The sequence below is a fragment of the Rana temporaria genome, chromosome 2, assembly GCF_905171775.1.
Source record: "Rana temporaria chromosome 2, aRanTem1.1, whole genome shotgun sequence".
Taxonomy (NCBI): Eukaryota; Metazoa; Chordata; class Amphibia; order Anura; family Ranidae; genus Rana; species Rana temporaria.
The window spans coordinates 216,607,277-216,751,455 of NC_053490.1; the positions used below are offsets into that span (position 1 = coordinate 216,607,277).

The 144,179-nt window shown below is 42.4% G+C and overlaps 2 protein-coding genes across 2 annotated transcripts in view; both read right to left on the minus strand.

The window, feature by feature from the left end:
* Positions 1 to 12,686, minus strand: part of LOC120928261 (interleukin 18 receptor accessory protein) — a 116,095-nt gene extending 103,409 nt beyond the window's left edge. The window contains exon 1 of the mRNA XM_040339364.1: positions 12,491 to 12,686. Coding sequence (XP_040195298.1) covers positions 12,491 to 12,686 — 196 coding nt within the window. The remainder of the gene's footprint in view (positions 1 to 12,490) is intronic.
* A 25,007-nt stretch (positions 12,687 to 37,693) lies between these two features.
* On the minus strand, positions 37,694 to 96,159 carry IL18R1 (interleukin 18 receptor 1). The gene is made up of 10 exons (XM_040336411.1): positions 95,981 to 96,159; positions 92,379 to 92,604; positions 88,151 to 88,319; positions 84,594 to 84,762; positions 74,606 to 74,674; positions 70,787 to 70,940; positions 59,033 to 59,172; positions 45,846 to 46,007; positions 43,671 to 43,826; positions 37,694 to 41,012 (listed from the first exon to the last, which is right to left on the minus strand). The coding sequence occupies exons 1-10, from the start codon at positions 96,036 to 96,038 to the stop codon at positions 40,669 to 40,671; spliced, it is 1,647 nt and encodes a 548-aa protein (XP_040192345.1). The 5' UTR covers positions 96,039 to 96,159; the 3' UTR covers positions 37,694 to 40,668.
* Between the last annotated feature and the right edge of the window lie 48,020 nt (positions 96,160 to 144,179).

Consider the following 144,179-nt stretch of genomic DNA (forward strand, 5'->3'; position numbering starts at 1 on the left):
ACCCTTAGATCTAATGCCTCGTACACACGATCATTTTTCGGCATGAAAAAAACGTTGTTTTAAAAAAATGTAATTTAAAATGATCGTGTGTGGGCTTCACATCATTTTTCGGCTTCTGAAAAACAACATATTTTTTTCGAGCATGCTGCATTGTGTTAATGACGTTTTAAACAATGTCGTTTTTAAGGTTGTAAAAAATTATCGTGTGTGGGCTAAAATGACGTTAAAAACCCGCGCATGCTCAGAAGCAAGTTATGAGATGGGATCGCTCGTTCTAGTAAAACTACCGTTCATAATGGAGTAAGCACATTCATCACGCTGTAACAGACAGAAAAGCGCAAATGGTCTTTTACTAACACGGAATCAGCTAAAGCTGCCCCGAGGGTGGCGTCATCCGCATGGAACTTCCCCTTTAGAGTGCCGTCGTACGTGTTGTACGTCACCGCGCTTTGCTAGAGCATTTAAAAAAAAACTATGGTGTGTGGGCACCGTCGTTTTAATGATGAAGTTGGAAAAACGTTGTTTTTTCTACATGCCGAAAACCGTCATTTTTTTTCATGCCGAAAAATGATCGTGTGTACGCGGCATAAGCATAAACAAATCAAAACCTCAATACAGCCTGTCACTCTTTTAAAACGTAACTCCATTTACTTTGTATTTGTTCTTTCGAGAATATATTTTAGAGTGTGGTTTTGCATCTTTTATGTTTGGATTTCAGAAACTGGAAACATTTTTTAAACAGCATGTGTAGTGCCTGCAAACCAGTCGCAAAGTTTGGAGTGTTCTTCGGATAGGGTAGAATGGTCACACTCAGAATAGCACAGAATTGGTGTCTATTGTACAGGACATTCCTACTCACCATTCTTTCATTGTCCTGACCAATTGTGTAATGTATAGGGGTATCACATCAAATCATTTTAAAACCAAAGGAAGTCGAAGAGACTGCATGTCAATGTACCCTCTCAGCTTTTTGACTTTGTGGTTAACAAAGGAAAGGGATGAGACAGAATGACCTACTTTGCAGATTTTCTTGAAAGGTGAATACTTGTTTAAACATGTTTTTTATCACTGGCTCGGGTGTACAGAATATGTTCTGTGAACTATTTATGTTTTATATTATGTTTTAAGCAAGCTTTCTGCAATTACTTGTATATGGACCATTTTTGGTAATGAAATAGGACAATTTTAGAGCATTTCAGCGGGTTGCATTATGTGGTCAATTTGAGCTTGTGAATAACAATGAAGAGATTAGTATATATGGGCTGCTTTTCTACTCACACATTGTATAGAGCAGGGGCATAGGCGTGCACACAGGGCGTGCCAGGTGTGCCCAGGCACACCCTAATCACCCTGTGCACAGATTCTCTCTACTGCCCTGGCTCCCATCTTTCCCCCCGCAGTGCTGCCAGCTTCCCTCCTCTCCTATTGGCTGTTGCAGCTGGAATGTTTTAGGAGTGTGGAAGGGGCCAGTAAATATGTAATTTACCGGCCCCTTTCCTTTCTGAATGAACATCGTTAGTGATTGGTAGTGTGTGTTTGGGCTTTGGGGTGCACACCCTAATGCAATAGGCTGCGCATACCTATGAGCAGGGGTCTCCAACTTACTAAACAATTCCTGATCAAGCCCCCTGTCTGTCTGTCTGTCTGTCTGCCTGCCTTGCTCTGCTAGTTTGGACTTCCCTGTGTATGACCTTGGACCGGGTATTGGACTACTCCCTGCCTTTTACATGGACTGTCATAGAACCACTCTGTCTGTCTGTCAAACGCAAGTACCTGTTTACAGAGCTGTCTTAATGAGAGGGCACTCCTGGGCACTGCCCAGGGGCCCCAGCTGCATAGGGGCCCCTGCACTTTCCCCAAAGCAACTGGTCCTTGAGCCGTCCTACCTACTTGATGTGTTTACCTGCACTGTCATCATCGTAGGGGCCCCAGAGCATTACTTTGCCCAGGGGCCAATGATGCTATTAAGATGGCCCTGCCTGTTTGCTTTGCTCAGTTCACGCTTGCCCTGGTGTGGTGGCCAGGCGCTATAGCATTGTGTATAAGACCTGCGGGCAACCGAGTACCAGTAGACCTGCTTGCCTTATGGAAAAGAAGGTTGCTATAGGTGAAGAACACAGTAGCCAGCCATAGTGCCAGACCACTTGCGTTGGGGTAGACGTGACACCATCATTGGTGTCAGTGAGAGGAATTGTGCCCCATCGCTGGTGTCAATGGGAGGAATAGTGCCACATTGTTGGTATCCGTGGGAGAAAGTGTGCCCTATCATTGGTATCAATGGAAGGAATTGTGCCCCATCATCAGTGTCAGTGAGGGGAATAGTGCCCCACCACTTGTGTCAGTGGAAGGAGTAGTGCCCATCATTGGTGTCAGTGGAAGGTATAGTGCCCTTTCGATGATGTCAGTGGGAGGAATGGTGCCCCATTGCTGGTACCAGTGACAGGAGTTATGCCCCATTGTGGGTGTCAGAAATTGAGCCCCAATGTTGGTATCAATGGAAGGAATTGTGCCCCATCATTGGTGTCAGTGGGAGGAATTATGCCTCATCATTGATGTCAGTGGGAGAAATAGTGCCCCATCATTGGTGTCAGTGGAAGGAATAGTGCTCTATTGTTAGTGTCAGTGGGAGGAATTGTGCCCTTTCAATGGTGTTAATAGGAGCAATAGTGCCCCATTATTGGTATCAGTGGGAGCAATAGTACCCCATCATTGGTGTCAGTGAAAGGAATAGTGCCCTTTTGATGGTGTCAGTGGGAAAAATAGTGCCCTTTCGATGGTTTCAGTGGGAGTAATAGTGCCCAGTTGCTGGTGTCAGCGACAGACGTTATGCACTATTGTTGGTGTCAGTGGGGGGGGGGAATTATGCCCCATCATTGGTGTCAGTGAGGAAATTGTGCCCCAATGTTGGTATCAATTGAAAGAATTGTGCCCCATCATTGTTGTCATTGGGAAGAATTATTCCCCACTGTTGGTGTCAGCGGGAGGAATAGTGCCCCATTATTGGTGTCAGTGGAAAGAATAGTGCCCTATTGTTGGTGTCAGTGGGAGGAACAGTGCCCCTTTTGATGGTGTCAGTGGGAGAAATAGTACCCCATTGTTGGTATCAGAGTGAGAAATAGTGCCCAATTGTTGGTGCCAGTGGAAGGTATAGTGCCCTTTTGACTGTGTCAGTGAGAGAAATAATGCCCTTTTGATTGGTGTCAGCGACAGAAGGTATGCCATATTGTTGGTGTCCTTGGGAGAAATTGTGTCCCATCATTGGTGTCATTGAAAAGATTTGTGCCCCTTCGTTGGTGTCAGCTACAGTATTTATGCCCCATTGTTGGTGTCAGTGGATGCAAGCAAAGGGCCGCATCTGCCCCCTAAACCACAGTTTGGAGACCACTGGCATAGAGTTTAAATATGGAAAGCTCATGTATTGTAGTTTATATTTTTTCATGTGATTTCCCAAACTGCTAAAATAATAACTAACAAATGATTCATGAATAGGACAACTCTAATGGGATATACAAATGTGTGCTTTTGTTACACTCAGATTATTTATGTTGTTTACTGTGCAATTGTGTAATGTTTATTAAAGAGATAGTAAAGCCTGCTTGGTCAATTTTACCTACAGGTATGCCTATAATAAGGCTTATCTGTAGGTAAAATAAATATCTTATAAACAAACACCGTTTAGGAGATATTCACCCTGCATGCAGCCAGTGACATCACTGGCGCATGCGCTCTGAAGTTCCATCGAGCAAAAGTGAGAGACAAGGTGCAGCTAGTAGAAGCATTTTTAAGATTGTAGTTATTAGATCCTGATGCATAGGGAGGACTCTTTGAACTATGCTGAACCGGTTCTTGCGCCAAAGTCACTCCTTATAGCTGACAAACAAAAATGATAACCAAGGTGATTGATTTTTTCTTCCAGCCATATTTTACCTAAAACATAAAAATGTTGGTACCGTATATACTCGAGTATAAGCCGACCCGAGTATAAGCCGAGGTACCTATTTTGAACCCCAAAAAATGGGAAAACCTATTGACTCGAGTATGAGCCTAGAGTGAGAATGCAGCAGCTACTGTAAGCGGAAAAGAGGGTCAACAATGTCCATTTGCACGCCTCACTGTGCCCATTTGCACGCCTCACTGTGCCTATTGCAACCTCACTGTGCTCATTGCAACCTCACTGTTCCCATTGCAACCTCACTGAGCTCATTGCAACTTCACTTTGCCCAACCTCACTGTGCCCATTGCAACCTCACTGTGCCCACTGCAACCTCACTGTGCCCAACCTCACTGTGCCCACTGCAACCTCACTGTGCCCATCCTCACTGTGCCCATTTGCAACCTCCCTGTGCCCATTGCAAACTCACTGTGCCCATTGCCACCTCACTGTGCCCAACCTCACTGTGCCCATTGCAGCCTCCCTATGCCCGAGTCAGTGTACCTGAAATTCTTGACAGACTGCAGGCGTCCATTCATTGTTTAACCACTTGACCACTGGGCACTTAAACCCGAAAGATTGAGAACTGGTTCTCAAATTTTCTGACGGAAAAAATTCCTATCGGAAAATCCAATCGTCTGTAGCAATTCTGATGCGCAAAATTCCGACACATGCTCAGAAACAATTTGACGCATGCTCGGAAGCATTGAACTTAATTTTCTCGTCTGGTTGTAGTATTGTACATCACCACGTTCTTGACGGTCGAAAGTTCAGAGAGCTTTTGTGTGACCGTGTGTATGCAAGCCAAGCTTGAGCGGAATTCCATCGGAAAAACCATCCAAGGTTTTTCCGACGTAATTTCCGCTCATGTGTATGGGGCATATCTGTAAGACAAGGTAACATTTTGTAAGATGACATGTATTCTAACAAATGATTGGATGTTTATAGGTTATCACAGGGTTTTGTAATTTCACTTATTTGCACTTCACCTCACTTCACATTTTAGTTAATTATGTCAAAAGCCTTTGCAATGGAAGCTTCCTCAACATGGTTATAGATAAAGCTAAACATAGGCAATGTGAAACCACAACAGCTTGTCACTCTCTTAAAGTGTAACTCCATTCATTTTACTTTTGGCTCTTCAAGAATATATTTGTACTGGAAACAGATTTTAATTGGTACAGTGCTTCGAAAAAGAATTCACACCTCTTGAAATTTTCCACATTTTGTCATGTTACAACCAAAAATGTAAATGTATATTATTGGGATTCTATGTGATAGATCAACACAAAGTGGCACATAATTGGGAAGTGGAAGGAAAACAAATAAATATGTGAAAAGTGTTGCGTGCATTTGTATTCAGCCCCCCCCCCCCCCCCAAGTCAATACTTTGTAGAACCACCTTTCCCTGCAATTACAGCTTCAAGTCTTTTTGGGGATGTCTCTACCAGCTTTGCACATCTAGGGAGTGACAATTTTGCCCATTCTTCTTTGCAAAATAGCTCCTGTCAGATACAGTAGGATGTAGAACTTCTGTGAACAGCAATTGTCAAGTTTTTGCCACAGATTGTCAATTAGATTTTGGTCTGGACTTTGACTGGGCCATTCTAACATATTAATATGCTTTGATCTAAACCATTTCCATGTAGCTCTGGCTGTATGCTTGGGGTTGCTGACCTGCTGGAAGGTGAACCTCTGCCCCAGTCTCAAGTCTTTTGCAGACTCTAATGCCGCGTACACAGCATGTAAAAAAACAACGTTTTTAAAAAATGTCATTTACAATGATCGTGTGTGGGCTTCACAGCATTTTTTCGGGTTCTGAAAAACGTAAAAAAAAAATTTGAACATGCTCTATTTTTTAATGACGTTTTAAACAATGTCGTTTTTCGGGTTGTAAAAAATGATCGTTTGTGGGCTTTAACGACGTGAAAAAACCAGCGCATACTCAGAACAAGTTATGAGACGGGAGCGCTCGTTCTGGTAAAACTACCGTTCGTAATGGAGTAAGCACATTCATCACGCTGTAACAGACAGAAAAGCGCGAACCGTCTTTTACAAACACAAAATCAGCTAAAGCCGCCCCAAGGGTGGCGTAATCCGCATGGAACTTCCCCTTTATAGTGCCGTTGTACGTGTTGTACGTCACCGCGCTTTGCTAGAGCATTTTTTTTTAATGATCGTGTGTGGGCAATGTAGTTTTAATGATGAAGTTGGAAAAAACGTTGTTTTTTCTAGAGGCTGAAAAATTTCGTTTTTTACAAGCCGAAAAATGACTGTGTGTACGCGGCAAAACAGGTTTTCTCATAAGACTGCCCTGTATTTGGCTCCATCCATCTTTCCATCAACTCTGGCCAGCTTCCCTGTCCCTACTAAAGAAAAGCATCCCCACAACATGATGCTGCAACTATCATGTTTCACGGTGGGGATGGCGTGTTCAGATGTGCATTGTTAGTTTTCACACATAGCGTTCTGCTTTTAGGCCAAAAAGTTCAATTTTGGTCTCATATGACCAGAGCACCTTCTTCCACATGTTTGCTGTGTCACCCACATGGCTTCTCGCAAACTGGACTTCTTATGGCTTTCTTTCAACAATGGCTTTCTTCTTGCCATTCTTCTATAAAGGCCAGATTTGTGGATTACATGACTAATAGTTGTCCTGTGCACAGATTCTCCCACCTGAGCTGTGGATGTCTGCAGCTTCTATAGAGTTATCATGGACCTCTTGGCTGCTTCTCTGATTAATGCTGTCCTTGCCCCGCCTGCTGGTTTAGGTGGACGGCCATGTCTTGGTAGGTTTGCAATGCCATACTGTGCCATATTCTTTCCATTTTCGTACGATAAGTTGAACAGTGCTCCATGAGATGTTCAAAGCCTTCATGATGCTGTTTTTCACTGAGGTTATCTAACAAACCTCTGAGGGCTTCACAGAACAGTTGTATTTATACTGAGATTAAATTACTCACAGGTGGACTTTATTTACTAAGTAGGTGACTTCTGAAAGCAATTGGTTCCACTAGATTTTAGTTAGGGGTATCAGAGTAAAGGGGGCTGAATACAAATGCACACCACACTTTTCAGATATTTATTTGTAAAAAAAATGAAAAACATTTATTTTTCTTCTACTTCACAATTATGTGCCACTTTGTGTTGATCTATCACATAAAACCAAACAAAATATGTTTATGTTTTTGGTTGTAACATGACAAAATGTGGGAAATTTCAAGGCGTATGAATACTTTTTCGATGCACTGTATGTGCAGCTCCCGCAAATCAGCTTCAAAGCATGACGTGTATTTTTGATAGCGTAGAATGGTCACTCGTATAGTGCAGGACATTCCTACTCCATGCCTTCTTTCACAGCCCTGCTAGTGACCAATTATGTATAAGTGCAGCACATGAAATCAATATAAGATCGAAGGAAGTCATGGGGACGGTAGTGCCTTCTCAGTTGTATGGTTTTGTGGTTAACAAAGGAAAGGGCTGAGACAGAATGACCTACTTTGAAGATTTTCATGAACAAGTGAATACTTATTTGAAAGTGTTTTTATCTGAAAACGTGGGATACTGCTTGCTATTTGAGTAACCTTATGTTCCCTTTTCTACTCTTTTGACGATCCTGAATAACAAATTATTTCTGCCAGGAATAGACCAACCTTGGGCATTTATGTGGAGGACTTCTCATGGATTTGCACAAGTACACCACTTTCTAACCAACTACCATATATACTTGAGTATAAGCCGAGTTTTTCAACCCTTTTTTTAGGGCTGAAAATACACACCTCAGCTTATACTCAAGTCAGTGTACCTAAAGGGCTCCGAGCATCCATTGTTTAAATGTCGCGGCTTCCCCTTGGTCCCTTCCATGGTAGGCGTTTCCCAGCAGACACTGTAATCAGTGTTCCGCCTATCACGGATATTCTCTTGTCCGAGGATGAAAAGATGTCTGTGATTGGCGGAACACAGTGTCTGCTGGGAAACTGAATCCGAGGATGAGAAGATGTCCGTGATAGGCTGCTGGGAAATGTCTATCACGGAACGGGACCAGGAGGAGATCGCGACTTTTAAACAATGAATGGATGCCTGCAGTCTGTCAAGAATTTCAGGTACACTGACTCGAGCATAGGGAGGCTGCAATGGGCACAGTGAGGTTGGGCACAGTGAGGTGGCAATGGGCACAGTGAGGTGGCAATGGGCACAGTGAGGTTGGGCACAGTGAGGTTGCAATGGGCACAGTGAGGTTGCAAATGGGCACAGTGAGGATGGGCACAGTGAGGTTGCAATGGGCACAGTGAGGTTGGGCACAGTGCGTTTGCAATGGGCACAGGGAGGTTGCAATGGGCACAGTGAGGTTGGGAAAAGTGAGGTTGCAATGAGCTCAGTGAGGTTGCAATGGGAACAGTGAGGTTGCAATGAGCACAGTGAGGTTGCATTGGGCACAGTGAGGCGTGCAAATGGGCACAGTGGGGCGTGCAAATGGACATTGTTGACCCTCTTTTCCGCTTACAGTAGCTGCTGCATTCTCACCCTAGGCTTATACTCGAGTCAATACGTTTTCCCATTTTTTGGGGTTAAAATTAACAAAGGAAAGGGCTCAGACAGAATGACCTACTTTGAAGATTTTCATGAACAAGTGAATACTTATTTGAAAGTGTTTTTATCTGGAAACGTGGGATACTGTTTGCTATTTGAGTAACCTTATGTCCCCTTTTCTACTCTTTTGACGATCCTGAATAAAAAATTATTTCTGCCAGGAATGGACCAACCTTGGGCATTTATGTGGAGGACTTCTCATGGATTTGCACAAGTACACCACGTTCTAACCACTTGTGCTTTTCTATCATGGGTTTCTATATCGGAAACATATGTAACACTATGGGCGAATTAGCGGCGAAGTGTGTTTCACGGTGGAACGCATACGTTGCTCGTGCGATGATGTCATCGCCGGCGCCGTGATGCGTTTCAGCCTGGAATGCGGAAGTGCGTCTTATATGGCGCTCTATATTGAATCCGACAGCAATGTGTTACACCTGATCTCCTGCCTATAAAGGCCTGCATAGGAGATACAGGTGTTGATCTATTATTGTCAGGTAGATCATCTTAAGAATATTAATGCGTCCCAGAAGATTAAGCAGTAAATCCGCCCACCGAGAGAAATGGTCCTTAAGACGTGTTACTACCGATTGGAGATTGAGACGTTGGAAAGACTGCAGGTCCCATGTCACCCTAATCCCCAAGTATGTGAAGTCCTTCACAAGAGCAGGGAGGTCTGGGTCGCGGTCGCCCTGGCCTGTACATCTTTAGGGAATAGAACTGACTTAGTCCAATTTATGCAGATGCCCGAGAAATGCCCAAACTCGTTAAAGGCCTCAAGGGCTGCAATTAATGAGGTATCAGCATCATCCGCATACAGTGATATTTTTTCCTCCAGATAACCAGGATCGCCAGTGCAATAAGCTGGGTGACAGTGGAATGTTTTGATTTTTTCAAAATATGGTCTGTACTCTATGATGAATTATAAATATTATGTTCTAAATGTATTTTATTCCATATTTAGTGACCCATATTGTGCTATTAATTACATCCCCAGAGGAAGCCCACGGTGGTCAAACATGTTGGGATAACATGTTGGGATAACCACAACTGTCACCTTCTCCATAAGATACTTCCATAGATATGGCATAGTTCCATACAAGTTGTATTGATGTCTAGGTTGTTCAAACGCTTGCTGACTGCCGCAGGAACATTTACGTTGGCAGAACGGCACGGCTGCGCAAAGAGATGTGCCTGTATGTCCCCTGCCACAAGCTCCGTGCCCGCTGGACCTCGATGTCCACTGGCGCCCCATGATCGTGTCACAGAGCTGCAGAACAGGGTGATTCCTGTGTAAACAAGGCATTTCCCTGTTCTGAATTGTGACCTGACACTGATCTACTGCTTCCTGTCATTGGGATCAGTGTCATGTCACTTGTAGCCCAGCCTCCCCCACAGTTAGAATCACTCCCTAGGACACACTTAACCCCTTCCCTGCCAGTGTAATTTACACAATAATAAGTTCATTTTTATAGCACTGATTGTTGTATAAATGACAATGGTCCCAAAATAGCATCAAAAGTGTCCGATGCGTCCGCCATAATGTAGGTGATCTACCTAGGCAGGGTGGTCTCTTCTATCTCAGCCACCATTCTTGCCGAAGGTAGTTTCTTCTTTCCGTCTAAACCAGGACATTGTTTTGTCTTCACAGGCCCCAGTCACCAGGAGATAGAACCCTGCACACATTAGATGTGGTTCGGGCTGTCAAGATGTATTTGAAATTGACTGCTGCAGTCAGGCAGTTGGATTCGCCTTTTGTCCTTCCTGAAGGACCAAGGAAAAGTCAAGCAGCTGCTAAGTCAATCATTTCCTGTTAGATTTGTCAGCTTATTCCTCAAGCTTATGGTACGCTTGGTCAGCTTATTCCTCAAGCAATAAAGAAAGGCTCCACCATTTCCTGTGAACTCTACCAGGAGTATAGATGCTTCCTGGCAGGGATGGACTGGCCATAGGGACCACAGGGAGTTTCCCGGTGGGCCGATGGCTCAGTGGGCCGGTTTTTAAAACAGTGCTGCTGCTTGGAGGACTTTTTCTAACGCCCTGGCAGCACCCCAGTGTGAAAGCACTCAGGCTTTCACATTGGGACTACAGCGGAAGCGTTTTTCAGTCGCTTTACAGGCACTATTTTTAGCCCAAAAGTGCCTAAAAAACGCCTCAGTGTAAAAAGGGGCCCTACACTCACCCCTTCTGTTTTACACTCACTCTCTTTATCTTACACTCACCCCCCTCTCTCACCCACCCCCTCTCACCCCCTTTCTCTCAACCCTCCCTCTCTCTCTCATTCCCCTCTCTCTCATCCTCTCATGATATACGATAATGGATGTAGGGACCTTTTGGTAGGCGTGATTTTTCGGGGGGGGGGGGGGGGGGGTTTAGCATTTTATTGAATTAAAGTGGGCCGGTCTGGATGAAGTCCAGGGCCAAATTTTTGTCCCAGTCCAGCCCTGCCTCCTGGCCTATCTCTCATCAGGCTTTAGTTGCTCAGATCTGAAAGACTGTGATCTGGTCTTTAGTTCACACTTTAACTAGGCTTAACCAGGTAGATGTAAGAGCCTCTGGTAAAACTGCATTTGGTCGCAGTGTTTTGCAGGCTGCTGTGTAGTTTTATTCTGGTCCATGAGTAGTGCTTTATGACATCCCAATATGTAAGGACTAATTTGGATGCTCTATGTCCTGTGATGTATGATTAAGAAAACTGGATTTTTGTACTTACCTGTAAAATCTATTTCTTTGACTACATCATGGAACACAGAAATCCCTCTCTTTTTTTGGATGTCAGCTTGCTACAAATCTACAAGTGCTTCCTGTGTGGGAAGGGTTATATAAGAGTGGACTCCTTGCAATTTTTGCCAGTGTCCAATCATGTGTAGGTTTCTCATTACCCGATACATAAGGATCAGTATGGCTGTGCTATGTCCCATGATGTTCTCCAAGAAAATGATTTTACAGGCAAGTGCAAAAATCCAGAAAAATTATTGTACAATAAGTCATTGTTTATGATATGCAGTGCTTTTGCAAAGTAATTGCTTTGCATTTAGGGTTTAGATCTACTTTAAAGCTGTTGGTTTACTATATGTGGGTTGCATGCAATAATAGAAGTTTATTATTTAATACATTGGCCCGATTCACATACATTGGCGCATATTTATGCTGCCGTAGCGTATCTCTTTTACGCTACGCCGGCGCAGCGCACAGATGCAAGCACTGGATTCACAAAGCACTTGCTCCCACTCGCTGTTAAAGATACACTGGGTTTCCTCGTCGTAAGCCAGCGTAGGTGGAAGTGGGCGTGGGCCATGCTAATGAGGCGTGACCCCATGTAAATGATGGACTGAGCGTCATAAAGATATGAATAACATACGGCGCATGCGCCGTCCCGTGGACGCATCCCAGTGCGCATGCTCAGAATCACGTCGAAACAACTGCCTAAGATACGTAGAATCACTGCCTACGACGTGAACGTAACCTACGCCTAGTCCTATTCACATACTACGTAAACGAAGTAAAATACGATGGCTGTGTTCCCTGGTCCATACCTTTGCATGACTTGCGCCTCCTATATGGGGGAACAACTTATGCCGGAAGTACGACTTACGCAAACTGCGTATATTATGTGCCGGGCGCAAGTACGTTCGTGAATCAGCGTATCTCCCTCATTTGCATATGCACATAGAAAATCAATGGGAGCGCCACTTGCGGCCAGCGTAAATATGCACCCACAATACGCCGGCGTAGGAAAGTTACGTCGGTCGGATGGAGCCTAATTTCAGGCGTATATAGTTTTGTGGGCACGGCACACAGATACGACGGCGCACATTTACACTTACGCGGCGTATCTCGAGATACGTTGGCGTAAGTGCTTTGTGAATCCGGGCCATTGTCATTAGGTTAAAAGAAAAGTTCAGGGTTTTAAAAAAAACAAGCATTTATACTCACCTACAGTAGGTGGATGCAGCATTGATCCAATACTGCATCTGTCCCCCGCCAGCTCTGTAGTGAAAACTGAGCGATCAAACACAGATGATTGCTCAGTTCTCTCCCTCTGCTCTGGGCTCTGAGATCTGGGCTGTAGAGGGGATGGAAGGGGCTGGCTCATTCTCTCAGAGGATTGCTGAGAGGCTGAGCCAGGTGCCGATCCAAGCTTCTGGGTGCACATTAACCACATGGTCGGATCTTTTTAGAGCCTGGACTGGCTCTTTTCAGAGCTTGAACTGAACTGCACTCCTGTGATCCATATTATAAGTATGGCCAAAAAAGCTTTGGCCATACTTCTCCTTTAAAGGGTGATTTTAATTCATGTTGCTATACTATGCAAGTTAAAGTTGGGGAAAAACTATGAAGAATGAGAGTGCTACTATACATTTTCATGTGGTACTATTCACTTTTATGGGCCCCATTGAAATATGCTTTTTTTAAATAGTGCAGGGACATAATTTACTACACATTAAAGCAGAGCATTTTTTTGAACAGTGTACATAGACCACAGTGTTGTTAGAACTGTCCTTAAGTTGAGAAATGTGTGCTACACCACAGGAAATGCACAGATGTAAATTAGTCAAAGTGTTACTCTTAATCAACTTTTCTCAAATGATGCATATTTTCACAGTTTTTCATATAGGAAAAAAAAAAATTGTTATTGCTGTTTTATTCTTTTCTTACGTTTTACACAGGCCTGGTATAATTTAGTGAACCTCTTTTCAATAATTTGTGCTGTTTCCTGAAAACCTCTATCCAGTAAATTTCTTATTTTAGATTCAGTTGGTTGTGAGATTTTGTTATATGATTTAGGCCTAAATTGTGAATTTCAACAACTGTGCAAAATATCTCTGGCAGCGAAAAGGTGAAAGGGTCAATTATACTAGAACTTTGTAATTTTGTTTGTTATCCAAAAATGTTTTTTTTCATAAGCACCTCTGGGCCTTGGGCTTTTCAACCTTGTAAGCTATGAATGTCTTCTTGGGCCTGTAAACAAGAGATTGAAGAATGAGCTTCTAATGCTGGTAACCAGAATTTCACTTTATCTGTTACACAATTACAATTTTCATGTAGAAAAGTAAGTAACATGTTTGAATTGTGTTTTGGTGTTTATGTATGTAACATGTGTTGTCCTCTCTTTGGGGGATTTAGAAATGGCAGGACATTGCACTAAACCTGTAGGTAAAGAAGAGAACCAGGGGGGCGTGGCTTGCACGTGATCGGGATGGTCGCTTGAGCGCAGAGCTCCGTCGGAGAACCGGGGATTAAGCGGCAAAACGATCGCTATAGATTCCTATTACAGGACGGAATATCTCACTTCTTATCCGCGGAACATACCTGATGTTGCCGCACAAAAAGAAAGACAAAATACAGAATAGGAAGCTCACTGACTTCTTGGAGATGCCGGCTGCAGCAGGGACATCCATCCTAGATAGTGCCGGTACCGCGGCTATACGGCCGACGTCATCTTACTCGGATTTACCCGATGATGACAGTGTACCATGGAAGTCGGAACAACCTCCGATTACCGCTGAAGGCTCCCCCTCACGTAGCCCTTCATCACAGAGCCCAGCTAAATCAAAGAGGAGGATTGATGACGCAGCACAGTCTCTACTCCCAGGTATGTCACCTGTGCTGCATAACATGATTAACCCCTGTGACGCATCTTTAATTACCAGCTATCCTACTGTGGGACAACCAGTGTTAGACACAACGATGAAAAATATGCTAATATCTCTGCAAGCATCGCTTATGTCTAATTTATCATTAATGATGAACAACTTCTCTAATGAATTGAAAGGCCTGGGTGACAGGGTTGTTACCATTGAAAATAAAATGGATGACCAGTCTGAAACTGTCACTGATCTTATAGACGCTTATAAGGACCTGTCAGATGATAACATGAGGATAAGGGTCAAACTCGCAGACCTTGAGGACCGCTCAAGGAGAAACAATATTAAATTGAGAGGGGTCCCTGAATCCATGCCCCCTATTGGTTTATTGAAATATGCGGAAGATTTAATTACTGCTATGCTACCGGAAACATCCCAGATAGAAAAGATGATTGATCGGATCCATCGCATACCCAAACCTAAATACCTAGATGCTGCTATTCCCAGAGATGTCCTCATGAAAATTCATTTTTATCCCACGAAAGAAAAATTATTGGCGAAAGCTAGGATCCTAACAGTGCTTCCTGACCCTTATAAGGACATTCATCTATACACAGATCTATCACAGCATACTTTGAATTTGAGGAGACAACTAAAGACTACAACCAAGGCGCTGAGTGATCACAGGATTCAATACAAATAAAAACATCCTGCTACGTTGTTAATTACCAACAATGGAACGACTACTGTTGTGTCCACTCCTAAAGATGGCCTACAACTACTTCATTCTTGGGGTATTGTCCCAATTCTCTCTCCTGAAGACAGGAATAATGCGACAGGAATGAACTTCGGCAGTCAAAAACGTGGAGATTACCATCTGAATAGAGGAAAATGAACAGCTATTGTACTTTACTTTTTGTCCTCAACTTTTTCTCTTTTTTAGCTTTAGCTATATGTTTTTTTTTTTCATTATCTATACATCCCCCTAGTATCCGACATATTACTTTTGTTACTCTTATCTGTTGAACATTACCCCTCCTCTTGGTCGGTTAAATATTTCACCCGACTTCTATAATATTGCATTGCTAGTGCTGTATTTACTATCCATCACATATAACATAGTGATTTACTTCCTATATGTACTAGCAATCTCATACTTTTGGTTTGTAGCCATTTATACTATTTTGGCTACTTTTTTTTGTTTGTTTTGAATTACATTTCGTTTTGTTTTGTTTTGTTTCTTGTTTTGATTTTGTTTTTGTTTTAGTTTTTATTTGCAGCTGTCACAGAACGGTTGATTGAATTCTTGTTCCCTGACAGTACATACTTCTGGACTTCAATTGACCCTTGTCGCCCAAAGATATTACCGCCCTGTGAGTATCATACACAATACATATCCACACTGCTTGACCATGTCTATCAACTTCCTCTCTATTAATGCTAATGGTTTAAACCACCCGGCTAAAAGAGCCTCAATGTGGAAAACGGCACTATCCTCTAAATGCGATGTTCTTTGCTTACAAGAAACGCATTTTGCCAGAGATAGCGCTCCACAGTGTCGCCATAATTCTTATCCTCATATTTTCAAGGCAGATTATACTAGTAAACAAAGGGGTGTATTGATTGCTATACACGATACTGTAGCCTTCAGCCTCTTGAACGAATATTCAGATCCTGAAGGCAGATTTGTTATCTTAGTGTGCACATTGGACAATGTCTTGTACACGCTAGTAAATCTATATCCACCGAAATTTCAGACAAATTACATTTCATAAGGCCACTTTGAACAAAATAAAAGAAATGCAAAAGGGACATCTTTTAATTTGTGGAGATTTCAACTTGGTACCTGATGTTCTCATTGATTCTTCCTCCAGTGCTAAGAGGTTTGCTTCCCCTCTAACTACTTTTTTTGCAGATAATGGGTTGTATGACATTTGGAGATGTTGTCACGCGTCTGAGAGGGACTACACGTTCCATTCCCCGCGACACAACACATACTCCCGAATTGACCTATTTATTTCTGACAAGTGGTTGTTACAAAATGTATTAGGCCGGGTACTCACGACCAAACATGTATGGTGAAAGCGGTCCGTCGGACCGTTTTCACCATACATGTCTGCCAGAGGGCTTCTGTACGATGGTTGTACACACCATCGTACAGAAGTCCGCGCGTAAACAATACGCGGGGCGTGTCCGCGGTGTCGCCGCGTCGATGACGCGGTGTCGCCGCGACAATGACGCGGCGACGTGGGCGGCCCGCCTTTAAAATGCTTCCACGCATGCGTCGAAGTCATTCGACGCATGCGAGGGACGGCGGGCGCCTGGACATGTACGGTAGGTCTGTACTGACGACCGTACATGTCCGAGCGGGCAGGATTCCAGCGGACTGTTTTAAAACAAGTCCAGGAATATTTGTCCGCTGGGAAAAGGCCCGGCGGGCAAATGTTTGCTGGAATTCGGCCCGCTCGCGCCCACACACGACCAAACATGTCTGCTGAAACTGGCCTGCGGGCCAGTTTCAGCAGACATGTTTGCTCGTGAGTATGGGGCCTTAGACTCTCACATTCATACTGCTACTTGGTCGGATCATGCCCCAGTTAGTATTCAGTTGAAGAATATAAATTCTAACAATAAATCTTATTTATGGCGCATTATTTAATTCTTTATTACAACAACCTGAAAATATAAAATATGTATCTCAAAAATTTAATGAATTATTTTCAGACAATAAGGGATCTGTGACCGACCCGGTAGTAGTTTGGAATGCTCATAATGCTTATGTACGTGGACTTTTCATACAGCTTGGTTCACAAGCAAAAAAGAAGAGGGGGACTAAGATAGATGAAATCACCAAGAAGTTGTGTGACATTGACTTAGAAAATAAAACGAACCCTTCGCCCTCTCTTAAATCCAAAATATTTAAGCTAAGACATGATTTACGATCTATACTAATGGAATCCTACGATATCAAACTCAGGAAGTTGAAAGCAAACTCCTATGTCGCAAATAACAAAGCAGGAAAGCTCATGGCTAACTGTATTAAGGGACATAGACAAAAAACTAGAATCTCTCATCTCTATGACCCTATTTCGCAAAAAAAACGTATTAACCCCCAACTCATTGCAGATTCGTTCAGCTCTTACTACAGTGGATTATATAATCTTTCCAAAGACGTTAATACTCACCAACCTTCCACTGATGAGATTCAAGCATTCCTTTCACATATTAAGTTACCCAGTTTAACAAGTGATCAGCTTAAACAATTAAATAGTCCTTTCACTAATATTGAGATCCTTTTTTCCATTGATTCTATGCCTAAAGTTAAAGCGCCTGGACCAGATGGATATTCCAATGAATATTTTAAAACGTTCAAACAACTGCTATTACCCCACATGCAGGAATTGTATAACCATTCTGCCTCATTAACTTCGTTCCCAGAGGAAATGCTGTCTGCACTCATTATTACTCTCCCTAAACCGGGCAAAGACCCGACCTGGCCCCAGAACTTTCGTCCCATATCTCTACTGAACGTTGATTTGAAAATTTACGCAAAAATGCTTGCTAATAGAATTGTTAACTTACTCCCTAATCTCATTAACATAGATCAAACTGGTTTCACCAGAGGTTGTCAGACATCCGACGCAACTAGAAGATTGATAGATATTATCCACAATGTAAATGCAACGGGAACGCCTTCTCTGCTCCTGTCACTGGACGCAGAGCAGGCGTTCGACAGGGTCAATTGGACCTATCTATCCCTTATTCTACAGAAATTTGGCTTTGAGGGCTTTATTCTCAAAGCCATTCTAGCCCTCTACTCAAACCCCACGGCACGAGTTTTCAATTCTAACATGCTATCTAAACCGTTCCATATCACCAATGGCACCAGACAAGGATGCCCATTGTCCCCCTTGGTCCTTAATTTAATGATAGAGCCTTTGGCAGAACATATTAGATCTAATTCGGAAATTTCGGGTATAACTATTGGCAACCATACCCACAAGATTAGCCTGTTTGCGGACGATGTAATTTTAATGTTAACATCCCCATTTTCTTCTCTTCTAGAAATTCAAAAGATTTTAGCCTGGTTTGGTAGAATTTCATTTTACAGAGTCAACGATAACAAATCCTATGCTATGGATATAGGTATTGATGCTGTGACAAACAATCTGCTTCAGCACCAGTTCCCATATACTTGGGCGGAAACCAGCATTCCACCATACCTTGGTATTCATCTATCCAGAACCACTAGATCTCTATTTACACACAATTATATTCCCCTTAAAAAGAAACTGTAAACAGACTTAACGAATCTGGGAAAACATGAGTTCTCTTGGTGGGGCAGGCTGTCTGCATTCAAAATGATAAATTACCTCAAGTACTATACTTGTTTAGATGTTTACCCATACCTATCCCCGTTCACTTCTTTAAATCTTTTCAATCAATCCTTTCTAAATACATTTGGAAAGGGAAAAAATCTAGATGTGCCCACTGTAAATTGATTAAACATAGAATGTGGGGAGGAGTGGGTTATATTGACTTCCGTGATTATTTCTGTAAGGTCCGCTATTTTTCTGCTCTGGGTACGAGGAGTCCTACGATCGATCGGGTAATCAGCAAGACACTGACACATGTATCATGTAGCAAAATTACAATTTATTTCCGGGATTCGGCTGGTTTCATTAAAAATTGAGGTACATCCTCTCTTCGTGGACCAGCCAATCAGGTTACAATATTTCTTACAGTATTTATCTTGTACCAAAATTGTTCACATAAGCCCCTAATACCATATTGGTACATTTCTTAAAATACACCATTAGCTCAGAGATATTACTCATCTGACCATTGTCTCACACTAATTCTATAATTGTATAAAACTTGTTAATAAGCTTTGTTAATAAAATCTATATGTCTATAAAATTGTAGCCAGTACTTCACACTTTGAAAATAATGTTTCACACATTCTGCAAATTGCAAGCTTTTAAGTTTCCTGTAATATAAGCTTTTTTGCCTTTGTTTCACAAGCTGAGAACAGAATTTGTAATATAACAGTTTAAAAAGAATTTCAAGTTTGATAGGAAAATAAAGGCCAATACTCCCTTGTTCCTATATCAGACCAGACCACCCAAAACAAAGGGGTAACCCCATTTTCCTATCAACCCCTCCTTTTGATCAATGTTCTGCTCAAGAACATTTGATCAACTACTCACTATACCATCTGGTCATTTCAGTTTCAGTTTCACTTTCTTCCTTATGTTATTTTGGCTGGGGCTATTTTTGAAATTACACACATTATGATTTTGAAAGCAATGTAACAGAAGAAAGCCAACATGATTATAATCAAAATCACCATTCTTGCCTTTTTAAAGAAACCCAAGATTCCAGTCCATGCGCGGAGTTGAAACCTTGTTTGGAATAGGAGGCCGTTCTGAGACCCATCAGACAAATCCAGTCCCCCTAAGGATGGAGGTGGCTGATTTGTCTCAGAAGTAATCCAAGGCCCCGAGAAATGTGTATAACCAGTTTGTAACTATATGTTCCCTAGAGCAAAAATGTTCCTTATACCTAGCACATTTAGTGATATTATATGTGGCTAATCGATCAGCCCTCTACTATGGTTGTGTTAAGACCCTCAATAATAATTTATTATCCTTAATCTTTTCTAAGTCAAGCAGAGCAAAAATCACAGTAGCAAATAGCAGGACATATTTTCTAAATGCACCATTCAGAAAATATATCCTGGGTGGTTCTGAGAAACCTTGAATTAGGAAAGGCTTATTTTGGGTGTTAAAACAGAAACTGGTTTCCCTATCATAGGAAAAATATGTCCTGTAGTTTAAGGTGAACATACCTAACATTTTCTCCGAAAGCATGCATTAATAATCATGAATGGGGGATGTTTTCTAAGGATGTGTATATTTGTCTTTTGTCCCAGCAAAGTGTGAAATAATTACTTCTATGTCTTTTGGGTCTATAACAGTGGGGATTATTTCTCTGGACTGATGTTTTGACTATTTCATTTATATAAATTGGTTGTTTCCCGGCATTCCGTTATGCCCTAACATATTCCTTAGCTTTTTCAAGACCTGGGGAATAGCACCTTGAAGCATTTTTCCCTTGATGGGTAGCCATCCGGATAAGGGCATCAATGGAACACCGGGAATCCTTCCTTTGCTCATAATATCCATAAACCCTTTTTTTTATTATTATTTTTTTTTAAAGCTGTGTCTGTTATTTTGGTGGCAACACCAGTACAGCAGGGATGTAACATTTTGATAACCTTGGGAGCCTTGAAAACTAGTCTTCCTAATTCTCCCACTCTCTACCTTATTTTGCATAAGCCACTAGTAAGGCTGTAATAAAAATAGTCATTGTAAAACAAATTAACAATATCACCTTAAACATATACATATATCGTGGCTTATGGGCCGTTTGGGGTGGGGGTTCATTCTGGGGAGTGAAGAGGGAATAATAAGGTGTATGGAATGGAAAGGGATAAGGGAGGTAAAGTATCTGGAACTGGGCCTGCAACCAAATTGGACCGGGGCTAATGTTTTGGGATAAGGGAAAATTCTGTCCATCTGCTGGAAAAGTAATGTTCAGTTCTTTCCGGATCTGTGTCATTTTGGGGATCTTACAAATGGGGTGGTTCTGGATAATTGTTTAGCCATCTTTCACATTTGATCAGGGAAATCAGGGATTATGCTTCTGAATCCTTGGGTGGGGACGATATAGATGGAGCTCTCTTTAGACGTGATGCATGGATTCATTGTGGGCTCTGGTCAGTGAGTACAGCTGTCCTTGTTACTTTGAGTACTTCAAAGGGTCCCTGAAAGATTGGTCCCATCTGTCGCCTGGCAGCGAGTTGTTTTATCAACACATGTAGGGAGGGATGTGTGGGATCTGTGGAAAGAGGAGGAAAGGTGACAGCAACCTTATCATCATTTTCTGTATGTGCACTTACCTTATGCGTTTCTCCTGGTGAGAATAAAGGTTATTATTATTCTTTCTTTTCTCCCCTCCTTACACTGTCACTTCTGGGCAGGTCTTCCCATAAGAATTTATAAGAATTTAGTAGGGGGATAAGCCTGTTTTTTTTTTTTGGTTAGGGGTGGTAAGGATCTGAAAGAGCACTCCCGGTAGGAAGTGCATCAACATTTTTTATAAGATGCCTGAGGTGGCTTCTTTTTTTTCATTTATTTATCCTCTATATTATATTATATTCTTTATATTTATATGAGTCTGATGATATGACCTGTGGACCATACCTACAAATCCTATGATTCATAAAAGCTCTGGCTGTGATTCCTGCTGTTTCTCCTGTTGTGGGAATTACTTTTGTCCATCCTGTAAATTTGTCTACTATTACCAAAAGATATTTCATATTTGTTTTGGCATATGGGTGAAATCGATATGTAAGTTCTAGGTGGGGGTAAATGTCCATGTCTCCCGTGTGCTTTAGCTTGAAAATTATTTATCAGTGAGATTGTTTCTAGGTGATGTGGATGGATGTGGTGTCATGCAGTGTCTGGCTATAATCGTGTTGTACGGGTAGTGTTTGCATGTTCCCTGTCATTCTTAATGGGGAGTGTAACATATATCTGAACAAGATTTTACTGTCAAACTGGCTGTGTTCATCAAAACTATTTCATATCCACTCATCCGTTGTGCTGTCATATGTCGGGTAGATATATTTTGTAAAAGAAGTGACTGAGCGTGTTGTGTACAGAGTAAGAGGTGTTCCTAATGTGGGGTGTTCCCTTATTTTACTGCCACGGCACTAACTGCCAAGGCCTGCAAACAACTGGGCATCCCCTGCACCTGATTGGGTAATCTCTTAGATAGATACGCTACTGGTCTCCCTGGCTCCCACCATGATCTTGTGCTAAAACAGCAAAAGCATCCCCGAGACTACACAGTGTAACAAAAAGTTCCTTTTTTTTTTCCTTCTTTTATATGAAGCATTAAATAATTAAAAGCTTCCAACATAGACTCGGTCCATTCTACAGTCTTATGGGAAGGTCATTAAAGTGACCTGCCTCAAAATGGAGTCAAAGTGGGAACAATTGGGGATGGATCCATGGTCGACAGTAGACAATAAAGACAAGGAAAGACAGGAGTGCTGCCTTTGTTGCCGAGTGTGAGGGAGGCTAATGCTCCGACTCTGGCGGGTGATATTTTACTCTACCTTTTTCCTTGTGCCATGATACACCCCAAGTATTCCACCTCTGACCTGCACCACTGGATCTTCTTCCGAGATGCCAAGTGACCTTTTGAGGCGAGATGGTCTAACATGTGCCTAGAGTCTACCTCACAATTTTCCTTGCTCTCATTACACACCAGTAGTAGGTCATCTCTCTTCTCCTCCATATTGCAGCAAGTGGATCCCTCCTTAGGTTCCCAGTCATCTAATGACCTTTTCAAAACCATTAAGAAAGCGGTTGGACTGTCCCCAAAGCCTTGGAAAAAGGAGAAACCCAGTCCATGTTAATTGCCCCCGAGCTAATTGCCCCCGACTGTGCAACACTGTGAAGTTTGGGGGTAATGCTACAAAAATTGCAATGATATCTGCAACCAGGGGAGGCAGGGGCACAACTGCCCTGAGATACTGTACCAATCTCCAGATACTCTTTGAATTGGTGCGTGGGCTACCTGTGTGCCTTAAAATACCCTCCCCTATGTATTGCTGAATTAAGGGTTCTATCCCCTTCCCTTTTTTCCTGTAAATGGGTATTGTTTGTGAAAACAAGGTCTGTACTGCAAGTGTAGTGTTGGGACATATGGTGTGCAATTAATCAGTTCTACAGAGGATTTAGATTGTGCCCATACGGGATGTGTTTCAATGTCTGCAGGGAGTAACATGGACAGTCTTGATACTTTGAGTTTGTCAGTTTGCAAATGGGGGATCTGGCTCGAAGGTTACCCTCTTTGTCAAAGATAATGATAATCTGTAGTTGGGACACTAGATCCCTTCCCATAATGGGAACTGAACAAGCAGGTAATACTGCAGAAATTAACTGTGTTAAAATGTTCCTTCTATATAGGAAACTTCAAGGAATGGTGTTATCTTATGTATTACATCAGTCCCATTTATTCATTCCCATTTATTCATTCCCATTGAGCAACCCTCAGTATATTCTGCAGTGATAAATTTGGGATCGGTTACACAACTCGTGGTGTTTGAGTGCTCCTACTAATTCTTGGTAAATCTGCAAAATTTGAGGATACGTTCTAGGGATAAAACATAGCACTAAAGGTGGAGATCTTTTTGTGTTTTCCTTTTTTTTTCTAATGCTAGTTGTTCTCTACTGTCCCCCTCAAAACGGCTGCACTATAACGGCTGTACTCACTAACGGTCTTTATCCCCTAAATTTGGATACAATCTAACTTTCTTTTGACTCCCCCCAGAAAATAATAATAAATCTGATTCTGCTGTTTGTTCCGGACAGGGGATCTTTTCATGAGTGGCATGTTTTATCTCCTCCATAGGGGCATTTGGGACTGTCGGAAATGTCACCGTTTGTGCACTAGCAATATAACAATACAAATAATAAATACACAAGTTCCTTTAAATATTCAGGCATGCTCAATCAACCCGGCCACACAGGATACTTTTAACTCATTCACAGAGAACTCCTGCAGAACTTCACTCACACTCAACACTTTATTTTATTTTTGTATTAGCCAATGAACTCCAGACACCGATTAGTTATTGACCACTGGTAACAAAATTTAATGACATAACGTTTGTCATTGCGGCTGCTCTTTTGCCAAAAGCGGGGTTCACTCATCGGCCTGGGATCTCAATTGACCTTTACTATTAGAAGTTATATAAGTTTTCATATTGGAGGTACAAGACTTTCATGTATCTTCACATAATCACAAACAGTCACTTCATTCATTTTAAATCAATATTACCCTTACAAACAAACAGTTCCTTTTATATTTATCACACAACAGGAAAAGGACAGAGGTCTGAGTGTTTTTTTTTTCATATTGTCCCCCTCTGGGTGATCCCCTTCTCCATTGTACTTGAGGGGACTCAAATCGGGGGCGATTTATGTAATTGGGACTTCTATAATTAGGGTTCCTATTTCGTACACGTGGACAATCTGGTTTCCAGTGATTCCGACTTCCACAAGTAAAACATCCTTGCTGATAATTTTTATTGTACTGGGCTGCTACCTGTTGCCGATTATTTAAACCTCCCCTCCTTGATGGAAAATTATTCAGTCCCCGGTTATTTTGGTAAAGCATTAAACTATCCGAACCTATATTTGGTTCTGGAATGGGAGTAATAGGGGGAAGAAGTGGGAATACACCGCTTTTAGTGGTAAATATTAGCTGTGTACTCTTTTCCTTTTTAGTCATAATATATGATGGAGATAATAATGACTGCTCTACAGTTGATGATGGAGAAGGCGGGGGAGCTGAAGGAAAAAAGATTGAAGGTGTGGGGATACTTGTTGTAGGGGAGAGTATTGGGGGTATTAAAATTGGGGGGGAGGGACAAGAGGGAACTAATATATTAGTATCAAAAGCCCTAGGCAATTTTCCAGTACCAGGATCTGATAAGGGAAATCTGTTTCTATATTCCTTTAAACTTTTTTCCCATTTCTTACAACATTTCAACATATATGCATCATCCCAGTTATCCGGTGGATAATTATGTCGAGGGTGTGCCCCACAATTTTTTTTAACCTCCTCCCATTGCTCAGCAGAGCAGGGTCCCATGGGACTTATGCCTGACAATTGTAACTGGTGGGCATGTTTTTGAACATTCTGCCAATATGGTTCCACATAATTTAAACCACAGGTACCTTTAATAAAATCATATGGGGTTGGCTGTTCTTGCTCACCTTCAAGAGCCGCCTTCCCCGGTTTATTACCCATTATAGGCCAACGTCTGAGGGTTTCACATATTCCCAAGATTTAGGGCAGACTACACAAATATCTCTCTCTCTATATATATATATATATATATATATATATATATATATATATATATATATATAGTCTTTATAATCCGCACAATCTCTTCCCAAAGGGAACTCTTCAGAATCGTGCAAATTATACCTGCGACACTGGACAATTAGGTGTCCTGTTTCTAAAATACGGACCCCTTCCCAATTTGCTGTGATAACCCCCTGGAACAGTGGCCGCCAAACGGATAGATGTTTTAGTACATACAAATAACAATCCCGTCAAACAATGCAGACAATTTTGTATTACAGAAAATCACGGCATAGATCTTAAAGTATTTCACATAATATGATAACTCTAAACATCAGAATACTTATAGTACTGCAAAACACCAAACCAGACAATACTATCAACAGGATAACCAGACAAAAATATTGTGCACAGACAAACAATGTAAACAGATAAACCGGTTTTCAGATATTTAGGTTTGGATATCCTCGCACCCTTGTTCGTCCCCTGAGCGAGAGAAGGTCCCGTATGGTCCTCTCTATTACAGGAGGTCCCTAATTTCCTAATTGCCCCCGGCAAGCCAGCCTAGTTTCCGCGAGACAATATCCTACCTTTCCCTAATATTAATTAGCCCCGGTAAGCCAGCCTAGCTTCCGCGAGATAATGTTCTATCCCTTACTAATATTAATTAGCCCCGGTAAGCCATCCTAGCTTCCGCGAGATAATTTTCTTTTTTCCTAATATTAATTAGCCCCGGTAAGCCATCCTAGCTTCCGCGAGATAATTTTCTATTTTCCTAATATTAATTAGGCCCGGTAAGCCATCCTAGCTTCCGCGAGATAATTTTCTAAAAACCAGTCCCAGGTAAGCCAACCTAGCTTCCTCAAGACATAAATAAATATAAAAAAATACTTCAGTCAAGTATATTATGTTATATCATATTCTAGTTTCCTAGTTCTAGTACCGGATCAGAGACAAGTGCAACCTTCATACAAATATTCTCTTATGAGAAAATAAATTGTAGAGGTTTTACACTTACCTGCTGAAACACGGCACACCCCACTTCCACTGGTACCATTTGTAAGGTCCGCTATTTTTCTGCTCTGGGTACGAGGAGTCCTACGATCGATCGGGTAATCAGCAAGACACTGACACATGTATCATGTAGCAAAATTACAATTTATTTCCGGGATTCGGCTGGTTTCATTAAAAATTGAGGTACATCCTCTCTTCGCGGACCAGCCAATCAGGTTACAATATTTCTTACAGTATATATCTTGTATCAAAATTGTTCACATAAGCCCCTAATACCATATTGGTACATTTCTTAAAATACACCATTAGCTCAGAGATATTACTCATCTGACCATTGTCTCACACTAATTCTATAATTGTATAAAACTTGTTAATAAGCTTTGTTAATAAAATCTATATGTCTATAAAATTGTAGCCAGTACTTCACACTTTGAAAATAATGTTTCACACATTCTGCAAATTGCAAGCTTTTAAGTTTCCTGTAATATAAGCTTTTTTGCCTTTGTTTCACAAGCTGAGAACAGAATTTGTAATATAACAGTTTAAAAAGAATTTCAAGTTTGATAGGAAAATAAAGGCCAATACTCCCTTGTTCCTATATCAGACCAGACCACCCAAAACAAAGGGGTAACCCCATTTTCCTATCAATTCCCATGCATCTATATTGTCCCAATTGAAAGAATGGTTTCAAACCTCTCCAACTACAACATGGGGACTGATTGAATCCTCTTTTTGTTATCAGGGATCTACTAATTTGTGGCTGTTTGGTGCATGCCTGGGGATTAAAATCCCCACGCATTTACCCCCCACGATGAAGTTATCCATTGATACGTGGCTTAAAGTTTTAAAATCTATGAATTCCTCCGACTCTAAACGTATAGTACATGCTCCCTTAAGTGTATTACGACTAGTTCTGAAACATGTTCCCCTGGATCTTTGGGACAATCATGGCATTGTGTACATCCATGATCTTTATGATAAAGGAATGATTAAATTATTCCAAAACATTCAATCTGAATTCGATCTGCCTCAATGTTGCCATACTCATTATTCTCTCATAACGAAATGTTTACAAAAATTGAACGTCTTCGCTATACAAGTACACTCTTCGATGTGGTCTTATTTATCTTCGCTTGAACTTAGGAAAAAGGGTATTACCATTTTTTATAATATGCTCCAAGAAAAGCAGAAATTTTCAAAGACCTCCTCACATTTACAATGGGAAAAAGATCTGGATCAATCGTATACCGATGACCAATGGCATGTTGCATGCAGATTAAACCAATCTACTTCTAAATGTACTTCCTTATCAATTAAAATCACCTTAAGATGGTATTACACTCCGGATGTCTTATCTTAATTTAGCGGCCAACAATCTAATAAATGTTGGAGAATGTGCGGTATCAGAGGTGACTTACTCCATACTTTATGGGGCTGCCCCTTGCTTACGAAGTATTGGGCAGAGGTGTTTGAAATTATTTCTGTATTGTCGGGCAAACGGATAGCCCCTAACCCAGCCTTAGCTTTACTTTCTCTGGGTATTGAGAACTTTATGGTAAATCTCAGAAGCTCAATTGTCCATTTACTTATGGCTTCCAGGCTATCAATCACCAGAAAATGGAAAGATCCGTGTCCTCCCTATATCCTGGAAGCTTCAGATTTGACCAATATCCATTTCACCTACGAGAGGATAATGGCTATATCATTGCATACTTTGCCTAAACACAAAATTTCCTGGGCCCCTTGGAAAAAATGGTATGAAAACAACACATAGACGATGGTACATATGTCGTTCCCATCAAGTGTTATCACTTATATTTTCCTGTATGAAACTTATGAACCTGAGTATCATTATTAGCAAGTAAACAACTTAGGTTGAATTGATGTTCTATACCTGTATTTATGCATAGACTACATATTGCGTTCATCTAGGTACTTACTATACTTAACGATTTGAAACAAATATCTTTGTTTTAATCAATTTTATCTACTTGATTAACTGCTTACCTATTAAGGAGTTCACTTATGTAGATGAATAGCTTATTTTGTCTAGTCTTAGGTATGTTTATTATTTACACATGTTATGTATGTAACATAACTATGCATTTGAATTTTGGAAATATGTTATTTAAATACCAATAAAAATGTATTGAAAGAAAAAAGAAGAGAACCAGAACCTTAGCTAAATGAAAGAGAGGGTTTTATATAAAAGTTGTCAGTGTTTCCATCCATGACAGTGCCTCTGTGAACAGAGGGGATTCCCTTCCTAGTAAATTAACCAGCAAGCTAATCAAAGTATTTGAGAGCAGAGGAACTACTGCAACCAGCAAATAAAATGAACCATAAATATATAGATGCACACCAGTGTGGAAATAATACAAGCTTTATCTAGGAAAAAGATTAATAATATTACATGCATCCAATGTACAAACAGGTATTATCATCAAAATGCCCAACAAGAGTCCTGGAGGAATTGTGCACATATACCCGAGTATATATACAGTACTGTGCAAAAGTCAGGTGTGAAAAAATGCTGTGGATTTAGAATACTTTTATAAATTAACAAAATGGAAAGTAAATGAACAGATAAATCTAAATAAAATAAAATCAATATTTGGTGTGACCATCCTTTGCCTTCAAAAACAGTATAAATTCTTAAATTCTTCTATACACATTTCCAAACAATTTTTGAAGGAACACAGCAGGTAGGTTGTTATCCACTTCATGGAGAACTAACCACAGACCTTCTGTGGCTGTAGGCTGCCTCAAATCCTTCTGTCTCTTCATGCAATCCCAGACAGACTCGATGATGTTGACATGAGGGCTCTGTGGGAGCCAAACCATCACTTTCAGGACTCTTTGTTCTCCTTTGCGCTGAAGATTCTTTGGCAGTATGTTTGGTGTCATTGCCCTGCTGCAGAATACATTTGGGGCCAATTACATGCCTTCCTGATGGTATGGCATAAAAGATAAGTATCTGCCTGTATTTCTCAGCATTGAGGACACCATTGATCCTTACTAAAGCTTCAACTCCCTTTGTGAAAATTCAGCCCCAAACTTGCAAGGAACCTTTACCATGCTTCGCTGTTGCCTGCAGACACTTAATATTGTACTGCTCTCCAGCCCTTTATGAACAAACTGTCTTTTGCTACAGCCAAATATTTCAAATTTTGACTCAAGAGTTCAGAGCACCTGCTGTCATTTTTCTGCACCACAGCCCTATGTTGGTGTGCATAGATGGGTCGCTTTTTTTCCATATTCTCTGCACGCACATATAAGAACTGGGGTGCAGGATTCAGAAGCACATTCAAGAATAGGCAGCTTTAGTTAAATTATTAGAAAATAGGAATACTTGTATAATAGTCTGTTTTGATAGTTTTTTCTCTCCCCACTTGCTCCTTCTGGGGTTTTCAAAACAACAAAACAGAGACAGAAAGTGAGATACAATTAATTTTGTAATAAACAAAACAGCTATATTTCCTGAAAGCACAGAAAGTAGAATAAAAAGAAGGTGCTACTGATTTTAAATGCCCCACAATATTTGTGAAAATGATTATCAAAACAATATTTTTGATAAAAATACCCTAAAATCATTATTAGCAGATTAAAAACACTGCAACTTTTACAAAATTCCTACTAAATATAGAAGGATAACTTGTATTGAGTTAATAAATAACAAATATTTGTAACTTTTAAATTGTGCCTTTTTGCAAAATGGTGAAAATCGAACAGATGCAAAAGTGTAAATATCCAAATTTCTAAAAAAAAATACCAGGGTGACCCAACCACATAATAATGCTTGTGACTGGGACGGGAGGGAGGAAGCTTCCTTCTTCTTGTCTTGACCACCGGGAAAGAGGGCAAGCCCTAATCCCATTGCCCTTAAATAGCCTCTCCCGCTCCTTCCCTGTATTCCTATTGGTTCCTAAAGGAAAGCTAGCACACAACTCTTAAAGGGGACAGTGCCTTTCAAAACAAGCTATTAAATGAAACTAAAATTTTGATTTTACCATTAAATAGCGAATGGGTGGCCATAATCTCAAGAAAGGGGGCCCATATTGACCCCCCTTTTTACATTCTGTGACACAGTAGTGGCTACTGACAGGGCATAGTAAATATGTGTCACAGATCTCAAGGAAGTTAATGTGTGGATATCTTCACAAGGTTTTCAGGCATTAAGATCATTTACATTATTCAGAGTAGGCTAGAAATTATTGAAATAAATTGTGCAAATAATATGATTTTACATTTTGACCATAGGTATAATAACTGCTGACAAATATCTTTTACCAGTTTTCTTAAGTGGATGCAGGTTTTCCAGTAAGCTCTCCCATACTATAGGGAGTATATTGTCTCCTAGCCTTTTTCGATCGAAGTACAACAGGTTCATACAGCTGTGGCTTGAATAAATAATATATGTAATACATGTAGTACTATCTAGAGACAGGGAGACATACCTTATTCAAGATTTTATTAAAGTTTTACTAAAACCCTTGTTTTTTTGTTTTGTTTTTTACAACAAACATGTCTTACTTACCTCCACTGTGCAGTTGGTTTTGCACAGAGTGGCCCTGATTCTCCTCTTCTGCTGTCCCTCTGCAGCGCTGGTGGCTCCTCCTCTTCTCGAGTGCCTCGTTGGAGAAGCGTTCTTGTTCTACACACCTGTGTGTGCACGCTCCCATGTGCTGCTTCTGCGTCTATTGACACAGAAAGCAGGACTCGGCCCCGCCCCCCCATATTGGATTTGATTGGCTGTGCTGCTATCAATCTATCCAATCAGGACACGAGACACCAGCCATAGCTGGTGTGCTCGTCCCCAGGGTGAGAAAGACAGGACTCAGGTAAGTAAAGGCCGGTCATGATATATAGGGGTGCACCCTCTCTGAGATTCAATGTTGCTCCTAACGTAATTGACTTACCCAAGAGGACATCATTTTTTCAGAATATGAAAGGTTTCTTCCCCTGCCGCAGATGCATTATATGCAAGATTAACTCCTTCAGAGGTCGCAAATGTGAAAGTTTTTCATCTACTGTGACTAATAAAACCTATGATATTGAATCATTTGTAACCTTTTCTACCCAATACGTAGTATACATGATTCAATGTCCATGCTCTAAACAGTACATAGGTCGTACCAAAAGGGAGCTACATGTACGTCTGAGTGAACATGTGGGCAATATTAAACGATAGTTTAAGAAACATAATCTGTCTAGACAATATGACAAACATCACGATCGTCAATTAATAGGTATAATATTTCTGGCCCTCGACTCTATCCGTCCACACTGGAGGGGAACAAATATGGTTAGATCCAATTACAGATTAGAGACCAGATGGTTATTTAATATGAAATCTTTTAAACCATTTGGCCTAAACATGGGTTGAGACATTAATTGTTTTATTAATAATTCTTAAGACAGACTCTCTCTCCTTTTTACTTTTTATTTTTTTGTAACTTAATTTTTACATATTAATGTTTTTTAAAACATTTTTTTTAAATAATCCAACTGTTTTTAATTATTATACTTGGTTGTTTTTTTATATAGTGGTTGTTATTAGCGGTTTACCTGTTTTTATTATCATTATATGTATATTATGCCCTCTGCGTCTTTATTAATTTAATGCCTCTCTTTTCATTCCTGATATACACTGTTAGTACTTTCCAATTTTACCACTAGATGGCCTTACTATTTCCTGTTATTTTTAGCCATTCACCTGTTTTCCTGTCAGCGGCTAGCTTTTAAGATGGCTGCACCGTTTCCTTGACCATTATATTCTTATAGTTGCCAGGAGACAAAATGGCGCTGCGGATATATACAAACCACCCAGGGTGATGATGCTTGCATTCAGCCAATCCCCAGTTGAAGTCCCTTAGTGACGAAACACCTAGGGGGGGCATAACGTCATCACGCTATACTGAACAACAGGTGGTGCTACGAAGGATACATCAACCAAAGGAGAGGCATACTGAGATGCCGCGGCTCTTATTTTGATTTTACTGCTAACTATTGATCTACGATTCTGTAAGTGCATTTAATCTTTTATTAAATGGAATGATTATACATGTTACACTATGGAAGTTTCCATCTTTTATCTTTAAGCAATATTGGATCAGTAACCATCGCTACGGAGATCTATACTGTAGGTTGTGGGGAAACCTTATTCCCTGGGCTAGGTGAGACTGTGTATTAGGCCGGAATCACACTAGTGCGTTGCTTTTTTGAGCTGCGTTGTCGTTGCAGATTTCTCTAGAGGGTGTTCTGCAGATCAACTGCGGTTTAGCTGCAGATCAGGTGCGAATTTGGAGACCTGGGAGAACTTCCGGGTGAGAGGAGAGTGGGGGAGAATTGTATTGAGCTGAATGAGAGAAACTCCTGCAGAGAACTGAACACATGTGCGAATTAGATGCGTACCCATAGAAGATAATGGGACTGAATTCGCACCTGAGCCGCACCGCAAGACATAAAAACCGCATGCGGTTTGGAGGCAATACGCAGTGCGAATGCATCGCACATATGTGAACCAGCCTCATTGAAAACAATGTATTTTGAAATGTCCTGCGAATTAGATGCGGTTTAAACCGCACTCAATTCGCATAGGTGTGAACCTAGCCTAACAGTCACGGCTATCTGGTAAGCAGGATATTACTCACTTGTGTGTCACACCTGAAAAATCACACTATTCTTGGAAAGATTTGTATCACTCACTACTTTCCTGGCAATACTCGTTTTATTTTTGAGAATTCACTACTTACCGAACTTTATTCTTACCTTCTTGGCAAGCATCTTGTCTCTATTTGGATGTTAACCCTTCACAGACTTATTTTGGGATTTAACCCTTCACTGACTGTGTTTTGTTTTTGGACTTTCTAAATAATTTTTCATTTATTATTTTTTGTTCACATTTTAAGGTTTGATAGTTGTTAATTTACACTTGTTATTAACCACTTCCAGACCTTAGGTGTTTTTCAGATTTGGTGTTTGCAAGACTAAAACAGTTTTTTCTGCTAGAAAATTACTTAAAACCCCAAACATTATATATATTTTTTTCTAACACCCTAGAGAATAAAATAGTGGTCATTCCAAAACTTTTTGTCACACCGTATTTGCGCAGAGGTCTTACAAGCGCACTTTTTTTGGGAAAAACGTAACTTTTTTGAATTAAAAAATAAGACAACAATAAATTTGGCCCAATTTTTTTATATATTGTGAAAGATAATGTTACGCCGAGTAAAATGATACCCAACATGTCACGCTTAAAAATTGCGCCCGCTCGTGGCATGGCGTCAAACTTTTACCCTTAAAAATCTCGATAGGCGATGTTTAAAAAATTCTAGAGATTGCATTTTTTGAGCTACAGAGTAGGCCTAGGGCTAGAATTATTTCTCTCGCTCTAACGATCGCGGCGATACCTCACTTGTGTGATTTGAACACCGTTTTCATATGCGGGCGCTACTCGCGTATGCGTTCGCTTCTGCGCGCGAGCTCGTCGGGACGGGGCGCTTTAAAAAAAAATGTTGTTTGTTTTCTTATTTATTTTTATTTATTTTATTACTTTTTACACTGAAAAAAAAAATTGATCACTTTTATTCCTATTATAAGGAATGTAAACATCCCTTGTAATAGAAAAAAGCATGACAGGTCCTCTTAAATATGAGATCTGGGGTAAAAAAGACCTCAGATCTCATATTTAGACTAAAATGCAAAAAAAAAAAAAAATTTGAAACTGTCATTTCTTTAAATGACAAAAAAAAAAATTGTCTCTTTAAGAGGCTGGGCGGGACTGACGTTTTGACGTCACTTCCGCCCAGCAGAGCTATGGGGACGGGCGAAGGAGATTTTTCCTTCAGTCTCGTCCCCAGTCACCAGCCGAACGGTCCCGATCTCCTCCGCCGCTACCGACGGCTCCGGTAAGCGGCAGAGGGCGCGGGAGAGCGGCGGGAGGGGGGGCCCCTCTCCCGCCACCGATAACGGCGATCTCGCGGCTAATCCGCCGCGGAGACCGCCGTTATCGTGTACCGGACCGCGCACACTAAAGATCGATAGCTCGGTTGTGGCAGCAGCTGCTGCCGTTACCGAGATATCAATCTTTAAAAAGATGACGTACATCGTCGTGCGCAGGTCTGGAAGTGGTTAATTACTTAGCGCTGCACTCTTTCCGATTTTGTAAGTAAAACAGGGGGTCTGGGGGGCTGCAGCATAGAATACATTAAGGTGAAAAACCATGAGAGTTTACAACACCTTTAATTGTGGCTCCAAGAATGTAGTTTGTTATAAAATGCACTATATTTGCATTACAATATGTAGATTGAACTATTAGGCCCCTCCAAGTAAGAATAGGGGAACATTACAACAGTGTCATTAAAGGGGAGTTCCAGGCTTTTTTTAGGTTTATTAAAAGTCAGCAGCTACAAAAAGTGTAGCTGCTGACTTTTAATAAACAGACACTTACCTGCTCCACGGTTCAGCGACGCGGCCATCCGGAAATCCGCTCCCCCCCCCTCTTTGCCGACACCTCCCTTCACTCTGTGGGCACCTGGCTGTGACAGCTTTCGGCTTTACGGCCGGGCACGCATTGCACATGCGCGAGTGGTGCTGCGCACCCTGAGTGGACAGGCGATCTCCTGGGACCTGTCACATGTCCCAGGAGATCGCCTAGAGGGAGAGGCTGCCTAAGGCGAGAGGAGAAGTCTCCAAGGCAGTCCCTGGGTGGAAGGAGGAAGTGGGACAGGAAGTCCCACTCCTACCGAAGCCCCCCCCCCCAAAAAAATGACATGCCAAATGTGGCATGTAAGGGGTTTACGAGTGCTTAAAGCAGAAGTTCCACTTTTGGGTGGAACTCCGCTTTAACCCCAACACTAAGAATCCATCTAATGCCTCAAAACATTTTAGGGATATCCATGCCGGCAATATGAGCTCTTTCACTTTCAGTGGAGTTGAAAGGATTAAGAAATCCCTTGAGGAGGTGATACCCACCATAGATTGCTTGAACAAGAGGTATGGTGGATTGCTACCTTAGGGACTAGGATTTTTTTAGGTCTTAACCACAAATGGATGTAGATCTTTTTCTGAAGTAATGCATTTTCCCAATCTACTTATTTTCTTCCACTTTTGTGCAAAAGTTTATTTTCTTTTAACAGCTGCCTTTAGAACCATATTTACTTGAAAATGTATGCGCCATTATCATATGTTTTAGCAGATATTTGTATTCACTGTCTGATTGTTCTGGGTTCAGTAGTTCAGCCTTATATTATTAGAAATGTATATTTATTACATTTCCATTTTGTTTATTTTCCTTTTTATTTTGTATTTAGATTTATTCTCCTGTACGCCATTTCCAGTACTAGGATAGATGATCCACCTGGATCCTATCTGCTGATGCATATGTATTTTTTATGAAACATTGAAATCTTTGTAAAATGTAATTATCTATTATATGTTTTTGCATATATTGTGATATTTGTATTGTAATTTGGATTACAACTGTACGCTTTGTCATTACTGTTACACAGACTTGCATGTCCTTTACATTAATTGGATTTTAATTAGTAACACCTGAATGTGTATAGGTGGAAAGTGTATATATTGATACTAAGATCCAGTTTGCATCATGCTATGACTAAAGCATTTGGCCAAAACGCGTCTTACGCTGTTATCTGTTATCACATTTTAGCAAATAAAGACTTCAACACGCATGCTTCATGTTGCCGACTCCCTATATCTGTTTCTATAGTTAAAATAACATATTTACTAAGGCATTTAAATATAAACCTCTAATTATCTAAAATATTTTAAAAAAAAATTGTGTATTGTGACTTTTAATCTTACCATTTTTTTATAGCACCTACTTGAAAGGATAGATGGGCACACAAATGGTCACCAAAAAGTGTGGAGTTGCCATTGCTGCATTATTATTGTGTGTCATACTGTCATTATTGTGTGAGAATATAAACTATAGATACACGTGCTGTCTTCTTTGTGATTTGTTTATATAATAATACGCTGCACTAGAGTTGCTTTTACTGCTATTTTATACACCTTTTGCAAAGCTTACTATATTACATACAGTACTTGCCAAACTGGTAAAGCTGCTGAAGATTGGAAAGCTTGCCATGCTCCCTTATACTTCACCTGTTCTTCTGAGAGATATGTAAATGTGTGCTCAGTTCTCCTTTGGGACAGGTGATCTGACATAAAGAGGACTGAAACATACTGTGCACACGTGTGCTTTTTTTTCATTAGCTTGCATTGATACATGTGCTGCATGTTAACCACAAATGACTGCTAAATACAGTAAGACATTGAAATAAATATTGGAGGTTTGTAAAAAATAAATAAATTTTATTTACATAATTTAAATAAGCAAAATGCCATGCATTAGGAAAAAAAATGGAAAGCATATTTGGTATACATCATATTATAACACTGCAAGTTGCATAACTAATATTAATCTTGCCTCAGTAGATCATAATATAAACATTTCCATAACAAAAAAAACTTAGTTCAGAGCTGAATTATTTTACATAGCTACATAATTACATAGTTAGTCTGGTTGCAAAAAAAAGTCCATCTAGTTACCACTTAAGCCCCGTGCCTCTTTCTGAGATTTGGTGGTTACAAGTTAAAAACAGTTTTTTTTGCTAGAAAATTACTTAGAACCCCCAAACATTATATATATTTTTCTAACACCATAGACTCAGAGCATAAAATGGTGGTCGTTGCAATACTTTTTGTCACACCGTATTTTGGAAAAAAAAAGACAACAGTAACGTTTTTTTTATATATTGTGAAAGATAATGTTACGCCGAGTAAATTGATACCCAACATGTCACGCTTCAAAGTTTCGCCCGCTCGTGGAATGGTGACAAACATTTACCCTTAAAAATCGCCATAGGTGACGTTTAAAAAATTCTGCAGTTTGCATGTTTTGAGTTACAGAGGTCTATGGCTAGAAGTTTGCTCCCGCTATAACATCACATGTGTGATTTGAACACCGTTTTCATATTCGGGCGCTGCTCACGTATGCATTTGCTTCTGCCCGTGAGATTGTCAGGATGGGGCGCTTAAAAAGAAAAAAAATATTTTTAATTTTACTTTATTTTCTTTATTTTGACACTGTTTTTTTTATTTTTTTTAAAAATTGGGTCACTTTTATTCCTAATACAAGGAATGTTAATATCAGGTCCTCTTTAATATGAGACCTCAGATCTCATATTTAGACTTAAATGACATAAGAAATATATTTTTTTATGTCATTTAATAAAAATGTCCCTTTAAGAGCATTGGGCGGTATTGAAGTTTTGACGTTGCTTCCACCCTGCAATGATATGGAGACGGATGGGGGCCATCTTCCCCTCACTCGTCTCTATGTCAGCCCAGGGACAGGACCAGATCGCTTCCACCACTGCCGGTGGCTCTGGTAAGCGGCGGAGGGCACCGGAGAGCCACCATTGATAAAAGTGATTTTGTGGTTCTTGAAGAGGGTACCGGGGTTATGGTAGAAAGCTGCTACCATAACAACGGTATCGCTCTTCAAAGTAGCGACGTATTCCTGTGGCGGGCAGTCTGTAAGTGGTTAAACCAATAAAAGGAGAAAAAAGTTACAATCATATATACACATATCTATACCCACTGTTGATCCAGAGGAAGGTAAAAAAAAAAAACCCAGCACAGCATGACGCAATTTGCTCCCGCAGGGGAAAAAGTTCCTTCCTGATCCCCCGAGGGGCAATTGGATATTCCCTGGATCATCTTTACCTATAAAGTTAAACTTTCCACTGTATACACAAATATGTTTGAAAAAGAGGATAAGTTGCAAAATAAGGACATGGCTCATTCAAAAATTAAACGAAACGCATCTCGCATAAGCAGCTCGCATGTTCTTTTGGCGTGCAGATATGTTAGGATTTATGTTTGAGTCTGTTTTGCAACCAAAGCTACAGTTTTAGCTTTGTGTGATCTGGTGGCCAAATAGCACCCAGTTTGCCTCATTTTCTGTTGTGCCACAGGGAGTACTTGTTTAGGGGTTCATTTCAACCTGTTATATTCTAAGTTGCTCTGAGACAGATACTGTGTTAAGCTTTATGCACATGGCTGTATAGGGCCTTATAGTGTGCAGACCTCGCAAAATGCCTCCCTAGGGCCCACTGTCACTGTGTAAAGCTACACATTGGGATGAGTGGGTATAGGTGGCTATAAACGGTTGCGTGGTTTGCATAAAGCACCCGCATGTTCCAAATGCAGATTAGCGCGAGATGCTGAAAAAAAATGCAGATTAATTTGCTGGAAAATCAAAGTTAGTTTCTTGATCGACTACTTATTTTTGTCAATTTACGGTATATCCACAACATTGGTCCCTAGTAGAGTATGATGACTATCAGGGTCGGCACCAGCAATAGGCAGGTCAGGCAGCTGCTTTAGGGCACTAGGGTAGGGGGGCAGCAGAATCCAGATCCCCAGCCACTCGCTGGGGATTCAGATTTTTAAAATGCTTGTCCCTCCAGCAGGCAAACTAAAACTTCCACCCTGCACCCCATAGAAGAGAGGGTGGAACATGAAAGCTTTAGTTTGCCTGCTGTTTATTAAACAGTATTCTGTCAGCGTGAAAAAGCTAGAGAACAGAAGGCAGGCAGGGCGATACGTGGATACCGCTGTCAGAGCGAATCCAATCAGGCAGAGGAAGGCGAAGTGGTGGACAGATTCCCATGTGTGCTTGTAGGAGCCGGGATACCAGCTGTCAGGCAGCATGGCTGTGCATGCTGAAGTCAGGCCGGCGGAGGAGGTAGGGGATTGAGAAGGCTCCCCACTCTTTGCAGCTTCTGCTGCCGCTGCTACCACTGATTCGGAGAGATATTTTCATGCCTGCTCCAGTGACAGTTAACCCTGGTTGCTGCAGATTCCTCCACTGACATCATCTGGAGAAGGAGCCGCAGGACTGGGAGGAACTGCAGAACTGGTGAGATCTGAGGGGTTGGTAAACCAAAAGTGTGTATGTGTGTGTGTGATGGCGGAGGGAGGGGGGTATCTGAGGTGTGTGTTAGAGGAGAGGTGTGGGGGCTGTGAACAGAGTGAAGAGATCTGGGGGGTGTGATCAGACTGGGAGTATGGGGAGGTGATCAGGCTGGGGGGGGGTATCTGGGGGTGTGGTGTAATCAGAGTGGGGGGTATCTGGGGATGTGGTGTAATCAGGGTGGGGGAATCTTTGGTAGGTGTGTTATGGGAGAGGTAGGTGTGTGTGTGTGGGGGGGGAATCAGAGTGAGGAGATCTGGGTGGGTGATCAGACTGGCGGTATCTGAGGGAGTGGTAATCAGGCTGGGGCTATCTAGAGGTGTAATCAGGGTAGGGGTATCTGGGGAGGTGTGATCAGGCTGGGGGGTATACGGTGGTATAATCAAGGTGGGGGAATCTGGGGAGGTGTGATCTGGGAGTTTGCTTATGGAGGGAACCCAACCCAGCCAGGGAACCCAGCCATTGGAAGTTTTAGTTGGCCTCACCTGCAAGCTGCCTGTGGCCAGTGAGGGAAAGCGAGGAATGCATAACCCCACCCCCTCATTACACACTGCTGTTTAGTGGAAGTTCAGCACAGCTCCATTTTCAATGGTGTGTGGCATCCTTCACGCTGGCACCCCATAACGGTATGGGTGCAATGTAAAGATGGCACTAGCTCGGTTTTAGACAAGGAATAGCAGGAGGATGGTTGGAATATGTTAGGGGGGACAATGTTTTCTTGCTGCCTGCCCCAGAATTAGGCAAGTTTAGGGACAGTATTGTCACAGATGATATTTCCAGGTGCCACAAAGAGAGGTCGCCATTTTGTTATGGGACCCTGCAACCAGTAGTTGCACCCCTAATAAGGATCCTTATCCTGGAAAGTTAGCTTTGTGAAATGAGCCTTTTATTTGCTAAAGCTATATCCACACTTCACAGAGGACAGCTTGTGTAACCAAAAGATGCCTGGTTATTTTTTTAAGACAAGGCTCTTTGTGAGATAAGGCTGGTTTACTAAAATACATAAACCTAATAAAAAAAAAGGTTTAAGCTGTGACTTGGTCTCTTTCTTCAGAGAAGTTATCGGGGTTACCTGAAAACAGCAGGTCATTGGAGGTCCTTAATATTTCTATCTACAACTTCTCTTCAAGTAAAAAATGTTTTCAAAAGATGCTACGTCATGCAGAATGTCCTCCCTAATGAACAATTGAAAGATTTTATATAAAGCGTTATGAAAGAATAAAAAAGGTACTGTGTGATTATAGCTGTATGTAGAAGAAAGGCCATAGGGGACTCAAGGTTAAAACCAGAAAGAGGTTACTTGGGGTCCAAAATATCTGTGGAGTACTGCGTGCATTAGTACTGAATTGGGTTACTGGGCAGCTATGGGGGTTGTTGTTGTTGAAAGTGAATGTGTGAGGGGATGTGTGAATGAGGGGATGTCAGGGTCATTCATTATTTCTTGCACTATGGGCCATGAATTCCAGCCTTATCTTTGACTGTCATGAACAAAGTTATTTTGTGTGACATGTCTCTTTACTTCCTTTTTACTTATGCATTGCTGTGTGGAGACATCAGATTATATTTTTAGCTTTTATCAAACCCTATAATTCGTGCAGTCTATGAAAATCACTTTTTGACAATGCTGGCTTTGCTGGCATTAGATATTGGATTTTTTTCCAAAATCTAGAATTCAGAGGTTGAGACTTCTCTCCTTTCCATTTAACTCTGTTTCCTTTCTTGAGCAGCTGCAATGATTCTGGTATATAACTTAGCTCACTTAGAGGTGTGAACTCAATCAAAATAACTTTAATATTCCGTTCCACCATTGCTTTATGCAGGCCACTTTCCATCTCATACATGACTTTATCAGAGGCATAGTTTTTGCTGAAAACAATGATTAATCTCCTGCTCTTCTCCAGAAATGCATTCATGTCATCGACCATAGCTGTATTGGAGTTAAAAAAAGAAAGTAAATGTTCAAAAGAAAATGCTGAACAATAGCTTATAACTTCATAACTTAGAGATAAGATCTACCAAAAAGCAACCTTTCTTATTTCTATTTTGAATAGTCTGTTAAAATGTTCAACATCTCTGTTACAGCAGTTTTTTTTCCACCTGTTCTATTGAAGAGATTCCCTTTCGCTTTCTATCATGCAGACACAACTGAAATTAGATGAATATGTCTAAAATGAGGTATATCCTCTCTTTGACATTAGTCACTGTGCTAGGTGTCCCCATTGGAAGACTTGACCTTTATTCTTAATTTGGTGACAACTCAAGTTTCTGGGGTTTCCCTACTTTAAGTTCCAGTGACAGTGGCCACCAAAACAAATAGAGAGGGTGAATATTCCCTGAAGGTTCACTGAAAAATGGAAAAAATATACAGTATGGCTTCAGTTACACATTTAGCCCTTTACCTAGATGCAGAATGTAAACATATTAACAAGGGCCTATAGCTCCAAACATCTAGGCTGGATGATGCAAAGTGTTGGTCCCATCGAAATAAGCAGCTAACAGAAGGGTTCAGCACATCTTTTGGACTGATTTATTAATTTACACCAATTTCCATTCCTTGTATGCTTTTTTTTTTTTTAAATAAAAAATAATTAAAAAAAACAGTTACACTGTTACTTGAGACCTACTAATTAGGCTTAGCTAAACATTGTCGCCTTGGCTGTTACCAAGTCATTCAGCCCACTGATAAACACTCAAGCCAAACTCCTAAGACCTCTTATAGGAAACCAATCAAGGATGAAACATAGGAGCTCCTACTGATGGCTTACTTTTAAAGGCACATGGGTTAGGGCAGCCATCCGTATCTTTACTGCCCTACAGAGGGGTTTGCATGGTAACCATAAGGCCCCGTACACACGACCGAGTTTCTCGGCAGAATTCAGCCAGAAACTCGATGGGAGCCGTATTCTGCAGAGGAAACCTGTCGTGTGTACACTTTTGTCCGAGGAAACCGACGAGGAACTCGTCGAGCCAAATAGAGAACATGTTCTCTATTTCCTCGTTAGTCAATGGGGAAACTTGGCTCACCGAGATCCTCGGTGGCTTCACAAGGAACTCGACGAGCAAAACTATGTGTTTTGCCCGTCGAGTTCCTCGGACGTGTGTACGAGGCTTCAGGGTCACTGAAATGTATACTTGCTAACAATGGAAGCATTATAAAAAAAGCAAATCTTCAAATTAATGTCAGCATGCAGGACCAAAAGAGACAGCAAAGAAGTATATGTGTGTGTTTAGTTGTAGATGGAAAATTGTGATTTTTTTTTTTTCTTGGATAGAGTAGGACCAGGTTATAATCCTTGTTTATGTTGTTTCTGCCCCTTGTGGAGAGTGTCCTTCATTTCTTGTTTAGAGACTTAACAGTAAATAAGAGATTATCTGCAATTTGAGGGAATATCCCAGAGATGCCACTAATAAATAGGTATTCTTGCCTTCCATTGTGGTGGCAAATGTAACATTTCAAATGTCCCATTACTTTTTGTCTTGGTGATAATGAAGATCAGTACAAATAGCACTAATGTATCCAGGTGGGGCACAGACAGCGCTAAATCAATTTACAGAAGTTCTAATAATTTTATTCAACATTTCCCAGTATTAGTTGCTAAAGAATTATTTTGCTCACCGTTTGGTTTGAAATAAATAATACTGAATGGGAAAACACTTTTAAAATAAAAATGTGTGCAGCCTTACTACAAAGCTTTATTTGTCAGAAACATTCCTCAATTTAAGAGTAGATTAAGGAAAATAAATTGGAATAGCCACAAATGTTATTTTGGAAATCTGGTAATATAATATATCGTTCTACTCTTGGGGCCCAGAAAAAGACATGGCTGATTGGATCATTATATTGTTAGGCTACTGGTGCCAATTCTTTGATATTGTAGAGAGGATTCTGGAGTATCCTTTTACTATACAGTACCCTTTTACTATACAGTATTACATTAATACTTTTCAGGTTAGGAGTGGAGTCATCTGTTGTCTGGGACTATATCCCCTCCACCTTATTGGTCCAATTAGGCCCTGTAAATTGTAAATGAGAATATGCAGATCTACAGAAAGACAGGGTTTCCGTGGGCATCGCAAAAGAAAAGCATTCATATTATGTAGCACTTTGTTTGTAGGTCCTGCTGCTCCAAGGCCATTGTTGAGATGCATATAGTGACACATTTGAGTCTACTAATTTAGTTAACACTCATAGTGAAAGGAGCGAGTCCCAGAAAGTTGGTACAGTATTCTACTCTGGGTTTCAGTCTGAATGTCACAAGTGGGCTTCAAACGCCTCTGAGCATGTTGTCAAAAGTTCCTGTCTTACCGTCAGGAATGTGTGCTTGTTCAATTAATCAAATCTTTGCCCCCTTGCCAGCCAGGCAAATCTGCCTCTGTGTACCCTTACCCTATCAAAGTTGACCAATTTGATAGTTTGGTCTTACTGAAAAATAACAAAGTGTGCTGCCATATGAAAATTGATGCAAAACCATGTATTTATGGCACTCTTACTCAGGCAATTGTGAATCTGTACACAGGAAAGGGAAAAAAATTATGAATAAAGAATGAGAAAAAAATTACAATTAGAGAAAAAAACTGTTCTTACCTCCTCCTGGAGTAACATCTCTCTCAAAAATGCATAGTTTAAAACCCAAGTTTTTTTCCAGAACTGGGGCAAGAATGCGTAATGCAAAATCTCTCTCTTCACCTTTGAGACTGGAATAACTTTCAAACGAGATGTATGCATCATATTCTTTAGAATCTGAAAAGCAAACACATAAATATCAACACATTTTCAGATGCAGTGCTTACATTGAGAAATGTAAGTGTAATGGAAACAGTTTGTGTGCGAAACCCAACAGATGTATAAATAAGACTTGAGAATCTATGCCTCCAGTTTACTTTTAAACTTTTTACACCATAATTAATATGCATGCTAAAAAAGATATACCCTCATAGATGTTTAAGAAAAAAAATCTTATACTAAAAACTCTCCACCCATTTCTTGTTAAGAAAAAAAAAACTCTCTACCCAGAAATGCTGGAAGAACTTGGTCTGTAAAATAAAAGTGTTACACATGTGATGCCTATTATCACAGATATTTGTCAGCTTGTTGGGAAACCTTTTAGCAACCTGTTCAATGTTGTTCTCATTGAGAGGAGGTGATAGAGGTAATGATAATATGTGTTCCACTTCCTCCCGTCAAGTGAGTTACCATATAATTAGCGTTGAGTGCCAGTGCACATCTCCACTGAATGTCAATCTACAGATCCACTACAATGTCCACGTTCTTTGCTTCTTCTGTGTGCACTATAACAATGTATTCATCATTTCTTCATCATTTATATAAATTATGATTGCTACTCATTTTTTTTTTTTTTTAAATAAGGAAGAGGGTGTAAAGATGATCTGCCTCAGGTGTAATATGCAACAAGAATGTCACTGTCAGTGAGTCCAAAAAAAATGTGGTCTTTTGCAGATACACACCAGGTTTACATCTACCCATGAATCATCGAAGAGATGAGAGAATGTGCATAACTGCACCATTGGACAGGATTTATAAAAAAAGTCCTGTAGATTCTGCAAGAAATGTTAGGCTTATTTACTTAAAGCAAATAGTATGTTACCGCTGTAATGGAATTTGCACTTTGCAATAGAGTTTTCCCTGGAGTATAATACATGTGGTGAATACCCAATTATGTGCACAGAAAATAAAAATAGAAAAAAAAAACAGCATTTTTGCTTGCATGTTTGGATGATGGAAGTCAGCAGCACTTCAGCCCATTCACTAAGCTCTGGGGATAATTTCCTTTTGCAAAGTGCACCTTCCCTTGCAAAGTGAGCAATTTGCCTTTAACAAATCACCTGTACTGTGCACTGGATTGGGATTTTAAACAATTTTATCTGCCTTTCCTGCTCTTTTCTGTGAACAACACCAAATAAACTTCACCTCTATGTAATGGAGATGAGGAGAAGGGCAGGTCTTAAAGGGGTTGTAAAGGTTTTTTTGTTTTTTTTTCAAAATAGGTTACTTTAAGCTAGTGCATTGTTGGTTCACTTACCTTTTCCTTCAATTTCCCTTCTAAAAAAAAATGTTCTTTATTTTCTTTGTCTGAATTTCTCACTTCCTGTTCCTCCTCAGTAAGGTGTTCAGTAAGCTGTTCTAAATGACTTTCCACCGTTCGGATGATGGTGGAAAGCTTACTGAGGAGAAACAGGCAGTGAGAAATTCAAACAAAGAAAAAAAAACATTTAGAAGGGAAATCGAAGGACAAGGTAAGTAACCAAAAATGCACTAGCTCAAAGGAACCTATTTAGAAAATAAAAGACGAACCTTTACAACCCCTTTAAGCCCCATACACACTATCAGTTTTCCTGCAGGTTTTTATCTTTAGGTTTACCAAAACCATGTAGTGCAAGGGCCTGCCTGATTGCATACGAATTAAAACTCTTAAGATTTGACCTCATATTAGATGGTTTTGGTAAACCTGAAGAGAAAAACCTGCAGGAAAACTGATAGTGTGTATGGGGCTTTAGTCCTTCATACCAGAAGAGCAGTCAAGGGTGACAAACTGTTCCTCCATAGATACAGTAGAGTGGGTGAGCATTGTCACTCTAGAACAGGAACTGTGTTACTAGCAGGATGACCAGGTAAAAATAGAAAAAAAATAATCAAACGTATGTAGGGACTGATAAGCTGTATAAAATTACATGTTCGGGGGATTTCAATATACTTTACTTTTCCTCAATAAAGTTTCAAGTGTGAAACTGTGACACCTACCTCCAGTTGTCTCATCAAGTCCTGTGATGTTTCTGTACAATAAAACAATCTCAATTCTAAAGGAGATGCACAGAGCAAACAAAAGTATAATAGCAAGTGAACAAGTCACAGCTGCAATAATCGAGGTTGTGAAAACACGTTTAGGAATATCTGGACCTTTGTCTGTTGAAGTAAAACAAGATTTAATTAGTGTTTAAATCTCTGAATACAAATAATGTAATTTTTTCCTATTTTACATTGTGTACAAATACAATAAAACACTATGGGCCAGATCCACAAAGCAGTTACGCTGGCGTATCTATTGATACGCCGCGTAACTTCTAGGTTGCTCCGGCGTATCTTTGTTTTGTATCCACAAAACAAGATACGCCTGAAGCTGGGCTAGATCCGACTGGCGTACATCTTAGTACGCCGTCGGATCTAAGGTGCATATTTACGCTGGCTGCTAGGTGGCGCTTCTGTCGATTTCCGCGTCGAGTTTGCAAATTAGCTAGATACGCCAATCCACAAACGTACGTCTGGCCGGAGCATTTTTTTACGTTGTTTCCGTAAGGCTTTTTCCGGCGTAAAGTTACCCCTGCTATATGAGGCATAGCCAATGTTAAGTATGGACGTCGGGCCAGCGTCGAATTTTCCGTTGCGTACGTCGTTTGCGTAAAACGTTCGCGAATAGGGCTTTGCGCCATTCAAAAAAAACGTTGATTACGTGGGGTCAATAGGAATTACCTGAGCCCAGTTTATGAGCTGATCCGTAAGTCTTTGATTATTTTGAAGGTTACAGTACATAATTGTGTCCCTTGCAGGGCATTATATGTTAATAACTTTTTTTCATTTACCCTTCTTAAGTTTATTTATTGCATCCCACTTCTGATGAGTAGCTATTGCGAGTCCACAATCAATGGTGCCAAGACTGTTTTTAAATAGTTAAAATCATAGATACTTTCTTTCTACAGTTTTTTTTTTTTTTTCATAAAGAAACTTGAAGCTGTATTTAGAATACTGTGGTTGATTTAATAAAACTGAAGAGTGCAAAAACGGAGGCAGCTCTGCAGAGAAACCAATCAGCTTCCTGTTTTTTTTTGTTGATTGGCTACTATGCACAGCTCCACCAAATTTTACAGTTTCCAGTTGTAGTAAATCAACCCCAATGGTTTCAATAATCAGAACCACTCAGTGGATGTGTCGGCTTAAAAACACACTCCTCAAAAAGCTCATTCAAAAAAAGCCAATAGTATTTCTGAACTACAGGGCCCCTATATGTGTGACAGAATCTTCTGATGCACTCACCCTACTGTCTTCCCTTTCCTAAGTGGGATTCCCACTACCCATGGCTTGTCCTCCTTTCGGCACCACCTGCCCAACCTGTGTAGGAAGTTTTGACAGCTAGACTTCTGCTGGGAGTTGCTGTCAAATAACACAGCAGGATTTGTACTTTAGAGGGAACAATTTGTTGCCCCCAAAGGGACCACAACCCAAACAGCGGTTAAATACTGTATACCTGCTGTCCAGGAATCCTGGACAAGGAGCATACTATATATATGTGTATATTATATAATATATACACACATACAGTATCTCACAAAAGTGAGTATACCCCTCACATTTTTGTAAATATTTTATTCTATATTTTCATGCGACAACACTGTGTACTTACTTTTGTTGAAAGTGGTTTAGACATTAATAGCTGTGTGTTGAGTTATTTTGAGGGGACCGCAAATTTACACTGTTATACAAGCTGTACACTCGCTACTTTACATTGTAGTAAAGTGTAATTTCTTCAGTGTTGTCAGATGAAAAGATAGAATAAAATGTTTACAAAAATGTGAGAGGTGTACTCACTTTTGTGAGATACTGTGTGTGTATGTATATATATATATATATATATATATATATATATATATATATATATTTACATATATATTGTGAGGGATTAGCTCGTGGGGATCACCTTTTCTGAAATCATAGTCTGTAAGCAGGCACTTTCTTTTAAGTCTAGCGGATGCCAGATTTTATTTATAAACGGTTTGCAGATTAAAATAAACAAAACAGTAAATTAAATCCTTGCCGTCCGGCGCTAAACTAAACAAACAGGATCTCCTCTCTATACAGTGTGGGGCTAGTCCCTGACACCCACAAAACATGCAGTAAAGCAAACCTTTTCAGTCCAGCGCTCCCCTCACTCAGGTCCCTTCCTGAGTTTCAAGCCAGAGCCCTGTTGTGCTCTCTTCCTGGTCATTTAAAGTCCAGCTGATTGTGGACTCCAGTGGACCCAAACATCCGGACCGGAACCCTAGCCAGGCCCAGAGGCTGTAAAACCCGGACCGGATTCCGGTTCAGTCCCTCATAATGGAATGTATGCGAGGTGAAATGTACCTATGATCATGTATCGCACCTTGCATACTGTCACATATCCTCCCCCTCTGCTCAAGCCCCTGCGGCTGAGCACTTGACCCTACCATACAGTGCACACGGGAGAGGGCATCTGCATTATTTTGGAGCTTTCCTGGCCTGTGCTCCACCGTAAATTTAAAAGGCTGTAAAGCCAGGAACCACCTTGTCACCCGAGAATTTTTCTCCCTGTTATTACACATCCACTTCAGGGGAGCATGGTCTGTGACCAGCTTAAATGACCTCCCCAGTAGGTAATACCTCAGGGAGTCTAAGGCCCACTTAATGGCGAGACACTCCTTTTCTACAATAGCATAATTTTTCTCGTGCTTGTTCAGCTTCCTGCTCAGGTATACCACTGGGTGCTCCTCACCATCCCTGATCTGTGACAGTACGGCCCCTAGTCCCACCTCAGAGGCGTCCGTCTGTATAACAAACTCCTGGCTAAAATCCGGGGTTATTAGTACGGGTACCATACAAAGAGCCTGTTTTAACTTCTGAAATGCCCCCTCGGCTTCGGGGTTCCATTTGACCATGACCGACCCCTTACCCTTCGTTAGATCGGTCAAGGGGGCAGCAATGGTGGCAAAATTGGGTATGAAACGCCTGTAATACCCCGTAATGCCCAGGAAGGCCCTCACTTGTTTTTTATTGACTGGTTGGGGCCATTTTTGAATTGCCTCAATCTTATTGGTCTGCGGCTTGACCATCCCCCGGCCAATAACGTACCCAAGGTATTTGGCCTCCTCCAGGCCTATGGCACATTTCTTTGGATTGGCCGTGAGACGTGCTTCCCTAAGGGAATCTACGACGGCTTGTACACGGAGCAGGTGCGATTCCCAATCTGGGCTGTGGATGACCACATCGTCCAAGTACGCCGCTGCATACGAGCGATGTGGTCTCAAAATTTTGTCCATCATTCGCTGGAATGATGCAGGGGCTCCGTGCAGACCAAACGGCATCCGCTTATACTGAAACGAGCCCTCAGGAGTGGAAAAGGCAGTCTTCTCCTTGGCCGATTCAGTAAGCGGTATCTGCCAATAACCTTTCGTTAGGTCTAGGGTCGTTATGTAGCGAGCCTGTCCCAACCTGTCCACAAGTTCGTCGACCCGGGGCATCGGGTAGGCGTCAAATTTGGACACATTGTTAAGTTTTCTAAAATCATTACAAAACCTAATACTGCCATCAGTTTTTGGGACCAGCACTATGGGACTTGACCACTCACTGTGAGACTCCTCGATCACATCCAACTCTAACATATTTTTTATTTCTTCCGCAACTGCCTCTCGCCGGGCCTCTGGAATTCTATATGGTTTTACATTTACCCGAACCCCTGGTTCCGTCACTATGTCATGTTGGATCGTGTTGGTCAGTCCGGGTAAGGGGGAGAAAAAGTCTCTATTTTTCTGCACGAATGCCCCAACGTCAGTTTTCTGTGCTACGGACAGGGAATCCGTGATGGGAACGTCAGGTATCACGGGTATCCGGTCTGTTGGAAGTGGGGACGTGGCCAGTAAAGTCTCTCGGTCCTTCCAGGGCTTTAAGAGATTTACATGGTAAATTTGGTGTGGTTTCCTTTTCCCTGGCTGGTAGACTTTGTAGTTTACCTCCCCCACCCTTTGGACAACCTCAAAGGGACCCTGCCACTTGGCTAAAAACTTACTTTCTACCGTGGGAACCAGTACCAACACTCTGTCCCCCGGGTTGAAAGTACGGACCTTGGCACCCCGGTTATAGACCCTCCTTTGGGCCTCCTGGGCTCGCTCCATATGTTCCCGTACTAGGGGCAGAACGGCTGCGATTCGGTCCTGCATCAAGGAGACATGCTCTATGATGCTCCTATATGGGCTGACCTCTCCTTCCCACGTTTCTTTAGCAATATCTAGCAGGCCCCTGGGATGCCTACCATACAAGAGCTCAAAGGGGGAATAGCCTGTGGAGGCCTGTGGAACCTCTCGTATGGAAAACATGAGATATGGTAGCAAAAAATCCCAGTCTCTCCCATCCTTGTCGACCACCTTTTTCAACATACTCTTCAATGTTTTATTAAACCTTTCGACCAGACCATCTGTCTGGGGGTGGTAGACAGAAGTACGGAGATGGGAGATTTTGTACAATCTACACAATTCCTTGGTAACCCTTGACATAAAAGGGGTGCCTTGATCGGTCAAGATCTCTTTTGGGATCCCCACTCGACTAAACACCTGGACTAATTCCTTGGCAATAACCTTGGCGGAGGTGTTACGCAAGGGTATGGCCTCATGATAGCGAGTAGCATAGTCCAGGATCACCAGAATATGCTGGTGACCCCGGGCAGATTTCACGACCGGCCCCACCAGGTCCATGCCAATCCTTTCAAAGGGGACCTCAATTATTGGTAGAGGAACAAGGGGGCTGCGAAAATGGGGCGATGGTGCCGACATTTGGCACTCGGGGCACGATTCGCAGTACTCCTTGACCTCTGCATGCAAACCAGGCCAGAAGAATCTTTGGGTGATTCTCTCCCTGGTTTTTTCGACCCCAAGATGTCCCCCCATTACGTGACCATGAGCCAGGTCTAGCACCACCCTGCGAAAGGGTTTGGGAACCAGTAGCTGTTCTACCTCTTCCCCTCCATGTTTTATCACTCGATATAACAAATTGTTTTTAATTGCCATGTAGGGAAAGGACGCCACCCAATTAGGATCCACCGGTTCCCCATCCAACACCTTAACATTTTCCCTGGCATTCATGAGGGTGGGCTCTCGCAGCTGCTCGGTACAGAAATCCTCCCTCCTGACCTCCAAGTCGGGTACCACATTTTGGCTACTCTCCATGTCAGGGTCAGGCGAGGTTTCCTGTTCGTTACCCTCAGGCTGGGTGCTAGCTTCTAAGTCCTCCGGTTCCCCAGCCATGGCAGGGAATGGTGGAGGATCTCCGGCCTCCTCGATCCCACCAACAGCATGCCCTTCCCTTTGGCAAAACGGGTCTGGTGAGAGTTCTCGAGTTTCCCCAGTAGGGGGAGCGCTATCTACGGGCCTCCCTTCACTCTCCCATAACTTCCAAAAATGAGGAAAGTCTCTCCCCACTAAGGCTTCATGGAGCAGTGAAGGTACCACCCCCACTGAATGTGTTACACAGCCCCAGGGGGTATCAACCTCAACCACCGCTGTCTGGTAGTCCCGAGTGTCCCCATGGATGCATATTACCCCAATACAACTGGGGTGTAGTTTTGCGGGGTCTACACACGCACTCCTGACTAAGGTCACCACACTACCAGAGTCTAGCAGGGCAGTAAGAGGCTTGCCATCTACTGAAATAACGCACATTTGTTTTTCAAGGCGACTCTGACCTGTCGCAACACATGCGACCTGTGCAAACAGAGAAATGCGTCTTACCCTATCAACATAATCACATTGCATAGGTTCATCATTTAGAGGGCAATCTGCAGCAATATGGCCTAATGCATGGCAACGAAAACACCGTATTTGCCCTACCCCCAGTCCTCTTACCGGTCCCAAAAACCTTCCTGGCTTCTTTGGCCAGTCTCCAGGTCTAGGACCTACAGTCTCATCTGCTGTAACAACAGTCTTATCCACTCTCCCCAAACTCTTGAACCCTGGAACAGTCTTACCCGAACCGCTGGGAGATCTTGCACCCCTAGACACACCGAAGTGGGGCGTAGGTGGGTTTATCAAGTCCTCAGTAGCACTGTACCTCTCCACTAGGTCCACCATTTGGGCTGCAGTGTTGGGGTCCCCCTGTCCGACCCACTTTCTCAGGGTAGCAGGGAGCGCACGCAGGTACCGGTCCATTACCACACGCTCCACAATCTGAGGGCTGGTCAGAGTCTCTGGCTGCAACCACTTCCTGGTGAGGTGGACCAGGTCAAACATTTGTGACCGGGGTGGCTTGTTGCTGGAATAGGACCACTGATGCACGCGCTGGGCCCGGACTGCCATGGTGACACCCAAGCGTGCGAGTATTTCTGTCTTTAGAGTCTCATAGTCCTGGGCCTTATCTGGTTCTAGGTCAAAATAGGCCTTTTGGGGTTCTCCTGTTAGGAATGGGGCCAATAGTCCCGCCCACTGCTCTTTTGGCCATCCTTCGCGGTCAGCGACTCTCTCGAAAGTCGCCATGTACGCCTCAACATCATCCGCCGGTGTCATCTTTTGCAGGTGGTAGGAAGCACGTACAATCTTTGGTTCCGCTAACACCGGAGGTGCGGACCCCTTTTTCAGTTCCACCAGAGCTTCGGCGAACTGTCGGTTCATCTCCTGCTGGGCAGCGTGTTGTGCTGCAACGGCCTCTGCGACTTGGCGGTGTTGTGCTGCAACGGCCTCTGCGACTTGGCGGTGTTGTGCTGCAGCGGCCTCTGCGACTTGGCGGTTTATCTCCTGCTGGGCAGCCTGTTGTGCTGCAGCGGCCTCTCGTTGTGCTGCAGCGGCCTCTGCGACTTGGCGGTTGGTTTCCCGCTGGGCTGCATTGGCCTGTAGCAGGGCCTTTAACATTTCTTCCATTTTCAGAAAAGTGCCCGCTGAATCCACCACGTGTGAGGGATTAGCTCGTGGGGATCACCTTTTCTGAAATCATAGTCTGTAAGCAGGCACTTTCTTTTAAGTCTAGCGGATACCAGATTTTATTTATAAACGGTTTGCAGATTAAAATAAACAAAACAGTAAATTAAATCCTTGCCGTCCGGCGCTAAACTAAACAAACAGGATCTCCTCTCTATACAGTGTGGGGCTAGTCCCTGACACCCACAAAACATGCAGTAAAGCAAACCTTTTCAGTCCAGCGCTCCCCTCACTCAGGTCCCTTCCTGAGTTTCAAGCCAGAGCCCTGTTGTGCTCTCTTCCTGGTCATTTAAAGTCCAGCTGATTGTGGACTCCAGTGGACCCAAACATCCGGACCGGAACCCTAGCCAGGCCCAGAGGCTGTAAAACCCGGACCGGATTCCGGTTCAGTCCCTCATAATGGAACGTATGCGAGGTGAAATGTACCTATGATCATGTATCGCACCTCGCATACTGTCACAATATATATATATATATATATATATATATATATATATATATATATATATATATATATATATATATATATATATATATATATATATGTATATATATATATATATATATATATATATATATATATATATGTATATATACTGTGTGCGCAATTATTAGGCAAGTTGTATTTTTGAAGATTAATTAAATTATTAACTGTTTGCCAACCACCCTCCGCATATGTACTGTGGCAAGATGGCTCAGCTGCGTACTGGTACAGCGATTCCTGCACTAGCATTTGTAGGCGCAAGGAAGCCAGTGGGGGAGCCAATCAGTGGGTCCGGCAGACTCAATGTCCGCCTGCTATTGTTCCCCGCAGAGACAGAACAGAGATCTGCCAAAGTAAACAAGGCAGATCTCGTTTTGTCAGGGGACGAAACTGAGATCTGTCTTCCTGCTAAGCAGTCCCCCATACAGTTAGTAATCACAAACAGGGAACACATTTAACCCTTTGATCGCCCCTGATGTTAACCCCTTCCCTGCCAGTGTGATTAGTACAATGTCAGTGCTTATTTTTTAGCACTGATCACTGTATTAATGTCATTGGTTCCCATAAAAGTGTCAAAAATGTCAGTTAGGTGTCCGATCTGTCCGCCGCAATGTCACAGTCCTGCAAAAAATTGCTGATTGCTGCCATTACTAGTAAAAAAAAAATGATAATATTTAAAATGCCATAAATCTATCCCCTATTTTGTAGACGCTATAACTTTTGCGCAACCAGTCAATATATGCTTATTGTTTTTTTGTTTTTTTTTTGTTACCAAAAATATGTAAAAGAATTCAAATTGGCCTAAACTGATGAAAACATTTGTTTATATATATATATATATATATATATATATATATATATATATATATATATATATATATATACACACACACACATTTGAATAGTATTATAGCTGTAAAGTAAAAAATATTGTTTTCAAAATTGTCAGCCTTTAAAATTGTCAGCCTTTTTTGTTTATAGCGCAAAAAAATCACCCATTTTAGAAAGTTCTCAATAGGGTTTAGGTCAAATTATGAAGGAGGCCATTATTTTTTCATCTTTAAGGCCTTTACTGGCTAGCCACGCAGTGGAGTACCTAGATGCATGCCATAGAGCATTGTCCTGCATAAATACTATGGTCTTCTTGAAAGATGCAGACTTTTTCCTGTACCACTGCTTGAAGAAAGTGTCTTCTAAAAACTGTAGGTAGATTTAGGAGTTGATTTTGAGTCCATCTTCAACCCAAAAAGGTCCAGCTAGCCCATACCAGTACCCCACCTCCACTTTGCTGCAGTCTGATTTGAAGTGGAGCTCTGTGCCTGTTACTGATCCAGCCACAGGCCCATCCATCTGGTCCATCAAGAGTCACTCTCATCTCATCAGTCCATAAAACCTTTGAAAAAACTGTCTTCAGATATTTCTTGGCCCAGTCTTGACATTTAAACTTATGTGCCTTATTCAGTGGTGGTCGAGTTTCAGCCTATCTTACCTTGGCCATGTCTGAGCACTGAACACCTTGTACTTCTAGGCACTCCAGGTAGGTTGCGGTTCTGGAGTACGACAGCACTGAAGTATAATGGGTTCCTGGTAGCTTCACATTTGATTCTTCTCAAATCTTTGGCAGTTAATTTGTATCATTTTTTTCCTCAACAAGTTTCGCCGGCGTATAACACGCACCCCAATTTTAAGAGGGAAGTTTAAGGAAAAAAAAATTCTCAGCACTCTTTACAGTAAAAGCCTCACCCATCCAGTACACATCCCCCCCATCCATTATACATCCCCCCATCCAGTACACAGCCCCCCCATAGACTATACATCCCCCCATCCAATATACAGCCCCCCTCCATTATACATCCCCCATCCAGTACACAGCCCCCCCATACATTATACATCCCCCCATCTAGTACACAGCCCCCCCATACATTATACATCCCCCCATCCAGTATACAGCTCCAAAGAACAAAGCGAAATGGGTTTCACCGCTCCAGGGAGGTTCCGAGTGCAATCGTGGATAAGTCCAGGTAAATATGGGTGCTGGCAATGCACTAGGCAATAAAAATGGCAGAAAACGGATGGATGGCCGCACACCAAAGAACTCTTGAGTTGTCTTTATTGAAGAAACATAAGCAAACACCGCAAATACACAGCAAGAATCGTATACAGCCGACGCGTTTCACACTTGGTTAGTGCTTATTCATGGCCATGTTTCTGGTCTGATCTGGTCACATGACTTCTCTCCTCTGATGGGCATGTGACTGCTCTCCTCCAATCAAAGCTACACTCAGAGGAGGAGGAGGAGAGCAGCCTGAAAAAAAACGGAGCTATAGAGACATTTACCAGCTTCGTTTTACAATGACGCTGACAGAGGAAGAGCGGTATACAAGGGGCTGGCAAGTGACTTTTTTTTTCAACTTTAGACTATGCAGAGAGCGCTGTTCCAGGGCCAGGTCCCGATCCCCGCCCCCTGCTGGTAGAACATGATATCCGCGTATAACGCGCAGGCACTGTTTACCCTCTGTTTTCAGAGGAAAAAAATGTGCGTTATACGCAGATAAATACGGTAGTTGATCTCCTTAGGCCACACCCTCCCTCATTCCACAAATACACATCACCTGGTATACTTAAATCCAATAAGCATTCAAGTTTACACAGCTTAGAGTTGGACAATATGCATAAAAATTATGATTTGGTCAAAATACTTACTTGCCTAATAATTGTGCACACACATATATATATATATATGCTTAGTGAACATGATTTCTCACAGGAGATGTGTTCCTTAATATAATTTTAATTTAACTACGATCAAATAAAATGTTTTTTGGCTGATATACCATGTGAATCTAATTTAACGTCAATGTCTAAAATGGAATATTTTTGTCGGAAATTCAACAAAATCCATGGTCATATTTCAAATATTTTTTCTATTTTGACTGATTCTTCTGTTAAATTGAGTTATATGGGAAAATGGGAAGAGGACATCCAGGAGAATATTGAGCTTGTAGAATGGCATAAAATGGCACGGGGAGCATCGCGTTCACTTATGAATACTGCTATGGTCGAGGCAAACTACAAAATACTTTTGAGATGGTACATGGTTCCCTCTAGACTGGCATCCTTTATACCTAATGCTCCTCTTTGCTTCCATGGATGTGGAAAAGAGGGAATGATGTATCACATATGATAGGAATGCCCCAGAGTGAGGCGCTATTGGATTAGAGTTTATAATTTTATATATACCCTTACTCAAATAAATTTAGTTAAATCACCAAAACAGGCGCTGCTGGCATATGAACTGAAAAATACTTCTAAACCCCAAAAATGCCTCATAAAATTTATTTTTGTCTCAGCCAAAATTATTATAGCTAAATCGTGGAAATCGGCCATATTGCCATTCGGACAACTTAAAAATAAGCTCTCCTGGATTATGCTCAATGAACATATGACTGGTATTCTACATGATAAACTGGATTTATTCAAAGCTATCTGGAATCCATGGGTCAGTTATCTATCTGATGATCCTAGGTCTCTTCCAGACTAAATTATTAGAACTTATATTGGGTGTCGCGGAGATATCCCCCCCCCCTCTCCCTCCCCCCCTTTTTTTTCTCTCCTTTTTCTTTTTTAGTTATTTTCTTTCTTCTCTAATGCATTCATACTCTTATTTTTATTGATTTTTTTTATTCATATTTAATATATTTTGGTTATATGTGATATGTTGGAGATAATTGTGGGCCCTTAAGAATGTATTCTTTGTTGTCCATTTTTGCAGTGATGATACCCATATGTCTTTCAAGTTATTTATTGGATGATATTTAAAGTGCCTTGACCTTAGATTGAATTGATATAGAATGTAATTAAAGACACTTAGTTAGTTAGATGTGTAAACGAGTCTCCTTAATGGAGACACATTTGAAAAGATTTGTATGGTACACAAAGACTACTATCTTGTATGTTATCGACTGTTGGAGAAACATTTCGATTGTCTGTTAACAGATTTTTAACCCTGATATTGTGTATTTTCTACTGCTTTTATCCATATAAGTCGTTTGTACATCTTTACTTGTACTTTTTTGTTATATGGAAATTGTAAATACCTTTAATAAACATATTGAAACAGGAGATGTGTTCCATGCACTAAGCCATTATTTTTTAATGCCACTACTTGACATCTGGACTCTTTTGACTCCCATTTTTGACAGAATGAGTACAGGTCTTATGCCGATGAAAAAAATCAGATGGGAAATTCCGATTGTCTGTGTGGAATTCCATCGTAGAAAAATACATGCATGCTCAGAATCAAGTCGACACATGCTCAGAAGCATTGAACTTAATTTTTCTTGGCTCGTCGTTGTGTTTTATGTCACCGCGTTTTGGACGGACTGAATTTAGTCTGACATTGTGTATGCAAGACAGCTTGAATGGAATTCCGATGAAAAAATCCATCTGATTTTAGACCATCGGATACTCCGATCATGTGTACGCGGCATCAGGCTTCATTTAGACATGTGGATGGGAGGTAGCAAAAATGCACCGCTGATTTGCGTTTACATGCCCCGTTCGCGTTGCTTTGCTTTGAGCCCGAAGCAAAGATTACCCAAATTTTAGCTTTACGGCTGCCAAATACTACACAATCAAGCAAATGGGGAAATGCCAAAAACATGATGCAAAAATGGGGCTAAAACAGGTGGTGAGAAGGCGTCACAGTGCTTCCTCGCAACCTGTCAGCAGCCCCTGACAGAACGATCTGAACATGGATCGAGCTTCAGAGGAAAGGAAGATGCACTTCTAAATCTACATTTTAATTGTCAGATAAAACAACAGTTAACCCCCCTGGCGGTATTCCCAAGTCTGGCTCGGGGTGGAATTTCAGGACCAAAAGCGGTAACCCCGAGCCAGACTCGGGATCGCCTCGCAGTGTCCAAAGGCAGGGTTTACTTACCTTGTCCCTGGATCCTGCGATGCCTCCCTGTTGTGTGATCGAGCTGTGACCTCGCTCGATTCACAGTGCCGAGTGCCGCCGAGCTCCGTTCCCTGCGACGTTACGACGCACGGGGGCGGAGATTGGCGCCAAATTTAAAAAGGTAAATAAACACAATACATACAGTATACTGTAATCTTATAGATTACAGTACTGTATGTAAAAAATACACTCCCCCTTTGTCCCTAGTGGTCTGCCCAGTGTCCTACATGCACTTTTATATAATAAAAACTGTTCTTTCTGCCTGAAAACTGGAGATTGTCCATAGCACCCAAAAAGTGTCCCTTTATGTCAAAAGTGGTTTTAGACCAGCTAAAAAACAGCAATAATAAATTAGAATACCTTGCAGAATAGAGCGATAGTGATTTGTGGGGAAATTTGTCATCAGAAAATTAAAAGTAATAATTTTTATTATTATTATATTATTTGTTATAATTATTTATATTTATTTATTATATTATAATTTATGATTTTGTGTTTCAAATTTTATTATACCCGGGATGTCTACTAGACTCTTGTTTGGACAGATTTAAGTGAGTTATTCCTAACAATTGCAGGCCTACAAAATAAAACGCCAAATTTCCATGCAAAATAATGGTACCGCTTTCAGCACCTAAAATCTGAAATAATCATACCGCCAGGGAGGTTAAGTATGTTGGTTCAAATTTTTTTCTAAAAATGTTAAAGATTATTCCAAGAGCCCCTATAGATAGCACACAGGTCCCGCTGCAGATTTTGATGTAACAATATTCTATTATCTTACCTTTAAGTTTCTTACCTTTCAGTTTGAAAATGTATGTCTTTGTGTCCGAGTCTTGTGAATTACTTAAACTGCATAAATATGGGTACTTAATATCATCCTCATTTATACTTGGTATGATTAGTTCAGTAATTTCAATTCCTTCTTTATTCTTGTGGCTTAAAACATTAAAGGCAGCATGTTTAATTCTCAGGGATAGGCAAGATATGCAATTGATTTGATTTACAAGTATACTGAAAAATGTCTGTAATTTTTGCAATTTCTAAGAAACAATTGAGGAACGTTTATAGATGGTTATATTACAAAATTATGAAAACACTTCCCGCCCCTTCTTTAAGCCCCCAAAATAGTTGGTTACAATAGTTGGTCGATACATGTTACTGGACCTTACTGAGCAAAATTTTGGCTGCTGCCTTTAAAGAAATTAACCACTTGCTGACTGCCCTATAGCACTTTCACTGCTACAGGGCGACAGATGTGCGCAGGATAATGTATATATATATACGTGATTCTGCACTTTCACCTGCAGGGGGCAGGCGCCGCCGGCAGGGCGCTTCTGCTGTGATAATTTACAGCAGAAGCTGATCTGCGGGTCCCAGGGACTCAATGTCCTCCAGCACCCCCCAATCGTTAGTAAAACAAAGAGAACTGAGATATGCCTATGTAAACAAGGGTGATCTCAGTTCTGACGAGGGGTGGGTGATCCTGTGTCTCTGCAAAGCAGGGAATATAATCAATATTTTCCCTTAGTGAAAGCAGCACGCTGTGTATACAAAAACACTGGCTAGGCACACAGTTAACCCTTTGAGAGACCTAGATGTTTAAGCCATTCCCAGTCAGTGTCATTAGTACAGTGACAGTGCATATTTTTAGCACTGAACACTGTATTCGTGTCACGGGTTACCGCAAAGTGTCAGTTAGTGTCTGATAGTCTGCCGCAATATCGCAGTCCCACTATAAGTTGCAGATTGCTGCCATTACTAGTATTAAAATGTTAAAAAAAAAAAATCCATAAATATATCCCATAGTTTGTAGACATTATAATGTTCACACAAACCAATTAGTATACACTTATTGGGATTTTTTTTTTCAAAAACAAGTAGCAGAGTACATATTGGTCAGAATTTATAAAGAAATCTTATTTTTTTAGTGGTTGTGTTTTATAGCAGAAAATAAAAAAAAAAAATTTTTTAATTGTTGGTCTTTTTTTGCTTATAGCGCAAAAGATAAAAAATGCAGTGGGGATCAAATACCATCAAAAGAAAGCTCTATTTGTGGGAAAAAAGGACATACATTTCATGTATGTCCTTATGTCATTTATGCCCAGCACAATTGTCAGTTAAAGTAACATAGTGCCGTACAGCAAAAAATGGTCTGGTCATGAAGTGGGATAAACCTTCCGGAGGTCAGGTGGTTAAGTAAACACCTGAATGGGAGTTTCAGCCTAATAGCCCATACACACACAATCAGAAAATTGTACGCAAAAAAAACGCTTTCCGAATCGATCATACGAAAATCTGATACAGAGCTTTCGAGAGACAGTCACATTTCTTTCGATATTATCCGATGGGACAAGCATGAACATTTTCCTTGTATGATACCTAATCGTACAATTTGAATTTAATTAGTGCAGTTGTCGTTTGAAAATACAATACAAATGAACTACAACCCATTACATCACTTTCAAAATGTTATTCTGTTGTACGACAATTTTCATTACTTTAGTAAACTCTTCATTTTAAAAATGAGATTAGCATGCAAAAGCAAAAACAGACAGTTGTGCAAAGTGAAGGAAAACCTGAAAACATGGCCTGTTGGGGGTACTTGGGGACCACTGCTTTAGAGGACTAGGGAATTGGACTGGGGATATTTACTTAAAAGTGGAACTTCCGCTCATCGTATCCCCCCCTCCGGTACCACTATTGGCACCTTTCGGGGGGAGGGGGGATAGGATACCTGTCTTTTACAGGTATCCTTTCCCACTTCCGGGAGTCCCTGTCGTGGAGCTGTAATGTCACCACAGGGCTCCCTCCTCCTCCCCAGGCCGCCGGGCCAATAGGAGAGAGGAGCGGCAGTAGGGTTCCCGGCGTGAACTCGAAAAGACTACACTGCCGGGTTCCCTTACCCACAATGGCGGCGGAGCACCCGACAGCTATTGGAAACATCACCTGCAGGTGCAGATATCGCTGGACTCCAGGACAGGTGAGTGTCCATTTATTAATATTAATTGTTTGTTTTGAATAGTATGAGAAAGAAATATGTGCTCTATCAAGTTCAAGGGATATTATGAGATCTAAGGGCCCCTATCCACATGGAAAAGCAGTGTGTGTTTTTGGAAACCAGGGCACAGGGATAAAGAAAAACTGCTACAAGCGAGGATGCCAGCGCACCTCTACCCCAGCACTGCTGCATTAGCTTGCCCTAATAAAATGCACCTTAGTTGCGATAGTTCAAATGCTTTTTTAACACTGTCACAGCAGCCTGTTACCCTGGTAAATGTCATCTCACTTCCTGTCCCTGTGACATCTTGTGACAGCAGTATAAGAAATCTAGGTGTCTGTTGTGACCAGGCACAAGAGGCAACAAACAATGATACTAACCTGACAGAGGTTCTAGCCTTTTGGTATTTTCAACTGGGGTTTACCTAGATACTTTGCTTTTCATATTATAAATCTCCTGACACTTTTTTTTCTCATCAGTCATCATGCACCCCCTGGTACCATCAGACACCCTGCCCCTTAATACATTTAACCACAGATATTTCTTTGCCCCCAGGGTATACCTCACAAAGTATGTCTTTGTCCTCTATGCCTTCTATGTATGTGCCCCCACTGTTCTCTGATACAGGGACCCTAAGGCAGTTACTGTGTCCCCATATATGCATCAGATCCTTAACATTTCTAGGACCTTTGTATAGTATTCCAGGCACTAATGTTTGCATTATTTTGGATTGTAAGCTTTCACAAGCAGTTGGCACTACATAAATCCTAAATACTAATAGCAATAATCAGAGGCGGCTCTTTAATTAGGCAATTTAGGTGGTCGCCTAAGGCTTTGCACTCACAGGGGCCTCAACGCCTACTAATTTGCCTCTGCTCAATCACTGTGTGATAGATCCGTGCAACTTTCTGCAGCAATTTTTATTTTCTTTGTATTTTTTTTACTCATTAGGGGCATGGTTTTACTTAAGGCCTCACAAAGCCTAGAGCTGCCTCTGGCAATAATATTATGCAAGCCAGGCACTTGTAACCTTCACATGTTCTTCCAGACACTTACTTTACCTCTCTTGTGTATACATTATTTACATGAAGGACAAGCTTTATCTGCAGAGGCGTAACTAGAAACTTCAGGGCCCCGGTGCAAGAAAACATAAAGGGCCCCCTGACCTCCAGCCGGGGCTCCCCCTATGGTGGTGGAACAACAGGCCCAAGTTTTTTCTGTCATTTTTTTTCCTTTTTATTTATTTATTTTTAATAACAATTTTTAGGACCCCCGTTGAGGGGACTTTGGTGAGATATCAGGGGTCTAAACAGACCTCTGATGTTTCACCTTTGAGACAGAGAAAATAAATTAAGACTACAGTCCTCTACCTCCATCTCTGCAGACTCAGCTGCACAGAATGAATGGACAGGAATAGCTCTGAACAGAGCTTCCTGTTCATTCACAAACGGAAGCATAGTAAACGCTTTAATGTGCAATATCTGATGCAGCTCTGCATGGAAACCAATCAGCTTCTAGGTGTTATTGTCAAAACCTAATTACCTAAGCTGAAGTTAGAAGCTGATTGACTACCAAGCACAGCTGAACCAGATTCTGAGTGCACCAGTTGTAGTAAATCTCCTCCTAAAGCCTCGTACACACGACCAAGTTTCTCGGCAAAAACCAGCAAGAAACTTGCTGGTTTTTTTTTTTTTGCCGAGGAAACCGGTCGTGTGTACACTTTTCGACTAGGAAACTGTTGAGGATCTCGTCGAGACAAAAATAGAGCATGTCTTCTTTTTCCTCGACGGGAATGGAGAAATTTGGCTCGCCGAGATCCTCGACAGCCTAACAAGGAACTCGATGAGGAAAACGATGTGTTTCGCCCGTCGAGTTTCTCGGTCGTGTGTACGAGGCTTAAGGCCTCATGTACATTTGACGTTTTTACAACTGCTCCTGAACTATTTAACTTGACAGATAGTAACCCACCTTTAAAACGTCTGTTTTGCCACATTTACATGCCGCGTCTATCAGCATTTTGCCGCATTTAGAAATGTTTAAAAAAAATGCCCAAAAAACGTTTATTTAGAAACGCTGTTAAACGCAACTGCTTAAAAACGGCAATAAACGAGACTGCATATATGGTCACATAGGATAACATTGAATGAGTTCAGGGGCAGTTGAAAAAAGCGTCCAACTGCCTCTGAACGTACGTTTAGCAGCATCCCATGTACGTGGGGCCTGATGCCGCGTACACACGGTCGTTTTTTGTGATGAAAAAAAAAACGATATTTTTAAAAACGTCATTTAAAATGACCGTGTGTGGGGAAAATGTTGTTTTGTGTCTTCTGAAAAACAACAAAAAAAAAATTCCAGCATGCTTCAATTTTTTATGTCGTTTAAAACAATGTTTTTAAACCCGCGCATGCTCAGAAGCAAGTTATGACGCGAGCTTGAATGGGAAAGAGTGCCGCCGTACGTGCTGAACGTGCTGAACGTATCCGCGCTTTGCTAAAGCATTTTGAAAAAACGATGGTGTGTGGGTGTGATACATTGGCCTATATGTCTCAGTTTACTGCTCCCTGCTAGCCATATGGGTAGAGGTAGAAAGGAATTTCATGTGTGATTCATTCCTCTGACAGGTTATTGACGTGCTAATGTCCCCTCACTATTCTAAATGTTAATTGATCTATTGTGTTGTGAATAAGATCTGTGTTTACCCTTAAAAGATGTGTATTGTATCATCAGGCTAAATGATTAGAGAAGTAGTATGTTAATTATTCTGATTGCTTCAGTGTATTAATTAACTCCACTGATGTCTTTATCTAAAGAAACGTGTCTGCATGGTCGGCTCCGACTTGTCTCCTGTAATCTGTATGGGAAACCCCACTGTGTGAGGGGGGGCGTTCCTAACAGGTTGTAACCACATATAAGCTGAGTTTTTGTGTCATTAAAGTGTCTTGTTCTAGGAGTAAGCTTGTCTCATGTGTGGCTTTCTGGGCGACTCCAGGGATATCCCTCCTCGTGGAATATTGGGGTGATTTTCGTTATGGGAAGAAGGGAACGTTGACGGGGATATCATACCGATACCGTCACAATTGGTTGGTAGCAGTGGGATTTTCCCTTCTATTCCCCTTCACACCCGGATTCCAAGCAGACACTGGAAGAACTACTGGAAGTTCGTGGAAGGATTGCTAGCAACAAAACCAAGCGGGTCATCATAGCAGAATTAATGGAGCTAGACCAGGAGAACGTGATTGCAGCAACGCCAGCGGTACAAGAGATGGAGACACCAGTGATTCAGGAGGAGTCACCAACCAACAAGCTAATGAGAGAGAAGCTAGCGTGGTTTGGCCCGAACCCAACGCCGGATGTGGTGCTGAAAGTGATGGACATGTTAGTAAACGCAGAGCTACAGAAGGATAAACAAATAAGAGACGCTGAACTACAGAAGGCTAAAGAAATAAGAGACGCAGAGCTACAGAAGGCTAAAGAAATAAGAGACGCAGAGCTACAGAAGGCTAAAGAAATAAGAGACGCAGAGCTACAGAAGGATAAACAAATAAGAGACGCAGAACTACAGAAGGATAAACAAATAAGAGACGCAGAGCTACAGTTAAAACTGGCAGCAGTCCAACAAGCAGCCGCACCTTCTCCGAACAGTGAGTACAGCACAGCAGACGCAAGGAAGATTCCGTTTAGCGCTTTTAAAGCTTTTGATGAAAAGGACTGTGAGATTGATAACTACCTGGCAGACTTTGAGCGACAATGTAACCTGCACCGAATAGCTAGAGGAGACTGGGTTGCAATATTGTCAGGCAAACTGTCAGGCAAAGCTTCTGATGCTTTCCGGACCGTGCCAGATCAGGATATCCATAGCTACGCCCGGGTTAAAGAAGTGCTCCTAGCTCGTTATGCAGTAACCCCAGAGTCCCACCGACAGAAGTTCAGGGACTCACGCAAAACCACGAAAGACTCTTACGCGGAATGGGCATGCCAGCTGTCCCTGTCGGCCTCTAACTGGGTTAACAGCAGCCAGGCCACCACCGCAGAGGACATTTTGCAACTAATGCTCCTGGATCAATTTTACAATCACATCCAGACGGACGTCAAAGATTGGGTGAGAGATCGCAGGCCCATGACTCTACCAGAGGCCGCGAAGTTGGCGGATGAATATGCGGATACTCGCAAGACAAACCAGGTCACACCACGGGTACAACCTCCACGATCAACGGCGCCCTCACACCCACCAGCCGCTAGATACCAACCTCCTAACAGACCGATGACATCTAGCCCTCGCTATCCACGCCAGGAGGACAACGAACAACGCTGCGTCCGGTGCAAACAGCTGGGTCACTTCAAGCAGAATTGCCCCATGAGTGACAACACCAGGTCAAATTGGTCTCAACCTGGGTACCGCCCACCAGCAGCAGCCCATTGTGTAGACTCGGCTTGGGATCTCCAGGAGCTGGGTCCGGAAGAACCATCGGACACCGTTTACGAAGTCCTCACGGTACAATCTGGTATTGTGGACAACAGGGAACACCATTGTCAGCTGGTCATGGGCAACAGCCATGAGACGGAGGGGCCCTGGAGGGAGCTGGGCAGAAAGAGGCACCGCCAGCTACCCCCCAAGAAGAAGAGGTCCTGGAAGCCGTATAACAAGCTGACCTGGGAGGAGAAGAAGCGACTGGAGGAGAGGGAGTCGCAGCGGGCATCCCAGATGCGGGCCGAGATGTTCACCAAGGGCCCACCGGTGGCCCCTTACACCACCACCCAGTTCCTGATGATGAAGGACCATGTGGAGAGCCTGCAGGACATGAGCAAGCAGGAGCTGATCCGTGAGTACATAGAGCTGGAGGAATGCATAAGCCGCATGGAGGAGGAGAACAACCACCTGAGGTCACAGCAGGCTGACCCCCCCAGGCTCCATGAACTGGAGATGGAGCTGGAGAAGCTCCAAGAGGAGAACCGGCGGCTGCGGAGGGAGCAGGGGGTGGCTGATCTTATGGGGCTCTGATTCCCCCCCCCCCCCGGACTCTGAGCACCAGTGCTACAGCATTTCAACAAATATAACTTTTTCTTTTTATGAATCTCCTGTGATTGTCACTTCAGAGCCATAACCTGCCCCCTCCCATAGCGGGACACCTAGACGGCGGCGCACAGACCCATTCGCTGTCTTCACACTGACTTCTGGTGACTTTGCAGATCGCACAAAGACTTGGGGACTGACCGGTGTGTGATCTGACGACCCTGTGACATACCTGAGTCTGAAGCAGTTGTCAAGGGAGGTCAGTCATGCCAAACGGAGTTAACCTCAGACTAAAAGCTCTGAACCCGTCAACCCTACTGGACCAGGGAAGGTCCAACCGGGTTTGCCGGAGCAGGGAGCAAAAGGGGGGCCATTGTGATACATTGGCCTATATGTCTCAGTTTACTGCTCCCTGCTAGCCATATGGGTAGAGGTAGAAAGGAATTTCATGTGTGATTCATTCCTCTGACAGGTTATTGACGTGCTAATGTCCCCTCACTATTCTAAATGTTAATTGATCTATTGTGTTGTGTGAAGAAGATCTGTGTTTACCCTTAAAAGATGTGTATTGTATCATCAGGCTAAATGATTAGAGAAGTAGTATGTTAATCATTCTGATTGCTTCAGTGTATTAATTAACTCCACTGATGTCTTTATCTAAAGAAACGTGTCTGCATGGTCGGCTCCGACTTGTCTCCTATAATCTGTATGGGAAACCCCACTGTGTGAGGGGGGGCGTTCCTAACAGGTTGTAACCACATATAAGCTGAGTTTTTGTGTCATTAAAGTGTCTTTTTCTAGGAGTAAGCTTGTCTCATGTGTGGCTTTCTGGGCGATTCCAGGGATATCCCTCCTCGTGGAATATTGGGGTGATTTTCGTTATGGGAAGAAGGGAACGTTGACGGGGATATCATACCGATACCGTCACAATTGGTTGGTAGCAGTGGGATTTTCCCTTCTATTCCCCTTCACACCCGGATTCCAAGCAGACACTGGAAGAACTACTGGAAGTTCGTGGAAGGATTGCTAGCAACAAAACCAAGCGGGTCATCATAGCAGAATTAATGGAGCTAGACCAGGAGAACGTGATTGCAGCAACGCCAGCGGTACAAGAGATGGAGACACCAGTGATTCAGGAGGAGTCACCAACCAACAAGCTAATGAGAGAGAAGCTAGCGTGGTTCGGCCCGAACCCAACGCCGGATGTGGTGCTGAAAGTGATGGACATGTTAGTAAACGCAGAGCTACAGAAGGATAAACAAATAAGAGACGCAGAACTACAGAAGGCTAAAGAAATAAGAGACGCAGAGCTACAGAAGGCTAAAGAAATAAGAGACGCAGAGCTACAGAAGGCTAAAGAAATAAGAGACGCAGAGCTACAGAAGGATAAACAAATAAGAGACGCAGAACTACAGAAGGATAAACAAATAAGAGACACAGAGCTACAGTTAAAACTGGCAGCAGTCCAACAAGCAGCCGCACCTTCTCCGAACAGTGAGTACAGCACAGCAGACGCAAGGAAGATTCCGTTTAGCGCTTTTAAAGCTTTTGATGAAAAGGACTGTGAGATTGATAACTACCTGGCAGACTTTGAGCGACAATGTAACCTGCACCGAATAGCTAGAGGAGACTGGGTTGCAATATTGTCAGGCAAACTGTCAGGCAAAGCTTCTGATGCTTTCCGGACCATGCCAGATCAGGATATCCATAGCTACGCCCGGGTTAAAGAAGTGCTCCTAGCTCGTTATGCAGTAACCCCAGAGTCCCACCGACAGAAGTTCAGGGACTCACGCAAAACCACGAAAGACTCTTACGCGGAATGGGCATGCCAGCTGTCCCTGTCGGCCTCTAACTGGGTTAACAGCAGCCAGGCCACCACCGCAGAGGACATTTTGCAACTAATGCTCCTGGAGCAATTTTACAATCACATCCAGACGGACGTCAAAAATTGGGTGAGAGATCGCAGGCCCATGACTCTACCAGAGGCCGCGAAGTTGGCGGATGAATATGCGGATACTCGCAAGACAAACCAGGTCACACCACGGGTACAACCTCCACGACCAACGGCGCCCTCACACCCACCAGCCGCTAGATACCAACCTCCTAACAGACCGATGACATCTAGCCCTCGCTATCCACGCCAGGAGGACAACGAACAACGCTGCGTCCGGTGCAAACAGCTGGGTCACTTCAAGCAGAATTGCCCCATGAGTGACAACACCAGGTCAAATTGGTCTCAACCTGGGTACCGCCCACCAGCAGCAGCCCATTGTGTAGACTCGGCTTGGGATCTCCAGGAGCTGGGTCCGGAAGAACCATCGGACACCGTTTACGAAGTCCTCACGGTACAATCTGGTATTGCGGACAACAGGGAACACCATTGTCAGCTGGTCATGGGCGACAGCCATGAGACGGAGGGGCCCTGGAGGGAGCTGGGCAGAAAGAGGCACCGCCAGCTACCCCCCAAGAAGAAGAGGTCCTGGAAGCCGTATAACAAGCTGACCTGGGAGGAGAAGAAGCGACTGGAGGAGAGGGAGTCGCAGCGGGCATCCCAGATGCGGGCCGAGATGTTCACCAAGGGCCCACCGGTGGCCCCTTACACCACCACCCAGTTCCTGATGATGAAGGACCATGTGGAGAGCCTGCAGGACATGAGCAAGCAGGAGCTGATCCGTGAGTACATAGAGCTGGAGGAATGCATAAGCCGCATGGAGGAGGAGAACAACCACCTGAGGTCACAGCAGGCTGACCCCCCCAGGCTCCATGAACTGGAGATGGAGCTGGAGAAGCTCCAAGAGGAGAACCGGCGGCTGCGGAGGGAGCAGGGGGTGGCTGATCTTATGGGGCTCTGATTCCCCCCCCCCCCCGGACTCTGAGCACCAGTGCTACAGCATTTCAACAAATATAACTTTTTCTTTTTATGAATCTCCTGTGATTGTCACTTCAGAGCCATAACCTGCCCCCTCCCATAGCGGGACACCTAGACGGCGGCGCACAGACCCATTCGCTGTCTTCACACTGACTTCTGGTGACTTTGCAGATCGCACAAAGACTTGGGGACTGACCGGTGTGTGATCTGACGACCCGGTGACATACCTGAGTCTGAAGCAGTTGTCAAGGGAGGTCAGTCATGCCAAACGGAGTTAACCTCAGACTAAAAGCTCTGAACCCGTCAACCCTACTGGACCAGGGAAGGTCCAACCGGGTTTGCCGGAGCAGGGAGAAAAAGGGGGGCCATTGTGATACATTGGCCTATATGTCTCAGTTTACTGCTCCCTGCTAGCCATATGGGTAGAGGTAGAAAGGAATTTCATGTGTGATTCATTCCTCTGACAGGTTATTGACGTGCTAATGTCCCCTCACTATTCTAAATGTTAATTGATCTATTGTGTTGTGTGAAGAAGATCTGTGTTTACCCTTAAAAGATGTGTATTGTATCATCAGGCTAAATGATTAGAGAAGTAGTATGTTAATTATTCTGATTGCTTCAGTGTATTAATTAACTCCACTGATGTCTTTATCTAAAGAAACGTGTCTGCATGGTCGGCTCCGACTTGTCTCCTATAATCTGTATGGGAAACCCCACTGTGTGAGGGGGGGCGTTCCTAACAGGTTGTAACCACATATAAGCTGAGTTTTTGTGTCATTAAAGTGTCTTGTTCTAGGAGTAAGCTTGTCTCATGTGTGGCTTTCTGGGCGATTCCAGGGATATCCCTCCTCGTGGAATATTGGGGTGATTTTCGTTATGGGAAGAAGGGAACGTTGACGGGGATATCATACCGATACCGTCACAGTGGGCAACATCGTTTTTTAAAACGAAGTTTGAAAAACGTCTTTTTTTCATGCTAAAAAATTACGTTTTTTTTTCATCACAAAAAACGACCGTGTGTACGCGGCATTAGGGTCAAACTACCATAATCTTTATTTGACTAAATAATATTTCCTTCTATATAGTATATAATTTTTTTTAATAAACATGTAACATACGGTAGATCATCTTGATGTAAATAATACCAATATCGATCAATGTTTCTGTGCATACATTGTAAGTACTGAATATATGAATACACAAGCAAAACAATATTTGCTCAATAAATATGGAGACTTTCTGCTTTAAAATTCTAATTTCACAGTGCTACTAGTTGTATATAAATTCTCAAATTCCACAGGTCTATGAGTTGGCCAACTCACTGAAAACAATGCACTTCCTGTCTGGCCAATATTTAATCTCAACCATAAGACAGATTTGTTGCACAGAGCCACTGAGAACCCCCCCCCCTAGTTGGCCAATCTACAAATCTATTTTTTTTTACAATAGCACAAAAAGTGCTATATGGGCATATACAAAAACATGTAAAATAGTGTAAAAAATTGTGAATACAAAAAGTTATTTAAAAAATAATTTAGGATGAACACTGCAACAATACTAACAGTAATAAAAACCCAATTGTTTTATAGTATTTAAAAAAAAAAGGAAATCTGTTTATCCTACATGTAACTTGCTATTATGTTTTATACCCTCGAAAGTAAAAATAACTTACCTGCGCTCTGTCATGCACGGTTTTGTTATGTGAGATTTGCAATCATCAACCAAATCATCCAAATTATCGACCCTAGACTTGTTGTGAACCCAGGAGAACTGAAACATTGGTGTTATGCCTACCGAAGCCTCACACTTTACAGACACATTTTGTCCTAGGGATTAAATACAATAGAGTTAAAACATTGTACCCTTCTACCAGGAGAATGAAGTCAGGACAGAATAAAATAAATGGGTTGTGAATTTTGCATTCTCCAAACTTATAGACAGATCTGTTTAGCTATCCTTTATGTATGTTAGCCTAAACCCCAGTGTGCTGCCAGTAGAGGTGCAGTTGGTAAAACTAGGAATACAGGGCCTGATCCACAAAGAGCCGCCGTAACTTAATTTTTCCCGTTTAAGTTACACCGCCGCAAAATCTCTACCTAAGTGCCCGATCCACAAAGCACTTACCTAGAAATTTTGAGCGGTGTAACTTAAATCCGTCCGGCGCAAGGCGTTCCTAATCTAATGGGGTGAGTCCCATTTAAATTAGGCGCGCTCCCGCGCCTGACGTACTGCGCATGCTCCCGACGTCATTTTCCCGACGTGCTTTGCGCGGATTTACGTTGCGCCGGGTTTTGAGAATCGCGACGGGCGTAAAAAAAAAAAAAGAGTTGCGGCGGGAAAAAAAAATGACAGCGACGCCGGATAGAAGGGTATGCTTTTACAAGGTGTAAACAGTTTACACCTTGTAAAAGCAGCCCTAATTTTGCGACGGCAAACTAATACTTACGGAGAAAAAACGAAGCGTAAAAGTTTTGTGGATCTCCGTAAGTGCTAATTTGCATACCCGACGCTGGATTTCGACGCAAAATGCCCCCAGCGGCGGCTGCGGTACTGCATCCTAAGATCCGACAGTGTCAGGCCCCATACACACGAGAGAATTTATCCGCGAATACGGTCCAGCGGACCGTTTCCACGGATAAATCCTCTCAAAGATTTCCGCAGATTTCTATGCGATGGAGTGTACACACCATCGCATTGAAATCCGCGCGGAAATCCTCTGGCGATGACGTGTCGCGCCGTTGCCGCGATTATGACGCGGCGACGGCGCGACGCTGTCATATAAGGAATTCCACGCATGCGTCAAATCATTACGACGCGTGCGGGGAATCCCTTTGGACGGATGGATCCGGTAAGTCTGTACAGACGAGCGGATCCATCCTTTCGAATGGATTCCAGCAGATGGATTTGTTGTGCATGTCAGCAAATATCCGATCTGCTGGAATCCATCCCAGAGGAGATTTCTCAGCGGAAACAGATCCGCTGGCGTGTACACACCATAGGATCTATCCGCAGAAACCCATTTGCTGGGATTTATCTGCGGATGGATTCTATCGTGTGTATGGGGCCTAAGTCCCTTACACATGTCGGATCTTCTGCCTATCTATGAGAAACTGATTCTGTGGATCAGTTCCATAGATAGAAACAAGGATACGACGGCGTATCAGTAGATACGCCGGCGTATCCCTTTTGTGGATCAGGCCCACAGAGCTTGCATATCCAGGCAGTTAAACTAGGTTCCATTTAGACCTTTGCTTGAAATTTTGCTAATTTCCAAGTATTTCTGAATGCACTTTTCCATATAAATTCCTTTTGAATTGTTTTATATCACAGGAAAGAAAATGATTTCTTATTTTTGTTGTGTGGGTTCATAACAATGTCTAATCACAATAAAAAAGATATATATCCAAATTACAGTATAAAAAAAATTTGCAGAATGCTCTGAATAACCAAACAAAATTCGTCCAATTTCCAAAATTCTAATTGAAATTTGAATCAAATTTTACATTGACTTCTGAAATCAAAGACTGTGTGTGTTATTAGAATACCATTTCCAAATAATGCTGTTTTTGTTAAGCCAAAGGTGATTTAAAGAGTCCTTGTAATCACTTTGCCACATTCGAATAAAAAAAAAAAAATATCAAAAGTTTTCGATTTGACTGATTTAAAAATTTATCGATTCAAATGTTTCCAAATCGGAAAAAAATAATCGGTAAATTTAAAGATAATTTTAAAAAGACAAAAAACTAAATATGAATTTTGAATCCTGAATACGAATTGAACGAATCAGCCAAATTTAACGAATCAAAACAAAACAATTTTTTTCGTCATGCACATGTCTAATGCTATGGGGGTGTAGCTGTTGACCTTTCACAAAACACTGAAATCGTCATATTAATAACAATGCTGATTATTCTGCTTGGGCTGCACATTTTGTACAAGAAAGAGTGAATTGTTGTGATGTCCATTTATAATAGCAGTCATTACTGCTCCTTAATTGTACACATCACAGACTTAGTATTAAAGTCTTTGTTACCCCAGCATTTCCTATTCCTGATATGTGCCTGCTGTACCATATACTTGTATGAGAAAGCATCCTCTTCTCTATGTATTGCTTCCTTTGTGTGAAATCCCTGGTGTTCCTATCAGTCCCTCTGCTTTCCTTTTAAAAACTGACCATGCTAGGCATGAGAGCACATTGTAGTCAGTTCCTTAGCTGTGCTGAGAATCCAGTCTGCTCTCCTCCAAAAACCAGACCTGTCCTGACACGCCCCCTCTACTGGCACGAACACCGAGAAGTTCAGTGTACTGCTGCTTCTCCTCCCTCCAGCTCTTATGCAGCTGCTTTACTAACTTGAGGTGTGCTTTTAGGCATGCTAAGACAAAACACTATAATATTGAGAGGCAACTTTAGGATGATTTAAGTGTACTTCAAGATGTCCAAAGTACTACTTAAAGACTTATGAATCAGGAACAATATATTTTGCTTAAAGGGGCTCTTAGGGCCAGATTCTGGTACAATTGCGGCGGCGCAACGTAACCCGTTTACGTTACACCACCGCAAGTTTTCAGTGTAGGTGCCTGATCCACAAAGCACTTACCTGTAAACTTGCGGCAGTGTATCGTAAACACGTCCGGCGCAGGCCCGCCCAATTCAAATGGGGCTTGTACCATTTAAATTAGGCGCGCTCCCGCGCTGGACGTACTGCGCATGCTCCGTTTTGAAATTCCCGCCGTGCTTTGCGCGATGTGACGTGATTTTTTTGAACGGCGACGTGAGTTACGGCGTTTCGTATTCCCGATCGTCTTACGCAAAAAAAAAAAAATTGAAATTCGAAGCGAGAACGACGGCCATACTTTAACATGGCTCGTGTAAAGTTAAGGCATGTAAAATCATGACTAACTTTGCGACGTGAAAAAATTACTAGCGACGACGTAACGAACGCGAAAACCATCGTGGATCGCCGTAAATGCTCATTAGCATACCCGACGCAGGAAAACTACGCAAACTCCACCCAGCGGCGGCCGAAGTATTGCATCCTAAGATCCGACGGTGTAAGTCAATTACACCTGTCGGATCTTAGGGCTATTTTTGTGGAACTGATTCTATGAATCAGCCGCATAGATACGTCAAGAGATACGACGGTGTATCAGGAGATATGCCGTCGTATCTCTTCTGTGAATCTGGCCCTTAGTGCCCATTAGAGTAAACCTGCCATGAGAATAATATGGATGCGGCTAGTTGTCTTGTTGTAATGCTGACCCCTGGATGCACATTAAATTTCAGACGTTATCTGCATACTTATTTGGGATCAATGACTTAAACTATTAGACTTACTGGCTTAAACTATTAAAATAAGGGCATCAATGTTTATTTATCATTAGAGGTTTTCTTTAAAATCAGACATTTAGGACTGGTTAATCTTAATAAATAATTACTATTCATTTTGCAATTATAAGCAAGACGTATATTAATATTTAGGAGTCCACCTACCCATCTCCACTTCTGTGATAATAGTGCTTCCCAAGCCGATTATCCTAGGTCGTACATGTTCTTGTACATCTTAAAGTTAAAAAAATAAATCAAATAATTACATGACATCTGTAAATAATATCTGTATTCCCATCCACTAACAAAAGCAGTATACAGATAATTACAGTGAAACCAACAAAGAGAAAGCATGACTCAGTAGCTACTACTACAAAGCAGAGAGAAGAAGCAATGCTGTAATTGCGCCACCATTTAGTCATTTTCATAAATTAGTATTTTCAATATTTGTTATTGTCAGTGCTTAAAAATAAAATAAAAATATATTTTTTTAGTTTGTTAAATATGAACTATTGCTCATTAATAATTTCTATTTTCATATACAGCCACCAAAGGGAGCTTTTGGTTCGTTTGGCTCCCTATTTCTCTTTAATTTTCCTGTTAGTACTAGCCTCAATAGCTCAAGGTAACATGAGTTAGAGCAGTGGTTCATTGCAACCCCCCTCCTCATTGCATTCAATAGAAATTAATTCCTAACCTATTTGGAAAGGTACTGGTGGACAGCGCTCAATGAACTGGATGTGAAAATGGTGAAAAATTCAATAGGGTCATAAATAAAGGCAATGTTTTTATTCCATCAGTAAACAAGGTAATAGATAAAAAATTTTAAGTGAAAATAAAAAGAGCCAACGATACCACTTTGGATCCCAAGGGCATTGAAGGGTTAACATTATCAGAAGGGCCAGCTTCTGGAACATGGAGAGGCACCAATGTCCATGCTGTGGAAGATGGATAGCTGGTCTAGGTAGAGAGACCTGATGGCTGGAGGCAGAGGCACAGGCGTGTGTGGGAGGTAACACTTCCATGAGTTGCGGGATGGTACTGTATGTTGCAACTGAGGACCCAGCTGGAAAATCCATTGACATTGCCTTGATAGTGTCTCTGCCAAACGTGGTGGAGGGGAAAAACAACCAGGAAGCAGAACTTGAGACCAGGGGAGCTGAGCTGTGCCGATAGCGAGCGCGCATTGATGACGTGTGGTACTGTAAGTGTAAAGGAAGATGGAGGCCCGTGAACCAGGGCTTTGTCATAGCTATGACTATGACAAAGCGCATGCAGGTGAAACACGTCATCACGGCAACAGAGGAGGCTGCGTTCCATGCTGTTTCAGGGACCTCAACCCTCGTTCATACTTACGGTTGGTCCAACGTGTCATCAAGGCGCGAGTGCCATGGACATGCCTCGGCTCCTCTGGTCTCCAGTTCTGCTTCCTGGTTGTTTTTTCCCCTCCACACCCTCAAGCCAGTGTCACTGGATTTTCCAGCTGGGTCCTCGGTTGCAACATACTATCCCGCAACTCGTGGCAGTGTTACCTCCCACACATGCCTGTGCATCTGCCTCTAGTCATCAGGTCTCTCACTCCGGACCAGGTCTCCAGCTTCCACAGCATGGACATTGGTGCCCCTACATGCTCCACCAGCTGGCCCTTCAACGCCCTTGGGATCCAAAGTGATATTGTTGGCTCTTTTTATTTTCATTTAAACTTTTTTATATATTACCTTGTTTACTGATGGAATAAAAACATTGCCTTTATTAATGGCCCTATTGACTTTTCACCATTTTCACATCCAGTCCATTGAGCGATGTCCACCGATATCTTTCCTTCATGCTGCTTCCTTCCATATGTCTTTGGTCAGCTGTACTGGTTTTGGTTAAGTCATAACTTTCTGGTTGCCATATACCATCGTATGATCCACTGTTTCTATTGCTTAAAGGCAAAGTTCACTTTCTTTTTTTTTCTAAATTCCAGCTCACCTATGCACCAAAATAGCATTCATGTACTTTTTTTGCAAAAATATCTAAGCTTTCCATAAAATCTACAGACACCTTCCTTAATGTCCTACATTGTTTAAAAATGTATCTATTGCTTCTGTCTTACGTCCTTACAGACTTCAGGTTATGACACAGGAAGGAGTTGACCAGCTGACCTCATTAACCTCCCTGACGGTATGATTCTTTCAGAAAAAAGGTGCTGAAAGCGGTACCATTATTTGCAAGGAAATTTGGTGATTTGTACTGTAGGCCTGTAATTCTTAGGAATAACTCACTTAAATCTGACCAAACAAGAGTCTTGTAGGCATCCCGGGTATGAAATTATTTTAAAAACAAAATTATAAATGATAATATAATAAATAATTATAACAAGTAATAATATAATTATAATAAAAATCATTCAATAATGTAATCAACTCAAAATCACTGAAATTTGCTCAGTTGCAGAATTGTCGCTGTCATTACTTTTATTTTTTTATGATGAATTTCCCCACAAATCGCTATCGCACAATTCTGCAAGTGATTATAATTTATTATCGCTGTTTACTAGCTGCTCTAAAACCATCTTTGACATAAAAAGACACTTTTGGTTGCTATGGACAATCTACAGTTTGCAGGGAGAAAGAACCGTTTTTATTATATAAAAGTACATGTAGGACACTGGGCAGACCACTAGGGACAAGGAGGGTGTGTATTTTTTACATACAGTACTGTAATCTATAAGATTACAGTATACTGTATGTAAGGTGTTTGTTTACGTTTTTGAATTTGGCGCCGTTCTCCGCTCCCGTGCGCCGTAGCGTCGCAGGGAACGGAGATCGGCGGCACAGGAGGACGTTGTGTGAATCGAGCGAGGTCCCGCTCGCTCACACAGCGCGGTGGCATCACTGGATCCAGGGACAAGGTAAGTAAACACTGTCTGTGGATCCAGCGAGGCAAGCCCTAGTCTGACTCGGGGTTACTGATCCTAGCACAAAAATCTAACCCAGAGTTAGACTCGGGAATACCGCCGGGGGGGGGTTAACACACACCCTGCATCATCCACCCTCCTACTCCCAGGTGCATGTTTTTTAAATGAGATGCAATGAATCAGCGATCACCCTTCTCACTAAATACACAATCAGATTGCATAGTGTATGGCCATCTTTATACAAGTACAGAGAAGGTAGTGGACAGAAACACTCAGCTGTCAAGCCCTGTTCACATCTCTGCTATATGTGAATGGGGTCTTAAAGTGAAATTGGTGCATTAACACAAGAACAATGAGGCTCCATTCACATATGTGTGTTTCCTTGCATTTCAGAAATGAGCGGCACCAAAATTTGCAGCAAAAAAAACGCACCAAGCTCCATTCTAAAAAAAAGTTCTGAAGCTTCTTTGGGGCGATTTCTGCATGTAGGGCAGCCCATTCAGGTGGATGGGCTGCCCTATGTGTGATGAGTGAAAATTCTCCAAAACTCCTCCCCACCTCGCAAACAAAAAAAAACACATGGGGGAATGCGAGTTCCCAGTATGCAGATATGTAATATGGGCTTGACAGCTGAGTGTTTGTGTCCACTCCTTTCTATATACTTGAATAAAGATGGCCATGGACTATGCAATCTGATTGTATATTTAGTGAGAAGGGTGATCACTGATTGATTGCATTTCATTTAAAAAATGTGCAGCTGGGAGTGGGAGGGTGGATGATGCAGGGTGTGTGCTAATGATATCAGCTATCACCTCCTTCCTTTGTCATAACCTACAGTCTGTAAGGATGTATGACAGAAGCAATAGATACGTTTGGAATCATGGATGGAGGACAGTAAGGTACGTGTCTGTAGATTTTATGGAAAGCTTTGATATTTTTGCAAGAAAAAGAACATAAAGGAGCTGGAATTTAGGAAGAAAAAAAAGGTGAACATAGCCTTTAAGGAACTATGTGGTTGATTTACTAAAGGCAAATCCACTTTGCACTACAAGTGCACTTAAATGTGCAGTCGCTGTAGATCTGAGGGGGACATGCAAGGAAAATAAAAAACAATATTTTAGCTTGCACATGATTGGATGATAAAAGCAGATTTTCCCCTCAGATCTACAGCAACTGCACTTCCAAGTGCACTTTCAAGTGCACTTGCAGTGCACTTGTAGTGCAGAGTGGATTGACCTTTAGTAAATCAACCCCATTGTTTCTAACCTATTTGGAGGTGATTTTTCGGTAAGTTAACATGCTTAACCCTCCTGGCGGTATTCCCGAGCGTGACTCGGGGTGGATTTTTCGTGCCAAAATCGGTAACCCCGAGTCGCGCTCGGGGTAGCTATGCAGAGCCTGCAGCGCGCGCTGGCTTACCTTGTTCCTGGATCCAGCGATGCCACCGCGCTGTGTGAGCGAGCGGGACCTCGCTCGATTCACACAATGTCCTCCTGTGCCGCCGATCTCCGTTCCCTGCGATGTTACGACACATGGGGGCGGAGATCGGCACCAAATTCAAAAAGGTAAACAAACACTATACATACAGTATACTGTAATCTTATAGCCACAAATACTGCAGCTTTTAAAATATGGACACTAACCTGTCCAAGGCGCCCTCGTTGTCGACACCCGAAGCCGATCTGTCCCTCGAGTCTCGGGTGGAGGCACCATCATCTTCGGTAAGAGAATCAGGAAGTGAAGGAGTGTGGCTTCACAGCCTGGTTCCCTACTGCGCATGTGCGAGTCACGCTGCACGACCTCACTGGTCCCTGCTGTCTTCTGGGACCTGTGTGTCTCCCAGAAGACAGCGGGGTGGAGGAGGGGCCAGACATGGCGTAGATATCCATGGCTACTGTGGCTATCTATGCCCGGAAGTGGGAGCAAAAACCTGGCTTAGACAGGTATCTGCTCCCCCCTCCCCCTGAAAGGTGCCAAATGTGACACCGAAGGGGGAGAAGATTCCAAAAAGCAGAAGTTCCATTTTTGGGTGGAACTCCGTTTTAACATGGTGAATTCGACAAAGCTTAAAATGTGTGGAATGAACACAAGGTGGATTTATTATTAGGAAGCTTCAATATTTCGCATGGAGATTGTTTAGACATTTGGATTGCTTCTCTCAATAAGAATTTCTTCACATCACATGAGGATTAGAACTGTTGTATAAACACATCTAATATGATATTTTGTGATATATATATATATATATACATATATATATATATATATATATATATAGATATATATAGATAGATAGATAGATAGATAGATAGATAGATAGATAGATAGATAGATAGATAGATAGATAGATAGATAGATAGATAGATAGATAGATATAGATAGATAGATAGATAGATATATATAGATATCTATATATATCTATATATATATATATATATATATATATATATATATATATAGAGAGAGAGAGATAGAGATATACAGTATATATTTTTATATATATATATATATATATATATATATATATATATATATATATATATATATATATATATATGACAGTGGACTAATTTGTATTTTCTTTTTTATTCTATTTTATTCTGTTATTCTAGTGCCGCTGATTATGTTCTTGAAATATGGTAGTGACACTATTCCAGATGTAGAAACTTTTTCTTGTAAATGTGGTGTTATGATAAGATGATTTGTTAGATAAGACTAAAGACAGGCTTTACTGAATCCACAAAAATATTTTTTAAATGATCTACGCTGTCTTAATTTAGACTTACTGACCACTTTCCTGATGTGTGTTTGCTTGTGACTAGAAATGCATGTGGTGAAGGAGGTCTGAACACAGCCATGCTCATAGAGCTGTGTGTCTACATATAGGTTCTATATAGGAACTAAGGGGCAAATCCACAAAAGAGATACTCCGGCGTAAGCCGTCGTATCTCTGGTTCTAACTTTGGAACTGATCCTCAGAAGCAGTTTTCCTAAGTTAGGCAGAAGATCCGACATCTGTAAGGGACTTACACTGCCGGATCTTAGGATGCAGTACCGCATCCGCCACTGGGGGCATTTCGAGTCGAAATGCCTCTGTTAGTATGCAAATTAGCACTTAGGGCGATCCTCAAAGCTTTTGTACCTAGTTTTTTCGCCGTAAGTGTTAGTTTGCCTGGTGTAAAACTAGGGCTGCTTTTACAAGGTGTAAAGTTAGTCACACCTTGTAAAGGCCCATTCAAGCGACGGCATTTGGTATGCATTCCCGAGGGAGAACTCCATGCCAATTTTCAATGAAAAAAACGGCATGGGTTCCCCCTCAGGAGCATACCAGGCCCTTAGGTCTGTTATGGGTTGTAAGGAGACCCCCCTCCGCCGCAAAATTGACGTAGGGGGTCCCCCTACAATCCATACCAGACCCGTATCCAAAGCACGCTACCCGGCCAGCCAGGAAGGGAGTGGGGACGAGCGAGCGCCCCCCCCCTCCTGAGCCGTGCCAGGCCGCATGCCCTCAACATGGGGGGGTTGGGTGCTCTGGGGCAGGGGGGCGCACTGCGGGCCCCCCCACCCCAGAGCACCCTGTCCCCATGTTGATGAGGACAGGACCTCTTCCCGACAACCCTTGCCATTGGTTGTCGGGGTCTGCGGGCGGAGGCTTATCGGAATCTGGGAGTCCCCTTTAATAAGGGGGCCCCCAGATACCGGCCCCCCACCCTAAGTGAATGGATATGGGGTACATCGTACCCCTATCCATTCACCTGTAGGCAAAAAGTAAAAGTTAATAAACACACAACACAAGGCTTTTTAAAATATTTTATTATTCTGCTCCGGACGCCCCCCCTGTCTTCGTTATTAGCTCAATTACCAGGGGGGGCTTCTTCTTCCACTCTCCGGGGGTTTTCTCCGCTCTCCGGGGGTGTTCCGCTCTCCGGGGGGGGCTTCTCCGGACTCCGGGGGGCTTCTTCCATCTTCTCCCCTCTTCCGCTCTTGACTCGGCGAACCCCGGTTCTTCTGCAGCTGTCCGGTGCCTTCTTCTTCAGCGCTGGCTGCCTGCTATGTTTGTGTGTTAGCTCGATTTCAAACAGGCAGCCGGCGCGGTCTTCTGTGACGTCAGGGTCTTCTGGTCTTCTGTTCTTCCTATGTTGCCTCGTCGCCTCTTGTCGCTGTAATGATGGAAGCGCGCCTTGCATCACATTTATATAGGCATCGCCGTCCCATCATGCTCCGGCAGGTACCCACGTGGTGGGTGCCTACCCACGTGCACCCACCACGTGGGTACCTACCGGAGCATGATGGGACGGTGATGCCTATATAAATGTGATGCAAGGCGCGCTTCCATCATTACAGCGACAACAGGCGACGAGGCAACATCGGAAGAGGGGAGAAGACCAGAAGACCCTGACGCCACAGAAGACCGCGCCGGCTGCCTGTTTGAAATCGAGCCAACACACAAACATAGCAGGCAGCCAGCGCTGAAGAAGAAGGCACCGGAGAGCTGCAGAAGAACCGGGGTTCGCCGAGTCAAGAGCGGAAGAGGGGAGAAGATGGAAGAAGCCCCCCGGAGTCCGGAGAAGCCCCCCCCGGAGAGCGGAACACCCCCGGAGAGCGGAGAAGACCCCCGGAGAGTGGAAGAAGAAGCCCCCCCTGGTAATTGAGCTAATAACGAAGACAGGGGGGGCGTCCGGAGCAGAATAATAAAATATTTTAAAAAGCCTTGTGTTGTGTGTTTATTAACTTTTACTTTTTGCCTACAGGTGACTGGATAGGGGTACGATGTACCCCATATCCATTCACTTAGGGTGGGGGGCCGGTATCTGGGGGCCCCCTTATTAAAGGGGACTCCCAGATTCCGATAAGCCTCCGCCCGCAGACCCCGACAACCAATGGCAAGGGTTGTCGGGAAGAGGTCCTGTCCTCATCAACATGGGGACAGGGTGCTCTGGGGTGGGGGGGCCCGCAGTGCGCCCCCCTGCCCCAGAGCACCCAACCCCCCATGTTGAGGGCATGCGGCCTGGCACGGCTCAGGAGGGGGGGGGGCGCTCGCTCGTCCCCACTCCCTTCCTGGCTGGCCGGGTAGCGTGCTTTGGATACGGGTCTGGTATGGATTGTAGGGGGACCCCCTACGTCAATTTTGCGGCGGAGGGGGGTCTCCTTACAACCCATAACAGACCTAAGGGCCTGGTATGCTCCTGAGGGGGAACCCATGCCGTTTTTTTCATTGAAAATTGGCATGGAGTTCTCCCTCAGGAATGCATGCCGAGCGACGCTGTCATTTTTTTTTATAATTATTTGTTTTCCCGGCGCGTCTTTTTTTCACCCGTCGTAACTTTAGTGTCCCGTCGCAATCCACAAAGCCGCCCGGCGTCAATTACGTTCGCGCGATGCACGTCGGGAAAATGACGTCACACGCATGCGCAGTACGGCCGGCGCGGGAGCGCGCCTCATTTAAATTGTAAACGCCCCCCGGAGAGGAGGAACGCCTTACGACGGCGGCACTTAACTTACACTGCTTGAAATTTTTACGTAAGTGCTTTGAGGATCAGGCACTTAGGTAAAAACTTTAAGTCAGTGTAACTTAACTGCTGAAAGTTAAGTTACGCCGCCTGGCTGAGGATTTGGCCCTAAGTTCAAGAACAGAACAGTGTGAGTATCTGAAGTGTTCTGTTGTAAGTTTCAGGGATATAGTTATTTATTTTTAATGGGTGCCAGTATTGTCTATCCTTTAAAAAGTATGTATCTAAAACACCTGTCATGCTGATAGCTGAGGACATCCCAGTTGTGAATAGGCACTAAGCTGACTCTTCCTAACCCCTTTACAGCATAATATATATATGCAGGGCTGCTGATAGAAATTGTGGGGCCCCATACACACTACCTGACAAGGCCCCGCCCAAGAAAATATTAAAGCTATATTTCACTAAAAATACATAAAAATCTATATTAGCAGACACAAATACAACATAACTCAAAGAATCCCTGCTAAATCTAAAAGATAAAACTAAGTTAATAAAAAAAAATGAAGATGAGATGAAATAAATATACAGGCTGGGCTGTTGGAGTTCCGGCACCAGAAAGACAATGGAGAGGGAGGGAGAGAAACAAAGTTACAGAGGTAACAAACTCAAGAGCAGAGCTAACCTTAGAGCCAGTGCTGAGAGGGAGGGAACCCGGCATTGGGAGGGGGATTAGACAGGGACGAGTGTCTCTTTCTCAGCAGATAAAAGCTGGCAGCAGGGAGACGGGGAGAGACCAGCTTTCAGAGAGAAAGAGTTCTGAAATTGTTGTCCATCACTAATTCTCCTCTTTGTGTGGGCCCCCCTGTGTGCTCGGGCCCTCTACAAGTGGACTGGTGGTCCCCCCCCCCCTATCAGCGGCCCTGTATATATGGTGCAGCTCGGCAGGTGGGCCCTAATGCCCAGCTGCTGCATATATGCATTGCTGTGTTGTTCTGGGGCAGGTTCTTATGACAACCCCAGAACTGTGACTGAGCTATCACTGACAGCTTAGGGTCATCCGCTGACAATCATTCCCTGTTCTGACCATCAAGTGTTAAAAGCATGCAGTAATGTAATAGCTAGCAGTTTTTGATTTTTCTTGCACTAGTAGTAGAGCATAGATAATATGGAGTTCTTTTTAAAAAACAATAAAGGCTCTGAAGTATTAAAACATGTTTCTAAGTGCATGATTGTTACCTATTAAGAAATAAATACAGACTCAGAAATTGCTCACAAACAAGTTACTATAAAGTTATATTGCCAAGGGGTTAGTAATAGAACCATTCACTTCCTGCTCAGAAAGAGGAGATTATACAGGTATAAAGCTGTCCTTACAAATGAAAACATTACTATGTAAGGCTAGGTTCACACTGCTGCGAATTCAAAATCGCGGTGAAATCGTTGGCTGCATTTTTGCCGCGAGTTTGCCGCATTTCGTGGCCAGGATTTCAGGGAATGCCAGTCAATAGAGCTGAATTCGCATTGCACACAGATCAAACTCGCACAGGACCCTTTTTTCCCCGCAGCTTATATTCGCAACGCATTGATGTGAACTGCACTAATGTTAAATTATGTAATTTAAATGACTTGCAAATTTGAGAAATCGCAACGGCTCAAATTCGCAATAGAATTCGCAGCAGTGTGAACCTAGCCTCGTTCTCCCTGTTTTTTAATATTGTTTAATTTAGAAAAAATAATTACCAAAAAAAAAACCACCACAAGCTTACATGTACTTTACATTCCCCCATCACTACTTTACCTCTTATTTTTATGGCATGGTCATCTACTATTAGCCTTGTTTTTCCAGAAATGTTGTAATATTGTCCATTGTGTACATGAGTGATAACATATGCATATATAGCGGAATCTGAAACCTTTAAAGCTTCAAATGAAAGCTTACTGACGTTCTCAGCAAAGATTTTACAGTCCTGGAAAACAATCCAATATGTAAAAATATATATGTTGAACAAAGCATCAACATGCAAGCAATTAAAAAGCACCGCATATTTTTCAGATACATGTAGTCTGTTTGTCATTGGTCTGTCTTGAAATGCATGTTGCAGCCGTACCATAAAACTATGTCTTTAAATAACTAGTAACAGGGTGAAATTTACTAAAACTGTTGCACACAGAATCGGCTTCTAATTTGTTTAATTAAGCTTTGACAATACCTAGAAGCTGATTGGTTACTGTGCACAGCTGCACCAGTTTCTGTGTGCACCAGTTTTAGTAAATCTCCCCCAGTATCCCTAATTTTAACTGTGTTATTTTCCTGCACAAAACTTTTAAACCTGCACAATCATAACTGACAGTTTAAACAAAATGTGCTGACAAGCATGCATGATTAAGTAACGTTCAGTTGTTCCCATCATGCACTTATGGTATTGTAATAACAAGTATCTGTTAGTCAAAAATTTACAGCATTATTTTCTCCGATAGAGCTTCCCTGTGGGTGTTTACTGTTGGATCAGTTGCATTTTTTAGGTGGAACTCCCAGGAATTTTTCTTTTTTGCAAACTTACACGCTGAAAATAACTATGGTAATCAATGACTCATACAGTGATAGCCATGCAGTGGCGTTGCTATGGGGGTGCGGGGGGGTGACACCGGGGCCGCCGATACACACAGTTGTAACTTGCAGAGCTGCAGCGGAGCGTTGCGAGTGTGCCCACCGTGCTCCTGCATCGAGCCGGCACAGGTCTTTCAGTCACTTCACTGTCAGGCAGAATGATCTCTGCCTGGCAGGACATTATGATGATAGGCAGAGAAGCACGGCGCGAGACACCAGTCAGCAGTAGCAAGTAAGAAAGGTCGGACTCGAGAAACCAGGAGGAGGCTGACCGCCCGGGAGCCTGGGATAAGGGAAGAGACCGGAGAGGAGGAGGAGCCGGCTACCTTACAGTAAGTGGCAGCGGTAACAAACACTCGGTCTGTGCACACACACAGCACATGCCGACCATCCCTCAGATAAAGCCGCAAACTGTGCTGTCTGTGCCACCAGTGAGAATGACAGTGCCAGCTGTGTGCATGTATAGAATATTGCAGGTAACACCGAAACAGCTGAGGGGAAAGGAGCCAGGAAAGGTGAGGAGGGGTCTCACCCATCTCTGTCACACCCCCACCCCCTTCCTCTCTGTCACACCCCTTCTGTCTCACCCCCACCCCCTTCCTCTCTGTCACCCCCTTTTGTCTCACCCCCTTCTGTCTCATCCCCACCCCCTCCCCCTCTGTCACCCCTCCTCCCTCTCTGTCACCCCCCATTCTGTCTCACCCCCACCCTTCCCTCCCTTTCACCCCCCTTCTGTCTGTCACCCCTCCTCCCTCTCTGTCACCCCTCCTTCTGTCTCATCCCCCACCCCTCCCTCTTTGTCATCCCTCCTTCTGACTCACCCCCACCCCCTCCCTCTCTGTCACCCCTCCTTCTGGATCATCCCCACCTCCTCCCTCTCTGTCACCCCTCCTTCTTTCTCACCCCCTCCCTCTCTGTCACCCCTCCTACCCCTGTCACCCCCCCTTCTGTCTCACCCCCACCCCCTCCCTTTCTGTCACACCCCCTCCCTCTCTGTCACACCCCACCCCTTCCATCTGTCTCAACCCCACCCCCTCCCTCTCTGTCACACCCCACCCCTACATCTGTCTCAACCCCACCCTCTCCCTCTCTGTCACACCCCCTCCATCTGTCTCACCCCCACCCCCTCATCTCTGTCACCCCCCTCTCTGTCACCCCACACCACCTCTATCTCTGTCTCACCCCCGTCTCACCCCCACCCCCTCCCTCTCTGTCACCCCCCTCTCTGTCTCACCCCACCCCCTCTGTCTTACCCCCACCCCCACCATCTCTGTCACCCCCCCCACCCCACCCCCTCCATCTCTGTCTCACCCACACCCCCTCCATCTCTGTCTCCCCCCCATCTCTGTCTCAACCCCAACCCCTCCCTCGCTGTCTCACCCCACCATCTCTGTCCCATCCCATCTACCTCTCTCTCCCCCCCACCCCCTTTCTCTCTCTTTCATCCCCCTCTCTATCTCCCCCGCCCTCCTCTCTCTCTCCCCCTTCTGTCTCTAACCTTCCACCCCCTCTTTCCCTTTTAGGGCAAATTCCCACTAAATCAGCATGAAACCAAAGAGCAGCCGGAGCAATTTGGAACTCCAGCCACTTTGCATTGCAGGCTACTAGGGGGCAGTATGATTAACAGTTTGGTGCATCATACTTCCCCCTCTTTTTTTTTTGTACAAACTTTGTTTGAAGTGTATATAATGTACATTTTATTCTCCAAAATGTCAGGCAGCAGGCTGTCATTTCAGGTTTTCAGTAAAGAATGCATTCTGTTAGTAGATTTTCCATGATTTTTCAGGGTATAAAAAAGTTGTAGGGGGATGGCTCATGAGATGTGAATTCTGGCCTTGGAGAAAGAGAAGCAGGGGGGGGGACAAAGAAAAAGGGAGAGAAAGAAGAAGGGGATAGAAAGAACAAGAAAGATGGATAGAGAGAGAGAAAATGGGAAGAAAGGAGAACAGAGAGCAAACGGTAGGGTCAAAAATATTTTGAAAAAGTTATTGGGGGGGGGGGGGGTGACACCATATTTTACCGCACCAGGTGACACCAACCCTAGTGACGCCACTGTAGCCATGGTCTTCCTGGAGTTGCTCCAGACACTTCCCCTCTGCACACTGAATGCAGGGAATCACTTGCTTTGCACTGCTGCTTTAAGAAAACACCTTATATTTTTTCAACAAAAATAAGGATTTCTCTGGTTGGACAAGGTGGTGAGGAGGAGCAGATTAAATAAAATGTACTCTTACATTGAGCCAAACTGGACAATGCAAGTTTGCAAAAAAATATAGTTCCTGTAAATCTGCAAAATTATGTCTGGAATCTAAACCTCTGTTTTTCTAAAAAATATTATAATATATATGTCACATCCTAAAATGCTAGGATGTTTGTGTTCAACCTAAAAAGTTATCTTAAATAGAAAGAAAAGTATCCATTTTGTATCCCTTCTAAAACTGTGCAGGATATAACGTACAGCCTCAATTATTCTGGCAATTGGATTGTCAGTTGAGGATTGTGCATGTGGCAAATAACTGACACCAGGGCCATTCAGTATTTGTTTTATGTCCTCCAATGACCAAACATGAAAACTGGCACAATTTCTTCACACCATGGAAACTGCTGATTCCAAAATGTTTGTGTTATATGTTATATGTTTATGTATTGTTGTATGGTTTGTAAATTGTTTGGTTTGTAAATGAATTAACCTAATTAATCACATTATTGATTTCACCTACATGACGTTACGGAAATTATTTATGTACCTTATACCATACAACAGAGTAGCTAGTGCTTTTAGATTTATGAGGTAGATTATAATTGATAGTTGCTGCTGTTCCCACAGTCTTTGATAAACGGTCTGTTGACACCACATCTCTGCAATAGTTGGGATTTTTCTTCTTTACATTCAAAGTTTTTATATAATCTTTTCCTCTAAAAAAAAAAAAAATGAAATAAAATGATAAATCCACAAGCATTAAAAATGTAAAAACATTTCGTTTTAAAATTTTCAGATGCCTCTTTCTCACTGTGTCCCCAATGGGATCAGGGTTAGCTACCGCCCTGACTCTATTCTTCACTACTTGGCAAAATATACACAATTGGCTGTTGGTATGCTGGTCAAATTTTTTATGTTTTTTACTTTTTCAATTGACTTAAAGGGGTTGTAAAGGTAAAAAAAAAAAAATCCCTAAATAGCTTCCTTTACCTTAATGCAGTCCTCCTTCACTTACCTCATCCTTCGATTTTGCTTTTAAATGTCCTTATTTCTTCTGAGAAATCCTCACTTCCTGTTCTTCTGTCTGTAACTACACACAGTAATGCGACACTTTCTCCCTGGTGTGGAGAAAGCTTCTTGAGGGGGCGAGCAGGAGGGTCAGGACGCTATCTACTTTTCAGATAGAGAAAGGAGCTGTGTGTTAGTGGGCGTCCTGACCCTCCTGCTCGCCCCCTCCCCCCTCAAGAGGCTTTCTCCACATCAGGGAGAAAGTGTTGCATTACTGTGTGTAAAGCAAAATCGAAGGATGAGGTAAGTGAAGGAGGACTGCACTAAGGTAAAGGAAGCTATTTAGGGAAAAAAATGTACCTTATAAAGTATAAGATTTAAAAAAACATGGTTGACCCCCTGCCTCCAAAAATCCTAAATAAATAAATATACACTGTATGTCTCTTTTGTGTATCATTTGTGTATCATAATTAATCCCTTAACGCCCGCCGCACGACTATTTACGTCCGCAGAATGGCACGGACAGGCAGAAGGACGTATATATACGTCCTTGCCTTCTAGCGGGTGGGGGGTCCGATCGTGACCCCCCCCCCCCCGCTGCGTGCGGCAGGCGGGTTCCCTCGGGGAGCGATCCGGGACGACGGCGCGGCTATTCGTTTATAGCCGCTCCGTCGCGATCGTTCCCTGAGGCTGAAGCACGGGGAGAGCCGTATGTAAACACGGCTTCCCCGTGCTTCACTGTGGCGGCGTATCGATCGAGTGATCCCTTTTATAAGGGAGACTCGATCGATGACGTCAGTCCTACAGCCACACCCCCCTACAGTTGTAAACACACACTAAGTGAACACTAACTCCCAAACTGCAACTGTCATTTTTACAATAAACAATGCAATTTAAATGCATTTTTTGCTGTGAAAATGACAATGGTCCCAAAAATGTGTCAAAATTGTCCGATGTGTCCGCCATAATGTCGCAGTCACGAAAAAAATCGCTGATCGCCGCCAATAGTAGTAAAAATAAAATAATAAAAATGCAATAAAACTATCCCCTATTTTGTAAACGCTATAAATTTTGCGCAAACCAATCGATAAACGCTTATTGCGATTTTTTTTACCAAAAATAGGTAGAAGAATAAGTATCGGCCTAAACTGAGGAAAAAAAAATGTATATATGTTTTTGGGGGATATTTATTATAGCAAAAAGTAAAAAATATTGCATTTTTTTCAAAATTGTCGCTCTATTTTTGTTTATAGCGCAAAAAATAAAAACTGCAGAGGTGATCAAATACCACCAAAAGAAAGCTCTATTTGTGGGGAAAAAAGGACGCCAATTTTGTTTGGGAGCCACGTCGCACGACCGCGCAATTGTCTGTTAAAGCAACGCAGTGCCGAATCGCAAAACCTGGCCTGGGCATTTAGCTGCAAAATGGTCCGGGGCTTAAGTGGTTAAATAAAATGCTGTGAAAGTAACATGCCCACAGTTGAAATGTGCAAATGGCTCTGAAGCCTAACACCTAATCCCACCAGAAAACATGGTTGATTTAGTAGCGGGGGCTGTTTATTAAGGTAGGTTTTCATATTCCGTAGTCATGTTGACCTTCATGTTGACTTTTCAAAGTGAATGGTAACAAACAAGAAGAATCTGTGTTAACTGTGAATAGCCAGTCAAGAGGGGCATACAAAATACATTGGATTTTTGCTACCACAGGACTGGCTATTCAAAGAGGTCGATTTAACAAAGGAAAGTAGACTGTTCACTTTCCAAGGGACGTTGCAATTTGCAAAGAGAACTTTCCTCAGAGCTTAATGAATGATGTATAGCTCTGTTTGCTTCCACCTTTCAATCACCTGTAAGCAAAAATTCCCTGCATGTGGGGTATTCTTTGCAAAGTGAAATTTCATTCATCTCTAGGGAAAATTTGCAGTGTGCAGATTCCCTTGAAAAGTGAACAGCCGATTTGCCTTTAGTAAATCAACCCTAAAAGGAACACAGCTTTACATTGCACTAAATTTCATTTTTCAAAGTGAAAAGAAGTGTTATACCTTTATAACATTTTAACATGTAAGTGTTGGTAATATTAATAAATAGTATATAAGAATGGTAACTTGGTCCTATCGGAAAAAAGTGCTTTATAAACATTTGTTGTTGCTGCCGAGAAATACACAGGGGTTGATTTACTAAAATTGGAGAGGGCAAAATCTGGTGCAGCTGTGCATGGTAGCCAATCAGCTTCTAACTTCAGCTTGTTCAATTAAGCTTTGACAGAAATAATTGGAAGGTGATTGGTTTCTATATAGAACTGCACCAGATTTTGCACTCTCCAGTTTTAACCACTTCCATAAAGGGCACTTATACACCTTCCCGCCCAGACCAATTTTTAGCTTTCAGTGCTGTTGCACTTTGAATGACAATTGCGCGGTCGTGTAACACTGTACCCAAACTAAATTTTTATCATTTTGTACCCACAAATAGAGCTTTCTTTTGGTGGTATTTGATCACTTCTGCAAAAAAAAATAAAAAAATTACCGAAAATGTAGAAAAAAAATGTTGTTTCTGTTATAAAACATTGTAAATAAGTAAGTTTTCTCCTTCACTGATGGGCACTGATGGTACTGCACTGACGGGCACTGATAAGGTGGCACTGATGGGCACCGATGAGGTGGCACTGATGTGGTGACATTGATGGGCTCTAATATGCAGCACTGATGTGCGGCACAAATTGGCACTGATAGGCGGCACGGATAGGCGGCAAGGATGGGCATGGATAGGCGGCACGAATGGGCACGGATAGGCGGCACAGATGGGCACGGATAGGCGGCACAGATAGGCGGCACGTATGGGCATGGATAGGCGGCACGGATGGGCACGGATAGACGGCATGGATGGGCACTGATAGGCGGCATGGATGGGCACTGATAGGCGGCATGGATTGACACTGATAGGTGGCACGGATGGGCATAGATGGGCACTGATAGGTGGCACTATTGTATGTGTTGTACTAATGGATGCCAACCAGTACCAAACAATGCCTGCCAATCAGTGATGCCTATTGTGGGCACTGATTGGCATCCATTGCGGGCACTGATTGGCATCCATTATTGTGTCATTGTCATCCCTGGTGTGGCATACCTGTGTTTTTTTGTTTTGCATCCCTGGTGGTCCAGTGGGCATCTCCGGGAGGGCTGTGCTGATAATCGATCAGCACAAACACCCCCTGTCAGAGGAGCAGCCGATCGGCTCTCCTCTACTCGCGTCTGACAGATGCGAGTGAGGAAAAGCCGATTACCGGATTTTCCTGTTTACATCGTGATCAGCCGTGATTGGACATGGCTGATCACGTGGTAAAGAGTCTCCGTGAGAGACTCTTTACCTAGATCGGTGTTGCGGGGTGTCAGGGGACGCACAGCGGCTCAATATCCTGAGGACGTCATATGACGTCCACTCAGGATATTGAAACCACTTTGCCACCTTTGAAACCACCTTTAAGCCAGCCATAGATGATTCGAATCTTGGCCAGTTCAGTAGGAGCTGGCCGAGATTCGAACCATGTATGGGTAGGCTGAATGTACCCAAGTTGATCAGAGGGAGGGATTCCACCCTCAACACTGACTGTGTTTCCAGAAAAGAAATGCACTCTGTCTATGGCCAGTCGTAGTAAATCAACCCCACAGTTAAAAGTCAGAAATTAAGTGCTCCTATGACTTATTAACACAGTCTCTTGCAGATTAACTCTTATTGTAGGACAAATAAATATTACATTTACTTACTGCACAGTACAGATATATTCCCCAGAATCATTTAAAGATAGTGGCCAAAATTCAAGCAGATTTCCATTTGTGAGAATCCGATTGTCTATATCTGCAGAAATAATTTCTAAAGCATTGGAGGGTAATCTTTTCTGCCAAATGATTGTGACCTCTGCATCATTACTTTTGCTGGTGTTTTCATCACATTTTAAAACACAGTACTCATCCTCAAAGTAACATGGATATACTTAAAAAAAAAAAGAAATAAAATATTTTATCAATAACGATTTAAGGTCGTGATGAACTTTGGATTGTACATCTGAAACGTGCCTCCGTGTTTGTCCAGTCTAAACATAAAGTAAAAACATTTATTATATTTATCATTGTATGAGGTTCCCCCTGTAGTAATGTGTAGTTTTCACAAGTTATATATTTGTAAAAGTTTGTTCCTGGAAAAAAAAAAAATGTTATATAATTTTTAGAAATCATTAGATTGCAAGTTTTAGCTACCTCTGAATGTAGAAAACTATCTGCATCCATCCAGCCATGTGAATGTAGGCTACATCAACATGGGCGCATATCTGCAGACAGTTTGCTGCTTCAATGGTCGGTTGGAGGCTTTATTCACATACCCACTCAGATAAGCGGTTACAAGTGAACGGCTGTGGTGATAGCCATTGATTTGTACAGAGTACAAATACAACAGCTACCGCTAACAGCTGCTGCTACTTGCAAACAATGGCCCGGATTCACGTAGCACTTACGCCGACGCGTAAGTGTAAATGTGCGCCGTCGTATCTGTGCGCCGTGCCCACAGAACTAGATACGCCTGAAAAAAGGCTTCTTCCGACCGACGTAAGTTTCCTACGCCGTCGTATCGTGGGCGCATATTTACGCTCCCATTAATTTACGATCAAGGGGCGCTCCCATTGATTTACGATTCGTATATGCAAATAAGTGAGATACGCCGATTCACGAACGTACTTGCGCCTGGCGCATTAATATATGCGGTTTACGTAAGACGTACGTCCGGCGTAAAGTTATTCCCCTTCTATGAGGCGCAACTCATGCAAAGGTATGGACCAGGGAACAGCCGTCGTATTTTACGTTGTTTACGTAGTAGTGCGCAAATAGGGCTGGGCGTAGGTTACGTTCATGTCGTTGGCAGTGATTCGACGTATCTTAGGGAGTATTTTTGACGTGATTCTGAGCATGCGCACTGGGATGCTTCCACGGGACGGCGCATGCGCCGTTCGTTCGGCCCATCATTTGCATGGGGTCACGCTTCATTTAAATGGATCACGCCCACTTCCACCTACTTTGAATTAGGCTGGCATACGCCTACGAATTTACGTTATGCCGGCGCAACGTTGGGAGCATTTGCTTTGTGAATTCCATGCTTGCCTCTCTGCGTTGCGTCGGCATAGCGTAAAAGAGATACGCTACGGCGGCATTTATATATGCGCCGATGTATGTGAATCCGGGCCAATGTGCGCAGGCTGTCTTCACAACCACTGACAAGAATCTACTGATTCTTATCAGTAGCGGCCCCTGGCCGTTGCTATTTTGTCATGTGACCCATTGGATTTTGTCTATTCACCTAGTCACTGGATTCTTCATATATGAACTTTGTTTTATGAACAGTTTTCATTCACTTTTATTTTCTGGCTCTGTCCAGTTTCTTGTCATTAGTATCCATTTATTGGAGGTTTATGGACTACTACTAATGGTAACACTATCCATTGTCACACGTGGTGTTATATATGAACATTGTTTATTCAATTTATTTATTTATGAATTCATCACTAGGAATTCAAATCATTTCTAGCGCTACACTTTTTCCACCAGATCTGGTTGACTATGCATGAAAAAATATGGTAAACCCTTTACTTCAGTTGCCTCTGACTTTAGTTCCATCCACAGAATATGGCTGTCATTCTTCTGAAGCTCAAGGATGCTAACCAAATCCAAGTATTGTCTTGCAGCACCAGAATAGATTCCAATCACCAGGCACCTAAGGAAATACCCTCTATTGAATATGATTCCCTTATTTATTTTTCCTATTTTCTATAATATGGACAGAATCAATGAATTTCTGATGCTAAACATTACCATTCACAGGTTTTATGCAAATGACTACTATGCTGTATCTTATGCCTTTATCTCAATCCTAAGACTATCAGTGCAGGACTGATATCAATGGACATGTCTGTACAGGTTGACTTACCTGTGCTTCCTTCATTTTTTCCTATGCAGTAGTATGTAACACAACCCTGCTGCCAAAACCAGTTTAGGCAATATGATAAAGAGCAAAGTGTAGCAACACACAGAAACCACCCAAAACTAAAATCGGATTGATTGCCCTAGACTGTACTGCACTTCGCAAGTCACCTTTTCTCATTCTACACTATTGTATTACAGAAGGAAGACAATGAAATATTCCAGTCCACCAGCTCTGCAGGTTCTAGGACAAATAAGAAAAAAATGATTCTGTTTTAATACTATTCCCATGAGGCTTGTCAAATAAGTGAAACAGCAATTAGAAATTAGTCAAGCTCTCTCTCTCCCAGTTAAGCCAGGACTATAGTTTAACTGTCATGCACAGATTACTCTTCCTACAGTTCCAGCTTCTTTCAGTGCCAAAACATACGACACAACAATGCCACTCTTTATCTCACCAGCCGGGGGGGGGGGGATCCCTCTAAGGGCCCTTTCAGACGTGCGGACTATATGTCCGTATTTTCATCAATCCGTTGCAGATGAAAACGGGACATACATTGGTCCCTATGTGATTGCGGGTGTTAGCGGATGACCATCCGCTGACACCCGTAATCGCCCGCCTCCGCAAAGATCCGATTTTTCGGACGGAAGGAAATCCTATTTTTCTTCCGTCTGGCGGATCGGATTGGATGAACACGGACATATGGTCCGTGTTCATCCGATCCCCCATAGGGGAGAGCAGAGGAAAGACAGGGTGGTCCCTGCACAGTGTGCAGGGACCGCCCTGTCAGCCGACAGCTCAGCGGGGATTTTACGGAGGATCCCCGCTGAGCTTTTACGGACACACGGAGCGGATCATTACTGATCCGCCCGTGTGAAAGGGCCCTAAATCAGTGGTTCTAAACTCCTGTCCTCAGGACCCACTAACAGGCCAGGTTTGCATGATAACTGAAATACACCACAGGTGATATCATTTGCTGCTCAGTGATTGCAGTATTCTAGTCTGCATCTCCCCAAGGTAATACTTAAAATCTGGTCTGATAGTGGGTCTTGAGGACAGGTTTCTGAATGGCATGGTCTCAAATGTGGAGAAAACTAGAGAACATTCTGTTTCCATTTCAATCAAATCTACTCAAGGAAGAAATTAGCTTACTTGTAGGTTTGGGACAATATGCTATGCATACAACAAAACCCTCACATCCCAATAAATCCTTTTACTGAGCAGAATATATATGCATTTTTCTCAATCCTATGACTTTCAACGATAATAACATTTAGTTATAAAAAAATAAAAAAAACATACATTACACATGACAGTATTAGGAAAATTGTTATTCTGATACTACAAAAGTAAGAGGGAAGAGTGACAGGTATGTTTCTTACACATAAAACAATGTACTTACCAAATTCCATCAGACAGGCAAACCCAAAAATGAGGCACACGGCTTTTTGTCTGTACATGGCCTTTATCGTCACTTTCGTTTCTCGTCAGGAACAGTTCTGGGGCACTTACCAGTGATCTTAGTTTTTTAACTGATTTCCTCTACTACATCAAAAACGTGTCACACACGGTTTGCCTTTCAGATTTGTATCAGGAAGCAGTTACGCAATTTCTGCTGCTTAATGGTAAGCTATGTGCACACAGATGACTGGAAGAAGAAAAATGATGTTTACTTCTTGACACGTTCCTTGTTTAGATTGCATAAAGTTCCATATACTGTATTTTAAACAGTCCTACATAAAATTAGATAACACAAGATGCTTAGCATTTTAGTAAGAGAAACCTTTTTTCCTTCTTGTAAGCAGGTTTAACTTCCCCAGACTTCAAGGCTATAGTCTACTAACAGTCATTCTAATTAGGGGTGAACTCAGGTGTGTTTAGATCCTAGCCCAAACCCTCTCGAGCAGTTCCACCAGGAAGCTGTAACTATACTGTGCCAATCATATGTGGCTGAGGCATTCCTTGCCCTGGAATCCCACAGGTATACACCACTTGCATACATACGGCTGCAGGGAATGCCTCAGTCACTAATAATTGACACAGTACAGATGACAGCTTCTTGGTGGGATCACACAGGTCGGTTCAGACTAGGATTCGAATACACCTGAGCTTATCCCTAATTCCAATATACTATGAGATTGTCTCAGTGGTGAATAATGGATTCCCTTTGGACAGGGGTGGCATTTCTTGACGCTTAATCATAAAGTCAGGGAAGAATGGACCTAACAACAAGGTACAAATAAATTAGAGGCATTCCCCTTTGTTATGGCCACTGTGAATGGGCATTGCTTTTGCACTACCTGGTAGTAATAGAGATTTTATACCACCACCCAAATCATGGAAATTCCTATATGCCATAAAGTCAACCTATTATAGTGATGGTCCAATACAAAATAGGGAGCAGGCAAGGAGCAAAAAAATTAAAAGTTTTGCCCATTTAAAACAGCAGTTTGCCATAGCAGAGAAAGAAATCTCCAGCAGGTCTAGGTGGAGTGACAAAGTCGCCTAAAGAGTTTTATAGAACACTTGTCATGAGAGGGATGCTATTGCTCATTTTCTAGGCAACTAGCATTTTAAGAAAGATAGGTCAATAGGGATGAGCCGAACACCCTCCCGTTCGGTTCGCACCAGAACCTTCGAACGGACCGAACGTTTGTGTGAACATTTAGAACCCCATTGACGTCAATGGGACTCGAATGTTCGAATTCAAAAGTGCTCATTTTAAAGCCTAATATGCAAGTTATTGTCGGAAAACGGGTTTGGGGACCCGGGTCTTGCCCCAGGGAACATGTATCAATGGAAAAAAAAGTTTTAAAAACGGTTGTTTTTTCTGAAAAAGTGATTTTAATGATGCTTAAAGTGAAAAAAAAAATGAAAAATCCCTTTAAATATCATACCTGCTGGGTGTCTATAATAGTGGCACATGTTTAGAACTGTCCCTGCACAAAATTAAATTACTATAAGAAAAAAGTAATTTAAGACTCCTTGCGGCTTTAATGTAATGTTTGGTCCCTGCAATATGGATGAAAATCACTGAGAAAAATAGCATGGGTTTCCCCGCCCCCCTCCCTCCAGGTCATTACAAGCCCCTTTGGCCCTATATACTTTGAACAGCAGTATACAGGCGGTGCAAACAAGACAGGGACTGTAGGTTTGTTGTTAAAGCGGGGGTTCACCCGAAAAACAAATTTTTAACATTAGATTGAGGCTAATTGTGGGAAGCACAATCGGGTGTTTTTTTTTAAATCAATGCAGTACATACCGTTTTAGAGATAGATGTTCTCCGCGGCTTCCGGGTCTGCGGGACTGGGTGTTCCTAATTGCATACAGCGCGTCACGAGTTGCTGAAAGTAGCCGAACGTCGGTGCGCAGGCGCCGTATAGAGCCGCACCGACGTTCGGCTTCTTTTGGCAACTCGTGACGCGCTGTATGCGACGGTCGGAAAGGCTGTCAATCAAATAGGAACGCCCAGTCTCGAAGACCATACCCGGAAGCCGCGGAGAACATCTATCTCTAAAACGGTATGTACTGCATTGATTTAAAAAAAAACACCCGATTGTGCTTCCCACAATTAGCCTCAATCTAATGTTAAAAAAAAAATTTCGGGTGAACCCCCGCTTTAAGTAGAATCTGTTTGTAATTTTCAACTGGTACTTCTTTAAAGTGTAGCTTCAGCCATAAAATCTTTTTTTAAGCTTTTCTGAAAACATAGAGAAGGGTTATCACTCCTGTAACATTTGTTTTGCTGTCTGTGTGCATCTGTTCAGAAGATTGCACCTCACTTTCTGTCCCAATGACAAATGATTTTTTGAAAATTTGGTATTTTTTGGTGAAACAAGGATTGTGATAAAGCATCAGTGGACAGGAGACACATTTTACAGAAGAGAATTTCCCTTCCTAGGGGTAGATATTTCCTCTCACTTCCTGTTGTCTCCTTCTGTTTGCAAGTAGGAGTCGTTTGTAAGTTGGATGTTTGAAAGTAGGGGCCTGCCGTATATACGCTGCAGAAATTTGTGCCCTAGGTGTTGGTGTTGCCACAACACTGTAAGCCCTCACAGTTAGTCTTGGTGGGCGCTGGAACGCCCTGCAGTGAAATATTAGATCAAGAATTGAAATTACATGCCCCTGTTAAACAGGGGCAGAAAAATTGGGCCTTAGGCACTGGTTCTGGTAACACAACACTGCAACCCCTCACAGATACTCTAGTTGGAGCGCAGCAATGAGCCCACTGCAAAGTATTTAATCAAACATTGTAATTACACTCCCCTGTTAAACAGGGGCAGACAAATTGGGCCTTAGGCACTGGTGCTGGTGCCACAACACTGCCACTCCTCACAGATACTCTAGTTGGAGCGCAGCAATGAGCCCACTGCAAAGTATTGCATCAAAAATTGTAATTACATGCCCCTGTTAAACAGGGGCAGAAAAATTGTGCCTTAGGCACTGGTGCTGGTGCCACAACACTGCAACCCCTCACAGATACTCTAGTTGGAGCGCAGCAATGAGCCCGCTGCAAAGTATTGCATCAAAAATTGAAATTACATGCCCCTGTTAAGCAGGGGCAGAAAAATTGGGCTTTAGGCACTGGTGCTGGTGCCACAACACTGCAACCCCTCACAGATACTCTAGTTGGAGTGCAGCAATGAGCCTGCTGCAAAGTATTTCATCAAAAATTTTAATTACACGCCCCTGTTAAACAGGGGCAGAAAAATTGGGCCTTGGGCACTGGTGCTGGTGCCACAACACTGCAACCCCTCACAGATACTCTAGTTGGAGCGCAGCAATGAGCCCGCTGCAAAGTATTGCATCAAAAATTGTAATTACACGCCCCTGTTAAACATGGGCAGAAAAATTGGGCTTTAGGCACTGGTGCTGGTGCCACAACACTGCAACCCCTCACAGATACTCTAGTTGGAGTGCAGCAATGAGCCTGCTGCAAAGTATTTCATCAAAAATTGTAATTACACGCCCCTGTTAAACAGGGGCAGAAAAATTGGGCCTTGGGCACTGGTGCTGGTGCCACATCACTGCAACCCCTCACAGATACTCTAGTTGGAGCGCAGGCAATGAGCCCACTGCAAAGTATTGCATCAAAAATTGTAATTACACGCCCCTGTTAAACAGGGGCAGAAAAATTGGGCTTTAGGCACTGGTGCCACAACACTGCAACCCCTCACAGATACTCTAGTTGAAGCGCAGGAATGAGCCCGCTGCAAAGCATTGCATCAAAAATTGTAATTACAAGCCCCTGTTAAACAGGGGCAGAAAAATTGGGCCTTAGCCACTGGTCTCGGTGCCCAGAAGCAACAATGTTCTTACAAGCTATCAGCAAGATCATTGAGGAGGAAAAGGATATTCACTCAGCATAACAGTATAGTCACTCAGCATCAGCATAGGCAGTCTTAAAGGGATCTGACATTTCAAAAAAATTACTCAGTTACATCAGCATCAGGTGCTTGGTAGCTGGTGGTGATCCAAGCCTGATTCATTTTTATGAAGGTCAGTCGATCGACCGAGTCGGTGGAGAGGCGCACCCTGTGATCGGTTACAAAGCCTCCAGCAGTACTGAATGTGCGTTCTGAAAGAACGCTGGATGCAGGACAAGCCAGTAGCTCAATTGCGTACTGTGCAAGCTCTGGCCAGTGATCCATCCTCAAGACCCAGTAAGCCAGAGGATTTTCGGTGGGAAAGGTGTCCAAGTCTGATCTTGCCCCTAGGTATTCCCGCACCATGTAAAACAGACGCTGGCGATGGTTGCTGGAACTGGTTATACCTTGGGGCTGCGGACTAAAAAATAGTCTGAATTCTCCACCGCTCCTTCTGTGACAGACCGAAGCCTCAGCAACACGTTGTCCAGGACCAGAATTTTGTAACCCCCCAGTCTCTGGGAACGTGTTGCACAGACCTTTCTGCAAGGCCTCCCGAAGATGTTTCATCTTCTGCTCCCTCTGCGCCGGCAAGATAAGGCCTGCAACCTTATTCTTGTAACGTGGATCAAGGAGAGTTGCCAGCCAGTAATGATCCCTTTTCTTGATAGCACGAATACGAGGATCCTTCCGCAGGCTTTGCAGGATCAGGGAGGCCATGCAGCGTAGGTTTGCTGAGGCATTCTGTGTGGAGTCTTCTGGGTCACTGAGGACGACATGATCCGCAGCCACCTCATCCCAGCCGCGTACAAGTCCATGGGTTCCTTGGGACTGTAATTGATCCCTTGAAGACTGCTGCTGATGCTGAGTGCTAGGCTCCACCTCCATGCTGACACAATCCTCCTCCTCCTCGTCCTATTCCTGTGTGATAGGCGGGCAAGCAGGAACACTGTCTGTTTAAAGGGGGCCTTGAGAGGTAAGGAAGTCGTCCTCTTCCTCCCTCTGTTCTGCCTCAAGGGCCCTGTCCATTATTCCACGCAGCGAGTGCTCCAACATGTGAATAACAGGGACAGTCTCACTGATGCATGCACTATCACTGCTCACCATCCTCGTGGCCTCCTCAAATGGTGACAGGACAGTGCATGCATCCCTGATCAAGGCCCACTGGCATGGGGAAAAAAAAACAAGCTCCCCTGACCCAGTTCTGCTGCCATATTGGCACAGATACTCATTGATGGCCCTCTGCTGCGTGTGCAGCCGCTGCAGCATGGCCAACGTAGAGTTCCGCCTGGTGGGCATGTGACAGATTAGGCGGTTCTTGGGCAGGTTGTAATCCCTTTGGAGGTCTACCAGCCGAGCACTGGCATTATATGACCATCGGAAATGCACACAGACTTTCCTGGCCTGCTTCAGGACATCCTGTAAGCCTGGGTACCTGCCCAAGAACCGCTGCACCACCAAATTAAGGACATGAGCAAAACAGGGCACATGGTTCAGTTGTCCCTGTCGCAGGGCGGAGAGGAGGTTGGTGCCATTGTCGCAAACCACCATTTCTGGCTTAAGCTGGCATGGCGTCAACCACCTCTGAGCCTGCCCTGCAGAGCTGACAGAACCTCTGCCCCAGTGTGGCTCCTGTCTCCCTAGCACACCAGCTGAAGCAACGCATGGCATCTCTTTGCCTGAGTACCTGCGTAGCCCCTTGAACGAATAAAGTGATAATACTCCCTCAGGGGTGTTAACAAAATAAAACAGTGCTAAATGAATATGTGTATATTCTTCTAAACATAAATAGTGTCACAAAAAATATAATATAGAGATGAAAAAATATTAGTGATGTTTTGTAACTAAATTCATAAAGAAACTCGTGACATTGAAGAAACGTGAATTAGGAGCACAATGTGCAAAAAGTCTATGTAGGAAATAAATAAGGTCAAAAGAGTAGTGTTGCTCACGAATATTCGCATTGCGAATATTCGACTCGAATATAGCATATTCGAGAAATCGCGCTATATTTCGAAATTCGCGGTGAATATTCGCAATTCCGAATATTCGCATTTTTTCAATTTGATTTTTAAAACAGATCACATCCTATCGACGTCTAAAAGCATTGCTGGTATGATTAGAGACCCTGGGCCGAGTAGCTAAGCTGAGGCGATCCTATTATGTTGCCAAATTGAAAAAAAAAAAATTGCGATTTTTCGCTATTGCGAATGCGAAAATGATTGCGAATTTTCGATAACTGTGGTAGGAGAACTCTGATTGTCTCTGATGCAAAAGGGGGGGGCTTTGTGTATGTGTATGTTATGAATATTTGTATGTTTGATATTATTATTTTTTGTAAGAAGGAAAAAATTGCGCATACCTTAAAAAAGGGGAGAATACAGCAGCAACTCAAAAATGTTATACAACATAAATTAATACAAGACAGAAAATGGAGTCGCTCTACAAGAATAAAAAATATGTCTAGTGACAAGACATGTGGGCAAATTATAAAATAAGCAAGCGCAAATAACTTGTGAAATACACAGTGAAACAAATATATAAAGAAATATAGTCCCAATAATAGAAAAATAATCTTTCATAAAAATGTCTTTGATATGTGAAGTGAAAAAAAGTCCAAAGCATGCAGCATGAACGTGTTCAATCTTTAAGGTGTTTGATTGACAAACGGCTGTGACAGATGGATAGAGTAAAGAATCACCACCAATGCAAAACACTTTTTATTTTCTATTGTAAAATATCAAGAATATTCTGAGCCAATCAGAGTGCTCCTTCCGCATTTGCCGAATATTCGCAATTATTTTGTATTGTAAAATATCAAGAATATTCTGAGCCAATCAGAGTGCTCCTTCTGCATTTGCCGAATATTCGCAATTATTTTGTATTGTAAAATATCAAGAATATTCTGAGCCAATCAGAGTGCTCCTTCCGCATTTGCCGAATATTCGCAATTATTTTGTATTGTAAAATATCACGAATATTCTGAGCCAATCAGAGTGCTCCTACAGCATTTCTCGAAATTGCGCAATAAATATCGCATTCGCATGTTGCGATATTTCGATAAAATATCACGAATATTCTGAGCCAATCAGAGCGCTCCTCCAGCATTTCTCGAAATTGCGCAATAAATATCGCATTCGCATGTTGCGATATTTCGATAAAATATCACGAATATTCTGAGCCAATCAGAGCGCTCCTCCAGCATTTCTCGAAATTGCGCAATAAATATCGCATTCGCATGTTGCGATATTTCGATAAAATATCACGAATATTCTGAGCCAATCAGAGTGCTCCTACCGCAGTTATAAAAAAAATCGCAATTATTTTCGCATTCGCAATAGCGAAAAATCGCAATCATTTACTTTCGATAAAATATCACGAATATTCGAATTTAGCGAATATATCTCGAATATTCGAATATATATTCGAGATATATCGCGAAATCGAATATGGCATATTCTGCTCAACACTACAAAAGAGTTCATATAATAAGGGATCCTGCTATCTTCAAGAACTTCCACCACACCCGATAGTGTTCAGTGATTCCTTCCCCATCAAAATGGACACTCACCAGACCAATATGCCTCACACTCGCGTGTTTTGGCAAATTTGCTTTTAAATCTAGATCTTTCCAATTGGTAAGGATATGTTCCCGGTGTAAATTCCAAAAAGCTCCACATATATGGTAGGAAAAGACAAAAAAGTGCAAAATAGTGTGATACCATAAAAACCGGTTTAATGACACACCACACTAAAAGGTTGCACTCACAAACAAATCTGTAAATCCAGCAATGCATCACATGAAATAACTCTTCCTTTAAATCCTCAACTGTTGAAAAGTGGTCATGGCGGACCCCCGGTCAGCAAGATGAATCTTACTACTCACAGTGCCGCGATTCACTGCTAGATGAAAACGTATATCCAATTTTCTTGCTTTAGGCTTGAAACACTCTGCATCCAAACATGTCACGTTACTTGCAAAGACAGACTGTGTGGCCATGCCCCGACATGTTTCGTTATTCCAACTTACTCATGGGATTGGCCACACAGTCTCTGGTCACCTCCTTATATCCTAACACATCAAATTAGTAGCCCTATCCCAAATGACCAGCGCGCGTCCACAACCGTCACTCCGGGACCTCCATACCTAATGCGCCGGCTTCCCGGGTGTCCCCGCAACCACAAATCACTCTTTCACAGCATGTTTACATTGCGAATACACATGACAGCCTAAAGATGATCAGTCATAGAATCTCACTGTGAATACAAAATAAAATATAATATCCTAGAACTGGAGTGTTACAAAGATTACAGTTAAAAATAGGATATATACAGGTGGTTCTCAAAAAATTAGCATATTGTGATAAAGTTCATTATTTTCTGTAATGTACTGATAAACATTAGACTTTCATATATTTTAGATTCATTACACACAACTGAAGTAGAATTTAGCATATCATGAAAAGGTTCTCTAAACAAGCTCTTAACCTAATCATCTGAATCAACTAATTAACTCTAAACACCTGCAAAAGATTCCTGAGGCTTTTAAAAACTCCCAGCCTGGTTCATTACTCCAAACCGCAATCATGGGTAAGACTGCCGACCTGACTGCTGTCCAGAAGGCCATCATTGACACCCTCAAGCAAGAGGGTAAGACACAGAAAGAAATTTCTGAACGAATAGGCTGTTCCCAGAGTGCTGTATCAAGGCACCTCAGTGGGAAGTCTGTGGGAAGGAAAAAGTGTGGCAGAAAACGCTGCACAATGAGAAGAGGTGACCGGACCCTGAGGAAGATTGTGGAGAAGGACCGATTCCAGACCTTGGGGGACCTGCGGAAGCAGTGGACTGAGTCTGGAGTAGAAACATCCAGAGCCACCGTGTACAGGCGTGTGCAGGAAATGGGCTACAGGTGCCGCATTCCCCAGGTCAAGCCACTTTTGAACCAGAAACAGCGTCAGAAGCGCCTGACCTGGGCTACAGAGAAGCAACACTGGACTGTTGCTCAGTGGTCCAAAGTACTTTTTTCGGATGAAAGCAAATTTTGCATGTCATTCGGTAATCAAGGTGCCAGAGTCTGGAGGAAGACTGGGGAGAGGGAAATGCCAAAATGCCTGAAGTCCAGTGTCAAGTACCCACAGTCAGTGATGGTCTGCCATGTCAGCTGCTGGTGTTGGTCCACTGTGTTTTGTCAAGGGCAGGGTGAATGCAGCTAGCTATCAGGAGATTTTGGAGCACTTCATGCTTCCATCTGCTGAAAAGCTTTATGGAGATGAATATTTCATTTTTCAGCATGACCTGGCACCTGCTCACAGTGCCAAAACCACTGGTAAATGGTTTACTGACCATGGTATTACTGTGCTCAATTGGCCTGCCAACTCTCCTGACCTGAACCCCATAGAGAATCTGTGGGATATTGGGAAGAGAAAGTTGAGAGACGCAAGACCCAACACTCTGGATGAGCTTAAGGCCGCTACCGAAGCATCCTGGGCCTCCATAACACCTCAGCAGTGCCACAGGCTGATTGCCTCCATGCCACGCCGCATTGAAGCAGTCATTTCTGCAAAAGGATTCCCGACCAAGTATTGAGTGCATAACTCAACATAATTATTTGAAGGTTGACTTTTTTTAAATTAAAAACACTTTTCTTTTATTGGTCAGATGAAATATGCTAATTTTTTGAGATAGGAATTTGGGGTTTTCATGAGCTGTATGCCAAAATCATCAATATTAAAACAATAAAAAGGCTTGAACTACTTCAGTTGTGTGTAATGAATCTAAAATATATGAAAGTCTAATGTTTATCAGTACATTACAGAAAATAATGAACTTTATCACAATATGCTAATTTTTTGAGAACCACCTGTATATATATGGATGATAGCAATAATCTCTTATTTAAAATTCAAATTCAAATCATGGTATATAAATATTAAAAATATTTAAACATTTTTAAAATGTTAAACCTTAATGCCTATTGTTAGAGTGATGAACTCCTATGAACACTGCTATTTACTGCAGGTCACCTGCATCAATATGGAGGGGGGGGGGGTTATATTAGAACAGAGTTTGATAAAAAAAAAAATTGAATAACAAGCCCAGTCTAACCCTGTTATAGGTAGTAAAACACCCCATACCTCACCACATATAAAAGCAAAATGGTGGCATAGGGAAGTAAAAAATAAGGTAAAATGAATAAACTAGAGTTAGTAGTGGGGGTCAAATAATGAATCTCAATAGATAGCAAATAAAAGAAGTGGCAACATACTAGGAATTGTTAATGAAGGAGTACAAGTCCACCTCTATATTTAAACCCTGTGGGAAGAGACATTTTAATAAAAAGATCCACTGAGTCTCACGTTGTGAGAGATCACGCACTCTGTGGGACCCCCTCCAAGTCGGGTAGACGCAGTCTATGCCACAAAATTGGGCAAGGGTGGGCGTTTGGGAACTTGCCACTGAGGTACTGCACATTCCACAAACTCACGGAAGGGGGCAGAATCTACCAACTGAAAAGGCAGCAGTTGAAGTGCTAGCAATTTAGCTAAGCTAGCATTCAACCGCTGGGCATGTGGATGGCTGGGAAAGAACTTCTTTCGGCGCTGCCGCAGCTGGGACAGGGAAATTTGTCGGGTACAATCTGCCATCGGTGTACCGATAGTAGATTGCCTGCGTGTACTAGGCTGTGACACACCTAATTCTACACCTTCAGTCCTACCAGTGCAGGCTTCAGAGAGGACTGAGGGTATAGTGGGGTTGGAGATCCCAGCTGATGAGGGGCAAGGAGACATATGTTGCAAATAGCAGCGGTGCGATCTGATGCACTCGGCCCACACCAAAAAACTTTTGGAATAACGCTACGACACAGCAGCGCCCTGCACATGCGTAGCTCTGCGTTGTGATGCAGTCGGTATGCTGCCCTTAAGCTGGCCCCTGGAGGGCATCCTGCCTCGTTGGAGATGTGCCTGTGCCTCCTCCTCCTCTCTCCTATCAGACATCCACGTAGAGTCAGTGACCTCATCATCCCCTCCCTCCTCATCACTGTGGAAAACCTGGCAGTATGCTGCAGATGGGGGAACATGACTGCCAGATTGCTGTCCTTCTTGGGCACCCCCTCTCTCTGGGCTCATGTTACTGCCTTCCTCTATCTGTGTACCATCATCGGAGCCTTCAAAACGCTGCGCATCCTCATGCAGCATGTACCCAACACTGTGGTCAAACAATTCGGGGGACTCCTCAGGAGGACATGGTGGGGCTAGGGAAGGAGTGAGTGATGCCATTGAGCAGAGGGAAGAGGATGCCTTGGCAGCTACTTTGCCAGACAAAGTACCCTGAGCCTGGGTGAGAGAGGATGAGGAGGATGAGGACGGCTTGGTCATCCACTCTACCAAATCTTCGACATGTTGCGGCTCAACACGACCAGCTGCCGAAAACAAGGACGAGCGTGTCCAACGGCCACGTGCTGATGAGGATGCACCGTGTCCACGACCAGCACTGTTCCCTCTAGGTGCAGAGCCTGTTTGCCCTCGTGACTCTCTGCCTCTCCTTGTTGGCCTTCTGGCCTGCAGAGGACAAAGGCAGTACACACACCTCGTAGCTTTAGGTGCAAACTGCAGAGGACACGGGCAGTACACACCAAGTAGCTTTAGGTGCAAACTACAGAGGACACGTGCAGTACACACCAAGTAGCTTTAGGTGCAAACTACAGAGGGCACAGCCAGTACACACCAAGTAGCTTTAGGTGCAAACTACAGAGGACACGTGCAGTACACACCAAGTAGCTTTAGGTGCAAACTACAGAGGACACGGCCAGTACACACCAAGTAGCTTTAGGTGCAAACTACAGAGGACACGTGCAGTACACACCAAGTAGCTTTAGGTGCAAACTACAGAGGACATGGCCAGTACACACCAAGTAGTTTTAAGTGCAAACTACAGAGGACACGGCCAGTACACACCAAGTAGCTTTAGGTGCAAACTACAGAGGACATGTGCAGTACACACCAAATAGCTTTAGGTGCAAACTACAGAGGACACGTGCAGTACACACCAAGTAGCTTTAGGTGCAAACTACAGAGGACATGGCCAGTACACACCAAGTAGCTTTAGGTGCATACTACAGAGGACATGTGCAGTACACACCAAGTAGCTTTAGGTGCAAACTACAGAGGACATGGGCAGTACACACCAAGTAGCTTTAGGTGCAAACTACAGAGGACACATGCAGTACACACCAAGTAGCTTTAGGTGCAAACTACAGAGGACATGTGCAGTACACACCAATTAGCTTTAGGTGCAAACTACAGAGGACACGTGCAGTACACACCAAGTAGCTTTAGGTGAAAACTACAGAGGACACGGCCAGTACCCACCAAGTAGCTTTAGGTGCAAACTACAGAGGACACGGGCAGTACACACCAAGTAGCTTTAGGTGCAAACTACAGAGGACACGTGCAATACAGACCAAGTAGCTTTAGGTGCAAACTACAGAGGACACGGCCAGTACACACCAAGTAGCTTTAGGTGCCAACCACAGAGAACACGTGCAGTACACACCAAGTAGCTTTAGGTGCAAACTACAGAAGACAAGGGCAGTACACACCAAGTAGCTTTAGGTGCAAACTAAAGAGGACACGTGCAGTACACACCAAGTAGCTTTAGGTGCAAACTACAGAGGACACGTGCAGTACACACCAAGTAGCTTTAGGTGCAAACTACAGAGGACACGGCCAGTACACACCAAGTAGCTTTAGGTGCAAACTACAGAGGACACGTGCAGTACACACCAAGTAGCTTTAGGTGCAAACTACAGAGGACACGTGCAGTACACACCAAGTAGCTTTAGGTGCAAACTACAGAGGACACGGGCAGTACACACCAAGTAGCTTTAGGTGCAAACTACAGAGGACACGGGCAGTACACACCAAATAGCTTTAGGTGCAAACTACAGAAGACACGTGCAGTACACACCAAGAAGCTTTAGATGCAAACTACAGAGGACACGTGCAGTACACACCAAGTAGCTTTAGGTGCAAACTACAGAGAACACGGCCAGTACACACCAAGTAGCTTTAGGTGCAAACTATGGAGGACACAGGCAGTACACACCAAGTAGATTTAGGTGCAAACTACAGAGGACACGTGCAGTGCACACCAAGTAGCTTTAGGTGCAAACTACAGAGGACACGGGCAGTACACACCAAGTAGCTTTAGGTGCAAACTACAGAGGACACAGGCAATACACCACGTGAGAATACTGCAGCTAGCACAATCAACTGCCTGTCAGTAAATTAGGAAGAACTGATCTAGCTAAACTATACAGTGTATAAATATATGTACAACACCTGGGATGTATATATATCCTCTACACACTGTAACTTTAACTGACTAGCCTGCCTGCTCTATCTACCTAGAAAAAAAGACACTCTCTCTCTCTCTCTCTCTCTCTCTTAGGCCTCGTACACACGGCCGAGGAACTCTACGTGCCAAACACATCGAGTTCCTCGGCGAGTTCAGCCCTGAAGCCGCCGAGGAGCTCGGCGGGCCGAGTTCTCCCATAGAACAACGAGAAAATAGAGAACATGTTCTCTATTTTCTCGACGAGTTCCTCGGCGGCTCCATCGGGCTGAAAGTGTACACACGACAGAGTTTCTCGGCAGAATCCGGCTCTGACCGAGTTTCTCGCTGAATTCTGCCGAGAAACTCTGTCGTGTGTACGAGGCCTCAGCCAGATCTCTAACCACCACTGCAACACACTACACAAGGCCGACCTGCAGGCGGCTTTTTATAGTGTGGGGCGTGTACTAAACCCCCTGAGCCATAATTGGCCAAAGCCACCCTGGCTTTGGCCAATTATGGCTCTCCGTTTTTTGCGCGCTGTGATTGGCCAAGCATGCGGGTCATAGTGCATGCTTGGCCAATCATCACCCAGCAATGCCGCAGTGAATTATGGGTCGTGACGCGCCACTCGAATTTGGCGTGAACGGCCCGTAACGTTCGGATTTCGACAAAGGATCGAACATACGATGTTCGAGTCGAACATGGGTTTGACTCGAACACGAAGCTCATCCCTATAGGGCAGCAGTGACCGTCTCCATTTTTTAATTATGACGGGTTTCTTAATCTTTATGTACTGTATGCTGAGCTAGGAAACAGTATATTGCTTAATATATGCAGAAGAAAAAATACCATACTCATGCTAACATTTTGTTGGCTAAATGTGGATATAAATACAGTTCCTGATACAGCAATACAAGAGTGTTTAGAAGTATCTGCACTAATGCACCCAAAGCCCTCACCAGCCACAGCTATGCTCCATCCTCACCTAGAATACAGCTGGGTGGTCTATAACGTGCTGGCTTAAAATATGAAATGTCACACTCACAGACCAATTTGGGGTCAGAAAACGACTCAAGCTAAAATGTTGCATTCAGACAGTATGTAATTCTGTGGAAACCACAGCAAAAATGATACCTGGAGTTAACTTGGCCACAAACACTACTGTCACACCCTTGAAGCTATGTGTTAATCTAGAGGTGATACTGAGTGTGTAACTGAAACACAAAAAAACAAAGAACAAAGAAAATAAAACAAGGTAGATAAAAACAGGCAATCACTTTGAACTGAATCATTTAATAAAAGTGACCATTGCTCTAAGGTTAACAGAAAAATAAAAATAAATCTAAAGGCACCCTCCTGGCCATGCTTACTTTTTTTTTTTTTAACCTGCAAGGTTGAGCCAGAACTCTAGTTCAACTGGCACAGATCACTCCTCCTGACAATTTCAGCTTCTACAGGTCTACATGTCTTCAGTTTAGAGTTACGCTGGTGCTCTGATACATGTGTAGCACTATGCTAACTGCAGGGAGACTTCAAGTATTACTGTCAAAAAGCCCCCAAATCACAAAGCCACCATATCACAGAGCCCCACCCATCACAGAGTCCCCAATCACAGAGCCCCCCATCAAGGAGCCCCCATATCACAGAGCCCCTATATCACAAGGCCCAGAATCAAAAAGCTCCTCCATTTCACAGAGCCCCCATCACAGAGCCCCCAATAACAGAGCCCCCATATCACAGATCCCCCCATCACAGAGCGCCCATTTAAAAGAAACCCCCCATATCACATAGTCCACCCTTTACAGAGCTCCCATATCACAGAGCCCCCACATATCACAGAGCCCCACCCATCACAGAGCCCCCAAATCACATAGCCCCCATCACGGATCCCCCATATCACAAAGCCCACCCATCATGGAGACCCTGTGTGGGAAAGTCGCCTCTGCAGAGAGGACATTCCCACTGTTATTTGTGTTGGCGCTATATAAATCCTGTATAATAATGTATATACATAAGTGTATTTTTCTGTTTTCCTTTGCAGGACTGCAAGGAGATCCAACGTTTTGGCTGAGGCACCCTATAGTGATACACTGTAAATATGTGACTGTTCTATATTGTGTAGCAAAGTTAGTCAGGTTGTGTTTGGTTATTTTACCCCCCCCCCCCCTACATTGTACAGCAGATGTCATGTATTTTTTCACCTCAACTTATTTTTGTACATACTGGCAGTGGCCACATATGGGGTATGCCCCATGGCCTTGTTCATTTGTTATTTCCCTTTTCCAAGTTTGTGGGATACTCCGCTTAGATTGGCTACAAAATAGGGGATAGATTTATAGCATTTTTTTTTTTTTTTTTTACTAGTAATAGTGGCGATCTGCGATTTTTATCAGGACTGCGACATTATGGCGGACACATCAGAGCCAACCTGCCACAGTATAACTGTGGCGGCTGGTCCGCAAGCGGTTAATGAACTCTCCACCTTCAGTTTGTAAAGCCTGGTACACACTACTGGTCGAAGCTGCTATTTTAACTATGCAAAGCTGTTATGCTCTGACAGGGGGACAGCCCCCCCACCAGAACACTCTGATCAGCGCTCTCCGCTGAGAGCACTGATCAGGAGTCAGGTTTTCCAGCATGTTTATCTGTCAGAATCTGGCCAATTGGCATACAGCGGGGCATACACACTGGCTGATTTTCGGATGTTTTTTTTTTCAACCGAAATTCTCTCGAAATTCGGCCTGCGTGTACGGGGCTTAAGGCCAGAGGCCCAGATTCACGTAGGAGATACGACGGCGTATCTCTGAGTCTGAGCCGTCGTATCTTGGCGCCTGATTCAAAGGATCAGATACGCCAGAATTTGTATAAGATACGACCAGCGTAAGTCTCCTACGCCGTCGTATCTTAACTGCATATTTACGCTGGCTGCTAGGGGCGTGTACACTGATTTACGCCTAGAAATATGTAAATCAGCTAGATACGCCAATTCACGAACGTACGCCCGGCCATTGCATTACAGATACGCCGTTTACGTTAGGCTTTTCCCGGCGTAAAGTTACCCCTGCTATGTGAGGCCTAGATGAGGCGTACCAATGTTAAGTATGGACGTCGGAACAGCGTAGAATTTTTCACGATTTAAGTCGTTTGCGTAAGTCGTTCGCGAATAGGGCTGTGCGTCATTTACGTTCACGTCGAAAGCATTGGCTTCTTGCGGGTTAATTTGGAGCATGCGCACTGGGATACTTTCACGGACGGCGCATGCGCCGTAAAAAGCGTCATTAACGTGGGGTCACATTAAATTTACATAACATACGCCCGCATCTTCCACATTTGAATTAGGCGGGCTTACGCCGGCCTATTTAAGCTACGCCGCCGCAACTTTGGTTTGAGAATACTGCACTTGACTGTCAAAGTTGAGGAGGCATAACGTAAATAGGATACGTTACGCCCGCACAAAGATACACGTTTCTACGTGAATCTGGGCCAGAGTGTATAGCAGCAGATACCCATGTTGAGGTTTGCCAGGGAAATTCTTTATTTTGTAGTAGAGAGAATTGTAAATGGCAAAGGTGAAAAACCTACCTATGTATTTACAAAGTCTATAAAGAATCTGGTTACCTAATGGTTGCTTTAATTTCTTTCTGTTTAGATTAGATCCTATGAAGACTAGTCTGTCTGTCCTAATCTATCACTTACAGCTGTAGGGCTGTTTTTATCTTATACCAACATTATATAAGGTACTACCATTCACACTACTTTAGCTTCTTTCTTATTTCAGCTACAGCAATGCCATCTGGAGGCTGAAGTTGGAATGTCCAACATGCACTAAGTTCACATGCACAGAATGTTGAGAAGCCATTCTACAAACAATCCTACTACCATTTCCAACCCACGTGTATATATACTGGACTGATTTAAAAAAAAAAAATGTCACACAGAGTGCGTCCAGCAGCGATCACTGCAGGTAATTACTGGCTGTGCGATCAGGCAAGGACTGCTGTGGCCGCCAAGCCGGTACATTTTTATGTCAGGTTGGCAGCCTAGTTGCATACAGGTGGTAAAAGCTGCAGGGATAAGCAAATTCTTTTTTTGTCATGTCCTTGCACATTGTTGGATAATCAAAGTTAACACAGTTTCACCTTATAACTATAACAAAAATTGCCTTTTAACTTTGAAAAGTTAAAATTAGTAAACGGTAAACCTATGTTCACTTTAAATACCAGCCATGTGTGATAGAAAAAAAAAAACATTATTTCTCCTAGCATGTGAATGGCTGTTTGAAATGAACACACTTTCACCTTATTTACCAAACTCAACGAACATTAACTTTGCACAGTGAATAGTCTACTCCTTAGTAAATTGGCTCCATACTCCACCACACTAGGTTAAAAGTAGCCCCAGATAGACCTGAATCCTGGGGCATAAGTTGGGAGGGGAAGTTAAAAATAATTTTCTCATTCAACAAATTACAATATGCAAAGTGGCTATAATTACCGGTACCCTGATTACAATAGCTGGATGGGTTTGGAGATGGCTCACACCTACCATAACTTCTACACATATACTGCATTTGTATGTGTATACTTAGAGTTACTGAAAAACACAGCGATTAGCAAAAGAAAATCCAATTTTACTTATTATTGTTCATTTTTTTTTTTTTTTTAAAGAGGTGTATTGTACATGCATCTAAATTACTGTATGGATAACATAACTACTGTATATACTATCATCTTAAATATAGCTAGGCATTTTTTAGAGAAGCAAAGCGGGATAAACAATAACTTTCTTTCCTTTTCACAAAATATAACATTTCAAATATATACAAATACTGAATAAAAAAAGATTATTACATGCAAATAAGAGCAATGCTTCTTTACACAAATTTGAAATGTTAAAATGACACTTGATTTATCTTACCTTACCTTGTTTTGCACCTACTGGGGACAGTAGGTGCAAAAACCGACTCGGTCACTTTTCCCCTGTACACACGGCCGGTTTTCCTGACAGGAGAGCTTTGGTCGGACAAAACGGCCGTGTGTATGCTCCCTCGCAATGTTTCCCCATAGGAAAACTGCCAGAAAAAAACCGCAGCGATTCGAGACGGGAAAAAATAAGACAAGTTCTCTTTTTTTCACCACAGTTTTCCTGTCGGGAAAACTGCTATGAAGCATACACACGGCCGGTTTTGCCGGACAAAAGAAAACATGGCAGTTTTCCCAGCGGAGCTGCCCCCTCTGATGACTGTTGATTTGATGACTGGTGGGGCACAGTCAAGAAGGTTCAAAAACATCTATCCACAGAATGAATAAAGAAGAAGCATTGAGATGCATGTAGGGCCACTGATAATGCAGTACAACCAGCCCTCCTGTACTGGGCCTAGGCCTCCTGTACTGGGCCCAGGCCTCATCAGTTCAATGGGGGGCCTGGGCACCTGTTGAGCAGGAGGGTCAGCAGTACTGCCTTATTGCTGACACTTGTGACTTTCCTTCCTCTGGCTGCACGGCAGGAGGGTCCATTCTAGTATCTGTGCTTCCTTCCCCCTGCTGCCTGGGACCCCTGTGTGCCCCTTTCCTCCGCAGTGTTGTGGTTTTCTCTCCTCTCCCACTGGCAGCTCCTGAGGGCACACAGGTGGGTTATTTCAGGATGTTGAGCAGGGGGCTTACCATCCCGAATGAACACACCACCCCAAATGAACACAGTGAGTGAACAGATCCGATATCAGTGCAGAGTTTGCCTTTGTGCCACTATTCGCTTGAGTAGGCTTTGTTCAACAGGGGGTATCATTTCTGCCATGGCTGAAAAGCATAGTATCACAGGCGTTTCATTTTAGCAAAAATATAATTTGATATTTTTGGAGGAGGGGGGTCCTGCTGTCAGGTAGGCTGTACGGGGCCCCCGTGATTTCTATCAGCAGCCCTGGATGCATGCTGCACACATTTCTCTCCAACAACCAGCGTAAAACCGACAGCACCGTATTTCATGAGGTTAATACTCAGAGACAGATAGAGAAGGTAGAAGCTGCACATCTGCCATATCCTTGTTTTTTTTTGTTTTTTTTTTTCACATGAATCTTATTGCGTATGCATTGCACATTGAGCAAACTGACCCCTGTCAGTACATGCTCCTCCTAACCCTATTAGTTGCAGGCAGCAGTGCCTCCCATACTGCATATACTGTAGTCAACTATATGACTGTGGGCATCTTCACAAAAAAATATATATATTTTGTTCACAGTTTACCATAATTGACACTTCAAACAATCTAATTCAGACCCAAACAATAGAGCATGCAAAATATAATAATCAATATCTACACTATTTAATGAATTTAATGACAAATCTGAGAACTGAAACATGCAGGCATTTGATATCTCACAAGCTTCCAAAATTTGCTATTTGGGGTGAATTTATCATTTGAATTGTCGTCCCATTGGATGCTCCCTTTCTGTTTTATGATGCACCTAAGAGATTCTTGCATGTCTGTGTTGTCATGAATTTAATTGAATGTGATTATGATCACCTGTTGCTTATTAGGGCACTGTGGAGTCTGATTTGTTGATCATACAGTGATTCAATAGATCTTACTTGGACACTAAGAACAACAATAAGTCTTCTGCTCTTCTCTAGATTCAATGCTGATGAACTGCTGACATCTAAGAAAAAAATTACAAGTCAATTTTTGAATATTTATTATATTTGCTACATATAGTGGGGAAAATAATTAGGGCACGACTGTAGACCTGCACAAGGCTGGAATGGGCTACAAGACCATTAGCAACAAGCTTGGTGAGAATTAGACAACTGTTGGAGTGATTATTCGCAAATAAAATAAATACAAATTAACCATCAATCGCCCTCGGTCTGGAGCTCCATGCAAGATTTTGCCTCATTGCATAGGGATGATCATGAGAAAAGTGAGGGATCAGCCCAGAACTACATGTGAATGATCTTAAGGCAGTTGGGACCTTAGTAACACAATACACGGCCATGGATTGCAGCGCCCGCAAGGTCCCCCTCCTCAAGAAGGCACATGTACAGGCTCATCTGAAGTTTGCCAATGAACATATACATGATTCATTGAAGGATTAAGAGTCAGGTGAGACCAAAATTTATCTCTTTGGCATTAACTTGACTCCCCATGTTTGGAGGAAGAAAAATGCTGACTATGACTCTGCTGAAGGTACAGGCCGACCTTGCTGCATTGAGGGGCCAATAGACAGAGCCATGTAAAATTTGAGGAGAAGATATGGACAGCCGCACACCAAAAAAACCTTAAAAAGGTGGCCTTTAATGGTAAAAGGAAAACAGGCACTACAAAGCACAGCAAGCAGTGGGGTATATAAAAGATTGCCTGACTATTTGGTAGCTGCTGCATGACTGATGCACTCGCACTTACAAGGATCCTGGGACAGGTGAGTGTGTGTTTTTTCAAAAGTCAGCAGCTACACTTTTTGTAGCTGCTGACTTTCAATAAACACAAAAACGACTAGAGCTCCACTTTAAGATATGTTCAGTTTGCATTTCCAAGGTTTATAATTTGCAGATAGATTCAACTGCCTATATCTTTGTATACCAATCAATTTAGCATGTGGATTTCACTTAAGGTAACCCGTGCAAATGTATTTTTGTCATAAGTTTGAATTGTCTAGTATCTCCGCCATAAAGGATGCCTCCCCTTTCCATCGCTGCCACCACCCCCTATTAATGCGTCAAGTGTGTTAAGTGTGTCAAGTGTGTTAAAATAGCGAAGGAATATTACTGTTTGCTGCCCCCCAAAAAAATTATCACCAGCCCCACTGATCTCCCCTAGCACATTTTGAACTGTGTACTGCCACTTACATGACAATGTTTATCTGTACACTATGAGATAGAGATATTAGGAGCTGAAATTATATTTTTCCCTCTCAAGTATGTATAGCACCCAGTGGCGGCCCATTCATTGTGGTCTCCCCCATCTAACACCAACACTGCCCTCCCTATTCCAAGTGCCCGGCCCCTTTCAGGATGCCGGGCACATGAATTCCTATGGTGGCATGGGGGGTGTGTTTTTTGAAGCACATGATTAGAGCCAGAGGCTCGTGAGGGGGCATCCAATCGAGATTGCATATTTTTAACCACTTAAGGACCTAGGCTGTTTTTCAGATTTGGGAGTAGATTCACCTAGATCCGCGTATCTTTGCGGCGGCGTAACGTATCCGATTTATGTTACGCCTCCGCAACTTAGACGGGCAAGTGCTGTATTCTCAAAGCACTTGCTCCGTAAGTTGCGGCAGCGTAGCGTAAATCGGCCGGCGTAAGCCCGCCTAATTCAAATGTGGGACAGGGGGGCGTGTTTTATGTTAATGTTCTGTGACCCGACGTGATTGACGTTTTTCCCATCCGTGGAATATCCCAGTGTGCATTGCTCCTAATACGCCGCAAGGACGTCATTGGTTACGACGTGAACGTAAATGACGTCCAGCCCCATTCACGGACGACTTACGCAAACGACGTAACTTTTTCAAATTTCGGTGCGGGAACGACGGCCATACTTAACATTGGTACGCCGCAATTACGCCACCATATAGCAGGGGTAACTATACGCCGGGAAAAGCCTAACGTAAACGGCGTAACTGTACTGCGTCGGCCAGGCGTACGTTCATGAATTCGCGTATCTAGCTGATTTACATATTTCGACACGTAAATCAGCGTACACGCCCCTAGCGGCCAGCGTAAATATGCTGTTACGATCCGACGGCGTAAGAGACTTACGCCTGTCGGATCTAAGGGAAATCTATGCGTAACTGATTCTATGAATCAGGCGCATAGATGCGACGGCGCAACTCAGAGATACGACGGCGTATCTGGAGATATGCCGTCGTATCTCCACTGAGAATCTGGCCCTTGGTGTTTACAAGATTGAAATCGTTTTTTTTGCTAGAAAATTACTTAAAACCCCCAAACATTATATATTTTTTTCTAACACCCTAGAGAATAAAATGGCGCTCATTGCAATACTTTTTGTCACATCGTATTTGCGCAGCATTTTTTGGAAAAAAAACACTTTTTTGAATAAAAAAAATAAGACAACAGTAAAGTTAGCCCAATTTTTTTTTTATATTGTGAAAGATACAGTTACGCCAAGTAAAATGATACCCAACATGTCACGCTTCAAAATTGCGCCCGCTCGTGGAATGGCGTCAAACTTTTAACCTTAAAAATCTCCATAGGCGACGTTTAAAAGATTCTATAGGTTGCATCTTTTGAGTTACAGAGGAGGTCTAGGGCTAGAATTATTGCTCTCGCTCTAACGATCGCGGTGATACCTCACTTGTGTGGTTTGAACACCGTTTTCATATGCAGGCGCTACTCACGTATGCGTTCGCTTCTGCGCGCGAGCTATGCTTAATAGAAAAAAGCATGACAGGTCCCCTTAAATATGAGATCTGGGGTCAAAAGGACCTCAGATCCCATATTTAGACTTACGTGCAAAAAAAAAAAAATGTTTGTCATTTGAAAAAATGACAACTAGAAAATATTGCTTTAAGAAGCATGGGCAGAAGTGACGTTTTGACATCACTTCCGCCCTGCTATGCTATGGGGACGGGTGGGGGCCAGCTTGCCCTCACTCGTATCCCAGCCGAGGAGAGGAAAGGACCCGATCGCCTCCGCCGCTGCCGACTGCTCCGGTAAGTGGCGGAGGGCGTGGGAGAGCGGCGGGAGGGGAAGCCCTCTCCCGCCGCGGATAACGGTGGTCTTGCGGCAAATCCGCCGCGGAGACCACCGTTATCGCTTACAGGACCGCTCAAAGAAAAGATGGATATCACGGTTGTGGCAGCAGCTGCTGCCGTTACGAGATCTCCATCTTTAAAGTACCGACGTATATGTACATGAGCGGGTCCTTAAGTGGTTAATGATTAATCGTGCAGCTCTAGTGTGTAGTAATTCACATAACATATGTTACTGCTTTGCAGCATGCCCCAACACAAACCTGTGGTTCATATTACAAAAAAAAGGCCATGTCAGATTTTTGGTGTGTTAGGGTGTGTTGGGAGCCCATTCATATGGGCTGCTTTAACAGAATGCAGGCAACGTGTATGTGTTAACGCATCACAAAGAAGTACATTGACCAATGTAAATACAAAAAAAGTACTCAACTCCTGGGTAGCTCTGTCAATGTAATAGGCAACACAGGGATAAAATGGAAGACAGTCTTCACTGACCAAAAGCTCTAATGCAGGGTAAAAAAGACACAGTGCACATCACTAGTGCATTACCATAAGGCAACACTTCATTGAATAATAAATAATATCCACATAATAAAAAGAAGTGTCACTTAATTAACCAGCCCAGTCCAATGAAAAATAGGCCTTCTTCGTTTACAGAACAGTAAGTGTCCTTGTTGCTGGTTAGAGACCTTGCCTACTAGCAAGCTATCTGCTTCCAGGTTCAGTGACCTAGCATGCCATTTGATAGGAACTCCTCCTTTCTCAAATTAGACTAGCTTGAGAAAGGAGGAGTTCCTATGAAATGTATTGCTTTTTCTGTCATGTATTACTTAAAGTGGACTTTCAGTAATTTTTTTCAACTTTTCATCTATTAAAACCGACGCGTTTCGGCTCAGAAAGCCGTCACCAGGGCTGGTGACGGCAACGGGGGCCGAAACGCATCGGGTTTTATGCTTCACAGCACCCCATACTGCTTTTTTTTTTTTTACCTGCACCATTTGGAGCACTCTTATTTTTTGGAGTTTACATGAACTGGTCCACATCCAGCCTGTAGCAGCACGTCTATTGGCCTGTCGCTTCAGCCCTCGAGATCCATCCCATAGAAGCCATCGAGACTGCTTTGCTTACCTGGGAGACTTTACTACATCGTCTCAGGTCCGTAAGGACCACAAGCTCATCAGACCCACTGTTTTATAAACAGATGAGTCCACAACACAGGGTAAGAGTATTTTATCTTCTCTTCGTGTGAAGTAACCGTGATTCCCTTTGGTATCGGTCATCTTACTTTCAGTGTTCCCATTTGGAAGGAGTGTTTCCACTATACGTGATCAACACATATATATGGACTTTCTTATCACTGGATTTCATTGTGACCATTTTACATAATTATTCGTCACTTTATTCATTTTGTTATTTTGATTGATTTAGCGCTGCACTATTTGTTTCCTAGGTTAATAGATTGGTTTGGAAAGAACGATTCTTTATGAATCCATGCTAATTACTGCTAATGATACAGTTTTCATTACTAAAATCTTGTATATAGTCCCTGATCATTCCCTCCAAGAGCTTGCATACTATTGATGTTAGGCTAACTTGTCTGTAATTCCTAGGAATGTATTTATTGATGTTAAGTTTCCAAAGTCTTTTTTTTCTTTCAATTTTCTTTTATTTAAAGGTAAAAGTATTTACAGAAATCGTAAACAACAGTTATACAATCAAAGTTTGTAAAGCCATAGTATAGCGTTACATAGAATATTCAGGCACTACATAAATTTGTTCATGGTGGTGGATCTGGACCCATCATGTAATTCTATATATTCTAAGTTTCGTCAGTGAGCAATACCTTGGAGGGGGGGGGGGTGCCCAAAATAAGTTTGGCCATTGCCAACGTTTGCTGGTATTGGGTTGGAAGGGAAAGACTCATTGGGTATGGAAAATGGTTATAGTATGATTCCCTTTGGGTAGGAGTATGGTCAATAGTTAGAGGGGATTAGCTATGTGTTAGTTCTGTGTATGGCTTCTGAGGCGGGTGGTTGAGGTGTGTGTGAAGTGGATATGTAATGCGGATATGTGGGTATTTAAACTGAGTGCCTGAGGGGGGGTGGGGAAGGGAATAAAGAAGGAGAAGGGAGGAGGAGCGGAGTGGGGTGGGGGGGAAGTTATCCAAGTCTAATGCCGCATACACACCATCACTTTATGTGATGAAACAAAACGACATTTTCTGTGAAGTAAAAAACGACGTTTTTGAAACTTCAATTTTCAAAGACGAAGTTGCCTACACACCATCGTTTTTTCACAATGCTCTAGCAAAGCAAGGTTACGTTCACCACGTTTTTCCATTGAAGCTCGCTTCATAACTAGCTTCTGGGCATGCGCAGGTGTAAAAACGTTGTTTTAAACGTCGTTTTTTGCTACACACGGTCAATTTCTGTGAAGTAAAAAACGACGTTTTGAAAAACGACACATAAAATTGAAGCATGCTTCAGTTTTTTTTTGTCGTTTTTCACAAGACATAAAACGACGTTTTCCCCCACACACGGTCATTTAAAGTGACGTTTTTAAAAACGACGTTTTTTTTTCATCACATAAAGTGATGGTGTGTACGCGGCATTATTCTAATTCTGTCCTCTATTAGCCATGAAGGTGCTCCCTGTGATGTGTCATGAGGATAAACACTGCAGTTTTGGTTACTTGAAGCCCCCCGATTCCCTTGTGAAGACTGAGGAAAAGAATAAATTCAATACTTTCCCTATCTCTACATTGTTTTTAACCAGATGTCCTTCATCATTCTTTATGGGGCCAATATGGTCTGTCCTCCCTATTTTACTGTTTACATACTTAAAGAATTTCTTGGGATTTTTTTTTTTTGCTCTCCTCCGCTATGTGTCTTTCATGTTCTATCTTAGCTGCCCTGATTGCACCCTTACATTTTTTGTTGCATTCTTTATAAAGTTTGAATGCTGATGATGATCCCTCAGCCTTCTCTTTAGCTTTTTTTATTCATTTTTATATTGGCGTTAAGCCTTCCAGGACTTTTAATCGCTCTTTTAAATGTATTACCCAATGGCATGCACTGGCTAATGCCCTTATTTAATATGCTCTTAAAGTGAACCCATCTCTCCTCCGTGTTCTTTGTTCCTAAGATTTTACCCCAATTTATATTTTCTAGCAAGGTTCCTAGTTTAGAAAAGTTGGCTTGTTTGAAATTCAGTATCTTTGTATATCCCTTATGTTTCCTATTTGTGGGACTTATACTGAAGCCAATTGACCTGTGATTGCTGTTTCCTAAATTGCCCCGTATATCCAGATCCGTGATCAGGTCTGTATTGTTGGTAATGAGTAGATCTAGTAACGCTTTATTTTTAGTTGGTGCATCTACCACCTGACCCATGAAATCATTCAGCAAGACATTTAGGAACTGGCAAGCCTTAGACTAATATGTGGTTCCCTCCTCCCAGTCTATGTCTGGATAATTAAAATCCCCCATTATGATAACACTTCCCATCCTTTCTGCTAATCCAAATTGTGATAGGAGGTCCAGGGGACCTATAGCATACTCCCAGTATTATTTTCCCCTTAGCTTCATCCCTTTGGAGCTCTACCCATAAGAATTCCACCACCTCCCTAGCTCCCTTAGTGATGTCATCTCTCACATTCACTTGTACATTATTCTTGATATGCAGGCATACCCCTCCCCCTTTTTTACCCTCTCTATCCCTGCGATAAAAGGTATACTCTTGAATGGTTGCCAGCCAATCATGAGAGCTGTTGAAAGTCTCTAAAATTCAAACAAAATCCAAATCCTCCTCGTAAAACAGTATCTCTAGTTCACCCATCTTGTCCGCCAGGCTCCTGGCATTGGTGAACAAGCCACGTAGTTTAGACTGGTCGCAGCTTGCAATGGGGGCACCCAAGCCTCTGCATGTCCATTCACATACAGAGTCGCAGCTCAGCCCTGCCCCCCCCCCTCTCTCCTCATTGGCTCACTCGGTGTGATAGACAGCAGCTGGAGCCATTGCTGTCTCAGCCAATGAGGAGAAAGAGTCCCCAGAAAGCCGAGGCTGTTGTGCAGATCTCTGTATTGCTGCACACAGAAGTTTTTTTTACCATAAAGTACCTTGAGTCTTTAGAACCCCTTTAACAAGTGGACTGTCTTTTTCTATATACTGTATATTTATGGCAACATATGAGGTAGGTGAACAGACCTCATTTGTATATGGGACTATATGGAATTTTTATACCATATTGGACCTCATGAACGTCAATATTAATTTCATGCATTGGTATCACTTTATTGGGATGTCTTTACATGGTTTTCCTCAAGATAGTTTTAGTAATATATACAGTATATCATTATACTATATATATATATATATATATATATATATATATATATATATATATATATATATATATATATATATATAAAAAACAATTATTTTCTTGTTCAATTAAAGAAACACATTTTAGTGTTTTAGTTTTAATAGGAATATTCAATAGATGTTCACATATATAATCATGACCAGATCTGCCCAGAAGATAACGCATACCTGTGGTGTATACTAGGATCTACAGCCCACAACCTCGTCTTGACAAATACATTTATAGCAATTGGCCATATAAGCACCATATAAGAAACAGCGATTGGCTATTCTTCTCCCACCTGGTAGGAAAGCAGTTTATTTTCAGTAATCTCAGTATTGCTACTGCTAGTAACAATAAACTCCAGTATTTCCCTAGAAATTAAAAAAAATCTTTGCTACAGACCAGCAGCATCATGACAGTGAGGTAAGCTAGACGCAGTCACCATATCTAAATTCACACAAACATCTTTGGGTGAGATGAAACTATGGCACATATTATAGGTATATATATATATATATATATATATATATATATATATATATATATATATATATATATATATATATATGCCATGATCCAATGTAAAAATGACTTGTGCCATTCTGATTCCATGTTCATCAACTGTAAATCCAGGATATTCTAAGATCTAAAATCAGAAATGAGGTTAAATACACATACAGTATTAACAAATTCAGTTGAAAGTTGTTGTTTTTTGATAACTCAATCAGTTAGGCCTCATTCACATGGGCGAACCCATGTGGGGGCATTGTTTTTTTTTATATTTCCACAGTCTTATTCATGTCAATTGGGATGCAGCAGGCGCCTGCATACAGTCACTACTCCCAATTTGACATCCATGTGGGTATATGTGCATGTCCCCGAATACACACTGCCTGCATTCAGGGACCAGTAGTCACATTGATGTCAAGTTGAGAGCAGTGGCTGTGTCCGTGCAGCCTCATCCCAATTGACTGCCTGCATCTTGTGCAGACATAACACGGCTCTCACACAGGTGTACGCTTAAGTACGCCTGTGTGTATGAGGCCCAAGTAGCAGTTAAATCACAAATAGTGTTAAACCAAATGAAAAAAAGTGTTGCTATATGTATATATTCACTTTTAAAGGCTTCATGTATGTATGTATGTATGTATCCCCTATTAGGTTTAGATTTACCTTTTGACCCATTTTACCTTAGCCTGTTGTTAGGGAAGAAACTAAGGCGAAATCTCATAATAACGAATGAACACGTGGTGAGGAAAAGCTTTGAGTTAGAATACTTGTCCTGGTGACAGCTATCAAAGGCGGAATTTTCCAACACTGTGGGGTGACTTCCTATGGCTGTCTATTATGTCATCAGGGCAGGGAACAAGGAGAAATCTCTTCTAACCAACAAAAAAGTTTTCTTTGAAGTTTCACTAAAATACACAAAATATACTATAAACTAAACTAAGTACCATATAAAAATGTAATGACTGAAACAGTCAATGCAAATATGGTCTGAAGCCCCTGTACACGATTCATAAACATCAGGAGGCTTCTAATTATGAGGCCTCGTACACATGACCGAGGAACTCTTTAGAAAAGACACATCGTTTTCCTCGACGAGTTCCTTGTTAGGCTTGTCGAGGAACTCGACAAGCTTGCTTTGCGTACACACAGTCAAGACAAAATCTCCTCGTTCTCAAACGCGGTGACATACAACCCATACAATGGCAGGGGAAGTTCGATTCCACTGGCACAACCCTTGGGGCTGCTTTTGCTAATCTCATGTTACTGCGTGTTAAGTAAAAGTTTGGTAAGAGACGATTTGCACTTTTCAGTCTGTTACACGTGAAAAATGTGTTATCTCCATTACAAACGCTACTTTTACCGAAGGTGCGCTCCTGTCTCATACTTTATTCTGAGCATGCGCGGGTTTCTTAGCATACACACGCTCACGAAAACCAGCCCGATGAGGAACATGACAAGGAAATTGACACTCACGTCGAGGAAAAAGAGAACTTGTTCTTTTTTTTTTCCTCGTCGAGTTCCTCGACAGTTTTCTCAATGAAAAACGTACACACGACTGTTTTACTCTGCAAAAAAGCTCTCCCACCAAGTTTCTTGATGGATTCTATGAAGGAAAACGGTCGTGTGTACGAGGCCTTACAGTCTTTTTGTAGTGATCATATGTCCTTTTCTTGCTGCTGAACTTCCAGTGTCATGGGGCTTAACAGCTTCAGGTCTCCTGGCTCAGCTGCACTAAAGATAATCCAACAGGGGAATGCCCCTTCCTACCCTCTCCTCCATTGAGAAAAAATCTTTCACCGATTATACTGCCTGTAACATGAATGGTGGGAAGGGTTGAAATTAAAGCGCCACCCCACTGCTAAGAGGTCCAGATACAACTTTATTCCATTAAAGGTCAGGGGTACAATTCAAGAGATAGCCAATGTGTTTCAGGGGGTCTGCTGATGATTAGGCCTGTACTTTCAAATTACACTGGAATAAATACCACCGTGGGTCCAGTTTGCTACTGGTTTGTTAATTTTGTTGTCAGTCAAGCCCTGATAAAGGGGGTATTTAGACCTCCAAAAGGCGTTTTCTATTTCTTGAATTGTACCCTGACCCTGACCTTTAATGGAATAAAGTTGTATCGGGATCTCTTAACAGTGGTGTGGCACTTACATTTCAACCCTTCTCACATTACACTACAAGCCAAGGAGACTGTGTAGACCCTCTGGGGTGTAGAAGCCACCTATTTACACAAGACCATTTACACCAACATTAACCACTTAGCGATCCCCCTATAGCAGTTTTACTGTACAGTATGTGCAGGATCATGTATATGCACTTCCGGGTTACAGGTGCAAGTTATTATTCACTCGATGTCCACCAGCACCCGCCGATCACTCGGTACAAAGGGCAAAATGTCAGTCTGCCTATGTAAACAAGGCACATTGCCATTCTGTCAGGAGGGAAGACATGGATTATGGGCCAGATTCACGTAGAATCGCGGCGGCGTAACGTATCCTAGATACGTTACACCGCCGCAATTTTTCATTGCAAGTGCCTGATTCACCAAGCATTTGCGATGAAAACCTACGCCGGCAGCCTCCGGCGCAAGGCGGGCCAATTCAAATGGGCGTGTGCCATTTAAATTAGGCGCGCTCCCACGCCGGACCTACCGCGCATGCTTTTCGAACTCCCGCCGTGCTTTGCGCGAAGTGACGTAATTTTTTTTGAACGGCGACGCGCGTAGCGTAATTCCGGATTCCCGGACGGCTTACGCAAACAACGTTATTTTTTAAATTTTTTAAATTTCGACGCGGGAACGACGGCCATACTTTACACAGCAATACGATTGCTTTTTAAAGTTAAGGCACAAAAAAAAACGACTAACTTTGCGACGGGAAACTAGACTAGCGGCGACGTAGCGAACGCGAAAAACCGTCGGGGATCGCCGTAACTCCTAATTTGCATACCCGACGCTGGTTTACGACGCAAACTCCCCCCAGCGGCGGCCGCGGTATTGCATCTTAAGATCCGACAGTGTAAAACAATTACACCTGTCGGATCTTATGGCTATCTATGCTTAACTGATTCCATGAATCAGTCGCATAGATAGAAACAGAGATACGACGGCGTATCAGGAGATACACCGTCGTATCTCATTTGTGAATCTGGCCCTATGTGTTTTTGCAAAGCAGGGACATGGATCTATGCCTTACCTTAGTAAAAGCACCTCCCCCAGTAAGAAAACACAAGCTTGGCACACATTTAACCCTTTAATTGCCCCTGATGTTTAACCTATTCCCAGCCAGTGCTGTTAGTACAGTGACAATACATTTTTTAGCACTGATCACTGTATTAGTGTCACTGGTTCCCCAAAAAAAGTCAAAAGTGTCAGTTAGTATCCAACTGTCTGCTGCAATATTGCTATAAAACGCTATAAGTAGTTGATCACCGCCATTACTAATAAAATAAATAAAAATATCCTAGTTTGTGGACACTATAACTTTTGTGCAAACCAATCAATATACGCTTTTTAGGATTTTTTTTACCAAAAATACACGTACGTTTATAAAGATTTTTTTTTTGGACATTTTTTATAGCAGAAAGTAAAAAATATTGTCTCTTTTTGTTTATAGCACAAACATTTTTTATGCAGAGGTAATCAATTACCACCAAAAGAAAGCTCTATTTGTGGGGAAAAAGGGACATATGTTGTTTTTGGGTGCAGTGTCTCACGACCACACAGTTGTCAGTTAAAAGTAGCGCAGTGCCCTATCAAAAAAAAATGGCTTGGTCAGGAAGGGGGATAAATCTTCCGGAGGTCAAGTGGTTAATATCTTAAGATAAAAATACCAGTATAAATAAACCTACGGGTCCAGCGCCATCTTTCCAATTTCTTCAACTGTAAGATGAATGGGGGAGAGTCTGATCAGTCACAGGATTCTCTACCCTGTTTCGGAGATTATGTAAATTAAATAACTTTTCTTAATGGAGGTGAGGGCAGGAGGAGGTGTGCCCCATCGAATTGTCTTTAGGACATCTGAGCTCAAAGCTATTAACCCCAACAATGCTGCAAGTTCAGCAGCAGGAAGAGTACAGGGCAATCCTGCAGTGAAGAATTGTACAGAATCCAGCAGCTTGCACATTGTGAAAAACACAGATAACTAATATAACTAAAAGTTTCAAATTTATTTTATTTTATTTTAACTAAACTTCGGCTTTAATATGTCAATAAATTAATTCCAGTTAAGGCCTCATACACATGACCGTTTTCCTTGACAAAATCCATCAAGAAACTTGGTGGCAGAGCTTTTTTGCTGAGAAAAACGGTCATGTGTATGTTTTTCGTCGAGAAAACTGTCATGGATTTCGAGGGGATCTCGAGAGGAGTCTCAATTTTCTCGTCGTGTTTCTCGTCGGGCTGGTTTACAATGAGAAACACGGTCGTGTGTATGCTTAGAAACCCGCGCATGCTCAGAAAAAAGTATGAGACGGGAGCGCACCTTCGGTAAAAGTAGTGTTTGTAATGGAGATAGCACATTCGTCACGCTGTAACAGACTGAAAAGCGCAAATCATCTCTCACCAAACTTTTACTTAACACGCAGTAACATGAGATTAGTAAAAGCAGCCCCAAGGGTGGCACCAGTGGAATCAAACTTCCCCTTTATAGTGCCGTTGTACGTGTTGTACGTCACCGCGTTTGAGAACGATGAGATTTTGTCTTGACAGTGTGTATGCAAAGAAAGCTTGTCAAGATTCTCGACAAGCCTAACAAGGAACTCGTCGAGGAAAACGATGTTTCTTTTACGACAAGTTTCTCGGTCGTGTGTACGAGGCCTGACATTTGATTGATCATATAGGTTACAGGATTTGCATTATCTTGGACAATAAATAAATAAATAATATGTCAGGGAACAGGCATGACCTAACATATACGCCCTTCCTTGTTTCCTTTTTAATTTTTTGACCACTTGCTGGTTTTCAGTTGGTGAATTATTTTGTAAATGTGTTTAGCTATAATAAGAAGCTTTAACAGATTTGTACCTATTCAAGCTTTGTGAGTGTTCCTATTGTTTGTTGCTGGGTTTGTTCTTATATAATGCAACTTAATTGTTGTCTCTAAATTCTAATTTTCAGAGATCTTTTCTGCCATCCAACATTGATAATAAAGTGGAAGACTACAAACCTTGCTGATTTAATGTGCAGCACGTTTGACAGTTCGGTAATACATGCATGCAAACACCGCCAGTAAGCACAAAACGATAAGGATAACAGGAATTATAATTGCCCAAGGTTCTGTAAAATATGATATTAACATTTATAAAGGACAATAAGAACAATGTTTGTACCACTCTTGAGAAATCTTGTTTTGAATTATAAAAATCTAACATTCTTTTATTTAACCATTGTATACACCACCATTTCACTCCTATTAAATACCTAACCCTAAAGATTAAGGGCCAGATTCTTGTACAATTGCGGCCGTGTAACGTAACCCGGTTACATTACACCGCCGCAAGTTTTCAGTGTAAGTGCCTGATCCACAAAGCACTTACCTGTAAACTTGCGGCGGTGTATCGTAAACACGTCCGGCGCAAGCCCAATTCAAATGGGGCGTGTACCATTTAAATTAGGCGCGCTCCCGCATGCTCAGTTTAGAAATTCCCGCCGTGCTTTGCGCGATGTGACGTCATTTTTTAGAACGGCGACGTGCGTAGCGTCCATTCGTATTCCCGGACGTCTTACTCCAAAACAAAAAAAAATTGGAATTCGACCCGGGAACGGCGGCCATACTTTAACATGGCTCGACTAAAGTTAAGGCATGTTAAAGCAGGTGTAAATTTGCGATGGGAAAAAATTACTAGCGACGACGTAACGAACGCGGAAACCGTCGTGGATCGCCGTAAATGCTCATTAGCATACCCGACGCAGGAAAACGACGTGAACTCCACCCAGTGGCGGCCGAAGTATTGCATCCTAAGATCCGACAGTGTAAGCCAATTACACCTGTCGGATCTTAGGGCTATCTATGCGGAAATGATTCTATGAATCAGCCGCATAGATAGGACAAGAGATACGACGGTGTATCTGTTCTGTGAATCTGGCCCTTAGTACATTGCTGTCAAAATACTCTAAATCTGCTGCCTTACAAAATATATAAATAAATGTACAATCCCTGAAACCCTTTTTTATATCTTATGTAAAGTTTACAGACTTCTGGAAAAAAAAACAATAGAAATCTGATATACAGTCCTAATCAAAGACCACTTGAAAAATGGCAAAAAATCATATTTTACATTGTTGGATTTTAACAAGGTTCCAAGTAGAGCTTCAACATGCAACAAGAAGAAATGAGAGTGAGACAAATCATTTTTTGAGCATTCAATTAATTAAAAAAATAATGAATAAACTGAAACAGGCTGTTTTTCAGCTGATCAAAAGTTTAGGACCACACCTCCAAAAAAATGAAATAAACCCCCCTAAAACAGAAATCCAACTTCCAAACATGAACTCAGTAATGAGTAGCTCCGCCGTTATTGTTGATCACTTCAAAAATTTGTTTCGGCATTCTTGATGCAAGCGTTTCCATGAGGTGAGTGGGAACATTTCTCCAAGTGGTGAAGACAGCCCCACTAAGGCCATCTACTGTCTGTCCATTTTTGTAAACTTCCCTTGCCATCCATCCCCAAAGGTTCTCAAATGGATTTAGATCAGGGGAACACGAGGGATGGGCCAAAAGAGTGATGTTAAGTCTCGTACACACAATCAGTCCATCCGATGAGAACAGACCGAACGATGAAGCTGACTGATAGTCCGTCGCGCCTACACACCATCGGTTAAAAAAACGATTGTGTCAGAACGCGGTGACGTAAAACACAACGACGTGCTGAAAAAAACAAAGTTATATGCTTCCAAGCATGCGTCGACTTGACTCTGAGCATGCAGAGATTTTTAACCGATGGTCGTGCCTACTAACGATCGGTTCTGTCCTATCGGTTAATTTAAAAGCAAGTTGGCTTTTTTTTAACCGATGGTTAAATAACCTATGGGGCCCACACACGATCGGTTTTGACCGATGAAAACGGTCCATCAGACCGTTGTCCTCTGGTTAACCTATCGTGTGTACGAGGCCTTATTCTCCTGGAAGAAGTCCCTTGTCCTGCGGGCATTGTGTACTGTAGCGTTGTCCTGTTGAAAAACCCAGTCCCACACAGACGAGGGTCCTCAGTCATGAGGAATGCTCTCTGCAACATATTGACATAGCCAGCGGCTGTTTGACCCCCCTGCACTTCCTGAAGCTCCATTGTTCCACTAAAGGAAAAAGCATCCCAGACCATTATGGCGCCCCCTCCACTGTGGCGCGTAGAAAACATCTCAGGTGGGATCTGCTAGTCATGCCAGTAACGTTGGAAACCATCAGGACCATCAAGGTTAAATTTGTTCTCATCAGAGAATAAAACTTTTTTCCACCTTTGAATGTCCCATGTTTGGTGCTCTCTTGCAAAGTCCAAAAGAGCAGTTCTGTGGCGTTCAAGGAGACAAGGTTTTTGAAGACGTTTTTTGTTTTTGAAGCCCTTCAGTCTCAGATGCCGTTTGATGGTAATGGGGCTGCACTCAGCACCAGTAAGGGCCTTAATTTGGGTCGAGGATCGTCCAGTGTCTTGATGAGAGACCCTGCTTATGCAGTTCAGCAACCCGACCACGTTCAAAAAGGGAGAGTTTTTTTTGCCTTTGCCATCACAACGTGTGACTACCTGACAGAAGATGACAATGAATCCACATCTTTGCACAGATTTGGCCTTTTTAAGGCATGTGGTCCTAAACCTTTGATCAGCTGAAAAACAGCCTGTTTCAGTTTAATCGTTATTTTCAATTAATTGAATGCTCAAAAAATGTTTTGTCTCACTCTCATTTCTTCTTGTTGCATGTTGAAGCTCTACTTGGAACCTTGTTAAGATCCAACAATGTAAAATATGATTTTTTTGCCATTTTTCAAGTGGTCTTAAACTTTTGATCAGGACTGTACTGCTATAGGTTTATTTGCAATATTTACATTAAAACTAAAGGCAAAACTTTTTTGGAGGGTTATAACCCCCGTCATAATTTGTTCGCCATCTATGTCCCATTACAGAGATTTACCTTCACTTTCTGTCCCAGAGCCAAACAGCAACTGAGAGGAAATCACAGCAAATTAAGGGAATTCGTTGGGGACCCCCAGGTAACCAGAACTATTGTCCCCATTGGAAGGTTTCCCTTCAATTTGCTTTTCATGGGGCAATCCAAATTTTGGGATTTTCTTTTAATTTCACCTTCAATCAGAATGGTAAACAGGATAAATAGAGAGAGGGAATCCCCCTAACGGGGCACAGACAGTAATAAAGACTGTCAGGTGTTCTAATCCCTCTGCACTCTATTCAAATCTTTAAAACAAAAAAAAAAATTGCCTTTAGTTATAATTTAACCACTTCCTGCCCGGCCTATAGCAGAATGACGGTCGAACGGTGGTTGCGTTATCCTGACTGGACGTCATATGACATCCAGCAGGATAAGCCAAGATTGCGTGCCTGCAGGGGCATGCAGCGAGGCGATCGGTGGTATGGTGTGTCACTCTGACACACTGCAACTACGATCTAGGAGGCTCTTTACCATGTGATCAGCTGTGACCAATCACAGCTGATCACAATGTGTAACAGAAAGTGCCAGTAAATGGTTTTCCTCGGTTTGCGCTGACAGGGAGAGCCGATCGGTGGCTCTCCTGTCAGAGGGGGGTCTGCGTTGATAATCAGTGCATTGATTATCAGCTCAGCCCCCATCAGAGGTTCTCAATCACTGCCCATGAATTGTCATTCAAATTGTGACAGTGCTGGGCTGGGTAGGAAAGGGGGAAGTGCCCTGTATTGAAGTGATTAAGTACCCTTAAAACCAATATTCCATTTATTAGTTAGAACAAAGTTTTTGTTTTATCTCAACCCACACTCAATTAAGACAGGTGGGCAGTCACACAGTCTGATCAGAATATATTTAATAGTACACAAACCTGTTGTCAATGAGGTAAAATAGAGAGTTGATGTGTCATTTCCACCTACAGTCTGCAATACACAAGTGATGGGAACGTTGTAAAATTCTGCAGTAACGTTGTATAAATGAAGGACTAAGCTTATGTAAGTGAAATTTCCTTTTTTGGTTACTCTGTGGAGTGAAATATAAGAGAATTATAATAATAAATAGCACTTTAGATGGGTAAATTTACACGACTTACATGACTAATTCTAATGTATTTATATCTTTCTTAATTATTTCCAAGATGCTTCTTTAGTTTAGCAAAAAAATAATTAAAACTGCTAAAATATTATTGTTATTAGCTTTAATATTTTTTTTCTATTAATATTAATACTATAATTTTTTATATATCACAGAAATCTTAGATTCAATTCACACTGAACCTGAGCATTTTCGATCATTTTTTAGCTTTTTTTGAGTGTACAGGTGCTTTTTTATCATTTTGATATGTGTTTTAAACTTTTCTAGCATTTTTCTTTTTACCCAAAAGAAAGCTGGTTACTATGAAAGAAAACGTGTGAAAAATGCACACAATTGTTATGTGTTTTTCAGGTGCTCCCTTTAAAGTCTATTGAAGCCAAAATGCTCTCCCCTATAAATGCTCAGATGCCAAAGCAAACTCCTTATTAGCATAAATGTTCCAAGTCACTGGATCTGAAAGTATTGAAATCATGAGATTAACATTATTTGATCAATTGGCATTTTCATAAGAGACATCTATGGGACTGTTAGGAGTGTCAGTTGCATGGTCCTACCTCCACCACTCCTGTCCCGCCACTCTCAATGGTGTTTGTGTCCTCAATGCCAGGCAATGAGGACAACATATACTCTGTGCCAACTGGTTGGGGCGGAAGGTCTGTGCTGATTGTCCTCATTGCAAGGCAGAGAGTTGCTCCATCTACTGTACCTAGCCTTCCTCCTAATTCGCATTGGCCTTCGGCCACACACCTCTGGCTGCCCTGTCCTGATTGGCTGCACTGCTCTTGAGCCTTTTTTAAGCATCCCAAGCCCAGGGTGTTTAGACTTGTGATAGTGTTCCTGCTTCCTGGCTTCCCACCTGTATCCCTGTTAGTTCCTGCCCTGTTTACTTCTTAGATTTAAATAGGAGATTGTAGAGAAAAAATTTACTTTATAGGCACTACTTATAAAATAAAAAAATATTTTTAATATTTCATAAATTGTATCAGAATAAACATGAAATGCATCCAATAGAATACATAAATGAAAAACAATAAAAAGAAAAGGACTGTGTGTTAAACCACAGGAAAATACTCAATCGGTAAGTATCACTTATTGCGTAGATGTATGTGATGAAGCAATCCACGCTGGATTCAAAGAAGACTGTCTCCTGGGTCAGTGTTCATGAGACTCTTGAAACATTAAAATGTATAGCTCAGCATGTTTCGCGATTTGGAAAAACGTTTCCTCAGGAGCTTCTAAATTGCAAAGAAAAAAATTGTTTTATTTGAAAAAAATAATACAATACAAATCTAAAACACAGTTTGAGTGTCAATAGCATTAAAGTACATGGAACTTACCAAAATATTGGTGTTGTTGGAGAGTACCCTGTATAGTCGTCCTAAACCCCCACGCCCCCCAGCCAAACTAACCACACTTCCCTAATGAAGGGGTGACAGAACATCTCCGCCTGTAACTGGCCGCGAAACCGAGTGGGTCAGTGTATGTATAGGGAATATGGGTGTGCACTGGGTAACTAAAATAAATTAAATATATATATATATGTAAATTAATATATTTAAACTATATCAAAGCTTGTATAGAGGTAAATCAATTTACCAAATATAAATTAGTAATTACATAATGAAAAAATATATATATAAAAAATAAAATAAACTGTAATGACAATAGGAATCTTGAAACAATCTAAATGCAGTTGTTCTCGGAGGGAATATTAGTTCTAAGGGCAAAAAGATGATAAATGCTGGCTTACTAACTGATCAAAAAACTTGATACTGCAAAATTGCATAATACGAGATGACTATACAGGATACTCTACAACACCACCAATATTTTGGTGAGTTCCATGTACTTTAATGCTATTGACACTCAAACTGTGTTTTAGATTTGTATTGTATTATTTTTTTCAATTAAAACTGTTTTTTTGTTTGCTATTTAGAAGCTCCTGAGGAAGCGATTTTCCAAATCGTGAAACATGTTGAGCTATAAATTCCAATCAAAGGCTGGATTTCTTTTGAAAAATTATTTAAAGTATCCCTTCGCGTCCAGTCCTGATGAAGCCTTAACAGCGAAACTGTCAAACAAAAATGGACGCTACTTTCAACTGTATACAATCCATCACTGTTACATGTTAGGTATTATATGTATGCCTGTAACAGTCAATGAATAGTATTTATCAGTTTTTTAATTGCTGTTATTAATAAAATATTTTCTATTTTTTATAATTTATGTTGTATTGACTATTATCTTTAGCATCTTTAAAATCCCATACCCTGTTCTTACAATATATTCTATACATTTTAATGTTTCAAGAGCCTTGTGAACACTGACCCAGGAGACATTTTTCTTTGATTCCAGCGTGGATTATTTCATCACATACATCTACGCAATAAGTGATACTTACCGACTGAGTATTTTCCTGTGGTTTAACACGCGGTCTTTTTCTTTTTAATGTTTTTCATTTATGTATTCTATTGGATGCATTTCGTGTTTATTCTGATACAATTTATGTAAAATTAAAAATATATTATTTTTTTTATAAGTAGTGCCTGTAAAGTCCATTTTTCTCTACAATTTCCTATTCAAATTAATCAGGCACATGTGGCACTTTAGCTAATTAAGGGTGTTGATTACCACCCGAGGACATTTGTAATCAATCATTTACTACTTCTTGGATTCCACATTGCTGACTACTGCTCGGTTTACTGGCTATTGTTTTGGATTGTCACCTGCCTTGACCTCAAAGGCCCAGATCCGCAAAGAAGTTACGTCGGCGTATCTATTGATACGCCGCGTAACTTCTAGGATGCTCCGGCGTATCTTTGTTTTGTATCCACAAAACAAGATACGCCTGAAGCTGGGCTAGATCCGACTGACGTACATCTTAGTACGCCGTCGGATCTAAGGTGCATATTTACACTGGCCGCTAGGTGGCGCTTCCGTTGATTTCCACGTCGAGTATGCAAATTAGCTAGATACGCCAATCCAGAAACGTACATCCGCCCGGCGCATTTTTTTACGTCATTTACGTAAGGCTTTTTTCGGCGTAACGTTACCCCTGCTCTATGAGGCGTACGCAATTTTAAGTATGGACGTCGGGCCAGCGTCGAATTTTCCGTTGTTTACGTCGTTTGCGTAAAACTTTCGCGAATAAGGCTTTGGGTAAATTACGTTCACGTCGTCTAGGCATTGAGCGGGTGTAATTTAGTTTGAAAATTCGACGTGATACTGAGCATGCCCCGTACGAAAAAAGCGTAATTTACGTGGGGTCACGCTTATTTTACATAAAACACGCCCCCTTGTTCCTCATTTGATTTAGGCGCGCTTACGCCGGGAGATTTATGCTACGCCGCCGTAACTTTAGAGGCAAGTGCTTTGTGAATACAGCACTTGCCTCTCAAAGTAGTGGCGGCGTAGCGTAACTACGATACGCTACGCCTGCCTAAAATTAAGCCGCGCTACGTAGATCTAGCCCAAAATGTTTACTGGACTATGCCTATCTCATGCCCTTATGAACTTGAAACTGATATTTGAAATACACTTTTCCAGTACCAGCCCTGATCTTGGAACTGTTTACTGGATCATGATTGTCCTCAGTCTGCCCAGACCTTGGACTGACACATAGATGCTCTCCAGCTGTTCAACAAGCTCTGCTTTTTCTGCCTTTAGACTAAAAGTACCCTTTTTTTATTATCTTCTTCCAGTCCCAGTGTTATGTGGTCAGGAACTGTAGAACAGTGTACTAAGGCCTGGGGGCAACCAAGTACCAATAGGCCTGCATGCCTTTAAAGTGGAACATTTCTCAAAAACAGAAGCTCTCAAAAACAAGAAAGGCTCGGGAGGCTGAAAGAGACACTATTCCCACCCTACTCCTTTACACATCGTACCAAAAAGGCTAATTGACAGTACTTACGTAAGGTTGCTTTCTTGGGCCTTATCATAATCGTCTGAGAAATTTCCATTAATAATCCAGTAAATTAGTATAACATTTTTAGTAAATATATCTCCAAGATCAGCAGAACAATTCAGGTCAATGTCTGAACCTTAACATATTTAAAAAAAAAATGAAAATTATAGCATGAATCCAATTTGATACCATGGGATATATCTTTATTAAAATAATCACTATTATTGTTAAAGCGGGGGTTCACCCTAGAATAAAAAAAAAATAATTTTTTTTTTATTCTATCATAAAATTCGGCATCGTAGCGCGAGCTACAGTATGCCGGTCTTACATTTTTTATCCCCGTACTCACTGTTTAATCCGACCTAGACGATTCCGTCTGCCCACGGGGAATGGGCGTTCCAATCCAGACGGAAAGTGATTGACGGCCGGCTCTTGCGCGTCACGCTTCTCCGGAAATAGCCGAAATAGGCTAGGCTCTTCACGGCGCCTGTGCATAGCCTGTGCGCAGGCGCCTGTGAAGAGCCGAGACCTACTCCGGCTGTCTTCGGGGAGCGTGACGTGCCAGAGTCGGCCGTCAATCACCCTCCCTCTTGCTAGGAACGCCCATTCCCCGCGGCAGACGGAATCGTCTATGTACGATTAAACAGTGAGTACGGGGTTAAAAAATGTAAGACCGGCATACTGTAGCTCGCGCTACGATGCTGAATTTTATGCTGAAATGTTGTTCAGCAGGGTGAACCACCGCTTTAAGGAGCAAGAGCAAAACCCTAGACACTCTGGCCCAGATTCTCAAAGGAGATACGACGGCGTATCTCCAGAGACGCCGTCGTATCTCTGAGTCTGAGTCTGAGCCGTCGTATCTATGCGCCTGATTCTTAGAATCAGTTACACATAAATTTGTATTAGATCCGACCAGCGTAAGTCTCTTAACTGCATATTTACTCTGGCCGCTAGGGGTGTGTACGCTGATTTACGCCTAGAAATATGTAAATCAGCTAGATACGCGAATTCACGAACGTACGCCCGGCCGACGCAATACAGATACGCCGTTTACGTTTTTACGTTTACGCTTTTTCCGGTGTAAAGTTACCCCTGCTATATGAGGCATAGATGCGGCGTACCAATGTTAAGTACGGACGTCGTTCCCGCGTCGAATTTTGAAAATTTTACGTCGTTTGCGTAAGTCGTTCGCGAATAGGGCTGGGCGAAAGCATTGGCTTCTTGCGGGTTAATTTGGAGCATGCGCACTGGGATACTTTCACGGACGGCGCATGCACCGTTCGTAAAAAGCATCATTTACGCGGGGTCACATACAATTTACATAACACACGCCCACATCTAACACATTTGAATTAGGCGGGCTTACGCAGGCCTATTTACGCTGCCGCAACATTCGTTTGAGAATACGGCACTTGCCTGTAAAAGTTGCGGAGGCGTAACGTAAATAGGATACGTTACAAAGATACGCCATTCTACGTGAATCCGGGCCTCTATCTGAACTGTCAATGCTTGTCCTGTTGTCTAGTATTGAGAACAGCAGCACAACCCATAGTGCAATTTAGTCCTCACTGTACTGCTTTTATTTCATCAAAAAGCAGGACAGAAAGTGCATAATTAAATAAAAAACATCAGCTTATGCATTTTGGCCATACCTGGCCTAAATTATAGCCATATCATATCTAATCAAAACCTACAGCTTTACGTTGTGAATGAGAATTCCATTAGGTATAAACTATCGTTAGGTATTGGATTTACACATATAGTCATGCCAATGCCTTTTTTATAGTATATATTGGATTACCTTGAAAAGAGAGAGAAACTAAGGGAATCGAGAGAGAAACTTAGAGAAGCGAGTTTTAATTTGTAGTGTCTTTGATACTTCTAATGTAACCCACTCTAGAATCTGTGTCTCTAGTGGAGATATATAAGATACATTTACCTTTTGTTAGGTACAGCTATGACTAAAGTCAACCTATGCCCACTCATTTATTTACAAAATCTTTTCAATTGAAAAAAGCATTTTAAAATAAGAGCTTATTCATCTCTGTATCTATAAGCATTGTGGAAAAATGTATTTTCAAAGTTCACAAAACAGTATTGAAATCTTAGCTTTTTTTATGGAGAGAAGATCTTGGCAGGCTACCATACCTTTAATGTGAACATTCAACTGTTGTTTTTTTTTGTGCTGTTATAAATGGATGTAAACCAACTTTAAAGTCTTGGCTGTGATCTTTTAATATCTTTGAGAACTAATAACTTCACATAAAAAGCAGCTAGAAAGGTAAATGGGGGCTTGTTTTCAAGGTTCTTTACTGCTTGTTACAAATATGTAAATATCAATAGTCAAGACCAGGGGTCTCCAAACTGCGGCCTGAGGGCCAGATGTGGCCCTTTGCTAGCCTTTATCCAGCCCTTGGGGCTTTATTCCTCCCACTGATATGAGGCACTATTCTTCAGACTGACGCCAACAAGGGGGCACAATTTATTTTACTGATACCAATGATGGCATACAATTACTCCTACTAATAGGGGCACTACTCCTTATCCTACTGACTGCAAACTCTGAGGCCATATTGACTCTCAACAATGCTGGACCCGGGACATTTTTTACCCCCGCTGGCCCTAATCCAGCCCTCCTAAGGTCTGAAGGACAATAAACTGGCCCTTTATTTGAAAAGTTCTGAGACCCCTGGTCTAGACACAGGTGCACTTTTGGGCTGAGTTTAGATGAAATGTGTAAGTTGAATATTTTTTAACTAAATACTGTACTTCATGTTCTACTTTTTGATGAAATAAAGGAAGAGTTGATGGACAATTATTGTCAGCATATTTTTTAAATCTAGTAGGCAACTAATGCAAGTTATATTTTAAGATATTAAGATATTTTACAATATTGATACCGAAATACATGGAATGTGTATTATATTTAACAGTCAATTACTGCCAAAATACAAAACATACAAAAAAAAGACACAACAGATAGGGGGCTGGGGGCAATACTGGGTGTACACCTTCAGTGGTGAAGCTTTATATCAGGAGCGTTCAAACAGGCAAGTCACTTCTTTACCAGTTTAGTGATAGATATAATTTTCAGTGCAGAAGACTTTTTTAGGGGATCTTACCTGGTAGCACTGGAAGCTTTGTATTATTCTTTGGCTCAGTAATCCTGGGAAACATGCTTGTACTGGCTGGAATAAAAATGGCATTTCTGATTTTATTACAAATTCCCCACACTTTAAAATAGGTATTTTAGTATATTGAAAAGGCAGACAAATTTATGATATTTCTACAGTAACCTTTGTAAACTATAGCATCTATTGTTTTTTAATCCCAAGTGCTGTTTTAAAACGGTGCTGGTTTAGCAACTTTTTGTTAATTGACACCCAGCCTCATCATTACTGATGGGTTATGACAGGATTTGGTGATGGAACCAGTGGCTGGCAGCATTTGGACTTGTAATGCTGCTATAAAGCACTCAATAAGAGTGCTCCTTAGCTGCAAACTGTAACACACATGTGCTCATTGTGTTTATTAAGTGTATCCTGTGTGTGTGTGTGTGTGTATATATATACTGTGTGTATATATATATATATATATATATATATATATATATATATATATATATATACTCACTGGACACTTTATTAGGAACATCTGCTTGGTAACACAAATTGATAGTCAGCAAATCACATGACAGCAACTCAATGCATTTAGGCATCTTAACATAGAGAAGATGACTTGCTGAAGTTCAAACCAAGCATCAGAATGGGGAAGAAAGGGAATTTAAGTAAATTTGAACGTGGCATGGTTGTTGGTGCCAGACGGGCTAGTCTGAGAATTAAAAAAAATCCAGATCTACTGTGATTTTCACACACAACTATCTCTAGGGTTTACAGAGGATGGTTCAAAAAAAAAAATCCAGTGAGTGGCAGTTGTGTGGACGAAAAATGCCTTGTTGATGTCAAAGGAAAATGGGCAGACTGGTTCGAGATGATAGAAAGGCAACAGTAACTCAAATAATCACTCGTTACAACCAAGGTATGCAGAATACCATCTCTGAATGCACAACGCATCAAACCTTGAAGCAGATGGGCTACAGAAGCAGAAGACCACACAGGGTGGCAATCCTTTCAACTTAAACAGGAAACTGAGGCCAAAAAACAGGAAACAGAGGCAAAAATGGACAATAGAAGATTGGAAAAACATTGCCTGGTCTGATAAGTCTTGATTTCACCTGCAACATTCAGATGGTTGGATCAGAATTTGGTGTAAACAACATGAAAGCATGGATCCAACCTGCCTTGTATCAACGGTTGAGGCTGGTGGTGGTGGTGGTGGTGTAAGGCCCCGTACACACGAGAGGATATCCGCTGGAAACGGTCCGCCGAACCGTTTCCAGCGGATAAATCCTCTGGCGGATTTGGATCTGATGGCTGTACTCACTATCAGATCGAAATCCGCGCGGAATACATCCGCGGTGACGTGTCGCGACGATGACGCGGCGAAGCTGGAAGGTAAATACTTCCACGCATGCGTCGAATCATTACGACGCATGCGAGGGAGGGGAGCGGACGGACTGATCCGGTGAGTCTGTACAGACGACCGGATCAGTCCGCTGGACTGGATCCCAGCGGATAGATTTTGTAGCATGCTACAAAAATTTTATCCGCTGGGAATCCGTCGGCTGGATTTTTATCCGCCGGGAAATGTCCGCTCGGACGTACAGACGACCGGATCTATCTGCTGGAACTGATCCGGGGATCAATCCCAGCGGATAGATCCGGTCGTCTGTACGAAGCCTAATGGTGTGGGGGATATTTTCTTGGCATACTTTGGACCCCTTAGTACTTGAGTAATCTGCACCTGGACTCCCATAATTCTATTTTATCTAAACGCAATTTAACTGAATGCACTTAAAGCGGAGCTGTGCACACTACAATGAATTCTGTAAACGAGAAAAAAGGGTCCATATACACTGGCTTAAAAGATGCCATTTATCTTGTCAAATTAAAATGCTAATTTTGAGCGTTTACTACTGTTTGGGAAAGTTTAAAACCTTTTTAGGCGTGTTTAAGCACGTTTAGCACTTTTTTCTGCAGGAAAACTGCTCTCAAAAGCCAGCAGGTTTTTTTCTAGATGCTAAGTTTAAAATATGCCTTTAAACTTTTGAATGTGCATGGTCACATAGGAGAACGTTAGCTGCTTTTACAGGCAAAACACTAAATTTCTCTAGAAGCAGCTTTTTTTATAAGCCAGTAAACATGGACCCAAAAAGTGAACTTTGGCTTTCAGACATGTTGCATAATCACATCTCCTTTGAGACACTATTTTAGATAAAGTTACATAAGTAACATAATAAAGCCATCCCTGCCCCTACCCCTCCCCAACCTTAACATGTTCCCACCCAGTCTATAGCAGAATGTTGGTCGGATGATGGCTTTACCATTTTGAATGGATGTCATATGACGTCCTCTCGGAAAACGCCACTCGCGGGGCCGCACAGCTGTGCAATCTGTGTACTGACTCGCTTCCGGTACTATGTGACCGCTGTGACCAATCACAGCAGGTCAGGTGACAGTTGTAAAAAAATGGATGGCTACTTTCATGCCATCTACAGTATTGTGTACAATTAAGTTGCTAGCTGTGATTGGTGATTCAATTTGATCACATGGTACAGACAGGGCCAATTACAGCCCATCCGTACCATGCGATTAGCTTTGACCAATCACAGCTAATCACAACAAAACAAACTGAATGAATCAGTTTCATTTGGTAAAATGTTTGCTTCTAACAATGTAATTCACTGCTATAAGCAATCATAATGTGTAAAAAAAAAAATCCTAATCACTTCCCCTGAGTAGTACACTGTTGCTGATTTGGGTTCTTTTCACAAAAGAAATGTAGCAGAATCCATTTTGGCCTAAATTTATGAAGAACAATTCTTTATTTGCATAATTTTATGACAGAAACAAAGATTTTCTTTTTTTAATTTAGCTTTTTTTTTTAAATAAAAAACCCAGTGGTGATTAATTACCACCAAAAGGAAGCTCTAGTGGTGTGAATATACTATAATATAATATACTCGCACACCACGCCAATCCATTGGAAGTTGAGACCATCTGTAATAGGATCCATCACAGCTCCTGGAAGCCTGAAGGAAGGAGGATACGCTACTATACCGGTGTCTAGCCAACGAGGATCCCAGTGAGTGACCACTGGTTTGATGAGCCCATAAGACCTCCGTAATAGAGGTCCACCGGATCTGGTAAGCGGTACCTCTGTCTGAATGTTTATCAACAGCTGAAAATCTCTTGGATGATATTTTTGGAAGATGTTTTTTCCCTTGTGATTATACCTAACCAACATCAGCTGCAGTGGACACTATTTTTTGTTAATACCACTTGCACCTTATCTGTGGGATTCACCAATGTAATTTATTTATGCCATTGCATACAATTTTTACACTTTACAACAGGACACTTTGTTTGTTTGTTAATTTGGTTGCGCATTTTTTTAACTATTTTTGACAAGGGGGTTATAGTGCCCGGTATTGAAGTGGTTAAAAACATAAATAATAATATTATACATTAGGATGGACCTCAAAAGCTAAATGTTTCACAATCTAGGTATCTCAGATTATTGCCCTAGGAATCTTAAAGCGGTGTTCCGGGCAATCTCAATTACATTATTAGGAATATTCTTTAACCTCCCTGGCGGTAAACCCGAGCGTGACTCAGGGTTGGTTTTTCATGCTGCGATCGGTAACCCCGAGTCACGCTCGGGCTGGACGTGCAGAGTGTGCAGCGGCGCGGCTTACCTTCTCGCTGGATCCACAGGCAAGTTACTCACCTTGTCCCTGGATCCAGCGATGCCACCCCGCTGTGTGAGCGAGCGGGACCTCCTCGCTTGATTCACAGTCTCCGTGTGCCGCCGATCTCCGTTCCCTGCGACGTTACGACAAATTCAAAAAAGTAAACAAACACTTTACATACAGTATACTGTAATCTTATAGATTACAGTACTGTATGTAAAAAATACACACCCCCCTTGTCCCTAGTGGTCTGCCCAGTGTCCTGCATGTTCTTTTATAAAAATAAAAAATGTAATTTCTGCCTAAAAACTGTAGATTGTCCAAAAGTGTCCCTTTATGTCAAAAATGGTTTTTAG

Excerpts from the sequence above, each read along its gene's own strand:
- IL18R1 (XM_040336411.1), bottom strand. The coding sequence starts at position 96,038 with ATGTACAGACAAAAAGCCGTGTGCCTCATTTTTGGGTTTGCCTGTCTG. Across the intron at positions 84,763-88,150 it reads ACTCTGTTGTATGGTATAAG|GACTGTAAAATCTTTGCTGA; the intron begins GTACATAAATAA and ends ATTGTTTTCCAG. Across the intron at positions 43,827-45,845 it reads ACTTGATGAGACAACTGGAG|ATTCTAAAGAATATGATGCA; the intron begins GTAGGTGTCACA and ends TTTGCTTTTCAG.